Source organism: Hemiscyllium ocellatum, chromosome 2 (genome assembly GCF_020745735.1).
Source record: "Hemiscyllium ocellatum isolate sHemOce1 chromosome 2, sHemOce1.pat.X.cur, whole genome shotgun sequence".
Lineage (NCBI taxonomy): Eukaryota > Metazoa > Chordata > Chondrichthyes > Orectolobiformes > Hemiscylliidae > Hemiscyllium > Hemiscyllium ocellatum.
Window position 1 is genome coordinate 125,140,430 of NC_083402.1, and position 121,896 is coordinate 125,262,325.

Consider the following 121,896-nt stretch of genomic DNA (forward strand, 5'->3'; position numbering starts at 1 on the left):
CCCACGATCTCCAATTTGGACTCTCTGGATTCCATTGCCTCAAGCTTCTGTTATATCTGTAGTCTTCCATTCACCCACCTTCCAGCCACGTTGCCTCCTCCTACCTTTGGAGTAATCTCCCTTTCTCATTCAGTCGCACTTGCATCAGGTTCCTCAGGCTCTGGCAGTGTTCAGCATTACACTATTTCAAGACCACCATAGTGTAAGGCTCATAGTCTCAAAAGATTTGTGCTTCCTCCAGCTCCTGCTGTGGCCAAGCTCCAATGCTACATGGATTCCATATCCTCTCATGTTCCCACACTCAGACTTCATTAATTTTAAATGCAGCTCTTGTTTACAATTGATTCTGTACTTTCCTTTCTCCTACTCACTTCAGCTTCTAGATCTCTCTTAGCACATATACACACACACACACACACACACACACACAATGTTTCTGCTGTCTCTGGCTCCTATAGATTCCAGGTTCCAGTTGCTCTGGACCTTCCAATTTCGATGCTCTTTCCCTCACATTCTCTAGGCTCCTGTTTTCTTTGATTGAAGGAGCTCCTTTAAATTCTGCACACTTTCAGATGTTGCCAAGATGCTTGCAAGCCTGTCAATCACTCCACCCACTGGCAGTCCCCTGAACCAAGCTTCCTCAGACTTCTAATATTGTCGAATGCCTCCTTGAGATCTCAACTTGTGTTATCTCCAGACACCAGATTATTCTGGGTGTTCTCTCATTTTTGATCTGCTTTCTTCATATTCCCATTGCTTTTTGATTTTCATTCTCTCAGATTCCACTGTAAATCAAGTGTAGTCTTGGGCTGTTAGTTTCAGTAATGGCACCGCCTGTCAAACTGCTGTAGCTTTGGATTTTCATGATAGTTAAGAGAAACATTGATGTTTCACTCTTGTTAGCTAATCTTGCTGGAAAGTGTGAAAATCAGTGACAAGGTCTCTCCTGTCATGCTCATAAGAAACCTTCTTTCAAAGCTTTGTACAACCTACTGGTCTTCCACCTCCAGCTTCCTATAGAGTAGACTTGGGAATGCAAATGTCATTCAGTTACAACCTTGCCCGAGTCAGTGGTCACCTCAAAGTAAACAGTGCTTCTGATCTCTTTCTGCTCCTTTAATACTACCCCTACATTGTATTCTTCACTGGCTCCTGCTCTCTCCAGGCTCTTGTTCTGTCTCATGGGCTCTTGAAATTGATACTCCGACTCTGCAATATGAAGGAGGCAAACCAATTTTATTGATATCTGTAGTTATATATCAATTTTCTTTAAAAAATAACAGAAAATCTTGCAGATTATATTCCATATTGTCATGATTTTTATTTGGGTTCCATTATCTATTTGAAAACAGCTACTTCCACCAAAAATGTTTCAGAAACATTGATTGAGACAGATACAGGGAAGTGAAGGAACTATTCGGAGAGTATTACATTGCTAGAAGTTAAAGAGAGAGCAGCCTCATCGGAGGGTTAGTACAGAGTACTATCGGAAGGTCAGTTTTTGAGGAGTTATGCATTGTCAGAGGATCACTAGTGGGAAAACACTAAACTGGTGAAGGGTCAGTTTTGAAGGAGCACAGCATGAAAGGGTCTGTACTGATTACGTGCTGTGCTATTGGAAGGTCAATGCTTAGGAACGCTCCACCTTAAGAGGGTCAGTAGAGAGTGTGCCACCCAGTTTAAGGCAGTACTGAGGAAATACCTCCTATTGGAGGGACAGTACTGTCATAGAACTTTATTAATGGAGAAAAGCAAATTACTGCGGATGCTGGAATCCAAAACCAAAAGTGAAAATGCTGGAAAATCTCAGCAAGTCTGGCAGCATCTTCAGCATTTTCTCTTTTGGTTTATTAATGGAGACTTGGTATTGAGGGAGCACTACACTGTCATTAGTACTGATGGCACACTACTCTGTCAGAAATGCTGTCTTGGATGAAATCTTGTGCACATCAAAAATATTGTGGCAATTATTTCAAACATTAGTTCTCCTGATGTTCTGGTCATAGAAAGGATGCAAATGCATTAACAATGGTTCAGAGAAGATTCACAACTTATATCTTGGATTGGATGCAGGTAAGTGAAAGGATTAGGAGAGAGCAATTTTCTTTGGTCTCATACTGCCTTTGGAATTCTTGAACAGAAATAATGCAGAGTCTTCAAGTACTTTTAAAGCAACAGTAGACAGTTTCTTGGCTAACAAAATTGGTTGTCAATGGTAGGCAGGATGTGGAATTGAGTCAAATGGTGGAGCAGGGGAGAAGAGCCAAATGACAACCATAAACAATATAACTGATTTTCTGAGTTTCTAATACATTGATACCTGTGGCATCCAACTACAAGAATGTTTTTCTTTCCTGTCTTTGAATAGTAACAACTATTCAGAGGTACTTAATTGGCTGAAAAATAACCTTTCTTTGTCCAAATCCGAAGGACGCTTTAGAAATGCAATTCCTTGGTACCGTTGTTGAGGGCAATGTTGTCCAATGAGCACCGAGGCCAGATGTTCTCAGTGACACCATTCAGCTGATTCTGGATTAACCTCTCTGGGAAAAAAAACAAAGTGCTGAAGGGAAGCTCCCTCTTTAATCCATCACAAAATTCCTGCTAGGAACAGGCCTCACATACCACTGCCATCACCTCACACTAAACAAATTAAACTCGTTCACAGTCTCTCACTCTCATAACTCTGATGGTGGTTTTCTCAATACCAATTGTACATGCCTGACTCCCACTATACTCATGACTATCGCTCCTTCACATACTGAATTCCTTTCTCTTGCACGACAAATGTCCATCTTTCACACTTTGAGTGTCTGTGTCTCACACAATGACTGCATTATCCTCACATAACACTTGACTGCCCCAGTCTCTCCTGTCGAGCGTGCCTTACTCGACATCCGACCGTCCCTCTCTCTCAACTCTCCTTCATACTCAACAACTTTCCATATCTCACACACTGACTGTACTTCCCCCACACCTTGACTGTGTTACCCTCAGACCCTGCTGTCCCTCCTTCATACTTTGACTGTGTTTCCCTCAGACCCTGCTGTCCCTCCTTCACACTTCGACGTACCCTCTTCAGATCCTCACTCTGCCTCTGCTTGCTTCAAAACTCAGTTGCACCTCCCTCACACTTGGAAGAGGTTTCCCTCCCTCGAGGAATGTCCCTTCTACACTCTTCCTTTCACTCGCTGCCTGGGACTCTCCGACGCTCCCACCGTCCTTCCATTTCTTCCCTCACGACTTTGCCTTTCTCTCACTCCGTCTGTCGTGGAAACAGATTCCTTCACACAAAACTCGACTCGGTTTTTGTTTTCCCCCTCAGTCTCTGTCCCTCTCTCCCTCACGACAACGGCGCTATCCCCGTCTCTCAACATCCGACTGTCCCTTCCCCTCACGGCTTTCCCTCTCTCACACACCGACTGTACGCCCCGTCACACTCAGGACTGCGCTGCTCTCACAACCCAAACTGTCACACTTCGTCATTTCCTCGCCTTTTCGATCGTCCCTCCCTGCCCGTCCTTCATTCTCTCTCGGCCCCCGTCTCTCCCTCACTCACATCCTGAATCCTTCTCGCACAGACCCTCACGGCGTCCCTCATTTTCTCTCCCTAACCCGCAGTTCAGCCTTCATTCCCCCCTACACACACCCACAGTGACTCCCTCCCGCACTAACCCATTGCTCCTCCTTCGGGTGCGCAGTGAAGGTGACGAACCCGCCAACAGCCTAATTCAAAACACCGCCAGCCTGCCGCACGAGATGGGAGATCGGAGCCAGGGGCGGGAAAACGGCCTGCGGGGGGCGGAGCTTATGTGCGCAACGTCGGGGGGGCGGGGCCTGGTGCGACGATACGTCGGCTCCCCAAGCGAGGAGTTGGGGGCGGGGCCTGGTGCGACGTTACGTCGGTTCCCCAAACCGAGGAGTTGGGGGCGGGGCCTGGCCGTTGCTGGGAGATGGAACGGCGCACGCGGCCTGGCGGTTGCTCTTGCTCTTAGACTCCGGGGATTAACTGAGTTTGGGGATGGCGAGTGGGCAGAGGCCTCCATCGTCGGCTCGTCCGATGAGTAAAGGAGGCCTAGGGAGGCCTCCGATGACTGCAGCCCGTGTTCCTCCCACAGCGCACCGTCTCGGTACCGGGGTAGGTTTCCTAATCAGCACCGTGCGGGGCAATTGCTCCCCGAGAGCAACACTCCCATTCTCCAAATCATTCTTCCGATCATCCTCCACCATCACCCTCCACGCTTGCCCCTCACGTCGGTCACTCCCGTCACTGTCCCCTCAATCACCCTCAATGATCCTCCCCTTCAATCACCTTGCCCAAACACCTCTCCATCATTCATTCTCCTCCTGCCCCATCACCATCACTCTGTTCCCCCTAGCAATATTACCTTATTTTTTAATTTAATTTTTTTGTGGGATGTGGGTGTTGCTGGCAGGCCAGCATTTACAGCATTGCCCGTCTCTAGTCGCCCTTGAGCACCCTGATTGAACTGCTCTAGTTCACTTGCTGTGGGTTGACCCACATAGCCATTGGGGAGGAAATTCCAGGACCCAGTGACAGTGAAGTAAAGGAGATATGTTTCTAAGTCAGGATTGTGAGTGCCTTTTTTTTTTACATAGAATTGCTCCAGTCTGGAAACAGGCCATTTGTCCCAACAAGTCCTCACTGACTTATTCCCCGACCCCAATTACTCTGCATTTCCGCTGACTGATGCGCCTAACGTACACATCCCTCAACTCGACGGGCAATTTGGCCTGGCCAGTTCACCTAACCTGCACATCTTTGGACTGAAACCGGAACACACAGAGGAAACCCAAACTGAGAATGTGCAAACTCCACACAGACATTCGCCTGAGTCTGGAATTGAACCCAGGTCCCTTGCACTGTGAGGGTTGGAGGGGAACTTGAAAGTGGTAGTGTTCCCATATACCTGCTGCCCTTGTCTGCTAGATAGAAATGATCATGGGTTTAAAAAGTGTCGTCCATGGATTTTTGGTGATTCTTTCCCTTCAACACTTTCATCTTGACCCCTATCACCAGTACAGCCCCCCCCCCCAACCACCCCCTTCAGCATCCTGCCCATGTTGATTAACCCCACTGAGCACCTTCCTGTTGCCCTCCTGGTCCAAAGCCCTCTTACTGCAAACAGCATACAAATCACACTCCTCCCTCTCCAATCTGCATCCTCACTATGCTGCCATCACCTGGAGTTCAACAAGGCAATTCACCAACAAGGATGGACAATAAATGTTAGCCCAACCAGTAACATCCACATCTCATGAATGCGTTAAAGAATTTGTCTACATCCATAAGCCCCTCACACCATCCTCAAATCGCCCAACACCTTGAATGCTCCCAACTACCCACAGAACCAATAGTACCCATCTATCCCTTCTATCTAATCCTGTCCAGTCCCTAATTCTTTTGCTATCTTTGTCTTCTACTTTCTCTCCTCCCCGCCCCCTGCCCCCAACATCTCCCCACCATTGTCCACCCAATATTTCCACCACTAGTACCCCCATTATGTCCATTGCCAGCCCTCTTACTCACTTTTACTCCCAACACATTTCCATTCCCTATTTCTCCAGAACTCTTGCTCCCCTTCCATTGTGTTCTCTTGCACTCCATATTTCCCTGACTCTGCATCCCTTGAGTATCCTGTTGCTGCTCTTTGACTCTTTCTCCCTACCCCTCCAACTCTACCCAGGTTTGTTTACAAGTGTGGAAAATTGAAAGTTGGAGATAAAACAAAGAGGAATGCCTAACTGAAACTGCTTATAACATATTAATGTTCTATTTCTTTCTAGTTATCTCCTGGAACAGCAAGGCCTGGAACTCGTGGTGGCCCTGTAATGGCTGGAGGTGTGTTATCTTCTCAGATTAAAGTTGCAGATCGCCCTGTAACTCAACAGGGTTTGAGTGGAATGAAAACTGGAATGAAAGGTACATGCAAGTTGTTCCCTGTCATTTTTAAAATAATCTATAAAGCTAATCATTTATATCTCAGGAAAATAGATGTTGCTGGCAAATTAAGGTCAACAGAGATAAATCAGAGTACATTTTGATGGCAAGAATGGGAAGATCAGTTGTACTTGGATGATGGAAGTCTAGGTTGGGTGGAGGAATAAAAGAACCTCTTCATTTAAATATATTAATCACTAAAAGTTATATACTCATAAATGCAAAGTTCTGTGAATATTGCAGATTTGAAATAAAAGCGAAGTGTTGGGGGCAACACTGGCAGATCGCAAAATAGTGTTCAAGTTTCAAGTGTAATCTGACGATTCGAAATCTAACATCAGACAGGGCAGAGTTTGATATTGTAATTTCTAATGGTTAGGTTGATGCCTGGTGGTCCATCTTGTTTCATTTCTACGAAATGTTTTGGTGGTTTGATACAACTGAGTAGCTTGCAAAACCAGTTCAGGGGGAGTTGTTTAAAAATTAACCACATTGTTGTGTCTCTGGGTTCTCATGTGGGACAGAACAGGTAAATACAATGTCCTTCCCTGAAGAACATTAATGAATAAGAGTTTTGAAATGACAATTCTCAACAATTGCATTGTCATCATTAGACTCTGATCTCAGTTTTCTTAAATGCACATTTCACCATTTCCCTGATAAATGTTTTTAAAATTGTAAAATATTTTGATAAAGTAGATTCAGAGAGAATGGACCAAATCTCCTGATACCTAATGATCCCTTTATCCAACTCAGACAAATGTTATGCAGTTACCTTTGATTTTATGGCACTTTTATTTCCAACATAGAGCTCAACAAGTGCAAGCATCCTCACAGGGAGTTGCAAAGAGAATCTTTAAAGAAGCTTCAGCCTTAGCTGGAGTGGCACCATGACTCAATGGTTAGCACTGCTGCCTCACAATGCCAGGGACCCAGGTTCAATTCCAGCCTTGGGCAACTGTCTGTGTGGAGTTTGTACAATCTCCCCGTGTCTTCGTGGGTGGCCACCGGGTGCTCCAGTTTCCTCCCAAAGTCCAAAGATGTGCACTTTAGGTCGATTGGCCAGGCTAAAATTGTCCATCGTGCCATGGGGTGTGCAGGTTGTGTGAATTAGCCATGGGAAATAGAGATAGAGTGGGGAGTAGTGAGTTTGGGTGGGATGCCCCTCAGAGAGTGGTTGTGGACTTGTTGGGCTGAATGGCCTGTCTTCATGGTTCTAATCTGTGGACCTCTGCAATGAAAGACTAGCTGTTGCCATATTCTGATTTGTTATAGTTTAAATGCCCAAAGACTCTTTGATGAGTTAAGGAGAGAAGTTGAGGTGGCAGGATGGGTTAATGGAAGGGTTGAGTTGATGAGAGTGGTGGACAGTGGTCGGCTATGGAGGAATATTATTTGGAGCATCGGGCTCTGTGGGAAGGGGTGGATAGGTGTGTTAGAACTGATTGTAATCCTTCTAACATTACCGTGGTAATTACCTCAATGGTCATACTGAAGTCATTATCAGGGAATCAAACTTTACAGATAATGCCCCAGACACCACTATCACTATTCTTGGATATGTCAGCAGTGGTGGCTGCACTCTGGTATACAGTCCAGAGGGAGTTGCTCTGAGAGTCCTCAACATTGACTTTGAATCCCATGAAGTCTCATGGCTTCAGGCTAACATGGGTAAGGAAACCTGCCACATACTCCCTCTGCTGATGAACCAATACTCTTTCATATCGAATAACAGTTTAAGGAAGCACTGAGAGTGGCATGGACACAAAATATATTCTGGGTGGGGATTTCAATGACTACTGCCAAGAGTGGCTCAACAGCTGCACTACTGATCAAGCTGGTCAGGCCGTAAAGAACGTAGCTGCTAGACTGGAGTTTGCAGCAGGTCGTGGGGGAGCCAACAAGAAGGATAAAACATACTTGGCCTCATCCTTGCCAGTCTGCCAACTACTGATGCATCTGACCATGACAATATCAGAGTTGAGAGTGTGGTGCTGGAAAAGCACAGCAGGTCAGGCAGCATCCAAGGAGCAGGAGAATCAACATTGCGGGCATAAGCCTTTCATCAGGATCTTATTCGGGCTTAATGCCCAAAATGTCGATTCTCCTGCTCCTCGGATGCTGCCTGATATGCTTTTCCAGCACCACACCTTTGACTTTGATCTCCAGCATTTGCAGTCCACACTTTCTCCCATGACAATATCATAGAGTGTCCATTGCACAGTCCTAACGGAAATAAAGTTCTATCTCCATAGTAAGAATACCTACCATTAATATCTGTGGCATTATCACTGTACTAGATACAACAGTTTTTGAACAGATCTAGCAACTGAAGACTGGCCTTCCAGGAGGTCTTTGGGCTATCAACAGCAGCAGAATTGTACTCCAGCACAATCTGCAATTTCTACCATTGCTATGAAGCCAAGGGATCAACACTGTTTCAATAGATAGTGCACAAGAACATGGCAGGAGTATTATCAAGCATACCTAAAAATGAGGTGTCAACCAGGTGAAGTTACCAGCATGACTACTTGCATGCAAAACAGCATAAGCAACAAGTGATAGACAGAGCTAAGAGATTACATTGAAGTTCTGCAGTCCTCCCACATCCAATCGTGAATGATGATGAACAACTAAACAATTCACTGGAGAAGGAAGCTCCACAAATATCAACATCCTCAATTATGGAAGAGCACAGCATATCAATGCAAAATATAAGGTTGAAGAATTTGCAGCAATCTTCAGCCAGATGTGGCAAGTGAATGGTCCATTTCTGCCTTCTCCAGTGGTCCCAAGCATCATGGATAGCTGTCTTCAGCAAATTTGATTCATTGCAGTGATATCTGGATACTGCAAAGTTAGTGGGCCCTGACAACATTGCAGCAATAGTACTGAAGACTTGCACTCCAAAACTTGCTCCTCCCCTAGCCATGCTCTTCCAGTATAGTTACTATGCTGGCATCTATCCAACAATGTGGAAAATTGCCCAGTTATGTCCTGCATACAATCCAACCTAGTCAATTACCACCCCAACAGTATGCTCTTAATGATCAGTAAAGTGATGGAAGGTATCATCAACTGTGCTATCAAGCAGCACCTGCTCAGCAATAATAACCTGCTCACTGACATCTAGTTTGGTTTCTACCAGGGCCACTCAGCTCCTACCTTCATTACAGCTTTGATTCAAACATGGATAAAAGAGCTAGTTTTCAGAGGTGAGGTGAGGTGAGAGTGAGCCTATGACTGAGTGTAGTATCAAGGAATCCGAGCAAAACTGGAATCAATGGATATCAAGGGGTAAACTTTGCTGGTTGGCGTCATACCTGCACATGGGAAGATCATTGTGGCTGTTCATGATCAGTAATCTCAGCTCCAGGACCCTTCTGCAGGACTAGTGTCCTAGGCCTTCATCTGCTTTATCAACGGACATCCCTCCATCTTAAGGTCAGAAGTGGAGATGTTCATCGATGAATGCACAATGTTCACCATTCGTGACTCCGCAGATAGTGAAGCAGGCCATGTTCAAATGCAACAAGATCTGGACAATATCCAGGCTTGGGCTGACAAGTGGCAAGTAACTTTCATGCCATATAAATGCTGAAGACAATCTAACCACCATCACTGAATACCCCACTGACAGCATCAGTGGGGTTACAATTTGCTAAACTCAATTGGACTCACCATATAAAAAAGGTGACTACAGGATCAAAAGCTAAGATTATTGTGACAAGTAACTCATTTCCTGAACCCAAAGCTTGCCCATCATTCTCAAGACACAAATCAGGAATTTGATGGAATACTCCCCACTTGTCTGGATGAGCACAGCTCCAACAACACTCAAGAAGCTTGACACCATCCAGAACAAAACAGCCCACTTAATTGGCACCATCTCCACAGCAGTCACTCCGTCCACCACCTAACTTAGTACATACTGCTGCTCCTATCTACAAGATGCACTGCAGAAATTCACTATAGGTCCAAACCCATGATCCAAAATTTCCATCTCAAAGGACAAAGACAGCAATTATGTGGGAACAACATCTGCAAGGTCCCTTCTAAGCCACTCACTATCCTGACTTGGAAACATAGGGCGGCACGGTGGCACAGTGGTTAGCACTGCTGCCTCACAGCGCCTGAGACCCGGGTTCAATTCCCGACTCAGGCGACTGACTGTGTGGAGTTTGCACGTTCTCCCCGTGTCTGCGTGGGTTTCCTCCGGGTGCTCCGGTTTCCTCCCACAGTCACAAAGATGTGCGGGTCAGGTGAATTGGCCATGCTAAAAAATTGCCCGTAGTGTTAGGTAAGGGGTAAATGTAGGGGTATGGGTGGGTTGCGCTTCGGCGGGTCGGTGTGGACTTGTTGGGCCGAAGGGCCTGTTTCCACACTGTAAGTAATCTAATCTAATCTAATAATGCAATTTCTTCAGTTTTGCTGGGTCAAATTTCTGCATTATGGATACAGCATGTGGACTGCTCACCATCATCCTCTCAAGGGCAACTAAGGATGGGCAACTAGCTAGCCAGCAACATCCATATCCCAATAGTGAATTTTTAAAAAATTGCTATGATTAAATTTTAACTCAATACCTGTAGTTTTCAGTTTGGTTTTATAACCATTAGGCTACCATATCTATTTAGACAGTGAAAATTTTGGCAGATTATTTTGTTGTTTTTCTCTTTTAGTTGATTGTAGGCTAAAGTTTTGTAAATGGTCAATTTTTAGTTCTGACAGTGCCGTTTGTTTTAACTATGTTGTGCAGTTCCAGTCATTGTATCGGAACATTGTGATTACAGTGGAGCAAGATGCCTTGGTTGAAAAGTCTGTTATGATGGGAAACTAAATAGGTGGGTTTGTTTTCCTTGGAGCGGAGGAGGCTGACAAGCAGATTTGATTTCAGGTATACAAAATTATGAGATGAATAGATAAAGTAGGTCATGAACATTTCTTCCCTATAGCAGATATGTCTAAGACCAGCAGGCATAAGTTTAAGGTGAGGATTAGGCAGAGAGCTGAGGAAAACCAAAATTGTTCAGAGCGTGATAGAAATATGGAGCGTACTGCTTGAGAGCATGGTGTACTCTTGCAACATTTAAGAAGCATCTGGATGTGTAATTTAAATGTTAGGGCATAGTGGGCTTTGGACCAAGTATAGGTAAATGGGATTAGTGTAGTTTGCTGTTATCAGTCAGCAACAATATAGTGGGCCGAAGAGCTTGTTTCTAGGCTGTATGACCCTGTGACTCTATAACTCTATTTACAGGACCTCATCGTCAGATACTTGATAAATCCTACTTTCTCGGATTGCTCAGGTGAGTAGCCTAAGATTTTTGATGAATACAAGAAGTCTGTTATTAACTCTGTGGAATTGGGTGTGTTTTGATCTTTAAACATCGCATTTTACCCATCGCGGACCACTCGTTTACACCTGTTGCTATCGCTGCTTTGCTATTTAAATTTTTATAAATGTCTTTCCACTTTCAAGCTCTCATTACTGGACTTATATCTTCTTTCTATTGGCCCCAGCTTGTCCAAAATCCTCCTATTTGTATCATAGCTTGTTCCTAATTCTTCAACACAGCACTTGCTCTCATCTTTGCTGGCCTTCACTGGCTTTCCCTGCATTCAATTTAAATCCTCGACCTTGTCTTTTAAGTTCTTTCAAAGCTGTAACCACCCTCGTAACCCATACTAAACTAGCTTTTTGTCTAATTCATGGGCTCCCTTTCAAGATTCCTTCACTTTCCAAATGGTGGTAGAATTATAATGCCTTTCCTTTCAGCAACTTTTTTCCCTGAAACTTTTCAGTTCCTTGTCCACCTTTTGAAAACCTTCTCCACACCCATGTTTTCAACCATGTTGTCTATCCTCGTCCTAATCTTCCATAGACTCGTAGATGATTACAGTAGAGATGGAGGTCATTTGGGCCATCGTGTTCATGCTGGTCATCGAAGATCTGACTACACTACTCCCATTTTTCAAGTTTTGGCCCATAACCCTAGAGGGCATGGCAATGCAAGTGAATATCTGCATGTTGCTTAAAGGTTCTATGAGTTTCTGATGCACCTATCCTTTCAAACAGAGTATTCTGGACTCGCATCATGCTCTGAATGAAAAGAACGTATCCTGTACCCTCTTGTTAGCCTTCTGCCTCTTATTTTAAAGATATCTTAAAGACCCTAATAGTAGAAGTGTCCAATCTGTGCCCATCATGATCTTCTAAAGTTCTACCATGAACCCTCTTGAGTTTTCACTATTCCAAGCAAATCAACACAAGCCTATCCAATCTTTCATCATTGCTCAGACTGTCCTGCCCAGATAGCATCCTGGTAAATCCCCTTTGCACTATCTCTAGTGCAATCACATGTTCCTGGTTACAGGGAAATGGGATATACCTGATTTTGCCTTTCTTTGGACTATGTTTACTAATGATATGGTTTCTGTTTCATTGTGTAAATCTTTCCTGCAATGTTTTTGTACAGAGCCAAAATAAATGAACTTACAACAGAAGTCAGCAAGCTACAAAAAGAAATTGATACATTTAATCAAGAAAATTCTGTTTATCTATCCTATGAAAAGAGGTAAGTACCTAGTTTGTGCATATGTGCAAATTCTATGCACAGTAAATGAAATACTGGTATTTATTGTGAACTACATTTCATGTTTTGCAACAGGGCTGAAGCTTTGGCCGTGGAAATAAAAGATCTGCAGGGGCAACTAGCAGACTACAATATGGTGGGTACAATTGCTAAGTTGACTTTACGCGTGGATACATAGTGTTGAGAAATAACTAACATATTCTGTCTGCAATGGCATCATAATCGTTTTAACTGAATTGCAAAAATACAGCACAATAAATACAAAAGAAAACTGTTTTCTTTAATGTTCTATTGCCAAAATGTAATCTGTTTTTTGTTCAGTGGCAATATTCACTTCTGGGACAAACTCCATTCTTAGCCTGTATGCTTAAGCCAATTCTTCAGTGCAGCGCTGAGGCAATACATTATTGTCACAGGTGCGAATAGATAGAGTGTTCTCTTTGAGTTCTCCAGTGAATGTGAAAGATCTTAGTGCCCTATTTGAGGAGGAGAAAGAAATTCCCTCAGTTTCTTGGCTATTTCTTCAGCCATCTTTACTGAACAAGAAATAATCAAGTTGTTACAGTTAGTTAGTAACATTTTGTTATCCATGTTTCTCTACATCCAAAGGTTTAAAAAGCTTTATTGGTTTTGAAGCGCTTTGATATACTAATCATACAAAAGGCTGCATTGTTGTCTTTAACTTTATTTCTTTAATAGTTCTTAACTGTTTCTTGTTCTCTGCCTTTAGTTGGTAGATAAGCTGAATACCAATACTGACATGGAAGAAGTTATGAATGACTATAACATAGTAAGTCTTGTTGTTTTCAACAAAATAAATAAAATGCTCCTTTTCCATATATTTTCAGATTTTTTGTTTCTATCATTTGTTTGTTCTGCCATAAAACATTTCATGTTTGTTAATCCAGCTTTCTGAATTGAATATTTATATGTTTTTTCATATTCTTATTAGCAATTGTAATTAGTTTTTGGTAATTGTATTAAAAAAAGATGCTTAACTGGGAATCTTAATTTTGAATTTTATTATTTGGTCTGCTGTCTTTTTCTGCTTGACCTCTCATCATGCATTTTTATGACGGATAGATTATAATAAATAAGAGCAAATGTAGGCCATTCAACATTCAATAAGATCATGGTTGATCTCTCCAGGTCTCAACTCCTGTTTTGTGTTCCTCTTTTACCTCAATTCCTTGATGTACATCCGTTAACATCCTCTTTAAATGATTTCAGTGATCTAGCCTCCACAAGTCTCTGAGATAAAGAATTCCAGACATTCAATGCCCTTTGAAAGAAGAAATTCCTCTGAATCTCAGTTTTAAAAGTTTTCCCTTATTCTTTATCTATGTCCCCAGTTCAACATTTCCTGACGAGTAAATACATCTTCTCACCATCTATCCTACCAAAGCTGTTCAGAATATTGTATATTTCAATAAAATCACCCCTTGTTTTCCTAAACTTTAATGAATAAAGAACAAACTTGTTTAACAGTTTTTGATAATTCAACCTCTTCAAGTCATGAATCAGTCTAATGAATCTCCTTTGAACTATTTCCAATGTCAGTATATCCTCACTTAAACACAGGAACCGAAAATGTTCACACTGCTCCAAGTATGGTCTCACCCTGTACAGTTATAATATGGCTTTCAATTTTTAAACTCTAACCCCCAGAAATAAAGATCTAAATTCCATTTGCCACCTTTTAGTCAAATTGATATTGTCTTTGAACTCTCTGGGACTTAGTCTTTTGCTAACTTTTTCTTGAAATTCTGGTTTTGTAATCAACATGGCACCAGAGAATAGCGATTCTGTACACTTTTCAATGTACTCATGTACATGAGGAGCCTCAATTATCTGAATACCAATTATCTGAATACCAATTATCTGAATACCAATTATCTGAATACCAATTATCCGAATACCAATTATCCGAAAATTGGATTATCCGAAGGAGATCTCGAGTTCCGACAGAAACATTACATCAAAGCCGTGTGTCCAACACTGACCGTGTCTTTTGTTTGCAGTGATTAAAAGTGCTGCCGAGAATAGTCCTGGACTGATAGGAGTGCAGGCACTGTCTCTAAATGACTGCCCTCCCACACTCACACTCTCTCTCTCTCTCTCTCTGTCTCTCTCTCTCTCTCTCTCTCTCCCCCTCTCTCTCCCCCTCTCTCTCTGTCTCTTTCTCTCTCTCCCTCTCTCTCTCTTTCTCTGTTCCCACACTTTCCCAGGAGTTCTACACAGAGGTGTACCCTAAACCCCACCCCCCTTCCCCAGATAATCTGTCTAACATTCTCCTGTACAGGGCAAAGGTGGAACCTGTCAAAAAGTTGCAGTAAAAAGTTGTGTGTGGCAAAAAAAGGCAGTAGCAGCAGCGGTCTTGTTGGTGTCCAGTCTGGCTGCCCTGAAGAGGGGGTGGGTTGGGCGGGGGGGAGGGGGGGGCGCGGTGTTGGGTTGGACGTGGGGGGTGTGGGTGGGGGCGGTGTTGGGGTGGACGGGGGATGACTTGGGTGATCGGGGGCAGTGTTGGACAGGGTTTGGGGGGCGAGTGGTGTTGTACGAGGTTTGGAGGGTGGGTGGTGTTGCAGGGGGGTGAAGTTGGACTGGGTTTCGGGGGTGGGTGGTAAGGCAGTGACAGACAGGGTTGGGGACAGGAGGTGGGCGGTGTTGGGAGTGGGCTAAGGCTTGCGCATCCTGTACTACTGCTAGTCTCCTGAACGGGGAGCAGACTTAATAGAAAACTCCGAGCTGCATCCCTTGTGGCACACTACCAATTATGTTTTGCCAACCTGAAAATACCCACTAACTCCGACTCTGCCTTTTGTGTGTAACCAATCCTCAGTTCATATATTAGCCCTAATACTGTGAGCTCCTATCTTATATAATATCTCTAATGTGGCACCTTATCAAATGCCTTTTCGAAATCCAAATGCACTAAGTCTATTGACTAGCGTTTCCTCCAATGTGCCTCTGATGCCTGTGTGCAGCAGCAACTTCTAGAACAGTAAGTCAGTACCACAGTTGGCATGCTAATGCAGATCACTGTGCACGGAGTCTAGGAGTGGCTGCCATGCAGCTTAGAGGGAAGGTTACTGCTTCCCCTTTATCAACTCTGCTTATAATATTGTCAAAATACTTTGAAAATATTGGGCGACATGGTTTTCCTTTCTCAAAAGCACGTTGACTCTAATTGATTGCATTAAGCTTCTCTAAATACTTTGCTATTTCCTCCTTTATAATGGACTCTAGCATTTTCCCAATTGCGCTACAGACTGCGCTATAGATCCTGCTTTTTGTCTCCTCCCTTTTTAAACAGGGCATCAAGTTAGTTATTTTCTGATCTTTTGGAACTCTCCAAGAATCCAATGAGTTCTGGAAGATTTCAACCAATGCCCCTCTATCTCTGTGGCCACTTAGATTAAAACACTTGAAGCAGGCCATCATGTCCTGGCTGCCTTCAGACCTGTTTTTGTGCTAAGTACCTCGCCCCCATGATAGAGAATGGGTACATGGTGTTACTTTCCTTCCTTTGTCACCTTGCTTATCTGATGTTTTGGCGATGTTTATATTGCCGTCCACCATGAAGAAGGAGGAAACTATTGATGTAAATTATCAGCCACTTCCCTGCTCCTCATCATCAAATCCCTAGTCACATCCTCCAAAAAATTCAATTTAGCTGCTTCTCTTGATTTTTATATACACGTAGAAGCTCTTGCTGTTTGTTTTTATATTTCATTCCAATTTGCTTCCACAATTCATTTTCTCTGTTTCGTCATTCTCTACTGGTTTTCAAAATAAAACAAGTCCCCATCCTCAGGCCGATCAATAGTTTACACTGCTTTTAATGCCCTAGTTTTTTGATACTCTCCTTAACAACTTTTATTAGCCATGGGTAGTTCACCCTTTCATCAAGTCATTGTTTTTGACCAGAATAAAGTTTTGCTGAGCTGAAATATCTGTTTGAACACCACATCTATTTTCTGAGCCACTTAAATTGTCCTTATTTGTTGACACTACTGGTTTGCGGCATTAGTTCCTCTCTGTCAAAATGAAGTTGAATTTCTGCAATGCTTTGCTGGCTAAACCCTTTAGCATCTTTAACTATGAAATCTCTTAATAATCTTGCCTCGTTACATGTAGCTACATCTAAAATAGCCTTTTCCCAAGCTCGAGTTTGTGAAGTACTCCTCTAAGAAACAATATCTGATGCACTCTACAAATTCATCTTTCATGCTGCCCATGTCCATCTGATTGGTTCAGTCAATATGCAGATTAAAATCACCCATGACAATTGTACTGCTCTCCTTGCATACCTCCATTATTTCATGATTTATACTTTGTCTTACAGTGAGGCAACTTCCACCCAAATTGATTCTACATCATGATTTATTGCACGTGTATCACTACTCACTGTCCCACTGTTATTCTTCTTCATTAATAAGACTACCCTACCTCCTTTTTCTTTTTGCCTATTTTTCTGGAATGTCAGCTATTTTTGAATGTTGATTTTCCAGGGTTCGTTACTGTGCAACCATGCTTCCACAGCAGCAGTCAAGACTTATTCACTTTTTTTCTACTTGTGCTGTCAACTCATCTTGTTAGAACTACTGCATGCGTTCATACAAGGTCTTGAAGTTTGGCTTTTTGCCATTATTACATATTCTGGTTCTAATTTCTGCTGCAGTCTTTTGGTTATATTTTCTGTTCCTTCCTATCTCATTTTGATTATCATTGCCTCTTCACTACCCTGCACCTCTGCTTTTTCATTTCATTTTGCTGTTTTAAATTTCCCTTCAGTTGAGTCCAATCTCTCACTAAAACTCTATCTGAACCTAGTTGTACAAGTTGCCTGATCACCCGTCAAAGCATGTATCAATTGAAGCCAATATCAAAAGAACAGCTCTCTCTTTCCCTAGAACTAGTACCAGTGCCCCATGATCTAGAACCCATTTCTCTCACATCAATCATTGACCTCTACTACCTCTGTAATCTCATTTACCCTACTGCAATTTGGAATTGGTTGAATCTTGTTTTTGTGGTTCTGCATTTTAGTTTAGCCCCAAGCTACTTGTTATCCCCCAGCAGAGACTTTTTCCTACTCTTACCTGTACCATTACTACATCCATGGGCCATGACAACTGGATCCTTTCTGTCCTGCTCCAGGTTCTTCTCCAGCCCAGAAGAGATGTCATGAACCTTGGCACTTCCTGCAGTATGTGCCCCAATCCACACTTAGAGCAAGAAATCCGTACCTATTCGACAAGGGCACATGCTGAGACTCCTCCAAAGCTACGCTTTGGATCCCAATGCCTCACCATCAACCTTCCTGTCCATAACCAAATCAGATTTGATGTCATTAATCTCAGGGGTGTTACTATGTCCTGAAATAGCATTTAAGTAACTCCCCCCTCTCCCTGATGCATCACAGTGACTGCAGCTCTTCACGTTTGAGCCAAAGTTTCCTAAGCAGCTTTGGAACGCTAACATTGTCAACTTGAATCACAACGGCCACCAACTCCCATATGCTACAGTTGGAAAATATTGCATGTCAATTTACTTAATTAATTTGGATGTTAATGATTTTAAATGTGGATTTCCTAACTTCAGTTATGATATCATCTCCTAATTTTTAAACCATTTGTCCAAACAAAAGAGATACAAAGGAAAGACCCACCAGTCTCCTCACTTACTCTGTCACCAACTTTAGAATTTGGATTCATGATGCTCAACATGTCTGCACTTGCTTCTCCGGGATCATACTATTTTTAAGACAATCTATGACTTTGCCTCAATCTCTCTCTACAACCTTTTTTAGTTCGATGGCTCCTTCATCCAGCAGTACTTGAACTGTGCCCTGTAATCTAAGTCCTCTCTTTTTGCTTAGTCTCACTGCTAAACTTTGTCACCTCAGTCCTTCTATTTTCTTGTTCCCTAAACTGATTTGCTGCTTTTTCTCTCTGCTTTCAATAAACATCTTCTAGTCAGACAGGCAATCATCTCTACAAATGATAAACACACAAGATGGTTTGAAATAATCATTCCTTAATTATTTAAGTGGAGCTACTTGGAATTATACACTCTGTCATTACATTTAAAATATTTATGTTATAGATAATATTGTAATAAAACTGAAAACTGTCATACTGTTGTTGATTGCTCTTAAATGAACAAACAATAATATTATATTTTAGCTCAAAGCACAGAACGATCGAGAAGCACAGAGTATGGATGTAATTTTCACAGAGCGACGAGAGTAAGTAATAATACCTTGTTCAGAATATTGAGTACACGAGAACCAGGTATGATTCTTCAAGCCTGTTGTGCCATTTTATGCATCTCAAATTTGAATTGTAATAATATTGACAACAGTTTGAGGAAATGTTCATATCTTGTGAAGTATATTTCCTGATATCACTCTTAAATGACTTAGGTCTAAATCATTTTGTCAACATCTTTTGAGCAGTGAAAATACCTTCATAACTATTTACCTGATTTAGAAGGGAGCATTATTGTGTGATGAGATACTGAGTAAGTTATGTTTATATTCTTTGGCATTTAGAAGAATGAGGGTGATTCCCCTGAAACCTACAAGATTCTGATGGGGCCTTACAGAGTTGTAACTAGGTTATTTCTCATATTTGGGAAATCTATTACATGTGGGTACAGTCTCAGGATAAAAGGCTAAATAGTTAGCATGGAGCTGAGGAGATATTTAACTGAAATTAATGTGAATGTTTGGAATTCTCTACCCCTGAAGGTTATGAATAAATCTGAGGGTTGTGGATGGTGCATCATGAAACATATTGAAGCCAAAGATAGATTTTCAGTCTGTCAGGATAATGGCAAAGTTTGGGAATGGAAAGTGGCCAAATATTATTCAAGATTGCATTAAATGGCACGGCAGGATCTGTAGGTCTTTGTCTATTCGTGCGGTAGGCTCAGTAGGTCTTTGTCTATTTGTGCTGCTATTTCTTTTGTTAAACATCTTAAATTTAAATCATGTTTATGCAAACTGTCCTTAGTTTAATTTTTTAAGTATCAGTGCCAACTGCTGAACTTGTTAGACCCTACACCAAGGCCAAATCCATCTTTCCTGAGGTTCAGTTGCATCAGTAGATTGATCCTGGTTGCTGTTAACGTGCTGTTAACTCTTAAAAATAATTAACGGAGTCTTTGGTTTTGTATTTGAATGTATAGAGTTAATGCTGAACTCGTAGAAACATCAAGCTATAACTAGAAAACCACATATATTTTTGTGCATGTAAGATGCATAGCTTTGACAACTTCTTAAAAACAATTTTTCCAGTTCTGTAACAGCAAATTGTTCATTATCAGTATATTCTCTTATCAACCATATCAACTTTCTTTCAAGTATATTGTGTTTTGGAACTTTGGATTCTAATGTGTAATTTGAGTGCTCATAGTGGAGATTTTTCTTCTTTTTGACACAGAATAAATCCATGTTGTTGAAAATGCAGTGCAAATTTTTTTCAAGAAAGCAAGCTCTAAGTATGATAGCTTTTGTCTGTGTTACTGATGTGTGACTCATTTAACTTATTGCATATCCTGCACAGTCAGCTAAATCAGATAGCCTTCCTGAAACAAGTCTACACCATTTACGTATTTATTGCTCACAACTGGTGAATCCTATAGAATCTATATATCCTTCTTCAATATATCCGTCATCATCAGAAACATTGTGAGGAATGGACTTTGCTTCAGTTTGTTGTTCATTGCTTTTAGCTTCTTTTGATGTCTGTGGGACATTATAAGTTGTCTGTGTAGATGTATTTTCCAAATAAAAATCTGGTTCTTCCTGCAGTCGATGATGATGGTAGGCAAAGAAGCAATTGTACCATTTGATGAATTTTGCAAAGAGGATGAGTATCGAAGATATACCAATTGATGTTGCCATAACACCAACCACTAATTTCCAGGATTTCCCAAATTTGGATTGATCTAAAAAATAAAGAAAAGAGTAGTATATCCAAGCATTAAGTACTATTGCTTGTTATCTTTTTGTAAGGAATCATTCACTTACATTCTTGATATAAATTGATTTTAATCTAGTCAATATGTTTAATGTTTGTATTTTTACATGTTTAATTTTTTAAAAAACTTATCTTTCAATGCAGCATGTCAGTCGCTGCTTAATTTGGCAAATTCTAAGTAATTGTTGCTCAACTCCAAATTACAAACATGGCAATAGGAGTATGCCTCTCAGCGGTTAAAGCTTTTTCAATTTAAGCATCAACTCTGTATTCCTGCACACCCGCAATAATCATTCATCCCCTTGAAAATCAAAATTCTATCTACTTTTGCCTTTAAAATATTTAAAGACTCCACATCTGCTCTCTTTTGAGAACAGGAATTCCACAAATTCTCAACCTTTTGAGAGAAAATGTTTCCAGCTCCTTATTTTTAAACCATCACCCTCCCACAAGAGAAAACACCCTTTCCTCATCCATCCAGTCAAGTTTCCTCAGGATTTTGTATGTATTAGCAGGAAAGATGCTTGAACTTATAAACTAGAATCAGTTTCTTCATTGTACAACAAATTTTGGACAAACCCACATATAAGATGTATTTCTACATAAACAGTTTGTACAAAAAGCAAATTTCTTTGGGGTGTTTTGAATTTTGTCAAAATATCTTCAGGTACACAAAAAAATCCAAAAAGCTCAAATCCGAAATTTTTTCATTGAGTGTGGAGCGTCATTTTTGCGTGCAAACAGGTGACTGAACTCCACACCTACTTAAACCTCGCCACTCAGATGTGATGTGACAGCGTGGCCCAGCACGGGCAGGCATCAGTTGTGTCTCAGTGCTTGTACTATTCACGCGTGCACCTAAGTAATTTTTTTAATTTCACTGTGGAAATGTCATTTATTCCAAAATCCGAAAAATTCTGAACTCTGAAAAATAACTGAGCCCGAGGATTTTGGATAAAGGATTGTCTCCCTGTACCAGTAAATTTAGCTCATTTTAAAAATCCTTTAAATGACTTGAAGTAAAGGTGATTTTTTTAATCATCAGATGTACTGGCATAGGTTATGTTCTTTTCATAATACTTGGTAGATGGGCAGCAATTTAAAAAAAATGCCATGAATTGGCCCACATTGTGGCTGGGAGCAGAGACTTGGGAAGTTAGTAATCAAGTGTTAAGGGCAGGTTTTTAATGGAAGGGCTCTAAGGAATGTTGTCAACAGAGAAACCAAGGGGTGCAAGTACATAGTTCCTTGAATGTGGTATCAAAGGTAGATATGGTGGTGAGGAAGGTATGCTTACCTTCATCAGTCAGAGTGCTGAGTACAGGAGTTGAGATGCCATGTTACAGCTGTACAAGTCATTGGTAAGACTGCATTTGGAGTACTGTGTACAGCTCTGGCTGCTGTAGGAAGGATGTTATTAAATTGGAAAGAGTGCAAAAAAGACTTACTGGGATGTTTAAAAGACAGGAAGTTTTGAGTTATAAGGAGAGGCTGGATAGGGTGGGGCTTTTACCCCTGGAGTGTAGGAGCTGAGGGGTGATTTTATAGAGGTTTACAAAATCATGAGAGGCATGGGTAAGGTGAATGCCACTGTCTTTTCCTCAGGGTGGGGGAGTCCAAAACTAGAGAGCATAGGTTTAAGGAAAGAGGGGGATGATTTAAAAGCGATCTAAGGGACAACGTTTTTCTCCCAAGGGATAGTACATATATGGAGCAAACTGTCAGAGAAAATGGTAGAGGTGAGTACAATAACAACATTTAAAAGGAATTTGGACAAGTAAAGGATAGGAAAGGTTTGAAGGGATATGGCAAACGCAGGCAAATAAAACTATTTCAGTTTAAGAAATCTAATTGACGTGGACAAGTTGAATCAAGGGGACTGTTTCTATGCAGTATGATTCTAAACTGTTCGAGCATGTTACACTTCCAAGGCAAGTGGGGCGTAAACGTGGACCTTTTGATCGATAGTTAAGGGCACTGCAACTGTGTCATAATACCCCTACTAGGATAGATTTTAAACACAACTAATGAAATATTTAGTTGTAAGTAGACACTTGAAAGATGCTTAAAAAGCCATCTCAATCAGAAACTCCACAAGCATGACTGATGTTGGAAATATCAATAATGGCACTGGTACATTCTGTTATACTGACTTTGTAATTAGGAAATTACATTCCTTATGCAATGCAGCAGCAAAGTTATCAGATTTGTTTTTTGGGCAAAAGTCAATTGACTAAAAATGGCTGTGAAAATCAATAACTTTGTTTATATTTCAACAGGTATTTAATTTTCCAATGTTAAAGCAGTTTGAACATTGAGTATAGTTTCTTTAGCTTCCTACCTTCCTGAAAGTACCATTGGTGTCTTCCTGTAACTTGGTTAATTCAACAGTTCCATATGGATACATGTGGTGGTTGGTGGATGGCTACTTGATCTGAAATTGCGATATAACTGAACATGGTCCTTTGATACTGAATTTTCCTGCATCAAAATTATGTCAGGGATCGTTGTCTAGTGCAGAGCTGTGGCTATGTTTTCCTTTCTAACTCTTCAGGCCAAGTATAGCAGCCCTATCTCTATTGCAGGTGCATTTAAGCTAACTCAATGTGGACTAAATTTTGTGAGCATAGCACAGCTCACTAAACCTGCAACAATAATTTTTAATCTTGGTTATTATGGAGCTTTTGAAAATAAGCTTTTGAAGTTTGTATTTTTAGTGACTTCTGTAATATTAAAATTTGTGAGATTAATGAATAGCACTATGTAAATAGCAGCTTCTATAATAGTGAGACAGGTGGACACAAAACTGAGACGAGAGTCAATTATTATGGCCTCAACAAAATGAAACCTCATTATATATGTAGTTGATTGATATATAATAAACTACTTGTTTGAATGTCCAGTGACTTCATTATTACTGCAAAGTTAAACTAACCAACAAACAATAAAATCAACAAAGGCACCTGTAAGGATAAGATAAAAAGATGCTTAGTTTTTGACCACTACTGCTCTGAACCTGCATCACAATGAGACTGTTTTTGACAATTTGCACCAGTCACTCCATGGGTATAGCATAGCGTACCATGAAATATTGCTTGTTGTCTTTCTGTCAGAAATTTCATGAAGTACTGTGTTACACCATAATTTCTCTTGATACTTGTCAGAAACATGGGCATCTGACATAAAATGCTGTAGTACCTGAGCCATTTGTTTGATTCATGGTGTTACTTTGTCCAGCCACAGTTGGAATTCGCATTGCTGCACTCTGCATCTTTTCCGAAAAGATTGTGTCTAATGTACTTTTGACAGTTGTGCTATCTGGAGATGATGTTAAGCTGGAAACTGAAAAACATCCATTCCTCTTTATAAAGGCTTCTTCAATAGTGTGGAATTGCATATCTTCAGGCGCTTCACATGTTGTGATGTTCGCATTACCTGCGGTTGAAATAAGATATAACTTTACAAACACACAATCCTTAAGTTCCTGTTTGTCATACTGATTTCCTGTTCAAATAATTTACATTGCTAATTTTGTTTTCATTCACTCATTATTGCCCGTCCCTACAGCTTTAGGTTCCCATCAGTAATTTTTTTTTAAAAAAAGTGTTCACTGCAGTAATCTTACTGACTATAAACTTTATAAAGAAACTTGCCATCTCCTAGCAACATTAATCATTCATGAATATCGTTACAATAAGAAATTTATGCAAACCTATCTGTTTGGGAGATGAACTCACCTAAGTGTACTTGTGACTCATTAAGCCACCTCTGGAAACCAAGAAAGCCACAACTACAGTTCCATTGATTTCCATATAGAGTTAAACATGATAAATTCAGAGGTTGCAGAACATCCCTGTCAACATGTGTGAGGCAGTTGTTGTGTAGTTCCAGTATAGCCAACTTTTTAAAATTATTGAATGCTCCTGAAATTAAATTGCAGATGAGATTGTATCCAAGATACAGTTCTTTAAGCTGGGTTAAATTTGAAAGAATTTGAATATCATGAAGAGTTAAAGAAATCTTGTTCTTCATTAGCTTCAGCTTTGTTGTGTTTGCAGGCAGATCATGCGGAATCGATGACAAATTCTTTCCACTGTAATCACACTGCAGAAAAATTAGAAGTGATTCAGGTGATTGTCTTGTTTGCATTTAGCTGAAGGAACGAAAGTGCAATATTGCAATAGAACCTCTCACAACTGAATGTCTAGAAATACTTTGCACTTGTTTTTGAAGTGTCATCATTATTGTAAGATAGGAAATACAACAATTGATATATAAACAAAAACCACCAACAAACAGCAATAAAGACCAGAAAGTCTGTTTCTTGTAAGATTAATTAAGGGATAAATATTGGTTGGGACAACTGCTCTTCTTCAAATCTGTGTCAGTGGATCTCTCATGTCTGCCTGATGAGACGCTTCGTTTAGTGTTTTGCCCAAAATTCTGACAGCTTGAACAGTGCAATACTCTGCCAGCGCAACACTGGATCTTTGGAATGAGATTGCACCCAAAAAATACCAAATCTTATTGCTGATATCTAACTTCAAAACTGCTTTATTTTCATCAAATTTGAAGATGTTTTTAGAACAAGATGTATTCCTCAAATATAGTGAAATGAGCAATTTGTAGATATTCTGAAATAAAATTTGGCACCAAGTTGCATATTGTGATATTTATATTAATTTCCAAAATCTTGACCAAAGTTCTAAGGACTTTTTTGAAGGTGTAGAGTTTAATATAGAGATGGAGAAATTCAAGGAGGGAATTTGAGAGCTTGGGGACTAAGTAGCCGAAGGCATAATTACAGTGTTGGAGTGATTAAAATCAATAGTCATTAGGTACTCGAAATAATCTGTGAGGGTGCTTGAATATTTTGGGGAGTGTAATTTCAGTTCCAAGCCATTATACTTCTTATGGGTCTATCCATGGTGGGCACATTGTTTATTGACAGGATAATGAAACAATATTTCAAATTTCAAACAATATTGCTAAGCGTTGATAGCAAGATAAAGCCTAAAAATTGTACTTTTGTGCTTTTTTGAATGTAATTCATTCAGTGAAACTTTGTTTAAAAAATGTACTCCTGATTTGCTTACGAAGGTGATTGGAAAGAGGTTAGCCATATGAACCTCATAAAATGAGTTCCTTGATTGGGGTTGTTGATCTTGTGCAATTAAGGAGCCCTGTCTTGACAGATAAAAACAGAAGTGTTTGACATCCTTTTCATTCTGAAAGTTTGTTCTGAGGGAGCTGGTCACTATCAATGACAATCCACATATAAATAAAGGCTGACTTGGTGATAGGATACTGGCCTCTGTGGAGGTGGTTCAGTGGCGATGAGAGAAAAGCATGTTTCTGAATAAATTCACTCACAGCAGTTGTTTTAGAGTTGGGATAAACATTTCTGACAATTTGCTGTTATTTGGGAAGCTTGGCTTGTTCAATCCTGCTGTCGAAGACTGGGCCCAGTATGTGGAAAGTATGCATTATTCTTTTCCAGGCAATGTTATTGGAGTAAATGAAAAGCAATGAGTAATCTCCTGACCGCTTGTGGACCTGCAGCATTTTTTTGTTATTAGGAGCCTAACTATCCCTGAGGCACCAATTACTAAAACCTTTCAACATTTGATGTGTTTAGTTAATGAATATTACAACTCCAGGCCTCCTCTAATTCTGAGATGCTTTCGGTTTTACTCAGCAATTCGAGAACCAGGGAATCTGTATCGGGATTTTGACTCGAGTGAGATGACTGGCAGAGTCATTTAATTTTGGTTTAACCCTTAATGAGATGTTGATAGATCATTTTGCATGTGGGATTAATGGTGTAACCTTGCAAAAGTGCATACTACCTAAAGCCCAACAGGACTCAAGCAGGCATTACAACTGGCTTTATCTTTGGAAAATGCAGCAAATGGAGCATATGAGTTGCAACGTGCATATTCTGATGGAATTGGACATTCTCGCCAATCTGACTGAGCTTGGGAAACACCACTTGAGTGAAGGCAACTGTATAGCCTCACTCAGGACATTGAGAGGGACTCAAGGTCATCCCACAGCAAAACCCCAGAACAAAGCCAAGCATCAGCCAAGCGATTAAAAATTTATTCAGGATTTGGGCCAGCAACATTGTAGTTGCTGCAGGTATGCAGACTTGAGACAGCAACAGAGTCCCCCAGACCTGAATTAAAGAAAGAGAACTCATAGGCTGATATCCAGGCGAATGCAGGAAAGTCCACTACATCTAGTTTGGAACAGTTAAATTACATAACAACGTCCAAATCAGAACCAATCAACATAAACATCTGGTTGAATGGTCAACGACTTCTAATGGAGGCCAATACAAGCAAGGCGGTTTCAGTGATTGCCGACACAGTCTTCAACAAATTTGCTCTGACACCCACACTTAAGTTTTACCAAGACCTCGGCTAGACTGAGAACCTTTAGGTTCAGTTACCACTGATTGTAGTAAAAGGCGCAGGCCAAGCTTGATGGGAGAAAATTAATTGAGAAAATTCAACTTGATTGGGTTCAACATGTATCGATTAGTAAATGGCTACCTGAGTGAAGTCCTTACTAAATATTGTAAGTTTTTTTTAGGAAGGTCTAGTACTGTCAAAGGAGCTAAGGTCCCCTTGCATGTTGATCAGGAAGCAATTTCACAATTCTACAAGGCCTAACCAGTGACATTTGCCTTACAACAAAAGTACAGGCAGAAACCAGAAGGCTGGAAAGCGAAGAAATCGGTTAATGGTTTGCTCGCCAAGACGGTAGATGGTCATGCAGATATTTCACCGCCATGCTAGGTAACCTCATCAGTATGTTACCATTTTCAATTTTTCTCTGTAGTGGTTTGTGTATGGGGTCTGTTTCTACATGCTTGTTGATGGCCTTCTGGGTTAAAAACCAGGCCTCTACAATTTCCTGTGCATGTCTCTCGTTAGCTTGTTCTAGGATGGTTGCGTTATCCCAGTCAAATTGGTGGCCCTCAATCGTCTACATGTATTGAGTTGAGGGAGGTTATGCAGTGCGCTCTAATACTAAGTGCACATGATTACAAGTTGGAACACTCTCTAAAGGCCAAGTAGCAAATGCAGATGCATTGAACCATTTCCCACTGGTGTTGGTGGTTCCATCACTGGAAGAGTCCGTAATGGCTTTACATTTTCTGGACACATTTTCAGTCACAGTTGACTATCAGACTTTGGACGCAGGAAGATTCAGTCCTGACAAAACTAAAATATTTGGTGGTGATGGGAAAAACCAAAGGGCCTTCACAACCAGAATTAAAACATTTTGGACACTGAGAGACCAGATCACAATATGAACTGTATATCATGGGAGCAACAGTGATTGTCCTGAGCAAAAATTGCCACCCAATACTGGCTGAACTTCACCAGGATGTAGATTAGAGTGTTGCTGGAAAAGCGCAGCAGGTCAGGCAGAACCGAGGAGCAGAAAATCGATGTTTTGGGCAAAAGCCCTTCATCAGGAATAGAGGCAGGATGCCTGCAGAGTGGAGAGATAAATGAGAATGGGGGTGGGGAAAAAGTAGCATAGAGTACAAAAGATGAATGGGAGTGGGGATGGAGGTGATAGGTCAGAGAGGAGGGTGGAGTGGATAGATGGAAAGGAAGATAGGCAGGTAGGACAGGGCATGAGGGCAGTGCTAAGCTGAAAGGTTGGAGCTGGGGTGAGGTGGAGGAAGGGGAAATGAGGAAACTGGTGAAATCCACATTGATGCCATGAGGTTGAAGTCTACCGAGGCGGAAGATGAAGCGTTCTTCCTCCAGGTGTCGGGTGGTGAGGGAGCAGCAGGGGAGGAGGCCCAGGGCCTGCATGTCCTCGGCAGAGAGGGAGGAGGAGTTGAAATGTTGGGCCACAGGGTGGTGGAGTTGACTGGGGAGATGTTCCCTAAAATGCTCTGCTAGGAGGCGTCCAGTCTCCCCAATGTCGAGGAGACTGCATTGGCAGCAACGGATACAATAAATGATATTGGTGGATGTGCAGGTGAAACTTTGATGGATGTAGAAGGCTCCTTTGGGGCCTTGGATGGAGGTGAGGAAGGAGTTTGGGTGCGGGTTTTGCAATTTCTGCAGTGGCAGGGGAGGGTGCCAGGAAGGGAAGATGGGTTGTTGGGGGGTGAGGACTTGACCAGGTAGTCACTGAGAGAACTGTCTTTGTTGAAAGCGGAAATGGGTGGGGAGGGAAATATCTCCCTTGTGGTGGGGTCCGTTTGGAGGTGGTGGAAATGTCGTTGGATGATGTGGTTTATGCGAAGGTTGGTAGGGTAGGGGATTGTTGGTAGGGCGGTTCTGTCCTTGTTACGGTTGGAGGGGTGGGGATTGAGGGCAGAGGGATGTGGATGAGATGCGTTGGAGGGCATCTTTAACCACGTACGAAGGAAATTGCGATCTCTAAAGAAGGAGGTCATCTGGTGTGTTCTTTGGTGGAACTGGTCCTCCTGGGAGCACATACAGTGGAGGCGGAGGAATTGGGAATACGGGATGGCATTTTTGCAGGAGGTAGGATGGGAAGAGGTATAATCCACCAGAGTCATCCAGGGTTTCCAAAATGAAAATATTGGTGAGAAGTTATGTCTGGTGGCCAGGATTGGATGCAGACATAGCCGTGTTGTTCGGTAGTGCCCAGTGTGCCAACAAGGACAAGAATTACCGCCAACAGTTCCCCACATTCGTGGGAATGACCGGGTAAACCCTTGACTTGGTTACACTTTGGCTACGCAGGTCCTTTCATGGTCTTAATGTTCTTAGTCATTATGGATGCCCACGCAGTGTGGCTAGACATGAATAGAGTTCATTCATTAAACACTGGGGGTGGGGGGGGGGGGGGGGGGGGGGGGGGCGGGGAGGGGTGATGATAGGAAAACCTGCACACCTCTTTTGTAGAACACAGAATTTCCACAAGTGTTGGTCACAGATAACAACATGGTTTCTAAGCAAGAGTTTTAAGTATTTCCTAAAATTGCATGGTATAGACAACTCCAAACTTTGAAGGCAGTTTTAAAGGAACAGCCTACATTTTCACTCTATTTCAGACTGTCCTGGTTTCTTTGATTATAGGACCATCCCTCATGAGCTACAGAGATAGCTCCAGTAGATTACTAATGAGAAGTGTCCACACCAGGTTAAACCTGATCTACCAGATCTGGAAGGTAAGGTGAAATGGCATCAGGAATGCCAATGCTGGACGGAAGTCCACTAAGTGAGGGAAACAGTTTACTTCAGGGGACAAAGTTTTGGTGGAGGAACCATGGGAATGAGCTGCATGGGTAAGAGGTGTGGTCGATGCAAGGTCAGGTACAGTTACGGATAAAGTTTGGCAAAATGCAGCAGTCCTGAACAAGAACATGGACCATATGAAAGTTGCAATCTCAAAAACAATGCAGGAGCAAAATGTGCCTGGTTCCTTTCCAACTGTTCATGAACCTGTGGGTTCAAGTGTTGAAGATACCTCCAGGTGCATCAGGCAAGCTACTGTACATTACATGCCATTCGTAGCAGAGGCTGGGTGAGGAACCTGACCCAGTTTTAACATGCCCCAGGAGGAGCTACAAAAAAAAGAATTGGCCTATGTCCTCAGGCGCAAAGGGGGAGGAATATAGTGACTATAACCAGATCAGCCACATGGACCTCAGAGAGTATGGATTCCCTGATTGGGCCTGTTGATCTGGTCCAAACAAGGAGCCTTTGCTGACAGATAAGAACAGGGCTGTTAGACATCCTGTTCACACTGAGAGCTGGCCCTGAGGGAACTGGATCAATGCCGTGACTTGCCACATGTAAATAAAGACTGACTTGGTCACAGGATGCCAGCCTCTGTGGAGTTATTTCACTTGCAATGTTTGGTTTGTAGATTTTTTTTCCAGTGAATAGCTAGTGAGTGACAGATTAGTTCCTTTGATTAGCTTAAATGTTAATGGGAGGTAATTGAGCTCCTCAAATATAACCAAAAAAAGTCACATTTGTAGCAAAATTGATGTTCAAGTGAGAAATGTCAGTTTAAATGCGAAGAGCTATAAAGCCTATTGCAAAGAAATGCGAAAATGTTGCCATATTTATATGCCTATTCACGTGTACTTGTAAGGAAATAGCTAGTAGAGGAGGCATGAAAGGACCACAATGCCATTTGAAGCTGATTCACGTTCATGGTCCTTGCAGTGTTCCACCCAAAGTTGCCCGAATTCCAGTTAAACCCTGCACCTTACTTGATCATACTACAGGCAAATAAGAAAGGATACTGACTTACCTATCTAAAACAATGCAATATGGAGTTACAGTATGTCATCTCAGGCTGAGAACATATATACAAAATAGAGTAAAAGAAAGTTTTGCCCTAACTGTGATTTGTCAGTTGCATATTTGTCATTAGTTAGAATATAGCAGGAGCCCAGACAGGAGTTCACTAAAGAAAGCAGTAGATGTTATTTAATTACCTAAGTATGAAAACGTTAATTACTTAAACCTTCAAGGAAATTATTGAATTTTGGTATTACTTGAGCTACACCTAAAATCAATACCTGCTACATGTTGTTTTTGACCTGTTGCCTTCTGGTGAGCATAGAGAATTTCAGAAAGATCCATCTGGTTTACTAGAGAATAGAATCTGTCATTTCTACCTTATCCAGCCTTCATGTAATTGATTATTAACTGCCCTCTGGGCAATTAGGAATAAGCAATAAATACTCACCCAGGTGGTGACACCAGAATTCCATTATGACTATAGTGGCCACAGTATTTTTATGACTGGTGCAGTTCCATTTCTCGTCAATGGTAACCCGCAGGATGTTAGTGAAGTAATCCCTGGTGGTGAAGCCATTGAATATTAGGAGGATGTGGTTAAACTATCTGAGATAGTCATTGCCTTGCATTTGTATAACACATTTGGCACTTGGCCAAGCTTGAATCTTGTCCCTGTACACCCAGATTGTTTCAGTATCTGAGGAATCACAAAAGGTGCTGAACATTTTGCAATCACCAGTGGACATCTCCACTCCTAGACTTATGATGGAGGTAAGATCATTGATGGTTAGTATTGTGCACTAATTTTTGGAATTCCTGTAATGATATACTGGGACTGAGAGATTAACTGAAATGTTCACTCTATTGGTATATTTGACCTTGTTCATTCGTGGAGTCATAGAGATGTACAGCACAGAACTTGTCCATGCTGACTAGATATCCCAACCCAAACTAGTGTCACCTGCCAGCACCCAGCCCATATCCCTCCAAACCCTTCCTATTCATATTCCCATCCAGAAGACTTTTAAATGTTGCAATTGTACCACCCTCCACCACTTCCTCTGGTAGGTCATTCCAAACACATACCATCCTTTATGTGAAAAAGTTGGCTCTTGGGTCTCTTTTATATCTTTCCCCTCTCACCCTAAAACTATGTCCTCAAATTCTGGACTTCCCCACCCCAGGGAAGAGACTTTGTCTTTTTTTCCTATCCGTGCCTTCATGATTTTATAAGTCTTTACAAGGTCACCCTCAGCCTCCGACGCTCGAGGAAAAACAGTCCCAGCCTATTCAACCTCTCCCTTATAACTTAAATCCTCCAACCCTGGCAACATCCTCTAAATCTTTTCTGAACCTTTTCAAGTTTCACTACATCCTTCCGATGGGAAGGAGACCAGAATTGCACACAATATTCCAAAAATGGCCTAATCAATGTCCTGTACAGCCGCACATGACCTCCCAACTCCTGTACTCAATACTCTGACCAATAAAGGAAAGCATACCAAACACATTATCGTATCTACCTGCAACTCCACTTTCAAGGAGCTATGAACCTGCGCTCCAAGGTCTGTTTGTTCAGCAACACTCTCTACGACCTTACCATTAAGTGTATAAGTCCTGCTAAGATTTGCTTTCCCAAAATGCAGCACCTCACATTTATCTGAATTTAACTCCATCTGATCAAGAGCCCGATATAATCTGAGATAACTTTCTTTGCTGTCCAGTACACCTCCAATTTTGGTGTCATCTGCAAACTTACTAACTATACCTCTTCTGCTCACATCCAAACCATTTATATAAATGATGAAAAGTAGTGGACCATCACCAATCCTTGTGGCACTCCCCTGGTCACAGGCCTCCAGTCTGAAATACAACCCTCCACCACCACCCTCTGTCTTCTACCTTTGTGCCAGTTCTATATCCACATGGCTAATTCTCTTTATATACCATGACATCTAACCTTGCTAACCAGTCTCCCATGGGGAACCTTGTCAAATGCCTTACTGAAGTCCATCTAGATCAAATCCACCACTCTGCCCTCATCAATCCCCTTTGTTACTTCTTCAAAAAACTCAATCAAGTTTGTGAGACATGATTTCCCACGCATAAAGTCATGTTGACTATCCTTAATTAGTCATTGTCTTTCCAAATACTATCCCGTCCCTCAGGATTCCCTCCGACAACTTGCCCACCACCGACGTCAAGCTCGCTGTTGTATAGTTCCCTGGCTTGTCCTTAGTTCCCTTAAACAGTGACACCACGCTACCCAACCTCCAGTCATTCGCCACCTCATCTGTAACAATCGATGATGCAAATATCTCAGTAAGATGCCCAGCAATCACTTCCCTAGCTTCTCACAGAGTTCTAGGGTACATCTGATCAGGTCCTGGGGATTTATCCACTTTCATGCGTTTCAAGACATCCAGCACTTCCTCCTCTGTAACATGGACATTTTTCAAGATGTCACCATCTATTTCCCTATATTCTATATCTGTCATGTTTCCACAGTAAACACTGATGCAGAATACTCATTTAGTATCTGCTCCATCTGCTGCGGCTCCACACAAAGGCCGCCTTGCTGACCTTTGAGGGGCCCTATTCTCTCCCTAGTTGTTCTTTTGTCCTTAATGTGTATGTAAAAACCCTTTGGATTCTCTTTAACTCTATCTGCCAAAGCTATCTCATGTCGTCTTTTTGCCTTCCTAATTTCCCTATTAAGTATACTCCTACTGCCTTTATACTCTTCTGAGGATTCATTCAATCTATCTTGACTGTACCTAACATATGTTTACTTCTTTTTCTTAACCAAACCTTCAGTTTATTTAGTCATCCAGCATTCCCTACAGCTACCAACCTTCCCTTTCACCCTTACAGGAATATACCATCTCTGGACTCTCGTTATCTGTCCTCAAAGATTTTTTTTTTAAATTGCTAACTGGATGATACTGTAGTCTGAGGAGAAAGCCAGCAACTCCATAATATTGTGTTGACCTTTTATAGTGCTACTATTAGTTGGTGGCAAAAATAGCAAGGCAAATGTCCTAAGTAAATAAGGCACCCTTGGCTTTTTTATTTTTTTCATCAGACTTGGGACATCGCTTGCTAGTCCAGCGTTTATTGTCCATCCCAGAGGGTAGTTAAGAGTCAACCACAGTAGTGTGAGGCTGGGGTGCCATCGGCTATGCTAGGTAAGGACAGCAGTTTCCTTCCTTAAAGGACATTAGTGAACCAGATGGGTTTATTCCTGACAATTGACAATGGTTTCATGGTCATCGTTAAACCCTTACTTCCAGATTTTTTAAAAATTGAATTCAGATTCCACCATCTGCCATGTGAGATTTGAACCCAAGCCCCCAGAACATTACCTGGGTCTCTTAATTAACCGTCTACTGATAATACAACTATGCCATCACCTACCTATCTATGGACAACAAAGTGGCTAACACACTGTGGCATTAGCCTCAGGAACCTGCTGCACACAAAAAAATGCCAGTATTGAGCAGATATTACATGTTGTGCCAAAGTTGCTTCAAGGATGTGGCAGTCTTTGTGAATGTCTGGTACAGCATACCTGACATTAAAAAAAAACTTCCTGCTCTTGCTGATCCTTTCCCATCAGGTGCAGTGCTAGTGAAACACTGAATTCAACCTTCTTCATGTGCAAAAAACACAGGAGTGAGAAGAAACTTAGCACCAGCTTGCATTTAAATTAAGACTCCTGTTTTCTCACTGCAGCCATTCCACTGATACCGGTTTTGTTTGTACACAGTAAATCCAAACAAACAGCATACTATTTCTGTACTACTGTGTTCTTTGCTCCTGAGTGATCAACAGCGCAACGGTATAGATTGAGGGCACTGACACATGGTATTTATTCAGTAATTTGTGATACCTTTGTTTATCACTGCAGCCAGCACTGACTTAAATCAGACCAATAACGATGTGTAAATCGAAGTCCTGCATCAATCCATTTTCAAACTACACATTTTACAATCTGTTATATTTACTGTGATGCATGTTTAAATTGACACCAAGTCAAAATATAAAAATATAATATTCAGATGTTTTACTATAGATCTATTTACTGTTTACAAAAAGTTTACAAAATTTTTGAGAATTAACAAACAGTTCTGAGTTGTAAATAGAAATTAGTCATGGCTCTACATCAAGAGGGATTCTACTTAGAATTTCTATTTTTATATTGCCTGTGACCACCATATTGATAACATAAAACATGGAGTTGGGGTTGGGGGATTGGAGTGTGGGAAGAAAAAAGGATCATATATGCATCACCCATATGCATTGATATTTCGAATAAAATGGTCCTGCAAGTATACAGGTTCCTTTTAAGATATGTTGTTATCATTCATTAAGCTGTTACCATACTTACTGTTGTGTCACTGAAATTACATGGAGATAAAGCTATTGCAACTGTTGTTAAAATAACATTTCCAGTCCAAAGTTCAAACCAATGTGTTGTCATGATCCCAGCTCCTCTGCAAAATAGATGCTTTTTAGTTACTTCCAGTTAACCAAGAAGTCAGATATTTCTTTGTCATTATGCTTTGAAAATGAATAGTAAACAATGTGTAATACTAAACAATGGTTTGTTAAACTAGAAACTGACTTTCAATAAGTGGAAGGCAAACTAGATTAAAGGGTTTAGAGAGAAGTCTGGATTAATGAAACATGAAGAAAAACCATTAAGGTAATGCTATCTTCAAGAAGAAATTATAATCTTTATATCTCAATTTTTGAATACTGTTGGGCTGCATCTGTCTACTGATTCCCTATTCCAATGAAATGCATATTGTAATCTGTCTGTAAACCTCCCCTGTGGGAATTTTGTAGTAAAATGTCAATGTGCATGGCACCAGATGGTGGTCTTTATCAGAGCTAGACAGTTAAATGTACAAACATCCATGTAGGATTGTCATACCACTAGATGGCATTATCATATCAATTTCACACAATTTATTCAAAATACTTTCTGGAAAATCTTTTGTGCCGACAACAAGGGATTGTTATATAATTGAATTTACCACATTTTAACTTTTTGTCTTTTAATAAAGTCACCAAAATCTTTCCAGACTGTAGAGCTGCTCTCATTAGAGAGACAACTGTAGTGGTTTAACCTGAGGTTCTTCATGTTCATCAGGTAGAGGTTAAAAAGGACAGTCCTTCATGGTAACCTCAGCCAGTGCAGAAGTTGAACCCATGCTGTTGGTGTCACTCTGCATCCAAACTAGCCATGCATCCAACTGATCTAACTAGGAGTCCTTTTGGAAGGAGACATTGGACTTAGAAGGAATATAGTATAGGTTTATGAGAATTATACCAGACCTAAGTCTTACGTTGCTGGGAGAATACAATTTAGGCCTGTTGTTCTGTAGAATTTAGAAGGCTGAGTCAGTGGTGATCAGATCGTAGTCTTCAAGAGACTGCATGGTGGTTAGCACTCTGCCTCACAGCACCGGTGGCCTAAGTTCAATTCTAACTTCATGCGACTGTCTGTATGGAATTTGCACGTTCTCCCTTTTCTGCATGGGTTTCTGCTGGCAGCTCCGGTTTCTTTCCCCCATTCCAAAGATGTCCAGGTTAGGTAGACTGGCCATGGTAAGTGGAGGTGTTGGGGCTGGATGGAGTGGGTCTAGGTGGGATGCTGTTCAGAGGGTGAATATACACTGTATAGAGATTCTATAATATTGTATTGACAGGAAAAGACAATATATAAAGTTAAACTATTTCCACTGGTTGGGAATTGTAGAACTAGGGAGCATAGTCTAAGAATTAGGACCAGACCATTCAGGAGAGATGTTGGGAAGCACTTCCATACATAAAGGGTAGTAAATGTTTGGAACTCTTCCATAAACAGCAGTAGATGCTGGATCAGTTGTTAATTTTAAATCTGAAGGAATTTTTTTTATTAAGCAGAAGTATTGAGGGATATAGGCCAAAGGCAAGTACATGGAATTAGGCCACATATCTGTCATTGAATGGTAGGTCAGGCTTGAGGGGCTGAATGATCCACTGCTGTTCCTATGTACTATACTCTCCCATTTACACATTCCTCTCTCTCACTTTGGACCTAAGCACGACAGCATTGAATACTTTTGAAATTAATAAACTTTTTTTTAAAATGGAAGGCCAAAGAGATAGGGGTTGTGCAGCTGCAAGGATTATCAAATGTTATAAATAGGTGCAGAAAATAATTACAGGCTAATGAGATCCTGACCTTCTACACCTAGAAGACTAGAAAGCAATAGAGTAGAAGTTATGCTTCACCTATCCAGACCTTGTTCAGAGTATGGTATGAAACACATTCTACACATTACATCTTAGAATATATTAACTTTGTGAGGCAACTCAGTATAATTTGCCAGAATAATACATGGATTCTAAAGGCCAAATTATGAGGAGAGATTGCACAAACTAGAATTTTAGAAGTTTATTAGCATTAGTTTGAAAAACGTTTTTAATATCTTAACAGAAGCAAGTGGGTGAGTTTGAGAGAAATTATTTCTGTTGGTTGGAGGAGTACAGTACCGGAGGACAAATTCAAAAATTTTAGAGCTGGACTTTTCTTGAGTGTATTCAGGAACTACCTGGTTGGCAGAGTTCTGAACTTATTTCTGAAAGTGACAGTTGATACAAAATCAATTGTGCGTTTTAAATCTCAGATCAATAGATTATTGTTAACCAAATACACTAAGAGAAACAGGAAAAATGAGGATGTACTGTGTTAGGCCACAGATCATCCACAGGCCACTTTGAATTGGACAGGCTTGAGGATGAATAGTTTTCTCCTGTCCTCATACTAGACAGTGCTTACCTAATCTGTTTGTGGTCAGCCAGTCTGTATTTGGTTTTACCAATGCAAAGCAGACCACATTGAGCAATGAATACAGGAGGCTAGATTGAAAGAAGTACAAATAAAACATAATTTTCCGGTCCCTTTCAGTTCTAAAGAAGAGTTATAACTGACTCAAAATGAAACATTTTTCTCTCTCCATAGAAGCTGTCCAGCCTGTTGAGTTCCTCCAGCAATTTTTGTTTTTATTTCAGATTTCCAGAATCTTCGATATTTTGCTCTTCCCACAGGTTTACTTGCCTGGCAACAAACAAATGTCTCAATCTTGCTGACTGCAGCTGAGAAACAGACTTCAAAAATGGTTGTCAGGTACTGCTGTTCAATTCCCTCAGTACCTCCCTGTAAAGATCTTGAAACTAAGTTTGCAGTATTTGAAGAATAAGTCAGTGGATTCATGTTCTGATGAGGTTTTGGGCATCAAGACCTCTTGGTGCTCAAACAAACCTTGAAGAGGAGTCCTCTCATAATGGACAGGGAGATTTCAGGATCTGGGAGCACTGACAGGAAATATGATCTGGGGATTTTCAGCATGAAAATTATGTCCTGTAATTTACCCTTAGTTGGCGGGGGGTGTTAGGGTGATGAAAGTTATTTCAAGAGCATCTGGACATTTTGGTAAATGAGGAGATCAGGCTCAGTATCAGATGAAGGGTGGGAAGCCTTGGAAGATGGGCATTGTTCCTGGAGATCATTACAATCTTGTTTCTCTGTCCCTTTTCTCTACAGCATAAAAAACACAATTTTCCAACCTGTTTCTGTTCTAAAGACATCATTTGGTCATGAAATGTCATGCCTGTTTCTCTCACCACAGATACTGCATGACCTACTGAGTTTCTCCACTTTTTGTTTTTGTACAAGTTGACCTATGGCCCCAGTCTATAGCCAGGAAGCAAAGCAGAGAAAGGAAGGGAGGGATTATTGATGATGGAGCATCGAGAAGAAAGATTGTCAGGTGGATAACAGGGAAAGCTTTTCTGTTGCTCTTACTGATCATCTAGCAATGCTAGGAAATTACTTAACTGTTTTACGCAACTGTCATTGCTTCCCCCTCAGTCCTAGTATAGCAGGCTGAGTTTGGATTTGTAATTTTTGTTTTTCTTTTTGCCTAACACACATCCACAAGTATTTTTCCTAAATTTATCCTTTTTCCCCCAATCCATTTGCAAGTATTATCTGATGATGAGAACCTAAACTCTTCCCCCCACCACATTTATTCAGAAGCTTATACCCAGCCTCCAATCGTCCTACAATACTTAATATCTAATCCCAAATCTTTTCTTCTCCATTGCTGTCATACTCAAAGACAGTTTTCAGTGTACCCAACAAAGCTAAATGTCCCACTTGATCATTATGTTTGAAGAACTCTGATACAAACTTGCCTCTGAATTTCATCCTTTCCAATCTGTCCATCCCTTACTATTGCCATTCCAATGGTTGCAAACTCAAGCACCACTTTACCAATATTCTTCTAACCTACACCTCACGGATTCCCCTGACTTTAGGGCCAGATTATGGCGACAAGAGCAGGTTAAATCTTGGGAATTCTGTGGCAAATAACTCATCTCCCAATTCCTTAAAGCCTGACCACAATCTACAAGATATACACCTGGTTTGTGATCTCTGCTTGCCTAGGTGAATGAGTCCCCAACAATAATCTAAAATTTCAATATCATCCAGAACTGAGAAACTTGTTCAGTATTCCATCCACCACCTTAAATACTTTGATCCACTGACGCACAGTGAAAGCAATATGTGCCATCCATAAAATGCATTGAAACAATTCACCATGACTCTATTGACAACACCTTCCAGAAGCATTGACCACTTGCAAGTTCCTTTCAAAGCCATACACCGTCTTGACTTAAAAGTATATATTGCTATTCTTTGACACTAGGACACTCCCTTCTAAACTGTGAGTATCTAAGTCACTTAGGCTACAGTTCCTGCAGTCGTCTCATTATTGCCTTAAGTGCAATTAAGAATGGTAAATAAATATGAACTCAGCCGGTATTGCCACAGTTTACTGAAAAAAAACACAAACATTCATGTTTAATGATCAAACACTACATTACAATTTTGGTGCTTTGATCAAATTTAATTGCCTGTATGCAAAGATCAGAAAATATGTTGAGGATTTTTCCTTAAACTGGTATTTCAATTTCAGTCTAATTTTAAATTTTCCTGTCCTTGTTTTGTATATCTTTGTTAATTTATGTATTATAAAAAAATAATTTGTCACATCTTTCGCATTTCCTTACTTTCTTACCAACTTTCTTTGCCTGTGTTCTCTGTTTTCTCTTAAGGTGTAGATTTCTTGTTAGGATTATTTGCACAGACACTGGCCACCTTCTATTGTTGTCACAAGTAACTCTTGATTGTTGTAGGATATTCAGATTTTCAAGTTACAAAATAGTCTATTGTAACTGAACCCAATCCAGTCTTAACCCAGTATTCAGTACTTCTGGCAGGAATAGCTGCTGAATAACAAGAGAGAATCATAGCTGATTTGCCTCAATGGTATTTTTGGTGATATGGGTTATTTGATGACAGATTAGGAATTGAACTTAGTCCCTTCTTGATTTGCATAACTCACTTATTGAACCATTCAGGAAGATTCTCCACATTTTCAAACTTAAACACAGAAAAGTGGCAATTCCGTTTAATAAAATGTGGAAATCTTAATAGCAAAATGTGACTTCATACCACCAAAAATGATAATTTTAATAACTAGCAGGCAGAGGTTGCATATTCATTCACTATGAGTTGTTTTGTGGTGACCTTTGTCCTAAAGAATGCATGTGATCTGAATTGCTAGTTAAACATACATTTTGGTTAATCATCTACCATGGCTTTATATTCAGTTGGTTAGATGTTTCATTTGAAAGTATCATAACACAGTATTTTGTCTTCTTAGAATTAGGTCTTATTTGATGCAAATATTGACATAACTCATTTTTTAAATACAAGTGTGTTTAAATGGTGCTCAGTTATTTTGTGTAATTTTTCATTTGTTGGTTTCATGGTAGCTTTGTAGGAATCGTATGACCTATTTTAGGCCTTTTTAACTACCAAAGGGTGTACTCCAGCACTCCAGGCTAACTTCAATTGGCTGACAGCTAACTGAATAATTTCCATTGACTGATTCTAATAAATAAATTTAACCTGTTGCATTGGTGCTGAGCAAATATTTGCAGTGTGTGGTAAAAAGTAATTGCTTTCACTTTGTACATTTATTTTTCCATTTAATAGATGACAACCAATAATACTCATTGATATCTCAATGACTTTCGTTGTTAGCTCTTCAAATAGTTAACGTTGCATTTCAATATTACAAAACCCGTGTAATAAAATTATTTCATATAGTATATTTCACTATGGAGATCAATGTAAGCCCATGTTGGTGAAATGAAAGCCTCCTTTTTTCTAACCTTGACTTTTGATATTAGACAGGTATGTTAAGAGATTTGGACCATGCCTCAAAATTTCTCAAAATTTGTTGTTAAATTATTAATGTTTAAGGATAGTCAGTTGGGTTTGGAGATTTAATCTTATTTGTTAATGATGTTTTCTTCTGTGGATCATTTTAAGTTGTTAATATATTTTTGAGGGAATTTGTGCCAGTTATTTGTGGGTGCAGCACCTGCACAACACACCTAGAGTGTTGATGAACCAGAATGAGGAGCTGTTTAAATTAACAGTGATTGAAGTTTGAATTAAAGTGCATGCATTGTTTGAATTAGGGGAACTTTAAACAATGGACACGTAAGATTCAGAGGTGAGAAAGAGCATTCGGTGACCATGGATAGCTAGGCACAGTGGAAAGATGTCTTCAAAGCAGCCATTTTGAAAGTCTTCAAGAAACTTTGTTAAATAGATTCTGCGTGAATGTTTAAAGTTCTTTCACAAACTTGTATTGTGTCTTCTGGAAAAGACTGACTTGTCTGGCTTCAAATTCCTGGACTTCTATTGGGTCAATGCACTGAAGAGTGGCAGATGGAGTTTAGATAAATGTGAGGTATTGTGTTTTGGTAAAATAAACAAGGACAGGACTCATACAATTAATGGTAGGACCCTGGGTAGTGTTGTAGAACAGAGACCTAGGAGTTGAGGTACATAATTCTTTGAAATTTGTGACACAGGTAGACAGGGTGGTTAAGAAGGCGTTTAGCATGCTTGCCTTCATTGTTCAGATCTTTAAATAAAGTAATTGGGATATCATGTTGAAGTTGTACAGGACATTGGTGAGGCCTCCTGTGGAGTACCCTGTTATAGGAAGGTTATTAAATTGGAGAGTGTTCAGAAAAGGTTTACTAGGATGTTGCCATGACTGAAGGGTTTTAGTTATAAGGAGAGGATGGATGGGCTGGGACTTCTTTCACTGGAGCGTATGAGGTTGACGGGTAACCTTTGTAGAGGTTTGTAAAATCATGAGGAGCATAGATAAGGCGAATAGCAAGGGTGTTTTCCCTAGGGTGGGGAATTAAAAACCAGGGGTAATTTTTAAGTTGAGCAGAGAAAAGTTTTAAAAAGGACATGAGGGTCAACTTTTTACACAATGTGTGTTTTTATGTGGAATGAATTGCCAGAGGAAGTGATAGATGCAGGTACAGTTACAACATTTAAAAGACATTTGGAGAGGTATATGAATAAGAAAAGTTTGGAGGGATATGGGCTTAATGTAGGAAGGTGTGTCTAATCTAGTTTGGAAACATTGCATGAACTAGATGAATCAAATATTCTGTTTCCATGCTGTATGACTCTTACTTCTCTGATGATCCAGACCACGTTTTTGTACCAGACTGCTTTGGGAAAAAGAAAAAATGGGTTGATATTGCTGGACAAAGAAAAGTTGATTTTTTTTATGCGCACCTCCAGGAAAGCATCTGGAACATTTTGGATCTCCATCATCTTCAAGCTTGCTTTTAAATTTATGGACTCCTTTCAACATCAAGCAGCGTTATTATTCCTCCTTGGGAATGTGGATGTTATTGGCAAGGCCAGCATTTATTGCCCATCCCTACTGGCCTTTGAACTGAGTGGCTTGCCATGCCATTTCTGAGGATAGTTAAGAGTTAGCCACATCACGGTGGGTTTGAAATTGTACACTGGCGGGGCAAGCAAAGACATAACATTTCTTTCTTTAAAGAATATTTAGTGAACCACGTTTTTACAACAATGATCGTTTCTTGGTCACCGTTTCTGAGAGTAGCTTTCGACTCCAAGTTTCACTGATTGAATTGAAATTCTGCCAGTTGCCTTCATGGGATTTCTACTCCTATCTATAGATGATTAACCTGTGCTTTGTGTGTTGCTAGTCAAGTGGCATGACTGCACCGTCGTTGCCCCTAAGATTCAACAAGATTGTGCCATCGCACCAATCCGCTTCTCCATTTTCCTCTCTGCAGTATTGCACCTTACCTTTAGGAAATTACCCATGGGCATAGACTTCGACAGAGCAGATGGAAAATTGATAAACTGAATGACTTTCAATCTAAATCTATGCAGCCTTTTTTAGATGAAGGCCTTGTTGACTCCTTCTCCACAACTTTAGAAAGTGAGCCTTTCACATAAACACCTGGAAAATGAGGGTTCTTTTCCAAACAACTCCAACAGCTTCTATTGATTAAGGTCAATAGTTAGATTCTGGAAAATCCAGAGCCATTTCTCAAACAAGGTATGTAGTCAACAAAATTTATTGTTGCCCCCACTGTGCCAGCTCAGCCTTTGATTGAGTCAGAAGTCACATGACACCAGGTTATAGTCCAACAGCTTTATTTGAACTGTCAAGCTTTGGGAGCACTACTCCTTCATCAAGTTGAAGCATAACCTGGTGTCATGTGATTTCTGACTTTGTCCACCCCAGTTCAACACTGCCACCACTTTTGACTGACTTAGTAAAAGATCATTTGAGAACCAGGATCTTAAGTTGATTGCTCAGAATCTGTCAGGTATTTGTGGGTCTCAAGTGGATCATTTAATAAAAGGATAGAAGGACTACAGATTTCTCTTAGATTGTCATATGGTTTTGGGTCAACTAAAAATAGCATTCATTGCATATTTGTAGATAGCCACAAATGAGCACACACAATAAATGCAGATACTGGCCAAATTTTCTCCTGAAAGTCTCCAAAAGCCTAACAAAATTAAATTCTAAGAGTGACAAATTAGAGAAAAAGCACCCCAATTTGTGAAATAATTGAATCTGAGGAACTTTCCTCCCAATTACTTGTTTCTATATTGTAATTGCTGATGAGTCTTATTAGTGGACCTACCAGCAAACATAGGAAAGGAACAGCCTGCAGTTCCTCAATAATGAGGAGATGGTACAAGCAGAGCAGGTCAGGCAGCATCAGAAGAGCAGGAAAGTCAAAGTTTCGTGCAGGACTGTGCTTTTTCCAGCTCCACATTTTATTGACTCCGACTTTCCAGCATCTGCAGTTCTCACTATCTCAATAGTGAGAGCCAATAAATAGCCAAATGGCTGTGAGGAACTGGGGCTGGGTAAGGAGAAACTTTGGTCTCAATTCTGAACTGCAGTGCTATGTTTGAGGCTTCATCAGTCTGAGTGGCTGAGGCAGAGAAGCAAGAGCTGTGAGAGTGGTAAGGGGGAGGCTGCAAGGGGAGATACCACTTTTAAACTTGAAATCATTGAAATAATGAATTCCTTGCAAATGAATGTGGAACCTCTAGCTAAAGGCTGTATATATTCATGTGTTCCTTCTATGTGCAAATAGTTTAGTGGATGCTGTTGTCATAAGCACTCCCAATTGTTATGTTTAAATCTGAAATGCAGGAAATATGCTATAACTGGTTAAAATTTTCTAGCATTGTGCATAAATGATGGAAGCACATAAGCTTTGACTTTACAAGCCTGTGGAAGATGTTTTTTATGCATAGATGTGTGAGTCTGTTGTTTTCTGTCAATTTAAGTACTGTTACTTAAATTAATACTAAAAAATTAATGCTTTCCCTATGCATGATACCTTTAGGTTTAATGGAGATTTGATAATTATTGAAAATGTTGATGAATTCTACCAATTGTTAAGACTGTTTTCCCAATCATCTGCTTCTTTGTTAGACTTAGAATTCTTTTAAAATCTCATAAATACTAAATTTAGTGATGCTTTATAAACCACAAATTATACCACAATGATGCAATATTGCAATATGAAAATGCAAGTGTTTACCTCTCAAAATAACCCCAAACATATACACAAAAGATTACACCTGTTCACACCATGGAAAAGGATTTTTAAAAAAGCTTTCTCTCTGCAGAGATTCACTTTGAGAAAGAAACGCTTATGTCCATTAGCTCTTAGTTGTTGAAAGCAAAAATACAAGTGAAATAACTGCACAGACGGCAGTATGCCATCACCAAATCACCCTTTATTTGCTTGTGCATAATACAGTGGCTGTGGCCAGCCAGCTCAGAGTCAGTCCCTGAATTGAGATTATCTCCTGGTTATTCTTTTTATCTTTTCTTTTGTTTCTTTTTTTTCACTTTTTCTTTACCCCATACCACCGCCTAACTGCAGTAGTGCTTATATTTTCCCCAGCACCCATGTCATGTGTGTGCGGGTGTAGGACACAGTGAAGAACAACAGGTGTACAAACCTTTATTCATTTTCCACCACCAGGAAGAATGGAAACATCCAGGTGGCCAGAGACAAGCAATGCCCTTCTTATCAAAGGGCAATCTCCTGGTTATATTTGTCAGCTAGGGCTTTCCTGATTGGCCCAGATTACCGGCCCAGATTACCAACCCCAATCAAGGATCTCGTGGTCAACAAGGTCAATCTGGTTCCAATCACTACAAAGAGTATGTTGTAGAAAGTTCAGATGGCTGGGATTCTAACATGCATGTACTTGTATTGCCAACATAGGCACGTGCCTCTGTGGTCTTTACAAATACTGTTAGCTCAGAAAAATAGTAGGCAATGCTATCTCTTAAGTAGACAATCAGATTTCACACTGAATTCACTGCAAAGATGCTTCAGAAACAAGAGACACAAGCTGAGCAACTCCTTTCTTTGAACAAGCTTATCATCTGAAAATCCCAAACTATTTCCAAACTTGCAAAACACATCACACAGTAAAATCATAAAACCTAATCATTGAAACAGTCAGATATTTTCAGAAATATTTTCAAGCAATCAGGACCAAGAATTATCCTGAACCACATGGTTTCTTTAAATAAATGCAGTTGAAAAGAATTTCCACTATTCTTTCAGTCAAATCTTTTTAAAAATCCAAATATCAACTTTTCTTCAAACTCAAATGCACAAAATTACTTATACAGCAAAGTAAATGTGGAGAGGATTTTTTTATGGACAAATCTAGACCTATGTCCCTCTTTTTGCAAAGCATGGGTTGGCCATTTACAACAGAGATGAAGTGACATTTTCTATCTTTAAGCTACCTGTTGAATAGGTGATGGAAGTAGAGTCCTTGAATATTTTTAAGGCAGAGGTAGATAGATTGTTGTTAAGCAAGAGATAAAAGATTATTTGATAGACAGGAATGTGATTTGCGGTTACACTTGAATCAGCCATGATCTTACTGAATGTCAGAGCAGGCTCGAAGGGTTGAATGAACGACTTGTTGGTATGTTCATATGTCATATAGGAACAATCTGCATTGGGAATATTTTTGCTTGTGTCAGAGTTCAAAAATCCTGAATGTCAACACGAATGATGAAGGTATCATAATTGCATGACTACATCTAATAAGTGAGTTAGTAAGAATTTAAAAAGGTCATCCCCAGAAATCAATAAGTAGCCCTCAAGAAAAGTCTTTGGGATGGGGGTTACTGGGTACACAGTGGGGGGAGGAACATTATTTTTTCCCTGTCAAAGCCACACTATCTTTCTTCCACAATGTGAAGCAACTAGAAATATATTTTAAACATTCACACAATCTACAAAAGAGTGCGTTATCTGTTATCAGTTTAGGGTTTGATTTTCTTTTGCAAGTCAGGATTCCATTTTATGATTTAAGCCACAATGGAATGTTGAACTCTTGCTTGCAGGAAAGAAGACCTCATTCGTGTCATCGATGAAGAAATTGAAAGAGAAAAACAAGCTGCAGATACCATCATCAAAAACATGACTGAAGACAAGCAAGCCAAATATATGAAAATGAAATCAATTAATGAGCATTTATTACAGGTTGGTACTATTTCTGAAGCAAGTGATGACTTTGAATACAAAATGTGAGAATCTGAGAAAATTTGAAACTTTTGAGCAAGATGCATGGAGATCACATCTCACCAGTGAGAGAGAACTGCCTTACATGATTGTGAATTTGATGCAAATGTCATTGAGCTTCCTGCACTATATTCACATTGTAATTGTACAGCCATTTTGTACCAACAAAGAAAATGAGAAGGAAGTGAGACTTTTGCAGTAAAATACAGCATTAGTTAGGCTTTCATTTATTGCATTCTTAAAGGAAATCTAACTGTACACACTCGGATACAAATTCGGTGAATGTCCAAACGCACATCGGCTCAATTGTTGACTTTTGTTTCTGACAAAATAATTGTTCTCTTTCTGAATAAAATGTGAAGATAATTCTGATACTTTACTTAAATGGAAACATAGCAGCCCTTGCATTTCAGCAAGTTCTGTACATACTTCCCTTTGATGCTGTTGAACTGCTGTTTCTTTCATAACTTAATGCAGATCCTTTCTGACCTACTGCTTCTAACAATTTTTAAAAATTTTTCCTTTGAAGCGCAGTGACAATTGCAACATAATATGTACTAGCATGATGACCCCAGAAACTCCACTTTTTGAATTGTATTATTATTTTTGGGCTACTTTGTGAAACGTTATTCTACCATCTCCTGTTTCCTCAAACTTAATTGCTAATGGGTTTCTAAATGTTCTGGATCCTGAAGTCCCATTTTGCTATGTCACAGAACAGCAGTCACTTCCTTGTTTTATTTTTGAAGTGCCTTTTGTTCCTTCACCAGAGAACTCTGTTATGCATTTAATTCAGCTACAACAAGTACAAGACTTCTGGAAACCTGTAAAATCTGTGCAGTGAAACTCAAAAGAAAAGTATGAATGGAAATCACTATCAACAAATTATTTTAACTATTTTCATGAGAGCTTTTCCAGGCAGACTTTATTTAGTATTGTTTGTCAGTTTACTTCATGTCAAATTTTGTTGACTACACTATTTTCTCAAATGTCCGTTCATAGTTAAAGAATACAGTGTATAAAACTAACTGAAAGGCTTCATTATGTACATTCACTTGAATCCTGCTGGTAACATTAGTTTTTGTTGGTCAGACAATCGTAAAACTGTTTCTTAGCTTCTGATTAGTGCACTCCAAAGGGATATCTGGACAGCTTTTACAGGATGGAGTTTCAGTAATGTTTTCCTGTTTCGTTTGTAATAAACCTTTCCTGTTTAGCTAGGTTATGAAAGTGTTCCAAATTTTGGAGCTTTAATATGTAACATAGAATTCAGCATCTGTAAATTAAAGTTTCAACCAGAATAAAGAATACTGTATTATACTCTGAAGTTAAAGACAAAATTGCAATAATACAATAAGCTTTAAGTAAATACCTATTTTGCGTGTCCAGAAGTACACATTATATCTTAGGCCTTTGAACATGCACACAGTTTAAACATGCATTCGTATTGTAGGACCATTTTAAGATGATAACCTCTTTGAACCTTCTTTGCCTTTCCTTATTCTTATTGTTTTACTTACTGTTGTATTTTCATGAAGATAGAATTCTACACATCTTCACAGCTCCATTCACTCACTGTGAACGCTTTATTGTTAAGAATTATGTTGACTCCAGACTGTTAAGGGATTTGAGCTTTTGGTTAAGTTACGACCCTTTTAAAGATGATTATACCTGAATTGGGGTATCTTTCCTCAACCCAATGAGCATAAAAGGAAAGTGTCAAGAGAAGTACGAATGAATGCATTTAGAGAAATGAAAGAGTTATATGGTGCGGTGTGGATTTTCCGCATGCGCATTTAATAAAATTAGAGATGAACTTGAATTTGATATGGAAGATTAATGGAGTAGAAGCTGTAAAACAGTAGTAGGGCCTTGTTACATATGGCATCTGAAACAGTATCTTCATGTGTAAGAGAGAAAGGAAGAGATCTATGCTGTTGGAGTCAATCTTAGAGAACTGGCGCAGATCATGTAAAGTCTGAAAAAGACCCACAGGATAGTGCAAGGCTGGATCACAGACCCAGCTGGAGATTTTACAACTATGAGCCAGATCACCTAAATTTAGGTAGAGATTGCCTGAATTGAGATAATAGCAAGACTAAATAAAAGGTCCAGAATGCCCTTTCCATCCTTTCCAAGCCGATCTGGTGTTGTAGAAAATGATTCCACTGGACAGCACACAGATACATTGAGCCAGAGAGAGGGCATATGACTTATAGGCTGGCATTGTACTGCCTTTCTTTGTGGACAGTGCTCAGAATTTCTATTACGTCCTGGAGCAGAGCAGACCATCTATAGTTGAAAGCAGAGATCCTTGCCAGATCACCTTAACAGTGAGTATTCCAGAGTCTGAACTGACTGGGAGGCAAAGCACCTCACTCTCAAATGTTTGGTCTAATATAACCATATGGTCATACTCCAGCCAGCTCGTAGGGTTGTTGATAATGGGCTGTAATCTATAGTCCTTCCATCTCAGATCATGAAGGGGCAAAGCTGCAGTGACCCAGTCAATCCGTCAGAGTTGTTTATGCTCCTGAAAGGACAACTCTCAGCCGAAGATCCATAGCTTCCTTCAGACTATTCGACAAATCCTGAATGATTGCTGATAGAACTAGTGGATTTAGGAAGTGTGAACAGAGCTGAAGAGATGGATGTGGCCCACATATCTGCAAACTGGGAGATAAACAAAAAAAAGTACTGTTTTTATTGAAATTGAGTGGAACCATGTAGCAATACACTGCTGAAGCCAATGTAACCCTAAAGGCAGTTGGGGATTCCAGCAAAGAATACCTGAATTGGATATTGCATATTGTGAGATATGTGGAGGCTTCTCACCCTTTTCTAGAAACAACAAAGGTGAATGGAAAACAGATGAACATAGAACGGAAGTTCAGAGGTAGATGGTTGGAAAGACACTGGAAATGAGAAAACTGAGTGAAGTATTTTGCGCACTGGCTTTGTAGTATGTGCATTTAAAATAAAAAGTGTTTGGAAATCTTTTTGTAGATGCTGTTAGTTTCATGCAAGTGTCCTACAATTTCAATACGTGGAAAAGGACCACAAATCACATTACAGGATAATTTTATTCTGACACAAATGTTATTGTGTTCCTCAATGTTGTACAAAAGCTTTTAAATGTCTGCCTAGTGTTTTGCTTAATGTTTGATGATGAAATTACTATTTAAGCTGCTCACTTAAAATCTTCCTTTCATCTTCCAGGAGTTGGATGCTCGGCAGCAAGAGCTAGACATATTGAACACAAAAAAGGAAACACTGGTGGCTGTAAGAGTTTTGAGTATTTTCATTTCCATTTGTACTTTATTTGACAATTCAATAACTAAACTCCTGAAAAAAAACAATTTGCATTGTTGGTTTGAATATTTAATTTTAAACTTGAGATTAATTGGCTGCGTGGAATTTGTTCTCATATCCGTGAATAAGACGTACCTGGGTAATTTTCCACATTGGGTAGATGCCAATGCTACAGCATTGGCTAGAAGCATGTCAAGTTCTGGAATACAAGTCTTCAGTACCTTTGCCAGAATGTTATCAAAGCCTATAATATTTGCAGTATCCAATGCATTCAACTATTGATTGATATCATGAGAAGTGAACAAAATCGGTTAAAGACAATTTGAGATGTTGTGAATCACCAGAGTAGGAGACTGAAATGAATCATCCAAGTGGCACATAATGCTAAGAGTTATTGCACATGCTTCAGTCTTATCTTTTCCAGTGATCTGCTGGCCTCCCCCACCATTGAGGATTGATATATTTGTGAAGTATACCCTTTCAGTTAGTTGATTAACTGTTCACCACTGTTATGGACCTGACCAAACACCCTCAAAATGTGTCAAGGAAATAGCCTGGACAGTATTTAAAGGCCACTGTGTTCTACATTAGATTTGATTGGCTTTAATCAAAATGCTATTCTACACACTGTTAAAATACAAACAAAAGAAGAAAATTGGCATAACTTTAACAATTGTAATATGTAATAAAATAATATATTACTTACCTACTAAACACCAATTGCTCCAATCTAGTAGCAAGCCACAGACACACCCTTGGCAAAGACAAATTTGGCAAAACACATTTTCCTCACCTGCTATCTCATTTCCAGTACAAGAAAAAGGAACACCGAAAGAAACAATCTTGCAGCAGAGGTTGAACTCGAGCTTTTTGCTGCAACAGATAGAATTGTATCTAGCAGCTTCTACAGTCAATTTCAAACCACAATTGAAAGCAAAACTAAAACCCGAGTCCTTTCGAGCCTGACTCCACCCACCATGCTTCTTTTGTCTAACTTTAAAAAAAATTCAGGAGCTCAAAGTTGCTTCTGAAGCAGAACATTCCAGTACCACGATAGCAACACCTCTCTGCAAGAGAAACGGCATAGAACAAATCACTCTTAAAGGCAAAATACTATCACACCATTAGTCACAACTTGTGGTGATTAGATTAGATTAGATTCCCTACAGTGTGGAAACAGGCCCTTTGGCCCAACCAGTCCACACCGACCCTCTGAAAAGTAACTCACCCTGACCCATTTCCCTTTGACTAATGCACCTAACACTATGGGCAATTTAGCATGGCCAATCCACCTGACGTGTACATCTTTGGACTGTGGAAGGAAACCAGAACACCCAGAGGAAACCCACGCAGACATGGGGAGAATGTGCAAACTCCACACAAACAGTTGTCCGAGGCAAGAATCGAACCTGGGACCCTGGTGCTGTGAGGCAACAGTCCTAACCACTGAGCCAAAATAAATTAATATCAGTATAGTCAATTTCATTTTCTTCATAATAGTTTTATAGAACATAGAACATTACAGCACAGTACAGGCCCTTCGGCCCTCGATTTAGAAGGAAAACGGTATTTTAATTGTTCTCCTTAGCTTTGCTTCAGATTTGATCATTTGTCATTGCCATCAGATATATTAATGATTATATTCGGGACCAAGGTATATGACATTTACTTCTTCAAAATTCAGTGCCAATCAAGTGATTGTCAATAGCCTGGTCATACTGTACTATGTCATCATTTCCTTCTGACCAGCTTCCAGGAATGCCAATTGCCTGTAACATCTGCTGAATAGCTCCTTGCTAAAGGTTAGACGAAGTTGCAATCATTTCAGAATCTGGGAATTACAATAACCACAACAACTAATTTATTTAGTGCCTTCAATATACTGAACCATCCCAGTAATGTAATGACCCAGTGCATTTCACAGGAATATTATAAAGCAGGATTTGAATCCAAGCCAAGCAAGATATGAAAGACACTTAGTCAAAAGATTCATCCAGGTGTTAATTTTTAGGAAACAGCATAAAGTTGGAAACCAAGCTGGAGAGAGAGAAGTGTCAGAAGAGAGATCTCCTGAGCTTGTGGCCTCAGCAATTGAACGTGCAACTACCAATGTTGGTGTGCTAAAATTTTGAATGCTCAAGAGGCAAGGTATCTTGGAGGCTAGAACAGATTAGAGATGAGGAAGGATGATAGAGAAGAATGAGGCCGTGGAAACATTTAAAAACAAGAATAACAGTTTTGAAGTTATGCTGTTGCTTAACCAGGAGGCAGATAAACATAGACAAGGGTGATGAGTGAATTTAGTGCACAAACATGAGCGTCAGAGTTTGAATGACCTCAGTGAAAAGAAAACTAATGCCAAATGTAATCTTTTGTGGCAATTTTAAAATTTAATTCATCAACATGCAATTCTGGTCTCATTCCTCTCAGAAAGATATTGCAAGGATGTTTCCAGAGTTGGAAGATTTGAACTATAGGAAGAGACTGAACAAGCTGAGGCTGTTTTCCCTGGAGCGTCAGAGGCTAAGGGGTGACCTTATAGAGGTTTATTAAATCATGAGGAGCATGGATACAAAGTCTCTTCTTTGGGATGGGGGAGTCCAGAACTAGAGGGCATAGGTTTAGGGTGAGAGGGAAAAAATTTAAAAGGGACCTAAGGGGCAACTTTTTCACACAGCAGGTGGTTTGTGTATGGAATGAGCTGTCATTGGAAGTGGTGGAGGCTCGTACAATTGCACCTAGGTGGGTATATGATTAGGAAGAGTTTGGAGGGATATGAGCTGGGTGCTGGCAGATGGGAATAGATTAGGTTGGGATATTTGGTTGGTATGGACAAGTTGGACCGAAGGGTCTGTTTCCGCGCTATACATCACTATGACTCTTAAGTTTGATTATTTGCTCTTCACTGCTTCCACCCTGATCTGATCTGTTGCGAAGAGTTTGATGAACTGATCAAATATAAAGCAAATACCTGTTAGGGTAGATCTGCCTAGACTTATCTGACTATTATGGCCTCAAATAGATGGTAAATTTCAGAGCTGAGTCAAATGTGTTTGACGTTTTAAAGTATCAGCTGCAGCATAACAAGTCATAGTTCAGGTTTAAATCTTTGTTACTAAATATGTTTTGCTGTTAAATTTAATGTACTTCAATCATTATGTTGGAGTTTTGTGATTTTTAAAGTTTCTGATACATACAGATGGTCAGTTTTAAAACAAATATAATTATAGCACACGACCGAAATGTATCTATTTTATTTGTCCTTTAGGTATTTCAGTTACATAGCAATGAATAAACAATGTACAATTGCAATAATTTTATCATTGATGTTTAAGAGCACTTTATTTTATTTCCCATTTCCATGAATCAAAAATCCCATTACCTGATATAGAAAAAGTAACTCTGAGACATGATCATTCAGCAAGTTTAAATGTAAAGATAAAATGTAGAATTCATCAAGTCAAATGGGCCTGAGAAGAAAAGGGTAATTTTAAACTTGTAAATGATATGGTACAGCATCTTTTAAACTGCAAAATTACAATATATTTACAGTGCAGAAACTGTAAATTCAACCTAAAGGCCTATCCTGGTGTTTATGCTTCTTATTCACCTCATCTCTACTAACATATCCTTCTCTTTATTTCCCCCTCATGTTAATCTAGTTTCCCCTGAAATGCATTTATGCTATCACCTGTGGTAGTAGTTTTACATTCTAAACTCATCGCATAAAGAAGCCTTTCCTGAATTCTTTTTTAGATTTATTGTTATCTATTTCATTTATATATCCTATAGTGATGTAGCTTTGTGGCTATACTTCCCTTATATGTCCAACTCTTGATGCCAACTATCCTGTCCTGAAAGTGTAATATAAAGGTAGTCTGTAGTTAGTATTAGTTCAGAGCATTTGCACACTTTCTAGTGGTTTGAATTAGTAAAGCTTAGCTCAGACAGTACCTGTTCACTTGCAAGATAGTGTGTAGCATTGACTCAGTAACAGAGTAAAATGATCAGAAAGAATATCCTATCCCCATTGTAATGCATTGATATTAAATTTAATGTACTTCATTCATTATGTTGGAGTTTTGTGATTTTAAAAGTTCCTCACGCATATAGATGGTCAGTTTTAAAACCAAACAAGTATAACAGAGTAGAATGATCAGAAAGATTATCCTATCCCCTGTGTAATATTGATCGAGTCATAGAATTTTATAGTACTGAAGGAGGCCATTCAACCCACTCTATTTTTACTGGGATGCAGTTTTCACCATAAAGTGAAAATGTTTCAAGTGATCCATCACTTCAAATTCAATCTGGCAACTTTAACTGCCTTATCAATCAACAGAGACAAATTTAAACAGCTTATGAATATTAGCAGAGCCTAGATTAAAGGCTGTCATTCAGATCCACTGAATGCTTACGACAGCATTCGAAATTTAAGCATCATAAAATATTTTTGCCATGCAATATACAGTAAAGGTGAATTAACACCATTATTTAGAAGGAAATTGCCATGTTTAATCTGCAAAGATGATATATCACATTGTAAGTGTTTGTGGCACTGTAAGTTCAATTTTTAACAAATCAACTTTATTGTTATCAAGAAATGATCCAGGTCTCAAATATCATGGTGACCGAACATGACTTTAATTCTAATACCACATGTATTGCTATCATTAGAATTAGTGGTTAGGAGGTATAATAGAAAGAATGAGTCATGTAAGATATTGTATAAGATTCAAATCATGTTGCATTTCACAGGAGATAGCTCACTCCCAGGTGAAGCAAGAAGCCGTGGTATTGTATGAGAAACTCCATGAGCTTGAATCTCATCAAAGTCAAATGATTGCAGAGGATAAGAGTATGGGATCACCACAGGAGGAGAGAGAGCGACTACTGAAGCAGGTGAGGAAATCTGACTTTGAACTGCCTCCTCAGTGAGCAAGCTAATTGTAATTCTATTAGACTGCTACAAAGGAAAGCCATGAATCGAATAGATGGTCCGCTAACATCTTCTCAGGGCACCTTGCGATGGGCAGTCTTGCCACAGGCATTCATGAATGAAAATAAAACTATTAGAAAATGCTTTTAAACTGCATTGAACCAAAAATGCTGATTGCATTCAATTTGGAAGTTTGTGAGTGAGTGAGATGAAGTTAGTGAGAGCTGTTAAATTACCATGATACTTGCAGTGTGAGGGTTGCAGTTTGTGAGCCTTCTTTTAGAGAGGTGTGTGCAGTGGCAGGGTCAGAGTGAGTGGTGATCCTGTGAATGGGGTTTCAGAGAAAGCATGGTGGCACCTAACCTTGTAAAATGCAGCAGATAAATAACTTTCTTTCTGCACTGTTCTGTGTTGCATTTCACTCAGAACCCTACACTGACCTAGCCCATTACTTCAATCCAGGGTGGCTGAGTCTTGTGTCATGGTCTCCATTGTTGGTCTGCAGGATACAGCATTGCCTGCCCTTCCATCATCACATTCACCAGCATCTCTAGGTCACTGTTAGTGACCTGAAATGCCAAATTGTCTTTATGGGCCCTTTACTTTGAGCTAGTGGTGCTGAACCACTGTACGAAGGGCAATTTCTGACTTGCAATGTTTAAAATGGTGTACAACTGGTGTTTTAGTATGGGGCCAAGATATTAACATCACAAAGCCCTAGCAGCAGCAAGTAATATCACCTGTCTAGCTGCATGATTCCATAAGATGGACACTAAAGAGGCTACTTATGTAAATTGAAGTGTTTATTTAAATCCATACAAAATCCTTCGGCTTACCCATAAATTTGATTTTTGATTCTTATTGTTAGTGTACTCAAGTACAAAAGTACAAGAGTACAGTGAAAAGTATATAATTTCACCACACAATGTGCCATCTTAGGTACAGGAACCTAGGTACCGAATCTTACGAACAAGGTAGAATGAAAGAACAAAGTTAAAAATTGCAGTAAGTATGGTATAGGGTAAAACATAGGAAATAAGGTTAAAAGTTATACGTTGCAGACTTTCTTAGTTTAAATACAAAAAAGAATTAAAGATGAAGGTTCAAACATTACAGTTTTTAAGTGCTGAACCACGGTGGGGCCCACACATAGAGGAATCACCTAGAGTTCGGAAGTCCATGCTGACACCATGCCAGGCCTAAAGACCATATATACTCCTGAAAGACCTTCTTGCCAGACCAGGAGGCCACAATGCCAGGAGCCCACTTCATTGGATCTGTACTGAGCCTGAGGCTGGGAGTCTGTGGCAGAAGAAGAAAGAAGAGAGGAGGAGGACGAGGAAAAGAAAGCAAAGAGAAGAAAGGAAAACAGAAAAGGAAATGGATGAAGTAGATGAGCTCCACCTGAAATGACCCACTCACTGCCACCTTACAAATTTAATGAGATAAAGAGTGGAAGACTGCATTGGAAAAATGACTTTAGTGGACAGGATGCCTATTAATTTCCTTACTGGTACAGCAGCCGAAGATTTTAGAGCATGTCGTGAAAGGAACTGAATTTGAGTCTTAGCCTTGACTGTCATTTGAACCCTATTGTGCTCATTAATTTTTTTTGGCTTTGCTAGTAAGCAAAACACCTTGCAATCCCACAACATTGCATCTTTTAAGGGTGGGTAGGAAATATCCAAGTCCGTCACACCCTGTTAAAGCACATTTCCTTTTGGTCAATGATAGTTCAAACTGTCTAAACCATTGAGCTGAAAGAAGAAACATTATATTGTTCACAGTGGTAAATATCGAATGGAAGGAGTCGAATTTAAGTGGCTCTTTCCACAGCTGTTGAATGTGTCGATGTGCTTTACAGCCAATTAAGTTATTTTAAAATGTATGATAATCATAATGTAGGAATTGCTGCCAATTACATACAGTGAAGTCCCACAAATAGCAGTGGGATAATAATTAAATAATCTGTGATAATAACATGTAATAATGTTGACCAGGACACCAAGTGGAATAAAGGAAAACTGGGATAAAAAATAAGCATCAAATATATAAACATTTGTCTGACAATATACAATTCAGGGATTCCCTTGTTATTGAGTGCGTGTGTTTAGGGTATTGATTGATACCAGCATTTCTGAATATAAAACTGCTGTATTTTAGAGATCTTAAAGCTAAGTTCACTATATATGCTTATCAGAAAAATTCCATTTGTGCTCCTTTCACATATCCATTGTACGGGCTTTTGGAAGATTGAGTAACTGATATGTGCTCAGAGAATACAATCTAAACCACATTAAGACCATATAGTTATGACTAAGAAAATTAAGGAAACACCAGTCCTTCAAGAGTGCCAGCTGTTGCACTTCAACATTCTTTGAATGATTTCTTTATAGCCAACTGCCGCCGCGACATTAACCAACTCAACCTGTCCACCCCTCTTACCCACTCCAACCTCTCACCCTCGGAACGTGCAGCCCTCCACTCCCTCCGCTCCAACCCCAACCTCACCATCAAACCAGCAGACAAGGGAGGCGCGGTAGTAGTTTGGCGCACCGACCTTTATACCGCTGAGGCCAAATGCCAGCTCGCGGACACCTCCTCCTACTGCCCCCTTGACCATGACCCCACCTCCCACCACCAAACCATCATCTCCCAGACCATCCATAACCTCATCACCTCAGGGGATCTCCCATCCACCGCCTCCAACCTCCTAGTCTCACAACCCCACAACGCCCGTTTCTACCTCCTGCCCAAAATCCACAAACCTGACTGCCCCGGCCAACCCATTGTCTCAGCCTGCTCCTGCCCCACCGAACTCATCTCCGCATACCTCGACACGGTCCTGTCCCCCTTAGTCCAAGAACTCCCCACCTACGTTCGGGACACCACCCACGCCCTCCACCTCCTCCATGATTTTCGCTTCCCCAGTCCCCAACGCCTTATCTTCACAATGGACATCCAGTCCCTGTACACCTCCATCCCCCATCACGAAGGACTCAAAGCCCTCCACTTCTTCCTTTCCCGCCGTGCCAACCAGTACCTTTCCACTGACACCTTCCTTCGACTGACTGAACTGGTCCTCATCCTGAACAACTTCTCTTTCCAATCTTCTCACTTCCTCCAAACTAAAGGAGTTGCCATGGGCACCCGCATGGGCCCCAGCTATGCCTGTCTCTTCGTAGGATATGTGGAACAGTCCATCTTCCGCAACTACACTGGCACCACCCCCCACCTTTTCCTCCGCTACATCGATGACTGTATCGGCGCTGCCTCGTGCTCCCACGAGGAGGTTGAACAGTTCATCCACTTTACCAACACCTTCCACCCCGACCTCAAATTCACCTGGACCGTCTCAGACTCCTCCCTCCCCTTCCTAGACTTTTCCATTTCTATCTCGGGCGACCGAATCAACACAGACATCTACTATAAACCGACTGACTCCCACAGCTACCTAGACTACACCTCCTCCCACCCTGCCTCCTGTAAAAACGCCATCCCATATTCCCAATTCCTTCGTCTCCGCCGCATCTACTCCCAGGAGGACCAGTTCCAATACTGTACAGCCCAGATGGCCTCCTTCTTCAAGGACCGCAGATTCCCCCCAGACGTGATTGTCGATGCCCTCCACCACATCTCCTCCACTTCCCGCTCCTCCGCCCTTGAGCTCCGCCCCTCCAACTGCCATCAGGACAGAACCCCACTGGTTCTCACCTACCACCCCACCAACCTCCATATACAGCGTATCATCCACCGTCATTTCCGCTACCTCCAAACGGACCCCACCACCAGGGATATATTTCCCTCCCCTCCCCTATCAGCGTTCCGAAAAGAACACTCCCTCCGTGACTCCCTCGTTAGGTCCACACCCCCCACCAACCCAACCTCCACTCCCGGCACCTTCCCCTGCAACCGCAAGAAATGCAAAACTTGCGCCCACACCTCCTCCCTTACTTCTCTCCAAGGCCCTAAGGGATCCTTCCATATCCGCCACAAATTCACCTGCACCTCCACACACATCATCTATTGCATCCGCTGCACCCGATGTGGCCTCCTCTATATTGGGGAGACAGGCCGCCTACTTGCAGAATGTTTCAGAGAACACCTCTGGGACACCCGGACCAACCAACCCAACCACCCCGTGGCTCAACACTTTAACTCCCCCTCCCACTCCACCAAGGACATGCAAGTCCTTGGACTCCTCCATCGCCAGACCATAACAACATGATGGTTGGAGGAAGAGCGCCTCATCTTCCACCTGGGAACCCTCCAACCACAACGGATGAATTCAGATTTCTCCAGTTTCCTCATTTCCCCTCCCCCCACCTTGTCTCAGTCAAATCCCTCGAACTCAGCTCCGCCTTCCTAACCTGCAATCTTTTTCCTGACCTCTCCGCCCCCACCCGACTCCAGCCTATCACCCTCACCTTGACCTCCTTCCATCTATCACATCTCCATCTCCCCTCCCCCAAGTCCCTCCTCCCTACCTTTTATCTTAGCCTGCTGGACACACTTTCGTCATTCCTAATGAAGGGCTTATGCCCGAAACGTTGAATTTCCTGTTCCTTGGATGCTGCCTGACCTGCTGCGCTTTTCCAGCAACACATTTTCAGCTTGTCAAATGCTGTGTCAAATATTCATCACCTTTTCTCTTCCTAAGGCATAATTTTCCATCTGTAACTTCCCTGCTAAAGTATTTTATAAGCAAGCTGTTCAGACATGTTACAACACACTTGTTGTAACATGACAAATAGGACCCTGAACATGGAAATTCTAGCCCAGAGATAGGGACCCTACCACTTTATAATAAGACCCCAGTTGTAAATACTAACAAGGATTGCATCTGCTTATTTTTCAAAATCAGATGTTTTGGACTAGTAAGTTGTAGGCGTAAATTCACACGTATGTGGACATTTTTATTACAGAGGTAACGATCCCTTGCAAGAACATACCTTGACTTTGACTCTTCATGTGCTCTTCTCAATTATTCTTATTGTAATATCTAGCAACACCATCTTTGTGTATTGTAATACTTCAATTATATGGTTAAAGTTCTGTAACCATGCTTTTAATTGTGTGTTTTAAATAAGAACAAATCAAAATGTCTTGTTATGAAGCTGTTTCAATTAGGAGGTTCCTACATTAATGAAACCATGCTTCTTTTAACAGGTTAAAGAAGATAACCAAGAAATAGCAAGCATTGAAAGACAGTAAGAAATCATCTTTACAAAAAACTTTTTTGAAATAATAAATGATGAGTTTTTGTACTTAATTTGTATTCACTTATTCCCACAGAAATGTCTTGACAGTTTTCTGAAAGTATCCTGCTTTTTAGAAAAAAAGTATTAAATCATATGTGGAAAACTTAAAGGGGAAGAGGAAATTGATGGTGGTTAATCAATTATCACATTTTATTTCATTTTATGTAGTTTTTCAGGCATCCAACACTTTACCTTCAGTAATAAGTTGTCATTGATATGTAATGGAATCCCTTTTATCTAAAAATGACACCAAATATTTGTTTGTAGACTTACTGAGATGAAAGAGAAAATTAACCAGGTAACAGAAGAGATTCGACATCTTGACATGGATTTGGAAGAGCATCAAGGTCAGTTTCCTTTGTTCAACACTGGTTATACTATTGATTTGCAGATTGCTATTTTCAGCAGTTAGTAGGTTTTTGCTCATCTCTTTGAGAGTCACTTGGAAACATGATGCTCATGCAAGTATTTTTAAAATTTTTTAACAAGAAAATTTTTTAAAAATTAGTTAATTCTTTTCTCACTTCTCTGTTACCCTATATTCAAGTAATTTGCTTTAATAATGAATGATATTAGTTTATTCCATAGCATTTTTTGAAACAAACCTTTTAGCAATCAGTAGCAGCGAATTGTGTTGTAAAGTCTGGTTGAAGATTTGTAGCTCGGGTGTCCGTTGTTGTGGTTCTGTTCGCCGAGCTGGAAGTTTTTGCTGCAAACGTTTCGTTCCCTGGCTAGGGAACATCATCAGTGCTATTGGAGCCTCCTGTGAAGCGCTGCTTTGATGTTTCTTCCGGTATTTATAGTGGTTTGTTCTTGCCGCTTCCGGGTGTCAGTTTCAGCTGTAGTAGTTTGTATGTGGGGTCCAGGTCGATGTGTCTGTTGATGGATGTTCTTGCCGCTTCCGGGTGTCAGTTTCAGCTGTAGTGGTTTGTATATGGGGTCCAGGTCCATGTGTCTGTTAATGGAGTTTGTGGATGAATGCCATGCCTCTAGGAATTCCCTGGCTGTTCTCTGTCTGGCTTGTCCTATGATGGTAGTGTTTTCCCAGTCAAATTCATGTTCCTGGTTGTCTGAGTGTATGGCTACTAGGGATAGCTGGTCGTGTCGTTTTGTGGCTAGCTGATGTTCATGGATGTGGATTGTTAGCTGTCTTCCTGTTTGTCCTATATAGTGTTTTGTGCAGTCCTTGCATGGTATTTTGTAAACTACGTTAGTTTGGCTCGTGCTGGCTATTGGGTCCTTTGTTCTAGTGAGTTGTTGTCTGAGCGTGGAAGTTGGCTTATGTGCTGTTATGATTCCTAAGGGTCGCAGTAGTCTGGCTGTCAGTTCTGAGACGCTCCTGACATATGGTAGTGTGGCTAGTCCTTTTGGTTGTGGCATGTCCTCGTTCCGTGGTCTATCTCTTAGGCATCTGGTGATAAAGTTGCGTGGGTATCCGTTTTTGGCGAATACCTTGTATAGGTGTTCCTCTTCCTCTTTTCGCAGTTCTGGTGTACTGCAGTGTGTTGTGGCTCTTTTGAATAGTGTCCTGATGCAGCTTCGTTTGTGTGTGTTGGGGTGGTTACTTTCATAGTTAAGGACTTGGTCTGTGTGTGTTGGTTTCCTGTGTACCCTTGTGGTGAATTCTCCGTTGGGTGTTCTCTCTACTAACACGTCTAGGAATGGGAGTTGGCTATCCTTTTCCTCTTCTCTTGTGAATCGTATTCCTGTGAGTGTGGCGTTGATGATTCGGTGTGTTTTTTCTATTTCTGTGTTTTTGATAATTACAAAGGTGTCATCGACGTATCTGATCCAGAGTTTGGGTTGGATTTGTGGTAAGGCTGTATGTTCTAACCTTTGCATGACTGCCTCTGCTATGAGTCCCGAGATTGGTGATCCCATGGGTGTTCCGTTGATTTGTTCGTATATCTGATTGTTGAATGTAAAGTGTGTGGTGAGGCACAGGTCTAGTAGTTTAAGTATGCCGTCCTTGTTGATAGGTTCGGCCTCCTGTGTTCTGTTATGTATGTCCAGTAGGTTGGCTATTGTTTCTCTGGCTAGGGTTTTGTCAATTGATGTGAACAGTGCCGTCACGTCGAATGATACCATGGTTTCTTCTTTGTCTATGTGTGTATTCCTGATGATGTCCAAGAATTCCTGTGTTGATTGTATGGAGTGTTTGGATCCGCTGACTTGGTGTTTCAGTTTTTGTTGTAGTTCTTTGGCCAGTTTGTATGCTGGTGTCCCTGGTAGTGATACAATGGGTCTGAGTAGGATGTCTGGTTTGTGTACTTTGGGTAGACCGTAGAATCTGGGGGTGTTGTTGCTTTCAGGTTTCATTCTTTGCTGGTCCGCTTTGGTTATCTGTCCGTATTTTTGTAGATTCCTTAGTGTGTTGATTATTCTATTGGTGAGTTGTGGTGTGGGGTCGGAATCCTTCATTTGGTAGGTGTTGGTGTCTGCGAGTAGTTGTTGTGCTTTATTGATGTAGTCTGATTTATCTAATTTATCTGATTTATTAGGGCGGCACAGTGGCACAGTGGTTAGCATTGCTGCCTCACAGCGCCTGTAGACCCGGGTTCAATTCCCGACTCAGGCTACTGACTGTGTGGAGTTTGCACGTTCTCCCCGTGTCTGCGTGGGTTTCCTCCGGGTGCTCCGGTTTCCTCCCACAGTCCAAAGATGTGCGGGTCAGGTGAATTGGCCAAGCTAAAATTGCCCGTAGTGTTAGGGGTATGGGTGGGTTGCGCTTCGGCGGGTCGGTGTGGACTTGTTGGGCCGAAGGGCCTGTTTCCACACTGTAAGTCTAATCTAATCTAAAAAAGTCTAATCTAAGATGACCGTCATTCTGCCTTTATCTGCTGGTAGTATGATTATGTTCTTGTCATTTTTCAGTGCTTTCAGTGCTTCCCTCTCCTTGGTGTTGAGGTTATGTGTATGTCGTACTCTTATCATCATAGGTACGACCGTTTGTCTCACTGTTTGTTGTGTCTCTTCTGTCAGTCCATTGTTCCTGAGTGTGCATTCTAGTGCTGCTAGGAAGTCTGCTGTGTTGGCATCCCTGTAGTTGTATTTGAGTCCCTTGGTCAGTATAGTTCTTTCCATGTCTGTGAGCTGTCTGTGGGAGAGGTTTTTAACCCAGGTGTGTGTTGTAGTGTCCTCCTGTTTGTGGGTTAGTTTGTCCATTTTTTCTTTTAGTGCTGTTTTTTTGTGAAGCGTTGTCCTGTTCTGTCCTATAGTGATAGCCTGTTCTATGGTCCGGGTCCATTCCTGATTAGTGGTTTTTAAAATTAATGACTTTTGGCGCGCAATTTCTTGCTTGTATTTGTGCAGTCGGTTGTGAGCGTCTGTGATCATTACCTGGACCATCCTGAATCCGTTCTTCTTGGCTGTTTCCCTGGCTTGTGGATTATTTACTGGAGGTCTGTACTTGACACATTGTGGCAGGATTTGATTTTTTCTGCATTCGTGGAGGAACCGGAGTTGTTCATGTGTTGCGCTTAGGCGGTTAGCGCAGGATTCCCATCTCCTGGCTTGTCTCAGCGTTTCTCGCCCGTAAGTGTTTAAAGTCTGGTTGAAGATTTGTAGCTCGGGTGTCCGTTGTTGTGGTTCTGTTCGCCGAGCTGGAAGTTTTTGCTGCAAACGTTTCGTTCCATACACTCAGACAACCAGGAACATGAATTTGACTGGGAAAACACTACCATCATAGGACAAGCCAGACAGAGAACAGCCAGGGAATTCCTAGAGGCATGGCATTCATCCACAAACTCCATTAACAGACACATGGACCTGGACCCCATATACAAACCACTACAGCTGAAACTGACACCCGGAAGCGGCAAGAACATCCATCAACAGACACATCGACCTGGACCCCACATACAAACTACTACAGCTGAAACTGACACCCGGAAGCGGCAAGAACAAACCACTATAAATACCGGAAGAAACATCAAAGCAGCGCTTCACAGGAGGCTCCAATAGCACTGATGATGTTCCCTAGCCAGGGAACGAAACGTTTGCAGCAAAAACTTCCAGCTCGGCGAACAGAACCACAACAGAATTGTGTTGTCAAAATTGAGGGATGGTTGTCATATCAATATGAAGTTTGGCTCAAATTGACCTCCTATTTGAATATTATTTTCATATAATCAATTTTCCTGTTGTAAATTTTTTATAATTTCAGCATTTTCTTTCTACAATGCACTTGTCCAACAGTAAAATGCAATTTCAAATTTAAAAACTCTTTAATTAGGAGATATTGAGTAAGCAGTAGGGCAGGAAATCTAAAGATCTACCAATCAACTTGCGAGTTCCCCTGTTAATTATAATGAATTAATTTGCCATTAAATGTATTATTTCATCTTGCTTGCCCTTGATCTATGTTAGGATCTTGCTTGTGAGTTTCGATGTAAAATCATCTTGGATTGCTCTCTTTATGATGATTATCCTTAATTTCCTGCCTTCAAAGGTTTGTTAATGTTTCTCTTCTAAAACAGGGCAGTTTTAAACTGAAGCAATTTTCACTCCATTGCCAGCAGTATCTACTGTTCTTTAAGGAAAAATCCATTCCCCCCAAAACAAGTATAACTTCACTGCTTTGTAATTATCTTTTTAGTATTTGAATACATTCAGCATTTCTTTCACATTTATAATTGGGTATTTTCGGAACATGGGGTGGAGTCTTTGATGCCAAGGTTTAAGTAGTTCTGTTTGTTTTTCCTTTCATAATCTTTTTTCGTTTTGCTGCTTAAACATGATCTTTTCTGATTGCCAGTGTCATCAGTATTAAAATCTTGTCACAGCCTACTTGGGTGAGATACTTCCTTTATAATAAAAAAATTAATGTCCATCTTTTAAAAGCAGATGGTCAATTTTCTCCCAGGATTTCAGCATATATAACAATAACTGAGATGTTTTCTTTAAAGAAAGAGATTTCATATTCACTATTCCACTCTGTTGCCATGAATGTGTCATACAGTTTGGAATAAAATGACCATCTTCGTGACACCACACTCAGTCATGGTAGTGCATATTGACTCAGTGTAATTCTCACTAGATAACTTGCTAATTCAGTATTTTCAAAGGAGGCACAGCAACTCCCAAAACTTACAACTGACAAAATGGTCTATATAATGTTCAGTTTAGAGAAGTTAGGCTTGTATTAGCTATAACAATATTGTTAAGATATCAAAAACTTTCACCTACACTACTATAGTGAGAAATTAGCACATTTCATAGATGACTAATAGGGTATTGGCAATCTCAATGTGTCCATTTCTGTGGTGTCAGGACAAGGCTCAAGTTACAGGGACTTAAAAATGTTTTTCCCTCCTTTTCTACAATGGGCCTTGACTGGTAACTTGGTTTTGTCTTCAGCAAAACATTTTCAGAACAATTTGAGTCTGTCTATTATTTTAGCAAAGAGCATTTCTTTCTCAATAACTATGTTAAGATTTTCGCATAGCAAACAACCAATTAGTATTTACTGTGTATTGACATTGAAGAACAAGTAAATACTACATCTAGAATAGATAATCTGCCACATTGTGCTTGATCGTAGCTTTCTGAAATTTGTGTTTAATAGTCTACTCTAGATCAATGAATCTTAGATTTTCTTTGAAGGACCCTTTTTCAAATGAGTTAATTAATCATGAACCGCTGTTCAGTCTAAATAATTATACTCATATTACAAAATAGTAGTATGGTGAAGACTATTTTAATAATACTTTTAAAGAAATGGGTAAGTAAACACTGTAATATTTACTTGGATATCTCTGGCACATGCCTGGGCTCCTTCTGTGATGTAAAAATTCTCTGATATTACTGAAATGTATAGTAATCTTTGTGCTGCTCTGTTTTACGATGCATGTTTCCTTCCCAGGCAAGGCATCCACTGTACTCCCAATACCCACATTGTTCTGCCATTGGGTTAGACTTGCCCAATACACATTACTTTACAGACTCTGTTTAAGAGCTACTGGTCTACATTTTTCTCTAGTGCAACACAATGCACTGAAATTGAATAATTGGATGTAAATTTTCCTTTGCAGTTTCTTAGACAACGAACTCTAAGGCAGATGAGCTGTCTAGGAAGGAACACAGCCAGATGTTTCCCCCAAAGGAAGTAACTGAATCCTAAGGATTAATCTCTAATAGCTTGTGTTTATTCCTTGGCTTTTAACTATTAAGAATGCCTTTGTGAAAGACTAGGAACAGCTTACCTTACCTTTGAAAGGGAATGCTACAAAGCATAATCTAAATTAAAAACACACATTTAAGTTTGGGTTTCTTTTTCAGCAAATTGACCATTTGAATAGGGTGTCCTTGGGTTATATTTTCATAATTGAGTCTTGGACTCTAGCCATTGCTGCCCCTCTAATGCCACATATATGGTGAAGAGAAAAACTTGGAAATAATTGCTACTTAATGTGCTAACAAAGTTACTGAGTTAGGGGTTTTATTACGACTGTTGTTAAGTATTGTTGTATTTTATGGGAATGGATTATGTCCCTTGAAACACCATCTCTAGCAGCTGCAGGACATTCTTCTGGAGGGAAGGTAATCAGCAAAGGTAATGATCCACATTGGTGTCAATGATATAGAAAGGAAATAGTATGTGGTCCTGCAGTCAGAATTTAGGGAACGAGGTAAAAAAATTAGAAACCACAACCTCAAAAGTAATGATCTCAAGATTGCTTCCAGTGCCACACTTAAGTGAGTACAAAATTAAGAGGATAAGACTGATGAATAGGTGTCTGGACAGATTATGAAGGAAGGAGAGCTTTTGACACTTGGGACACTGGGACTGCCTTTGGGGGAGATAGCACCTGTACAAATCAGATAGTTTCCACCTGCATAGAGCTGAGAAAAGGTTCCTCAAATGGCATTTTGTCAATGCTGTTGGAGAGTCATAAAGATCTACAGCACAGAAGAAGGTCGTTCGGCCATCGAATCTGTGCTGATCAAAAACAATTACCTAACTATTCTAACTGCATTTTCCACCACTTATCCTACTCCCTTCCTCACATCCCGTCTAAAGCTCACGCCTGTCACCTTAAATCCGTGCCCTCGGTCATTGATCCTTACCTCCACCAAGGAGAAAGGTTTATTTCTGTGTCCTATCTATGTTTCTCATAATTTTATACAACTCGATCATGACCTCCCTCAGTTTCCTCTGCTTCAAGGAAAATAACCCCAGCCTACTCAATCTCTCTTCATAACTTAAACTCTCCAGCCCAGGCAACATGCTGTAATTTTCTCTGCATCCTCTCCCGTGCAGTCTCATCCCTTCTATAATATGGATTCCAGATTTGCATGCAATGCTCTGGCTGTGATCTAACCAACATTTTATACAGTTCCAATATAACTTAGCTGTTCCAATGCCAGTACATCTTTCCTTAGTTAAGGAGTCCAGAATTGTTCAGTGTTCCATCTATGGTCTGACTAGTGCCTTATATAGTTTTAGTAAAAGCTCCCTACTTTAAACTCCATTTCTGTTGAAATAAAGCCAAATTCTATCTGCCTTCCCTGTTACCTGCTGAATTTAAGATGCTAACATTTTTTAATGCATGTATGGGGACTCCTTAATCCTTTCATTCTGTAGTATCTTACCATTTAAATATTGTTCAAGTCCTCTCCTCTTCCTGTCAAAGTGCATAACCTTACATTGTCCCACATTACATTACATTTGCACAATTTTTGCCCACTCACTTAACCTGACATTGTCTCTTTGTATCATCCTCACCAGTTGCCTTCCCACCTTTTGGGATCAACTGTAAACTTAATAATAGTACATTCACTTCTGTCATCAAATAATTAATATACATTGCAAATAATTATGGCCATAGCACTGATTCCTGTGGTATTCCACTAGCGACAGGTCACAAGACTGAAGTGCCATCCTTATATCAATTCTATATTCTATTATTTAGCCAATCCTTTATCCATGCTGATACAATATGTCGAACACCATGGGCCCATAATTATTAGGTAATTTAATGTGTGATACCTTATCAAATGCCTTCTGAAAATTCAAATATGTCACAGCCACAGGTTCCCCTTTATCTACCCTGCCTCAAAGAATTCTTATAAATCTATCAGGCTGATTTCCCCTTTGTAGAGCCATGATGACTCTGCTTGATCATGTTATGTATTTCTAAATATTATGTTATTATATCCACTATGACTGATATATGTCAACATTCTCCCAAAAACAGACATTAAGCTGACTGGCTATTGTCTCTTTTCTTTTGTCCCTTAATTATTTAGTAGTTTGGGAATGCTGTTAGTGCCTTCTGCTGTGAAGACTAATGAAAAGAATTTACTCAACTGTTCTGCTATTCCTGGTTACCCATTTTCATTTCCCCAGCTTTGTTCTCTGAGAGGACTATGCTCACGTTAACCCTTCTCTTCATCCTTATCTATTCTGAGAAACTCTTGCTGTTCATCTTGATGTAATAGACAGTGACTGGTTTGTAATGCAGAGTGATGCCAGTGGAGTGGGTTCAATTTCTGCACTGGCTAAGGTTACAATGAAGAACACTCCTTCTCAACCTTTTCTTTCACCAGAGACTTGTTGACACTCAGGTTAAACTACTATCAGTTGTCTCTCTCTAATGAGGAAGCAGCCCTATGGTCTGGGAAGACTGTGGCAATTTTACCTTTTCAATCCTTAGACTTTATCTTCCTCCCTTTACTATTTTATTGGTCATCTTTTGTCGGTTTTTAAAATTTTCCGAGTCCTCTGGCGTACCACTAATTTTTGCCACATTGAAGTTTGCTGCTATCCTGAAATTTCCCGATTAACCGTGGTTGGCTTATCCCCTTCCTATAATCCTCCTCCTCCTTCTGGGACATTTCTTTGTTGTGAGCCATGAACAATTTTCTTAGACACTTGCCCTGACTTCTAAATGATGCTTGATTTAGTATCACGCAACTGACCTCCAAACCAAGTTAAAGCTCTTGGAATAAAAAAAAAACGACATTATATATGAATATAAAATTGGCTAAGTGATGGGGAACAAATTAATGGTTAATGAATATTTTTTGAGTTGGAAGAATGTTTGTAATAGAGTTCCTGAGGGGATCAGTATTGTGACCCTTACTTTTTCGAATGTGTCAAAAATGTTAAATTTGGTGCAGCAAAGACAGTTTCAGAGTTCACAGATGATACAAGACAAGAAAGCATTGTAAACTATAAGAAGGCAGTGTACAACTGCAGAATAATATTGACAACTTGATAGGCATGCATAAAAAGTAGGTCTTTCAAGCCTGCTCTACTACTCAAAAAGAGATGTCTGTGTTTCAGATTCCACTTTTCAATCTACTTTTGATAACCTTTAGTTCCTTTACTAATAAGAATCTATCTATAACACCATCTTAAAATTTTCCAATAATCCTACATTCTCAACCACATGTTGAAGTAGAGTTAAAAGCTAAACACCCTCTGAGGAAACAAAAAAGTCTCCTTGTCTTTGTTCTAAAAGGATCTAAAAGGTGCGATTTTGAACTCACCCACAAAAATAAACTTTTTTTATATGTCAACCTTGTCAAGACCATTCAAACTGTTCAATCAAATTATCCTTCGCTCTTCTACATTCCAGTGAAAACAAGTCCAGCGAGTCCAACCTTTCATCATAATTTCAGCCACATAGTCTAGGTGTTAATATAGCAAACCTCTTCATCCACCTTCACTGCATTTATATTCCTTCTTAATGAAAGAGACCTAAATTGCACACAACATTTGAGATCTGGTCTTATCAATACCTTGTATATTTAAAGCCTATCTTCCTTCCTTTGATGTTCAGTTCCTCCCATAATAAATGGTATCATTCCTTTAGCCATCTGAATCATTTGCTGTATCTGCATGCTAGTTTTGTGATTTATACAGTGCAGCACCGAGCTTAAAAAATGTGTTGCTGGAAAAGCACAGCAGGTCAGGCAGCAAAAAGGAGAAGGAAAATCGACGTTTCGGGCATAAGCCCTCCTTCAGGAATGAGGAGGGTGTGCCAAGCAGGCTAAGATAAAAGGTAGGGAGGAGGGACTTGGGGGAGGGGCATTGGGAATGCGATAGGTGGAAGGATGTTAAGTTGAGGGTGATAGGCCAGAGAGGGGGTGGGGGCGGAGAGGTCAGAAAGAAGATTGCAAATCAAGAAGGCGGTGCAGCAACACATTTTTAATCTCTGATCCCACTTTCTCTTGCAGTCCTCACTTTTTCCTAGTGCAACACCAAAGTCCATCTTTGGAATTCTGCAGTTGTTCTCCATTTAAGTCATCTTCTTTCTTTAATTAATCCTGCTGCAGTGAACAGCTTCACATTTCCCCACATTATACTCCCTCTGCCAGATTTTTTGCCAACTCACTATGGTTTTGTATCATATGTTATGTTTATACACGATTTTCCATGTATTTGTATCAACAGGGGTTTTGGTCGCCTTATCTAACTCATTGATATAACCTAAAGTCTCAGTACAGACATCTGTGGGGCCCCAGTTATCATATCCAGCCAATCTGAAGAAAACCCATTTCTGCATTGTCACTGTTTTCTGCCAGCCAACCAATCTTCTGTCCATGTTAAAATGTTAGTTTCTACACCGTGAGCTGTTATATTGCGCAATAACATTTTATGTGGAACTTTGTAACATGCCTTCTGGAAATCTCAACACAATACATCAGGCTGTCCTTTATCTACAGCGCATATTATCCCTTTAAAGAGCTCCAACTAATCTGTTAAACAAAACACAAACTGACTCTTCAAAATTGCCTTGAGTTTTACCAAGTGCCCGGTTATAGCTCCTCAATGATGGATTCTAACGCCTCCTCAAAAGACATCAAGCTAACAGGCCTACAGTCTTCTGTTTTCTAAATGGCAAAGTTATATTTGCAACTATACTTTGCTACTTCCAGTCTGGTGGAACCTTTTCAAAAGCTAGCAACTTTTGGGAAAATTAACACTAACATGTCTGGTACCTCATTAGCAATCTCTTTTAAGACCCTAGGATTTGATTAGATTCCCTACAGTATGGAAACAGGCCCTTCGGCCCAATAAGTCCACACCACCAACGCTCCACTGAGTAATCCACCCAGATCCATTCTCCATATTTACTCCTGACTAATGCACCTAACACGGTGGGCAGTTTAGCATGGCCAATTCACCTGACCTGCACATTTTTGGATTGTGGGAAGAAGCTGGAGTACCCGGAGGAAACCCACGAAACACAGGGAGAATGTGTAAACTCCACACAGATAGTCGTCTGAGGTGGGAATCGAACCCAGGTTCCTGGCGCTGTGAGGCAGCAGTGCTAACCATTGAGTCACCGTGCTACCCCAAAAATTTTCGTTTCGACACCTGGCCACCATCCCTGTTCAATGCCAGTTTTAAATTCCACCAACTGGCAGTGTAGGATTTGAACCCAGGTGCCTCCAAGCGTTAGCCAAGATTTTCAACTCCAGTGACATTCCCATTATTCGATTCTGTCTGCTAAAGGATGAAGTCCATCAGTACCAAGAGGACAGATAGGTGGCAAATAAAAGTCAATGCAAGAAATGTGAGGTCATAGGTTTTGGTAGAAAGAATGTGGAGACACAGAATAAAATGAAGACTGCTACTTTAATTGTATGCAAGAACAGAGAAACTAAGGTTGACTGCATAGGCTGAATGGCCTCATCCTGCACTATAATGATTCTGTAGTGTATATATGTGCATAAGACATTAAAGGTAGCCAGATATGTAAGCAGTACAGTTAATTAAGTAGTCCGTATTCTAGGATTTATTGAAAGGGCATAGAATGCACAATAAGGAGGTTATGTTGAAAATTTGTAAGACATTAGTTAGACCTCGATTGGTATATTAAGTATAGTTCTCAGCATTATGCTTTCAGAATGTACTTTGGAGAGATTGCAGAAGAGGTTTATAAGAATGCTTCCGTGGATGATGATTAATTGGTGAAGTTAGAACTGCTTTCTTTGGAAGGAAGGTGAAGATGAGATTTGTTGGAAGGTTTCAAAACTATGAGGTCTGGATGGGCTAGATGGGGAGAAACTGTTCTCACAAAGGATGAAGAATAAGAGGGACCAGTTTAAAGTAATTTGCAAAAGATCAAATACAATGTGAGGAAAGGAATTTCACTCTGAGTAGTTAGGATCTGGGTAAAGCACTGCCTGGGAGATTGGTGGGCGCAGGTTCAGTGGGAGACATTGAAGAGATTGTTGGATAATTATTTGAGTGGAAATGATATGCAGTTTTATAGAGGAAAAGCAAGAGAATGACTTTAAATCATAGTGTTCATTCAGAGAGTTGATGCAGACATGATGGGCTGAATGGCCTCCTTCTACACGATCACTATTTTGTGATTCCATCCCACTTTGGTGTTATATGTCGTACATTTCACCTTAGTGAGAGCAGGTTTCTTGTGCAAAGTCTAGATCCTATTGAGAACTTGTGCAGCTTGCAGTTGACCTCACCCCAAGGACATGGGCCTTGGCTACAGTCTGACAGGCAAAAGAATAGCTCAACCACTAGAGAAAAACTCAAACCTTAAAATCTAAAGCAGACCTGTGTTGTTTAGTGAAGAGGGGCAAGCTATTTGATTCATATAAGTTCCATTTAGTTTTCACGAGTTTTACATGACTGATTTGCAGTAATTCCTTATGCTGAAGGAAGGAACCAGCATTATAATAGAACTAAGTTTCACTGCGATTTAAAAGTCCTGGCAAGGGATAGAAATAATCTTAATAAATGCATGGTTATAAATCATTGCAGATGAAATGTGGTCCACAGTCGTAAATGAAGAAAATATGTTTTAAATATGTAGCTGCTGCTAATTGTTCTAAGCAAACACTGCAGAATTATATGGGAGAGTTGCCAAAGGTTGACTTCCCACTGAGTGTTTTAAGATGTGTTGATCTTACCATTCTGGTCAAATCATTAAACTTGATGTTTTTATCATAATTTCCTAATGTGTGTTTTTAAATAAATATACTTGTACTTTTAATGAGTTGTCAAAGGAGCACCATTCCTGTCCTTTTGCAAATGTGAAGTGCTTATTGTTTCACTTCTTCAATTTCCTTCTTCTCATGACTTACATTAATTGTTTTTTAGTTATTGCTATCAAGGGATGTGGAACCAACGCATGTTGAAAAAGCAGAATTTTACTTTTTCACAAAGATTAGCAAATTATTGATGTTAATAGCAGTGCATGGGACAGGGTGGTTTATCTGAGCACAATAGCCAGAGCCCAATGCTCTAAACAGGCTCACAGTGCTTGAATTGATGGTTAGGGCCAAGTGCGTAGACCAGGAGAAGCACCAGTCTGCTTGATTTTTTGTCTCTGCCCCTGGCAGAATTGGCGTTGTAGTGATTTAATAAGAATAGTAGGTTAAGTAGGGATGAGATGCAAAATAGCCATCATCTATTTAAATGGCGCATAGGCTTAAGGGGCTGGGCTGACTGACCTTTGTAGCAGAACAAGGCAATGTGGCAATTGAAGGCTCAGCTTGAATATGATAAGCAGGCAGGAGTTAGATGAGCTATAAACAACTACAGGAAATGCAATATTTCACAATCACTTGGAGAGAGAACCTAAAAAGTATGCATTTGAAAAACATCTTTCACAACCTGAAGACTCCAAAGCTAATTATTTTGTTTAAGAATCATCAATGCTGTAGAACTTGGTAGCCTATTATATGCACAGCAAGGAATCACAAATAACAAAAGGCTAAGTAACTAAGTAAACTTTATTACTTAGTTGAGATGGCCCTCCTGCACCATTCAGTTTGATCCTTGCTGATCATCCAGCTCAGTACCATGTTAGCACTTTCTCCTCATATCTTTTGATCCCTTTATTCCTAAGAACTATGTCTACACCTTTCTTGAATTTATGACCTCATGATGGAGGAAAGTGTCATTTATGAAGTAACTGAAGATGGTTGGGCTAAGAATTCAGAGATATCTGCAGAGATGATCTTGGATTATGTTGATTGATATTCAAAAACAACCAGCCACCTTCTTTTCTGCAGGATATGACTCCAGCTAACAGAATTTTTCCCCTTATATCTACTGACTCCAGTTTTGCTAATGTTCCTTGATTCCATAATTGGTTAAATGCTGTCTAGATGTCACTCTAACGTTAACGCAACAGTCAAGAAAGCACAATGATGCTTTTACTTCCTCAAGAGGCTAAGGAAAATCAGCATGTCCACAAAATACATTAACTATTATAGATGCATCACATAAAGCACCCTATACGGATGCATCACAACATGGAATGGCAACTGTTCTTCCTAAGACCATAAGAAACTACAGTGAGTCATGAATACAATCTAGTCCATCACAAACTAGCCTTCCACCCATTGACTCCATCTATACTCCCCACTGCCTTGGGAAAGCAACCAACATAATCAAAAGCCCTTCCCATCCTAAATTTAAATACACATACAAACCTCTTAAAGAACAGCATTTTCTATGCATTAACACACCTCTCAAATTTTGAGAAGATTTGTAGCTCAGGTTGAGGTTCTGGATGTAGGTTTGCTCGCTGAGATGGAAGGTTCATTTCCAGACGTTTTGTCACCATACTAGGTAACATCTTCAGTGGGCCTCTGGGCAAAACACTGCTGATAATTCCTGCTTTCTATTTCTGGGTTTCTTTGGATCGGTGATGTCATTTCCTGTGGTAATGTCATTTCCTGTTCCTTTTTCTCAGGGGGTGGTAGATGGGGTCTAACTCAATGTGTTTGTTGATAGAGTTCCTGTTGGAATGCCATACTTCTAGGAATTCTCGTGCATTTCTCTTGTTTGGCTTGTCCTTGGATGGATGTGTTGTCCCCGTCGAAGTCGTGTCCATCCTTATTTGTATATAAGGATACTAGTGAGAGAGGATCATGTCATTTTGTGGCTAGTTGATGTTTATGTACCCTGTGGCTAGTTTTCTGCCTATTTGTCCAATGTAGTGTTTGTTAAGGTTCTTGCATGGTATTTTGTAAATGACATTAGTTTTACTTGTTGTCTGTACAGGGTCTTTCAAGTTCATTAGCTGCTGTTTTAATGTGTTGATGGGTTTGTGGGCTATCATGATACCAAGGGGTCTGAGTAGTCTGGCAGTCATTTCCGAGATGCCTTTGATGTAGGGGAGAGTGGCTAGGGTTTCTGGACGTGTTTTGTCTGCTTGTTTGTGGATGTTGGGATGTCACAGTCTAGATGTCACATCTAGATGTCACAGTAGATCGAACAGCCAATGGGAAACTTCAAACCAACATCTATAGGAAAGCAACACATACAGAACAAATATTGAACTGCAGAAGCAATCATCCCAACATCCACAAACGAAGCTGGATCAGAACATTATTTCAATGAGTCAATACACACTGCAGCACAGAGGAACTACAAAGATCCGAGGAAAATCACTTATACAGTGTATTCAAAAAGAATGGGTACCCAATGAACACGGTCCACCAATTTCTGAGCAACAAACACAAACAAGCAGACAAAAGACGTCCAGAAACCCCTACATCAAAGACATCTCGGAAATGACTGCCAGACTACTCAGACTCCTTAGCATCATGGTAGCCCACAAACCCACCAACACACTAAAACAGCAGCTAATGAACTTGAAAGACCCTATACAGACAAGTAAAACGAATGTCATTTACAAGAACTGTAACAAACATTACATCGGACAATCAGGCAGAAAACTAGCCATCAGGATACATGAACATCAACTAGCCCACAAAACGACATGACCCTCTCTCACTATTATCCTTACATACAGATAAGGAAGGACACGACTTCGACTGGGACAACACACCCATCCTAGGACAAGCCAAACAGAGACATGCACAAGAATTCCTAGAAGCTTGGCATTCCAACAGGAACTCTATCAACAAACACATCGAGTTTCACCCCATCTACCACCCCCTGAGAAAAAGGACAGGAAATGACATCACCAACCCAAAGAAACCCAGACATATAAGTAGAAAGCAAGAATTATAAGCAGTGCTTCGTCTGAAGGCCCAGTGAGGATGTACCTAATATGGTGATGAAATGTCTGCAAATGAACCTTCCAACTCAGCGAGCAAACCTACATCCAGACTTCTCAAGTGTTAACGTTGATCTCTCTCTGCACCTTTATTGTGGCTGTAATACTATATTCTGCACTCTGTTCTGCTACCCTGATGCACTTACATAAAACACCATGGATGCAGGTTTGCTCGCTGAGCTGGAAGGTTCATTTCCAGATGTTTCGTATTTGTATCCTTACATACAGATAAGGAAGGGTACCACTTCTATGGGACAACACATCAATCCGAGGACAAGCCAAACAAGAGAACTGCATGAGAATTCCCAGAAGCTTGGCATTCCAATTGGAACTTTATCAATAAGCACATTGAGTTAGACCCTATCTACCACCCTCTGAGAAAAAGAATAGGAAATGACATCACCAACCCAAAAAAACCCAAATATATAAATGGAAAGCAGGAATTATCAGCAGTGCATTGCCCGGAGACCCACTGAAGACGTTACCTCGTATGGTGATGAAACATCTGGTAATGAACCTTCCAGCTCAGTGAGCAAACCTCCACTCAGAACCTCAACTTGAACTCTAAATTTTCTGAAACCTTGACAAAACACAATTTTTCACTATATCTCGATACCTGTGAAAATAATAAATCTAGCTCAAAATCCAACTCTCATTTCTGGAGTTCAGTTGTTTTGTCCATGTTTGGATTAAGACTATAACTAATTCAGAAGCTGAATGGCCCTAGCAGAACCCAAACTGAGTGTCAGTGAGCATGTTATTCCTTTATAGATATTGTTTGATAGCACTGTTGATAATCCCACCCCATTTAATGGTTATGAGTAGACTAACAGGGAAGTAATTAGCTGAGTTGAATGTGACATGAAATGAACATTTTCACACAAAGATTGGTTTAGTCTGGGATGCACTGTCTGGAAGTGTAGCTGTGTCAGGTTCAATTGAAGCATTCAAGAGGGAATTAGAGGATTATTTAAACAGTAACAATGTGTAAGGATTGATGAAAAGCGAAGAGAATAAGGCTAAGTCATGGTGCATATCTGGAGACCTGGTACAAACATGATGGGCTGAATGGCCTCCTGTACCATACCCCTTCTGTGATTAGTCTCATTTTTGTGAACAGGATGTACCTGGGCAATTTTCCACAAGTATTGTTGATGCCAACGTTGCCAGGGATGACATTCCAGGATTTTGACCTGCAATAGTGAAGACATGATTATAGTTCCAAATTAGGAAGGTGTGTAGTTTAAAGTATAACTTGTACATGATGGAGTTCCAGCATGTCTATTATCCTTGTCCTTTAAGTTAGTGTAGGCTACTAGTTTGAAAGGTGTTATCAAGGGCACATTTGTAGTAGTGGTAGATGTAGATGTGGGTGTCAATTCAAATGAGCCTTTCTGTCCTAGATGGTTGAGCCATTTGTCTCCCAAATGGACAGTATTCCGTCACATTCCTGACTTATGCCTTGAGGTGGTGGACAGACATTAAGGAGCTGGGAGGTCAGTTGCCACAGGATCTTATAGATTCCAAGAAGCACATGAGGTCATTGATTTGTGGGTGAGCTGCAAAATGCCCTCAGTACTGCACTGGTGTTTCAGGCAAGATTGCATATTCAGGTTTTGGTGTAATCCCATAATCTATAATTAGATGAGGGTGCTAACTTTTGTTGAAAAACAGTGTTGACCACTTATTTTTTTCTTTTGTATAGGGCGATACAAAATTCTTTTTGTCAAATCTTTTTACTTCATAAATAACTTATCTGTGATCCAGCTATGTAAATACTCAAGATTTCCAGTTCGCAGCTTTGTTTCTTTTCACTTTTCTCCATTTCTCTTTCTCCTATTTGTCCACTGGCTTAATAATTGGAAACATCTCAGAGGGTAAGGATTAACTTTCTCCTCTGGCTTTACACTCCACTCAGTACTTGTGAGCCAACAAAGCTACCTTGAAAGTACATTTTTTTGTAAATTTACAAGTAACATAAGAAATCACTAAGCTGAATATACCTTGGACTTATGAATAGCTTGAAGAACAACCAAAGTTTCAAAAAAAGAATGCTGAGTTTTTATTTTCTATAAGTTCTATTCTGAGTTATTCCTCTTCAGACTTTTGTTCTGTGTATAATCACAATTTAGGGGTCAGATAACATTTCTCCTTTTCTCATCCTTTACACTGTAGGAAGTCAATGTATCCTGACTCTTTGATACTTTCTCTCCTAGTTCATTTAAAAAAATGCACCACCTATTAAAGTTTGGAGCTGAAAAAAATAAGGAAGGCCCATATTTGATCCTTAGTGTGTGCTTAGATAATTGATCTCAGTGCAGAACATAGGAGAAAATTACAATTGTTTCTTGTTTTTCTGGGCTAAGAAGGGAAAAAAAATCATTATAAATTCTGAAATCTGATTGTGATCCAGCAGTTTCCATTAGAAAGTGTGCATGTGTTGACCTCAAATGGAGGTAGGTTCAGTCTCAACTGAGAGACCACCCAGGTGGAAAAAAATCATTGGCACTCGTTGAGTCTTTCTCTTACGTAAAGTGGTCACTGGGTGAAGTAATAACAAATTAGCATAAAACCAAACCTGAGTATGTGGCAATGCATTGAAGAGAGAATTTATTTAACCCTTAGGTCCCCATATAAACTCTGTGTTTCCAAAATACTGCAGTGACTGTTTGTCCGTGTTCACAAACTAGTAGTTTTTTCTTAAATTGGTTGGCATACTTCTGTTTCACAAGTAAGAAAGGCCATTAAACTCAGCATTATTTGTAATCTCCTCCAGTCCTATTAATCCCACTCCTGAAACTGTTTAATTCTCTGACCACTTTTGTATCTCTCCATCCTTACAATCCATCTTTGGTTATAATTCAACTCTTTTAAGCCCTAAATTGTTAACTTTTCTGCCTCTCCCACCTCACTCCACCATCTCTTTGTTCAAGCTAGTTTTCTTTTTGGTTCAGTATCCATTAAGGTTTGATTGCATTTCTGTTACTGCACTTTCTGAGTTAAAGATTCTTTACAAATTTAACTGGTTATTTGTTTGCATGCAGATAGATTATTTCAAACAAAAATCAGTTAATCTACTCTGATATTGTACTTCTAACTTTTGTAAATTTTTTATTGTTTCTGTATATTACTGCCTTAAATAAATCTAAACAAGTAGTTTAACAGCTCTACATTGTTTTGGTGCACTAATTTGAATCTTCACAAGTTGCTAGAGAATATGGTATGCATCCCATGCGTTTTCCAGAATGTGGGTAAAATAACTCCACAGAGGCCGGTATCCCATCATCAAGACACCCTTTCTTTACAAATATGTGGACTCTGACCAGCTAGCTCAGCGCCAGTCGCAAGAGTGAGGAGACTCTTTGAGACTTCTGTTTATATCTATCAGCCAGGACTCCCTGTTCGGCCAAGGTTAAACCCCAATCAGTGGACTCATACTCAACAAGATCCACCTGGCCTACTTCATTCCAATCACTAGAGTGGGTTATCATGATGAAATTCTAGTCATGAAAATTATGCAGGTTATTGGGTATAAAGAGTTAGAGATTAGGTTTGCTCATCAATGCCAATACTCAGCTGTGAGTACAAAAGCAAGTACTGGGAAATAAAAAAACTGAGCCTTCATAATCTTGACCAAGGCGTTTTCTCCTTTCAGGAATGATGATAGATGATGCAGCACCTTCTCCAAACGTGTGTGCATTTGTTTTAGTCAAAGTGACACTATATAGCTAGAGATTCCAAATAACTTTAGGCCTGGTGTTATACAAAGGAAGTGCACAGAGTACTTTGGTAGGTAGTCCTTTGCCCCTTCTCAGGGATTTGTTGTATTATTTTGGACACTATGCCATACTCATTTGAAAATGTGGAACTTGTTATTTGGCACTAGAGAAAAACTGATGCACAGAAGTGAGTTTCTTCTCAGGTTTCCTTTGAATACTTAATTGTAGAGTGTCCTACTTACAAATTTTTTATTTTCCAAGTGATCCTGAGCAGAGGTGTAATTTTAAAGATCCAGCATACGAACATTTCCTGTACTTATAAATGGATGCTTTACATTGTCCTGCATTGTGTTCTGACTTGCATCTGAATCTTCATGTGAATGGAATCTAGAATGGGGCTCATTCACAACTTGGAGACTGCCTTATTCTGCTTACAACATGAAGAAAAAGCAATGTATTCAAACTTATGCAATTTCACCTGCCTCTAAGGTTCTGTTTAGCCTTAATCTGAGTATTGCTGAAGAAAGACATACTTTGTTAAAAGTTTTCATCATGAGAACGTTTCACAAGATTGTGACTTCAAGGGAAACAAACCAACATTTATGCAGTATAAGAGCAGAGTGCTGATGGCAAGTGGACTTGATTGGTAGATGCATAGCCATGGAGAATGCACCACTTAATGCCAGTTAACAGTCAGATTTTGTTTAAATTTTAAAGCAAACAGGTTGATCCTGTTTGGTCTGGCATTTCCCTGAGAAATGAACCAGAAAATGGCTGTCACTTATTTTGTTGAGTTGAAACAGTGCAGTGCATGATTCTGGGCATGCGATGCCTTTTCTATCGCCAAGGAGTGGCCACTATAATTTGGTGTGCTGCCACTAGCAGATGCTCACAGATTACAAAATCTCCTTTATAAACTTCCAGAACCCATCCCTCAAAATCAGCATTTACTGCTCATCGTTAGTGGTCCTTGAGAAGGCAAGTGAACCACTTTGAGCAGGTGCACGTGCTGATGATGCACATTGGTTAAGTGGAGAATCCCGTTATTTTAACCTCTCAGCAGTAAGGGAACACTATATCTTACTGAAATTTAAATTATTGTAAAAGGCCAAAACCACAAATGGCTGAATGACACTGTAAGAAATTTATATATCATATTGAATCATGAAGAAACCTGTAATTGTGCTTTTTTTTTTAGGTGAAAGGAATCAGAAGTATAAAGAGCTAAAGAAAAGAGAAGAAACAATGGATGGTGAGTTTATGCTTATCTGGACTAGTTTTCCTCAACTGTGCTTCATTATGACCACATGTAAATTGTCACTGTTAAGTTTCAAACATGCTGTATCAGACCTCTGAAAGTGCAACTGGTTTGAAAAAAAAGGTTATGATGTATCATTCTGATTTTCTGACGTTCATATGCAATCTGTGAAATGTGCATTCTGATGCTCTGTTTTACGCCTTTATATACTTGCTAATTGATTATTTTATTTGGCTAGGTATTGAAGGCACTATTGTGAATATTCCCATTTCCTCAACAATTGAACAAATTTTATCTGTGATAAGTATCTTAATTTTTGATCAACTGTATTGTAGCTATTCCACATTTATGGGGTCGTGATTTAGAATAGAATAGTTTATTTTCACATGTATTTTTACAAAAAGAAGTGAAAAGTTTCATAAGTCGCCATACCATGGCACCTAAATTAATGACAGAAGCCATAAATAAGAAGAGAAAAGAAGCAAAAGTTCATCAGAGTTCAATGAACGACTTCTGGGTTCAGGGTATGCTGGAAAGCCAGGCTGAAAGTGACACGCAGAGCTGGGTCAAGACTGCCACGCCGAGCCAAGTCCTCCACACCAAGACTAGAACTCCATGCTGCGCCTTTGGAAGACCAGAAAACCACCCCCCGAAGCAAGGATGAAACCTCCTCACCAAGACTAGACCTTCACAACAGGCTGCTGGAATACCCAGAAGCCACTGAGGAAGACCTGTATGACAGAATGAGACCTCCATACTGGGACAAGTACGCCACTCCAGGCCGGGACCACCCCTCCTGGACAAAACCACTACACCAGTTGACCGTCCTGTCAGGCCTATACCTCTATTCTGGGCTGTTAGAAACCACCTTGTCACTGGGACTGGGCCAGAAGAAGGTTCCTTCCACTGAAGTCTTTCCAATGGGCCCCAGCTCTCTCAATGGTTTCTCACACTCCCTCTCACCCATGAGGGACTGACCCTGCTCTTGGTCAGCCTGCTGCTCCGTCCAGATGGCAGAAGGTATAGCAGAACATTTCCAGCACCTGAGCGTTCTTCAGTATGCAGGTGATGGAATGAATAGCCATAATTGTGAACTTGTATGAACGTCTTTTTCCACTCTCCAGCTAATGCGACATTAACATTAACCTTTTCCAAAGCATTAATTTATATGAAAGTCATAAGGCCCCCTTGAGCATCAGTGAGACCATTAGATTTATTTACTGTGATTTTCTGCCTAATTGAAATAATTTCTGTTAATGTAATTCAATAAAAGTACAACATTCTCTGCAGTGGTAGTACTGAATAGCTCAATGCCTTTGACTTTCAGAAGTCAGAATGGGGGTTCCATGGATTTGGATTAGTGTTTGCTGGAGGTTCCTCACAAACTGATTCTTTTGTTCATAGGGTATGAGTGACATGAGCGAGGCTCCATCTGTTGATCATCCCAAGTTGGTCTGAGATCCTGATAGAGAGCTTTCTCCTTGAACCTCATGGAGGCTCCTAAGTCAGCTCTTACAGTTGCATTAGGTAGTGAGGTGGTTCAAAGAACAAGTCAAGCATACTTTGTCTATTTTAGTAAAGCCTTACATTTATGATCATTAGACATCCCACCATGCTTTACAGCCAGGGAAATATTTCTGATATATAGTTTCTATAGTACTGAAGGAAATTTGACAGCCCATTTGCGCATAACAAACTCCCATGAACTGCAACATGACAATGACTGGGTAATCTGTTTTAATAATGTTTTTTGAGGAATAGATAATGAATAAATGGTGCTAGTTGCTCACTCCTCCTTCAAACGTGCCAGGGGATTTTTACATTTACCTGAGACGGCAAATAGTATTGGTTTAACATCTTATCTAAAAGACAGCTTCTCTTACAGTACAGCACTCCCCCAATACCACAATACAATGCTAGCCCAAATTGTTCTGTTCAAATTCTAGCATGGGTCTTGAATTCTCAAGCTTCTTACTTAGAGCAAGAATGCTACCAATTGAGCCACAAAATGTTGCAAATTTTATATCATTATTACGATTTTTATAAACTGTAATAGCATGCGCAATTTAAACAAAATTCTTGGCTGCTGTATTTCAGAACACTGGCATTTTTGATTTATGTGTTAAATGTGCAAAAATTTAATGTCAGTAGTAAAATCAAATCAGCTGAACATTTCCTTTCACAGACCGCACCCTGCTCTTAAAGTACAAGATATTTTGTACACAAAAGATTTAAAAATTACTGCATCGGTCAATCTTGTTTTTATTTTATTCCCCAAGCTGTGCTAGAAACCAGGGAAGTAGGATTTATGTTGCAGTGTTGTCAGACAATAGGTTCCTGTAAAAATGCTCATGTTGTGAATTCTCAGGTCTCATTTATGCATCTGTAAGAAATGTTGAGTGACTTTAGAAGGAACTGTTAATTTGTAAACTTTTTTGACCATTTCTGTTGATCTTGTATCCTGCAAGATCCATTTTATACAAAGAATGATTTTGACTTCTGAATAGAGCTCAGATTTTACACAACCAAAAAACTAAGAGTGAGATGCGGCTGTAGACCAAAGGCTGGACATTTTAAGTTTTTGTGACATAAGTTCTGCTTTCAATATTGAATGTATTACATATACTAGAACACTTGCCCAACTGATTTAGCACATTATTCCAGGAATCACAAAATCCAATAAATTCTTTAAGAGCTGCAATTTGCTTTAAAAAAGGATTTTTTTATGGTGACAGAAAATTTGTTTCCTCATGCCATTGTGAAGACTTCAAGATAGCATTGTTCCTATAGAATAATAGAATAGTTATAATTGTTGGAATTTGACATTTGTGTACATTTTGTATTGTCTTTAAATTTAGATTAAAATGAAAGGAGCAATATGAATATTCCAAACTCTGTCTGAATAAGAAACCGAAAGATGGATGTTGGAAATCAAACAAAAAAACAGAAATTGCTAGAAAATCCCAGCAGGTCTGGCACCATTACAGTTCTGAAGAATGGTCACGGGCCCCAAACCATTAACTCTGATTTCTTTCCACAGATGCACCCAGACCTGCTGAGTTTTTCCAATTTCTGTATCTGGCCACGTCAGGAGACCTGCTGAGCAAGATGTGGTCCTACCCTGAAAATGTAGGGCAGTTGTGCAATCTGTAAATGAACTTGTCAGCTCCAGGTTTTTGAGCAGAAAACAGAGAAAGAGAGAGAAAAAGTCCGGCATATTATTACAGGAACTCTTCAGGATAGTGTCCTAAACCCAACCAAAATGTGAGGTTATCCACTTCTGTCGCAAAAACAGGAAGGCAGATTATAATCTGAAGGGTGATAGATTGGGAAAGCAGGAGGTACAACAAGACCTAGTTGTCTTTGTACCTAGACCACAAAAGTAAGCATGCAGGTGCAGCAAGCACTGAAGAAGGCAAATGAAGAAGGTTGGCCTTTACAGTGAGAAATGTGAGAATAGGAGAGGAGATATCTTGTTGCCATTGTAGAGGGCCTTGGTAAGATGACACCTGGAATAGTGTGTGCAGTTTTGACCTCCTTATCTGAAGAAGGATGTTCTGGTTATGAGTGGAAAGCAACAGAGGTTTACCAGACTGATTTTTGGGACAGCATGACTGACATATGAAGAGAGATTGCATTGGTTAGTACTATATTCTATAAGTTGACAAGACTGAAGGGCAATCTCTCAGAAACCAATAAAATTTTAACAAGTGTAGACAGTGTAAACACAAGAAGGTTCCCAATTATCGTAGAGTCCAGAGCCAGAGTAACTGTTCAAGGATATGGAGTAGGCTATTTAGGGCTGAATTCAGGAGAACTTTCTTCACCCAGAGAATGGTAAGCCTGCAGAATTCACAACCACAGAAGACAGTTGAGTCCAAAGCATTGAATGTTTTCAAGAATAATTAGATACTGTTTTTGGACCTAAAAGGATTAAAAGGTTTGGGGAGAAAGTGTGAACGGGGCACTGAGTTGGATGATCAGCTATATGTAACCATCTTCAGTTGTTTCATTGATAACTTTCCATCTGTTGTCAGGTCAGAAGTGGAGATGTTGATAATTGTACAATTTTCTGTACCATTCGCAATTCCTCTGACTCAATCCACATCCACATGCAGCCAGACTTGGACGGTGTTCAAGCTTGAGCTGATAAGTGACAAATAACATATGTAACACATAGGTAACAGGCTATGAACCATCTGCAATAATAAAAGCTTAAGTATTTCCCATGAAGAGTCAGTAGCATTGCGGTCAACAAATTTCTCACGATCAACATTCTGGGAGTTGTCATTCACTAGATAGTGAACCTAACCAACCAAATAAATACTGTAGCTGCAATAATAAGTCAGATGCTGGGAATTCTGCAAACAAAAGTCATTGCTAACTTCCCAAAACTTGACAACCACCTACAGGCTGAAGTCAAGTCATAAGCACCTGCCTGGATGAATGCAGCACTAATAATACTCAAGGAGCTTGACAGATCCAGGATAGAGCAGCTGCTTGATTGGCACCCCACCCACCACCATTTTTAGCATTCATTTATTCACCATTGTGCAATGGTTGTAGTGTGTACTACATACAAAATGCAACAAATCACACAGTCCCCTTCAACAGCACTTTTCAAACCTTGACGTCTGCCATTTGGAGATCAAGGGCAGCAGACACATGGACCACCACCACCTCAAAGTTCTGTTCCAAGCTGCACCCCATCCTGATTTTTAAATATATCACCATTGGAATTCCCTGACAGCACAGGTATATTTATGCCTCATGGACTGCAGCAATTCAAGAATTGCCTTCTCGAGGGCAATTGGAAATTAGCAAAATGTTCCAAGCTTTCCAATGGCACCCACATTCCAAGAAAGAAACAAAAAAGAGGGCAGTCAATTGTGTAAGTTAGCAGAGTGTGATCAATATAAATGTAGAAAGAGTTGCCGACAAAAATAATCTTTATGTAATGCTTTTAGTCATTTGTGACAGGCAGCATCTTAAACATGAATACTTGTTGCACCATGCTATTCATTCATTTACTGAAAGTTCACATTTCATTTTAAATGTTATCTGACTGTATGGGGATAAAAACACAACACAGAAGGTCATTCACCCTAATAGGTCTGAATTTGGTTTTCTTTGCTAAAGTGCCAGAGGTCTTACTGCAGCTAGTTCCTCCAAATAATTGGTGATTAATTGGAGCTAAACGTTATCTGTCATTGAAAGTATAGGTGCCACAGTTGGCTACATAATGCTATTACTGCTCCTTCATACCTAGCCAAAATTGACAAATAACTGTGCAAGGTAAAGAAAACTGTATTCTCCAGATCTACATACATTTCTTGTCAAGTTCATCAATTTTTCCATTTTAAATTGGGAACTCTGGAAATCAAATCAAACCCTCAGCATCATTATTTAGTAATAGCATTTGCTACTCAGTCAAATATTCCCAATTCAGAGATTTCAGCATGTAATCTCGATGGGCACTTTGACACTAGGGCTGTTGCATGGTTGGCAGTGACATTAAATTTGAAGCCCTTACCCTTTCTTGAAAGTGATGTAAAAGATCTCATAGCACATTTTGCAGTAAAAAAACAATGTTTCCTGATTGACATTTATCCCTCACGCAACATGAATAAAACATATTAATCTGATTCCTGTTTATGAATTTTGCTTTGTGCAAATTGTCTAGCTTGTAGAAATATTTCATTTGCTGGTAAGCACTTTGGTGGTTTGCCTCTTCATTGGGTTTTATACGCTGTATCAAAGCCTAACTTTGGTGCAGCAAGACCCCTTCAGAAAATCAGATTTAGAAGACTTTTTTTACGCACAAGATTAATTTATCAATTAATGTGACTTTTGGCAATTTTGGCATGATGCGAGCATTTGAAGTTACATCTTCCTTAAAATAAAGGCATACTGTGATCAAAATGGTAAATGTATAGAAAATGATTATTTTGGCATTATCTGTTTTTCAAGTATTCCTAGATACCTATGAAGAAATCAAAAACCAAGAGTTGGAGCGAAAGGCTCAACTTGAAGCTAGTATTGTAGCTCTTCTCGAACACACAAGCCGGGTAAGTGTATCTAGAAAAAGTGGGCCTAACCCTCTTACCTCCCACTTTTTTTTTAACTAAACCTCAAGAAACAGATTGATAACAATTTGCAATATGGTCGACTGTATCCCTGCTGCTTTCCTGAGGCAAATTGAATTCAGCCATAAGTAAACAGCAGACATATTGGGGAACCCTTTTCCACAGTGATTTTCACCACATGCATTTTTGGAACACTGAGTCTCTCTGTTGAGAGATCTTTGTGGAGTGTCCACATTCTCTTGCCACACCAGTAATTGATGAGTGTCTATTGCAGACTATGACTGTGCAAATACAACCTGTTCATGAAATTAGAAAATTTAAACTGATCGCTCTTCTCAGCAAACAGTTCCTAGTTACTTGTTTGTGTCTCTTCCTGCAATATGTTTCTGGGTCCTGGACTGCCATGATTTAGCAACAAATGACAGGACTCTGCATGTTATTTCTAAATGACCTGGGAGTTGGAAATTAGTCTGGAAAAAAACAATATTACCTCAAGCAAAGAGATCAAAGTTCATCTCTACTACAAATAAACCCGGTGAAGTAAAATTGTAAAAAGACTAAATAATAGACTCCAGTTTTATTAAATGTTAAGTATATTTGTATAAAAGTGAATTGTAATGCTCTATCGTCATCCACAGCAATTCAATGTGATAAAACAGCATGAAATAGTATGTGAAAACTGAAAGAATTACCGAATCTGTAAATCAGAAACCAAAATAGCAGTTGCTTTAAAAGCTCAGCATGTCTGGCAGCATCTGTCAAGAGAAGTCAGAATTAATGTTTGGGTCCGGTTCTGAGGAAGAGTCATCTGACCTGAAATATTAACTCTGATTTTTCTTCACAGATGCTGCTAGATATGCTGAGCTTTTCCAGCAACTTATGCTTTTGTTTATAATATACTTTATACTGCATTGTGTCCTCAGTGTTTAAATTTACTAGTATCGTACAAGTTTTTTAAAATCTCTAATGAGTGTCTCTGGCTGACCAGCATTTACTACCTGTCCCTAGTTGCTTTGGGAAGATGAGCTGCTTCTTCCACCATTGCAGTCCCTGTGCTGCAGACAGACTCTCAGTGGTGTTAGGGAGGGATTCAGGATTTTGACCCAGAGACACTGAAGGAAATATTTCTAAGTCAGGATTGTGAGTGGCTTAGAGGGAAAATTGCAGATGGTGGTATTTCCATGTTTATGCTGCCGTTATTCTTCTAGAGGGAAGTAGGATTGGAAGGTGCTGTCCAAGGATATTTGGTGAATATCTGCCGTACTTCTTGTGGATAATACATGCTGCTGCTACAGAGCATCAATGGTGGAGGAAGTGGATGCTTGTGGATGTGGTGACAAACAAGTGGGCTGCTTTGTCCTGCATTTTAAAAAATTCATTCACTGGCTGTGGGTGTGTCTAGCTATGCCAGCAATTATTGTCCATTCCTAATTATCCAGTTAAGAACCAACTTTGTTGTGGGTCTAGAATCACATGCAGGCCAGATCAGGTAAGAATGGCAGTTTCCTTTCCTCAAAGGCATTAGTGAACCAGATGGGTTTTTCTGACACTCAACAATGGTTTCATGGTCATCACTAGACTCTTAATTCCAGATTCTTGACTGAATTCAAATTCCATCATCTGCTATGGTGGGATTTGAACCCAGGTCTCCAGAATATTAACTCAGTTTCTGGATTAATAGTCTAGTGATAATACCACTCGGCCATTGCCTCCCCCATATCAAGCTTCTTGAGTGTTGTTGGAGCTGCAATAATCCAAGCAAGTAGGATGTTTTCCATCACGTTCCTGACTTGATGATCAGACTTCAGATTGTCAGGAGCTGAGTTACTTACTGCAGTATTCCTAGCCTCTGACCTGCTGTTATAGCCAGATCAGTGTTTATCTGACGAGTCTAGTTGATTTTCTGCTCAGGGTGTTAGTGGGGTATTTGGTGATGGCAACACCATTGAATGTCAAGGGCTGGTGGCTAGAATGCCTTACTGGTGATGTCTTTGTCTGGCATTTATGTGGCAAAAATGTTACCTACCATTTGTTAGCCCAAGCCTGGATATTGTCCAGGTCTTGTTACATTTGAACATAGACCGCCATACCTATCTGAGCAGGAAGAAATGGTGCTGACCCCATTGTATAATCATCAGCGAGCATCCTTACCTCTTACAATGGAGTAGAGGTCATTGATGAAGCAAATGAAGATGGTTGGACCTAGAACATTATGCAGAGGACCTCCTGCAGAAATGTCCAGGAGCTGAGGTGACTGACTTCCCAACAACCATAACCAAATAGCAATGTTTCAGGTGTGACTCCAGCCTCCAGAGAGTTTGCTCCTTAATTCCAACAGATTCCAGTTTTGTTCAGGATCCGTTATGCCACAGTGTCAAGCCTGGCTTTGCTGTCAAGGGCTGTCAGGCTCACTTCACTTCTGGAATTCATCTTTTTTTTTTGGCTGTGTTTGAACCAAAGCTGAAATGTGGTCAGGGGTTTAGTGGCCCTAGCAAACCCCAAACTGGGCAACACTGAGCAGGTTATTACTAGCGGGTACTGCTTGAAAGCTCTATTGATGACTCCTGCTATCACCCAGGATTCAAGATGACGTCAACATAAGGTGACTCTTTACAAGCTCTCTACAGCCAACTTCATTCTCATATTTCTTATAATCATTCTGCACTTTTAAACCTCCTTCTTTGCAGCTGTAAAGTTGTATTCCTCACTCTGTTTGATCACCCTATGATCTTTGTATGTTATGATCTGCCGGTACTGCACGCAAAACAAAACGTTTTGCTATACCTAGGTACGTGTGACAATACCAAATCAAATCATTTTCCTGATGATCGAGGATGGACTGGTGAGATCGTAATTGGTGAACTTAATGTATCATAAGCAAGATTCTGCACCAGCCTTTCTGTTGATGGCTTTCTGTGTAGTATATGAAAGAAACACTTCTGTGTATTGTTGGGAAATGCAGGATTTTTATGGCTGGAATATTAATTTTAGGAAGTTGAGCATTCCAACTTTCTGCATCTTGACTAGAGGATATTCTTGTAACAAATGGGGAAATTATTAAAACAAATACTCTTTACTTGTGAACCATAAATTATTTTATAACTTTTGAAACAATAAAAACAGAATAATTGCACAGTATTTGTAATCTCCAGTGCTTTGTAATATACTCAAACAAAACAAAATGGGTCAGTAAAATGCCAGCTGAGTTATGCAATCCTTGGTTTCAAAATCCCACCTGAATATTATTTGTTTATCTGCATGAATATTGTATTTTTTTGCTGTTTCTCTAGCCACTTGATCTTACTGGGGCACTTTTTTTTTGCATCAAGCAACTCATTGTACTTTATAACAGTTTATTGGATGGTGTGTGCAAAATGTGTTGCCCAGATTTTTAGATGGTCAAAGAGTCGTTATTCCAGCATATATGGGAATTTTTTGACAAAATAACTGAATGCTGTAAATCAAACAAAAGCAGCAATTACTGGAAAAGCTTAGAAGGGTTTGGCAGTATCTGTGGAGTATCAGAGTTAAAGTTTTGAGTGAAATTTTGCATGGGTACTCTGTGGAATCCCATCATCATAGACTCCAAAAGAATTGCCTAGGAAGTTGAAGAATGCATAGGGCAATTCATGGAGGAGCCTTCAGAAAGTCTCCATTTAAATGAGGTAATTTAAATGAAATTAAGTAAACAGCCACTCAGAAAATGCACACTGTAACTCCTGAGAAGCCAAGCAGGGATAGGTACAGGCTCCATTGTTGTTTGTCATTTATATAAATGATTTAGATGAGAATTTCGGAGGAATGGTTAGTAAGTTTGTGGATGACAACAAGCTTGGTTGTATGGTTGACAGTGAAAAAGATTATATAAGATTACAGAGTGATCTTAATCAATTGAGCCAATGGGCTGAGGTGTGCTAGACAGTGCAGTTAAAAAGGTGTTTAGCACGCTTGCCTTCAAAACTCAGACCATTGAGTATAGGAATTGGGATGTCATTTTAAGGTTGCTGAGGCCACTTTTGGGATCCTTCCATATCCGTCAAAAATTCACCTACACCTCCACACACATCATTTACTGCATCCACTGCACTCGATGTGGCCTCCTCTACATTGGGGAGACAGGCCGCCTACTTGCGGAACGTTTCAGAGAACACCTCTGGCACACCCGCACCAACCAACCCAACCGCCCTGTGGCACAACACTTTAACTTCCCCCTCCCACTCTGCCAAGGACATGCAGGTCCTTGGCCGCCTCCATTGCCAGACCATGGCAACATGACTCCTGGAGGAAGAGCGTCTCATCTTCCGCCGAGGAACCCTCCAACCACAAGGGATGAATGCAGATTTCTCCAGCTTCCTCATTTCCCCTCCCCCACCTTATCTCAGTCCCAACCCTCGGACTCAGCACCGCTTTCTTGACCTGCAATCTTCTTCCTGACCTCTCCGCCCCCACCCCCTCTCCAGCCTATCACCCTCACCTTAACCTCGTTCCACCTATCACATTCCCAATGCCCCTCCCCCAAGTCCCTCCTCCCTACCTTTGTTCTTAGCCTGCTTGGCACACCCTCCTCATTCCTGAAGAAGGGCTTATGCCCAAAACGTCGATTCTCCTGCTCCTTGGTTGCTGTCTGACCTGCTGCGCTTTTCCAGCAACACATTTTTCAGCTCTGATCTCCAACATCTGCAGTCCTCACTTTCTCCTAGTTGATTCCTTCCATACCAGGCAACATCCTAGCAAATCTCCTCTGCAGCCTTTCCAAAGCTTCCACATCCTTCTTATAATGTGGTGACCAGAACTGTACACAATACTCCAAGTGTGGCCGCACCAGAGCTTTGTACAGCTGCAGCATAACCTCCTGGTTCCGGAACTTAATCCCTCTATTAACAAAGGCCAAAACACTGTATGTCTTCTTAACAACCCTGTCAGTCTGGGTGGCAACTTTCAGGGATCTGTGCACATGGACACCGAGATCTTTCTGCTCACCTGCACTCCCAAGAATCTTACCATTAGACCAGTACTTTGCATTCCGATTACTCCGTCCAAAGTGTATCACCTCACACTTGTCCACATTAAACTCCATTTGCCACCTCTCAGCCCAGCTCTGCATCCTATCTATGACGCTGTCTCACTTCATTAAAAAAAAAGGAACAGTGTGACAATCTGCATGAGATCCTGCTCAATGTTTTTTAGCAATGTTTAATTTATTACTTTTGATCTTGCAATGCAGAATATGAATCGAATGAGGCAGATCTCCTCGATAACAGCTCATGAACTGAAATCCATGCAGGAGGATCTGAGTTTCAAGGAAACCGAAATGCAGAAATCCCAGACAACTGCCAAGGGTTTGACTGATGGTATAAAATATTGAAATATATTTCCGCATATCTATCATTTCTGATAATTGAAGTAAGATTCATCTCGATGAACGTTTGACCATGCAATGTTTCTGTCAAATTATTGCCCACAGCATCAAAACAGCTAAGAAAAAGTGAATATTATTCTCTGTGACTGCAAGCACAGACTGCACAAAAGGAGTGTATGGGAAAGCATTTGTGGGCGGATTGAAAGAAAACCTGAAGAGATTTTTTTTAAAATATAAGAAGTGCAAGAGAATAACTAGGAAAGGTGGACAGCCTGCTTGGGACTATAGTGGTAATCTGTGATTGGAGCCAGAAAATATGAGCATGTATCTTAATGAATACTTTGCATCAATCTTCATAATGGAAAAATACATTCAGGTAAAGCCAGGCACCAGGGTCATGTACTGTGAAGCATTAGAAGAAGGGGGCAACATAGTGGCTGAGTGGTTAGCACTGCCACCTCACAGCGACAGGGACCCGGGTTCGATTCCAGCCTCAGGCAACTGTCTGTGTGGAGTTTGCCCATTCTCCCCATGTCTGCATGGGTTTCCTCTTGGTGCTCCGGTTTCATCCCACAATCCAAAGATGTTAGGTGAATTGGCTGTGCTAAATTGCCCATAATGTTCAGGGATGTGTAGGTTAGGTGCATTAGTCAGGCGTAAATATAGGGTGGGGGAAATTGGTCGGGGTGGGTTACTCTTCAGAGGGGCGAAATGGACTTGTTGGGCTGCAGGGCCTGTTTCCACATTGTAGAAATTCTATGATAAGTAAATTTAGAAGATATTGGCAGGTTTAACGACTTAGTATTGGGTCCTAGATGCCAGGACGAGATGTATCCCAAGCTGTTGGGAAAGGCAAGGGAGGAGATATTCGGAGCCCTGGTAGTAATTTTCATTTCTCTCTAGACAGCGGTGAGATGTCAGGGAACTAAATGACTGCTAACATTGTCCCATTATTAAAAAAAAGGAAGATGACCTAGAACAGAAAATTACAAATTAATAAATCAAATTTTAGTGATGGTAAAGTTATCAGAAAAAATTTTGGAGACAGCATATATGTGCTTGGAGAGTAATGGATTAATCAGGTATAATCAGCATGGATTAGTGAAGATAATGTTGTATTTGACAAACTTCAGCAAATGTTTTGAGGAGGCAACCCAGTATGTTGTTCAGGAAGTAAGGGTATCAAAGGTTATGGGGAGATGTCAGGACAATGTGGCTGAGAAACTATCAGCTATTATGGCAGAACAGACTCAATGGGCCTAATTTTACTCATATCTTATAATCTTGTAAGTAATGCAAGGCTTTTGATATGGTCCCTCATGGCAGCCTGATTTTTAAAAAAAGCTCATGGGATCCAAGGCAAAATGGCATGTTGGATTTAAAATTAGCTGTGAAGCAGAAAGAAAAAGTGATGATATAAGGATGTTTCTATGGCTAGAAGTGTATTTCCACTGGGTTCCACAGGCTCAATTCTGTTGTGCTTGCTGTTTGTGGTGTGCATTAATGATATGGTCTCAAATGTAGGGTGAATTACAGGACAACTAGGTATATTACAGGATTATTAAAGGATTACAGGTGTTTTTAAATAGAACATTAGTTGGGCAAATCAAATCAAATCAGTAACCATACCATAGAGGAGGAATTCCTGGAGTATGTATGGAATGCTTTTCTGAACTAAGATATGGAGGAGCCAGTGTTGGACTGGGGTGGACAAAGTTAAAAATCACACAACAGCAGGTTATCAGGTAGCAGCACTCCAAAAGCTAGTGCTTCCAAATAAACCTGTTGAACGATGATAACCTGGTGTTGTGATTTTTCACTTTCTGAATTAATACATTGAGGAATCAACCAGAGAATGATCCATCCTTGGCTGAGTATTGCATAATGAGAAAGAAATCTAGCTGTGCATGGCCCCTTGGGAAGAGTGACCCATAATATGATAGAGTTCTTCAATAAGAGGGAGAGTGACATCACTGATTCTGACACTCGAGCCCAGAATCTAAATAAAGGAAACTACAATGGCATGAGGTGTGAGCTGACTGTAATAAAATGGGAAATGTTACTAAAGGTGAATAGACAAAGGCAAACATTTAAAGAGTGCAGGGCCGAACTTCAACAATCATGCACTCTTGTCTGGCACAAAAATAAAATGGGGAAGGTGGCCCGACCATGGCTAACAGAAGAAACCAGGAATAGTATGCAGTACAATGAGGGGGCATCCAAATTAGCCCAAAAAAATAAGCAGAACTGTAGATTGGGAGAAATTTACATTTCAACAAAGGAGAATAAAGGGACTGATTAAAAGGGGAAAGTTGAATAGCGGAAGTAAGCTTCGAAGGAACATTCAAACTGATCATGAAAACTTTTATAGGTATTTGATGAGAAAATGATTAATGAAGACAAATGCAGTTGCCATCCTTTCAGAAGCAGTGGAAGTTACAATGGGAAGCAAAGACTTTGCAGACCAATTGAATACATATTTTGGTTCTGTTCTTATAAAGGAAGACAAAAATAACATTCCAACAATGTTGGGGAACCTAGACTCTCGTAATTTGAAGGAACTGAAGAATATCAGTATTAGCAGAAAAATGGAATTGGTGAAATTGATGGGATTAAAGGCTGATAAATCCCAAGGACCTGATATTCTTCCTCCTAGAGCATTTATGGAAGTAACCTGGAAAGAGTGGATGTATTGGTGGTCATATTTCAAAATTTTATAGATTATGCAACAGTTCCCATGGATTGAAGGGTGTCTAATGTCAGTCCACTATCTAACAGAGCAGGTGGAGAGAAAACAAGAAATTATAGACCGGTTAGCCTGGCATTAGGAGTGGAGAAAATGCTAAAATTCATTATAAAAGATTTAAAAGCAGAACACTTGAAAAACGTGACAGGTTGGACAGAGTCATTGTGGCCTAATGAAAGGGTGCTTGACATGTTTGGCAAGTCTCCTGGAATGTTCTGAAAATGTAAATTGTAGAGCGAATAAGAGGGAGCTAGTGGATGTGGTTTACTTGGAGTTTTAGAAGGTTTTGATTAACATCCCACATAAGAAGTTAAGCATGTTAAATTAAAGCACATGGGATAGGAAGTAGTGTGCCGTCATTGTTAGAGAACAGACCAGCAAAGTAGGAATATTTTTCTCTTAACAGGCAGTAAGTAACTAGTAGCGTACTGCAGGAATCAGTGCTTGGACCCCAGCTAGTCACACTATGTATGCAATATTTCAATAAGGGGACTAAATGTTATATCTCCTAGTTTGCAAACAAAGCTAGGTGAGAGTGGAAAGCAAAGATGCTTCAGTGTAATTCAGACAAATTGAATGAGTGGGCAAATACACGGCAGATGAATTATAATGTAGATAAATGTGTAGTTATTCATTTTGGTAGCAGAAACACAAAGGCATATTATTATCTGGCAAAAGGCTAGGAAAGGGGGAAGTGCCATTGCACCGAGACCAGGGTGTTCTTGTACTGAAATCAGTATGCAGACGCCACAGACAGTGAAGAAGTCAAATGGTGCATCAGCCTTCATGGTGAGAGATTCAAACAGTAGGGATATCTTGCTGTGATTGTACAGAGCCTTGATGAGACCACACCTGGAGTATTGTGTGCAGCTTTATTCTCCTTCCTGAGGAAAGATCTCCAGCTATGGAGGGAATGCACTGACGAAAAGATTTAATGTTCTGATAAATCAGAAGGTTTACTAGAACCAATGCATCTTTGCCAATAACTGTTCCTGATGTTTTAGAGACACAGGTTCAAGATTATACATTGCACTGTCCAAATTCAGTTTTTAAAAAAAGTGTGATTGAAGGTTAACATGAATCTCAAATTGTTGTAGTAACCCAATTAGTTCACAATGTTCTTTTGGAAAGAAAGAATGCAGTTCTTCTATAACCTGGTCTATTTGTGACTCTGACCCAAAACCAAAATTGTTAATTCTTAACTGCCGTCTAAAGTAGTCTAGTAAACCATATAGTTGTAAAAAGTAAGTAAATGCCAATCTAGCAAGCAATGTTAGCATCTGACAATGGTTTTTTTTACAATCCTTGTATTTGAACCTCTCTACCATCTTCTGCCTTCCTTTTTCTGTAACCTTCTCTCGCACTGCCATCTCTCCACATCCTCACTTCCTTTGACTTTGACCTTTTCAGCAGCCATCCTTCACTGAAATTCTTTCTCTATATTACTTCCCTCAGTTCTTTAATGACACCAATTTCACTTTGACCAAGCTTCAGTTCCTCCCAGTATTTCCTCCTTTGGTCTCATGTTGTTTTTTCCCCCTTGCTCTCTATGATGCATTTTGAGACTGACTTTTATTTTCAGGATGGTCTACAAATGCAAGCTATTGCTTTTCAAATAGCTTGCATTCAGTAACTTAGAATCAAATTGTTTTACTGTTGCAAAATATGATAAGATCAGAATATTGATAAGACCATCAGCTGAACAAATGGTGCAGAAAATTCCGGTGCCTGTGTTAAACAACTTTTTCTAGATGGGTGTAGTTTCTTATAAGCATTTAGTGACTCCACTGACACTTGTATTGTTGTTCAGGATTTCCTTCTTGAGCCTGGCCTTAATAATCTGTTAAAATTACTGTAGGTCAGATCTAACTTTTATGCACAGACTATTTGTCTTCATTACTTGGATTGTATTTGTACAATACTTTGATGTAGAACAGTGTTAGCAAATTAAAAAAGAAAGTAATTTCTTGTTGGAAAAGCTAAAAAAGTACTGTTAGGTGTTTTCTGATGTGAATTTTGTATGGTCTAGTATCTGACGTTTAACTAAGATTATTGAAGCATGTTTTAAAATGCTTTATCTTCTTTTTAACAAAATGTAATATATTTTTGTATTAAAAGAAAAAACCTGAAACGGGTAAAAGCTAGATGTAAAGTTTTCCACAAGATAGTCAAGTTAATACATTACTCTAAAGAGTACAGGTTGATGGGTTTGACCCTAATGTCTTCTCAGAAAGGACTGAACTATGTCCTCTTCCCACCTCTTCTTTTAACCATATTTTAGCGACCAAAGTCTGCTTAATGAAATTTGTTACCAAGTAAAGAGTAACATGGTAAGTTTTTCTTACTTTTGCTTCCTGTTTGTCCAGACATGAGATGTGTGTTTTGTTTTTAACATTTAGAGTACTGGATAAGAAGTGCTGAACTTGCTGAGTCTTTGATTCTCCTAATTAACATTTATGGAATAATTATGAAGACTGTCCAATATTTTATTCCTCAGTAAAGTATCAGTAATTCATTTCATGCATCTTTGAGAGCCTTGAAGTGCAGTAATACTTTTGAAAGAACAGATAGAAAAATGGAGAAGTTTCAGAATATACTGCAATGTAGAAGGCTTGCATTGGAAACAAAAATATAAATTGCTGGAAATCCTTTTGGAAGGGTCTCTTGACTCAAAACATTAATCTGATTTTTTCCTCCACAGATGCTGCCAGACCTGCTGAGCTTTTTCCAGCAATTTCTATTTTTGTTTCTGATTTACAACGATCGTAGTTCTTTCAGTTTTTATTTAATTCCATTGGAGCTATTTGTTCTTATTGATTCATGAAGGCAAATATGGCCATATTCATCGTCTGGGCTGATTGGGAGGGTTCAGAAGGGTTTTTGAGAGTCTGTTAAGGCTAATCTGCACCTGAAAGGTTTTGCTTCAAATAAATAATATGGCAGACAGATTAGGTTTTGTCAGTTAGCTACCTTGGGAATTCCTTTCCGTGCATTTTCTCTGCTTCTGGTAAATAGTCACTTTTGAATTACACGACACATTGTTTCTTCTTTGATTGCACAAGGTGCAGTGATACTGGGATCTCTGATCATGAAGTCAACATTGCAGACTTAATTTGGGAGTTTCAGAGTGCCCTTGCAGTCCTTTATTTAACTTCTGTGAAAACATAACCCAGACTCAAATTCTCCATAAAAAGATTCACTTTGACAAGATGAGTGCCAGGTATTCTAGATACATGCCCACTCCATTTTTTGTGACTGTCTCAAAATGATGTGGATGCTGAGTATGCCAGGTGAGGAGAGCACTTCATGTGTTGTATTTTTTCCTGCCACCTGATCTTCAGAAGCTTCTGAAGGCAGCTCAAGGGAAAGTGATTGATTTTATTGACATGCTGCTGCTACACACTCCAAATCTTACATGTGTAGAGCAGAGTGGGCAGGACTATTTCTGTATAGACTTTCAGCATGTGAGGCAAACTAACTGTTATTAGTTCCTAATCTGACATTCAAAATCTACCAAAAGCTAACGTATGAGGAACATTCAAGGATTCTATACTCAATGGAGTTTAGAATGATTGGGGAAGGGGGATCTAATTGAAACATACAGAATACTGAATGGCCTGGATGGAGTAGATGTTGGGAAGATGTTTCCATTGGTAGGAGAGACTAGGACCTGAGGGCATAGCCTTAGACTAAAGAGAAGATCTTTAAAAGCAGAGATAAGGAGAGACATCTTCAGCCAGAGAGTGGTGAATCTATGGAATTCATTGCCACAGAAGGCTGGGAAGGCCAGATCATTGAATATATTTAAGACTGTGATAGATAGGTTCTTAAGTGTCAAGGGGATCAAGGGTAAAGGGGAGAAAGCAGGAGAATGGGGTTGAGAAATTTATCAGCCATGATGGAGTGGCAGAACAGACTCAATGAGCTGAATGGCCTAATTTCTGCTCATATGTCTTGTGGTCTTACACTTACTTTGGCAATCCTTGCACAAATCTTGTCATCAACAGCTTTAGATAGTGTGCTGCTGAAATGAGTTAACTTATCTATTGCTGATTCTAGTCATGGACTGAAATACCAGACACTCTTGGGCCTTCTTGGGAGTGTCTGGTATTCTTTATGCTGATTGTACGTTCAAAATGATCACATGCACTGGAGAAGAAGTCTGGACTACATTGCAGTTCAGCTGTGAACTGGCAATCAGTACAACATCATCGGCAAATTCTGAAATATTTCAGAAAATTCTGAAAATATCCTTGACAATCTTAGGCTTTGCCTGGAGCCATCTTAAATTGAGCAGCTTCTGGTCTGTGCAATATCTACTTTTGATGGCAAGATCTCCATTGTGAAAGCCTTTGGAGAGCAAAGTAGGTGAAAGTATGCTGCGGATGGTTGACACTATCATGCAGCCATGCTTAACACCATCAGTGTCTGGGAATGGGTCAGAAAATTTCCCATCATCCAAAATGCAGGTGAACATGCATCATAGACCTGTGGAACCATTTCAATGAATTTCTCCAACTAAGTTCCTTCACTTTCCAAAAGATAAATGCATTACTAAGCAATTGATTTTAATTCACTCGACACTAATGCTGAAATTTTTTAACTTGACTATATTTGTATTTTAGAAATTTAACTTTGTCCTAATTTTTACATGATAGAAAAATGCAGTTTTCTATCAGCAGAACCTTACCCAATGTTTACAAGTGATGAAAGGGAGTAGCATTCCAGTGGTTAAACAGTTGTATGTTATCTGAGATCTTCGGAATCAAATAGTAAATTCAAGGTTTAACCCAGTCACTTCTCAAAGCAGGACACATTATTGTCAGATACCCTTCAAGCAAAAGGTTTATAATAGTACAGAAGTAATGGAATAAAGCTGACCACCAGAGAAAGGCACCATAATCAACTTGCATATTATTTCAAAGTTGCAGTTTCTATAGTCTGAATCCTTTTTACAAATATTAAATGAAACTTTAAATCATCCTTTGCAGGACAGATGTGGTTTACCTGTAAGTTAGCTGGACAGCTAATATGCGATGTAGAGTGATGCTAACGCCAAGGGTTCAGTTCTCACACTGGCTGACATTAGAATGAAGCAGTCTCCTTCTCAACCTCTCCTCTCACCTATCGTATGGCGATGCTCAGGTTAAATCCTCATTGGTCATCTCTCTCTCTTTAAGAGAACAGCCCCATGGTCTGGTTACATTGTGCTGATTTAACTTTTAACTTTACCGTGTACATCAGAAATACTGAAGAGGAAGGTTAAAAGAAATGCTAGGTTTCTAACTCTTTCTGTTATGGCTTGCCAATCAGGCAAGAAACTGAAAGTATTCCTGTGGATTGGTCAAACATTTTAAATTGAAAAACAATTCAGAAAATGAAATATTTCATACTGTGAGACTAAGCAATAATTACTCTGTAACTTATGCAGGTGGCTGTTACTTTCAGCTTAAGCAATGTTCAGTGAGCATTCTTGTCTAATGACGGAATATGTCACATTATCCTCCACGTTGACCCAGTAAAATAAATTATGCTGTATGTTATCTTGTGTATTTTTGTTGGCTGCTGTAATTTTGTATATGTTTCTGATTTGTCTAGATATACAAGAGAAAGTTTGTCTACAGATTGATTTAACTTACCTTTTCTCCATCCATCCAGAGAGCCAACGGCTGCAACAGGATCTTCAGAAAGTTGAACAACTGGAAAGCAAGATTGGTGCAGAATTAAGTTCTTTAAAGGAAAAGATTCAGCACATTACAGATGCTCTGGAAACCTATAATGACTTAGAGGGACTAAAGGCTGCTGGCGAGGAGAAAAAGAAGGTAATAGAAATTGCCCACAATGGATTGATTGGATGTACTTTCACATTGGAGTGGAAAGTCTTGTATGAATGTTCTTTTAAACAAATGAATTAAGATCAGGAAATAAGCCATTCGGCCCCTTGAGCCTGCTTCAGCATTTGGTAAGATCATGTCTGATTTGATTGTGGCCCCCCCAACTCCACTTTATTGCCTACCCCATATCTTTTGTTTCCCTTGTTGATTCAGAATGTATCTAACTCAGCTTAAAAAATGTTTAATGACCATGCCTCAGTTTTCTGGCGAAGAAAATCCCAGAACCTTAATGACATCAATGAGAGAAATAAAATCTCTTCATCTCTGTTTAGATGGAAGACCCTTTGTTTTTAATCATAAAGTGGTTCTTGTCTCTCCTATAAGGGGAAATATCCTCTCATACTGTCGAGACTCCATTTGTATATTTCAGTAAGAATATATGTTTAGATTATTATGATTTTGAAAGTCTGTGAGCCAAGGTTCCTTGAATGAACCATACAATATGGGTGTTAATGTTATATATCTCTTAGGCTCACTTTCCCATTTCCTGAAATTCCAGCAGAGGTTAGAACCATGAAAAATTATCATGTTATACCAAAAAGTGAAATAGTCTCCCATAATTCTTTGGTGCCTTTTGTGTGTTCAGCTGCTGCATTCACATTTCCAATATTTTTTTCTGAACCAATGTCGCTACTGGTGCAAGGAGAGATTTTATGTTTAATTCAGTCATGGAATATGGCGAGGCCAACATTTATTGATCTTGTGAAGGTAATAGTGAGCTATCACCTTGAATCATTCCAGTCCTTGGGCTATAGGTACACAATTAGTCTGTTAGAGAGGGAGTCCCAGGATTTTGACCCAGTGACAATGAAGAGAGGCAATATAATTCCAAGTCAGGACAGTATGTGGCTTGGAGGTGAATATATATGTGATGGTATACCCATATTTTTGCTGCCCTTGACCTGCTAGGTAGTAGAGGCCTTGGATTTGTAAGGTACTGTCGGAGTAGCTTGGATAAGTTGCTGTAAGTGCTTCTTGTAGATTGGACAAACCACTGCCTCTGGTACATGTATGGAATGAGCTGCCAGCGGAAGTGGTAGAGGCTGGTACAAATACAAAATTTAAAAGCCATATGGGTGGGTATATGAATTGAAAGTGTTTAGAGGGATATGGGCAATATCTTCATGGCTGGTCTATGGTAACCCTGGGATATTGATAATGGAGAGTTCAGTGATGGTAATGTCATTGAATATCAAGAGACAATGGTTAGTTTCTGTTTTGGCAAATGGGACTAATTTAGTTTAGATTATCTGCTCAGCGTGACGAGTTGAACCAAAGGGTCTGTTTCCATATGAAACATCTTTGTGACTCTATGACTCTATGATGGTGGATGAAGGAAGTGAAGATTGAGGTTCTTGCTGGTGAGTCAATCATGAGGGTGACTTTTCCCTTGATACTATTGAGCTTGTTGATTCTTGTTGGAGTTGTACCCTTCCAGGCATGTGGAGAATATTCCATCATACTCCTGACTTGTATGTTGAGCGGTAGGCACTGGGGAGACAATTACTCTTCTCATAATCCTTAGCCTCTGATTTGTTCTTTGTGGCTGCAATAGCTTCATGGCTGGTCTATGGTAACCCTGGGATATTGATAATGGAGAGTTCAATGATGGTAATGTCATTGAATATCAAGGGGCAATGGTTAGTTTCTGTTTTGTCATTGCCTGCACCTGTGTCTCATTCTTGCCCTTTTATCAGATCTACTTCTACACTTCTGCACCTATCTTATTCCAATTTCTGTAATTCATTATAAATATTCATAAGCACAGCTTTATTGAAAAATAAATAATCAATTGCTCACCTCCTGTTCTGCCATGAGCCACTCATGCAGTCCTTTTGCAAAAGTTAGCACTTATAGTTTGGATAAGTCAACTTTTCATTCACTTACTATCTCTGACATTCTGATGTACATCTGCTGACAATCTGAAAGATAAAACATAGCATTTAAGCTGACTTATCTGTGTCAGATATATTACTAAACTTAGTAAAGAGCTTTTTCTATCACCTTATTCTGTTGAATGATCAACATCTAATTGATCCCCCATCCTGTCACACTACCTGTTCTCTGGAAAAGATTTCTATTCCTGATCTCAAATGGTATATCACTTTTAAATTTTGGTCTAATGCATGTTTTTTGGTATAATTTTCTTGGCCATTTTGACAGATCCTTTTGTATGATGCAGTTCTGCTCTCAAGTCTTTTATTGATTTGGCAGGAATGATGAACATACCATTTTTGTCCCACCTGTTACACAGAAACTTCAGGAGGAGAAAGTGACACTGACACAACGCAGAAACATCTTTAAGAAGATAATGCAGCAAGTCTCAAAGGAGTACGATACACTCAAGATTCAGCTACAGGAAAATGAGACCCATGCACAGGTTAGACTACTTCTTACTTCTCAAGAGTATGAAACGCTATGCTGTATGAATAGATTGTAAATAACTTGTTCTAACTGTAAGGGTTTGCAATTTGACTTGCAAATCTCCTTTTTCATCTTTAAATTTAGCTAAAGTTAGCTCTTTTGATAAAACAATAACAAACATTGTTTTGCCTGACAGATCGTTTTCACTGCACTGTGGTTTTCAAACTTTTTTGCAATGTTGTTGGCTGCAAATATTGACACAATCCCTGGAACTCCCTGCAAATATTTCTTTCCAATACACAGTGTCAGCAATTCAAAGGGAAGTAACCATCTTGCATTGTAGAAAGTATGTATTCAGTTATTCAGCAACTGAAATAATATGCTATTAAGTCAATTAAACACAGAACAGTGCAGAAATCTGCTGACTGGCAGAAATATGATGATCAAGCAGACTCCTCAGGGTTAGGAAGCCAAGGTTGAAAACCTCTGTATTACATTGATCAGTTTGTCCAAATAGCTGTCATCTGGGGTTTGAAACAGAGAAGAATTCCATGCACAACTTTAAGCTCATTTTACTGTTTTTCAGGGAATGATGTTATATCCAAATTAAGGTTGATATCATTTATCTTAAAGAGATAATGGACACCATTCCTGTTCGGTGTGCAAGCAGACAGTCATACAGCACCCTGGAATGTGCTACAAATTGCACTAAATAAACTGTGCAGAATTGACATTCCCTGGCTAAAGTGTGCACAATCTCAGAGTAACTTTAATGTTTTGCACTGTACATAGAATTAAAAAAATTAAAGGGTATATTTTTGATATCTGTAACTAGTCGGCATAATGTGCCTGATGTCAGGATTTGATGACAGCATGCCAAGCACCTGTAATAAACAAATTCATCAATACTTGACTAAAGTCTAATTTGCCCATTTGATGCAAACTGTTCACTTTGCCTGACTTAAATTGCGTAGGAACAACCCATTTCAAAAAAAGTCTGTGGGCATGTTTTGAAGAATTACTTCACTTTGCTTAACCATTAATTACCACAGAGGGATGGGACAAGATAAAAGCTAGCCATGCTAGGCACTCCTTTTCTTTTGGTCAGCAAAACATTATCCCTCATTCAACCTTGACCAGCCTTGGTGTGTTTGGTTCCAGTCTTTAAATGAAAGCAGATGCTAGCTATGAAAGCGCGTTTATCTTAACTATAGAGCCTTTTAAGTACCTATGGATTTTAACTCTTTAGATTGTCAGCCCCCAGCAGAAATAATGAAGAGTGAATTTTAAGAGCATTCTTTCAGCATTTATTATTTCTTCCACATTACTGTGGTATAACCTTTCAATGTGGTGGCATTGTTACTGCATCAGGCATGCTTTCTCTTTGCTGGTTCTTGTCTGTAGATAAGCCTTCAGCAAAGGTGCATTTTAGTGATAACATTCTTGCTGAAGTGGAGAGAGAGAGAAAGCAGGTTTCTTCAGACATCCCCCCCAGACTTAATCTGGGTTAGACTACACAGGCCCTGGGCTGACTGCAAATAGGCACCAAATGCTCGAGTTGGCTGCCTCAGCTGAAAGTCAGTTCCTTCCTTCCAAATCCAGGGCAGCTGTTGTCAAGCTTAGTTGTATGATCATGCTGTGCAGTGTATTATAGCTGAAGTTGACAATTTACTGCTGTTGCGCTAACTATGAGCCAAACGTTTAAATTGCTGAAGAACAGCACAGAGCCACAAATATCATAGCTTTCATACTTACACAGGAATTTTAGTTAGAAAATTCAACAGCAGAACAAACTCTAATGTATAATTTTAACTTAAAGTTTTGCAATTCCGCAGCTGACAATACAACAGAAACCTCTCTGCAACCATCATAAATGAATGTTCATTGTCAAATTGCACTGCAGCAAACCATAGGTTATTTGTCATAGAATCAAATCCATTAATTTTAGGAGTGGTAATGAGCCTCATAAATATTTATAGTAGTATTTTAAAGTGAAATCTTATTTTTTACTGTACAAGTTGAAGTTTAACGCCAAGTGCAATCAAGTTTTCTTGCCCAATTTGGAGGTACTCATATGTTGCAAATGGATGAATGTGTTTTGTACAGTTAAGTCAAGTGTCTACCTGATAGATTAGGCTGGATTTTCTGAGGAGTGGCAATGTGACAATCTCATGCAGATTGCCACATTGTCCCTTATTTATGAATAGGAAGAGTTCCACATTTCTGATTAGAGATCGCAGTCAGGGCTCCTTCAGAAATGTGGAGCCATACTTCCATTCTGACAGTTGTCTCGTAATTCAGAACTGTTGGAGGAAGGCAAATGACTTCTAACAGCAGTCAGCTGTTGCATTCTGAAATTTAAAGGTCCAGAATCTACGACACTGACAGCTGCTGTCAAACAGTAAATAAGTATGAAAGTAGTAGAAGGGCATGTACCAGGTCAGTAAGATGCCAGGTTGCCAGGGGTAAGCTGACAAGTGGATAGGAGGTAGTTTACAAGGTGGCATGGGGAGAATGGGAAAAGTCAAGTTGGGCAGGGCATTGTAAGTTATATGGGGATGGAGGGGAGAAGGGAAGAGAAAGAAAAGGTTGGGTCCAGCAATGAAGTTAGCGGACAAACCTGTTCTGTGGTTGGGTAGTTGAAGCAGACCCGAACTTGGGAAGGGAAGAATATGGATCTGTGGGGAGGAAGGGGGATTGGGTCCAGTCACAATGGAACTATGCCATCAGTGGAATTGCTATTCAGAAGTTAGATTATTAATTTAATAGTCTAACTTTTCCCAAATAGCTCTTTACTTAATTTAATCAGAACTCTCTACATATAGGTTTGCTCGCTGAGCTGGAAGGTTCATTTTCAGACACTTTATCACCATACTAGGTAACAACTTCAGTGAACCTCCGAATGAAGCACTGGTGGTGCAGCCAGCTTTCTATTCATATGTTTGGATTTCATTGGGTTGGTAGTGTCATTTCCTGTGGTGACATAATTTCCTATGCTGATGCCATTTCCTATTCTTTTTCTCAGTGGGTGGTAAATGGGATTTAGTCAATGTGTTTGTTGATAGAGTTCCAGTTGGAATGCCATGCTTCTAGGAATTCTGTGTTTGGCTTGTCCTAGGATGTATGTGTTATCCCAGTCGAAGTGGTAAACTTCTTCGTCCGTATGTGACAAATGCAAAAAATGAGAAACTAGACCTGCAGAGAAAAACTAGATAAACTTACACAAAATAACAGCACTGACAACATAGAAGCATGGATAAAAAACTTATCTGACACTCTCTTAATAGACACTGAAAAAGCCGTCCTAGTTAGAGGATTAAATTACAATTTCCAGGATGCGGATGAGAAAGATTTCTTAACAGCATTAGAAACAACACTGAAAGACAACCAACTCACAGAAGAAACCCAGCAAACCATCAAACAGACAGTCGCACCAACATTAATTAGGAAATTGGAACAAAACACACAATGCAAAAGAAAAGGAAGCACTAAAAAGACTAAAAAAAAACATTGTTATCCTACCTGCAGACAAAGGATGCTTGACAAAGAACAAAGAGCAAAGAAAATTTACAGCCCAGGAACAGGCCCTTCGGCCCTCCAAGACTGAGCTGATCCACATGTACTGTCTAAACCTGTCAGTCAATTCCTAAGCATTTGTATCCCTCTGCCCCCCACCTATTCATGCGTCTGTCCAGACGCATCTTAACTGAATCTACCGTGCCTGCCTCTACCACCTTTGCTGGCAACGCATTCCAAACGCCCACCACCCTCTGCGTGAAGTACTTACCGCATGTATCCCCCTTAAACTTTCCACCTCTCACTTTGAAAGCATGACCTCTTGTTATTGAATCCTTCACCCTTCGAAAAAGCTTGTCTCTCTCCACCCTGTCTATACCCTTCATGATTTTGTAAATCTCAATCAGGTCCCCCTCAATCTCCTTTTTCCTAGTGAAAATAAACTTAATCTACGCAACCTCTCTTCATAGCTAGCACCTTCCATACCAGGCAACATCCTCATAAACCTTCTCTGCAACCTCTCCAAAGCGTCTACATCCTTTTGATAATGTGGTGCCCAGAACTATACACAGTATTCTAAATGCAGCCAAACCAATGTCTTGTACAATTTTAACATGACTTGCCAGCTCTTATACTCAATACCCCGTCCAATGAAGGCATACTAAATGCCTTCTTGACCACTCTATCCACCTGTGCAGCAACCTTCAGGGTACAATGGACCTGCACTCCCAGATCTCTCTGCCCATCAACTTTTCCCAAAGCTCTTCTATTCATTGTATAATTCGCTGAAGAATTAGACCCGCCTAAATGCATCACCTCACATTTGTCTGGATTGAAAGCCATCTGCCACTTTTCCGCCCAACTCTCCAGTCTATCTCTATCCTTCTGTATTCTCTGACAGTCCCTTATGCTTTCTGCTACTCCACCAATCTTTGTGTCACTTTGACAGTCACCTTAAATCAAAGAGACTACATTGAGAAAGCGAATGCACTACCTGAAGATACCAATACTTACCAAAAGGTGGCGATAGACCCAACCCCACAACTAGAGAACCGAATCACAGCCCTACTCAAACAAGCTTGAGAAATCTGGAGAAATAAATAAGATCAACTTCCAAAAAATGAAACCAGATGGATCCAAGACACCAGGCTTCTACAGATTCCCCAAAATTCACAAACCAGGAGACCCCCTCAGACCCATGGTCTCGCTACCTGGAACACCAACTTACAGATTGGCCAAAGAGCTACACCAAAGACTACAACATTTAGTAGAAGACTCACACCATTCCATCCACTCCACTGAAGAATTCCTGAAGACCATCAAAGACAACAAGGTAGAAGAGGATGAAATAATGATCATCTTTGACGTAACAGCCCTGTTCATATCCATCAACATCAACCTGGCCAAGGAAACATTGACTACATTATTAGAAGAACCAAAGAGACATACACCAAACACCAACAACTTCATCATCAAGGACAATATCATCAAGCTAGTGGACCTATGCCTTACCACCCACTTCACCGTCAACAACAAAACCTACAGACAAACCAACGGAACACCCATGGGATCTCTGATATCAGGGTTCCTAGCAGAGGCAATAATGCCTAAACTTGAACAACAGGTCTGCCAACCATCCAACCCAAACTTTGGCTCTGCTACATGGATGTCACCTTTGTCATCACCAAACGAAACAAATTAGAGGAAGGCTTAAACATCTCAATAATACCATTACTAGCATAAAATCCACTAACAAGAAGGAAAAAAACAACAAACTGCCATTCCTAGATGTCACTGTAGAGCGAACAGCCAAAAGGGAATTTCTAACCAGCGTCTATAGGAAAACAACACATACGAACCAAATATTGAACTGCAAAAGCAATCATCCCAACATCTACAAAGGAAGCTGCATTAGAACATTATATCAACAAGCCACTACACACTGCAGCACAGAGGAACTACGCAGAGCAGAGGAAAATCACCTATACAGGGTATTCAAAAAGAATGGGTACCCAACGAACACAATCCGCCAATTTCTGAGCAACAAACTCAAACAAGCAGACAAAATATGTCCAGAAACCATAGCCACTCTCCCCTACATTAAAGACATCTCAGAAATAACTGCCAGACTACTCGGACTCCTTGGCATCATGGTAGTCCACAAAACCCACCAACACACTAAAACAGCAGCTAATGAACTTGAAAGACCCTATACAGACAACAAGCAAAACTAATGTCTTTTACAAATACTTTGCAAGAACTGTGACAAATAGGCAGAAAACTAGCCACCAGAGTATTTGAATATCAACTAGCCACAAAACAACATGACCACTCTCACTAGTTTCCTTACATTCGGTTGAGGAAGGACACCACTTCAACTGGGACAACACATCCATCTTAGGACAAGCCAACCAGAGACACGCATGAGAATTCCTAGAAGCATGGCATTCCAACTGGAACTCTATCAACAAACACATTGACTCAATCCCATTTACCACCCATTGAGAAAAATAACGGGAAATGACATCACCATAGGAAATGATGTCACCAACCCAAGGAAACCCAAACATATAAATAGAAAGTGGGCTACAGCACCAGTGCTTCATTCGGAGGTTCACCTAGTATGGTGACAAAACATCTGAAAACGAACCTTCCAGCTCAGCGAGCAAACCTACACTCAACCTGAGCTACAGTCTTCTCAAAACTCACTAGGACTCTCTGCATTCTACAATTTAATTTAAGACTTTCAGTGTAGCTTGAGGAATTGTCGAATGGAATTATCAATTTCCCAAGCAATTCTTTTGGAGTCTGCTACAGTGGGGATTCGCAATGCCCATCTATTCCAGAAAAACGGTTATCTGGCCATTGTAATATCTGGGCCTTTCTGCTGCTATTCAGTCAAAAAAATACAGATTGGACTAGCAGATCTGCTCCATAAAGCATCATCAGTCTTCTCCATATATCTACAGTCAGCACATTGACTGAGACCTGGAAAAAGCTATTGAAACTGAACTTGACTTTAATTGGCAGTTTCATTCTTGCAGTGAAATCTGGTGACTGGGCTCCTAAGTAAATGGATCAACTCTGCAAATATCAACTTCTGAAGTCCAAATCTTGTTGTGGCAGTTTGCTCTCAGTCGACACTACAAATCTATACTTGTACCTGCTGGTAGAATTAATGGCATTATAATGGAAATAGGCAGTCTATCCCAGATTCTCTTCCAGGTATTCCACCTTTGTACTTTGTCATGCTATTGTTTGGAATCCTGGCATGGTACCTTTTAGAAGATATTGAATTCATGTCAATAAAAGAGAGAGTGGGAGAGTTGGGATTAAATTCTTTACTTTTTAATATATTTTTTCCCATTGCCAATAACCTAGCTAGTTTTTATTCTTTGTGAGAATGAGCAATACCAGAATGGAACTGTTTAAGAGATTTTAAGCAGTGGGTACTTCTTGCAGTAAAATGGGGCCTTTGCAAACACTTTTCTGGCCTCTATGAATCCAAGTTCTGCTTCTAGCCCACTATGTGGAACTTTGGATTTACCTTCTAGGAAACAAACATCATCACGATAACCACTTGAGCTTCCTGTTGGTGTTCTGAATTATGAAGCGTAGCCATTGTTAGTACTGTTGTCCCATAATCTTCACACTGCAGCTTTTAGTTATTATAGATAATTGGCACTAACAGGAAACTAGGCTGTGGAAGTAACAACACTTCGTGTGTATGTATGTATGTGTCAATGATAATGAGTAAGCCAATTCAGACAACACAAATGTTTTCCCATTTGTGGAGAGAAAAGACTGACTCAACATTTAGCAGATTTCTTTGTAACAAATTCTAGTGTGGTGTTAATATCAGTTAATGAGATCAGGTTTTTATTTGCTTTCTTTCATGTGATCTTTGTCACAATTTTATATTGATTAGAAGAGGAAAGTTATGTTTCTACAGTCGTGTCAAAAATGAACTGTAGTGAAATCTATACCTCACTAACTTCATAGACAAGCTGTTGTGTAACTGTTTTCATTTTTTGAAAGTAAGGGGTTGGTTGATTCCTGGAATTTCAAGCACAACAACACGAAATAACTTGTTTTCCCTCTCTCAGCTATTCTTCTGTTCCCGTCATTACTTATCAGTCATCACACATATTGGAACTCTGACCCTTCCAGCATTGTAATATATACATGTTCTGCCCTTAAGTACAGATTTTAAAACAACAGAGTAAGCTGAATTAGTTTTATTTGCAAAAAAATTAGATAATTGTTATCAAGTCAGAAATTTTAATGCTTATATCTGCAATAACAGAATAAGCATCTGAATTTGCAGACTTTTATAGTTTAAAATGTTCCATAGACTGGATACCAATTTAAAACTCTGCGTTCCAGACTAGGGGGTGTGAACTTTGTGCAGCCACAAATCAATGTAAAGCTTTATTAAATTTTTTTTTAACTAAAACCTGTAAATTTGTAATGGCTAGTCTTCAAAGATAACCCAAATAAAATTTGTCACATTGATCTATTCACACAAAAAGATGAGCATTCCAGGGAATAGCATTATCAACAATTTTGCAAATTTATTCATTTTGCAATACAGAAAAAACTTCCTGGTCAAAGAGAGAGGTTGTAAGAAGTACCTTTAAAAGAAGAGAATGAGACTCAGACGTTAAGGAGAGGAACTCCTGCTTAATCAGCAGGGCATGCAACAACTAAAAGTGGAACATTGAACATTGGGAATGCTGAATGGGCCAACAGTGTTGGTACACAGAAATGTAGGAACGTGTAGGGCTAAAGAGCAGTATAAAAATTGGAAAAGACAACGAATTAGATTGGAAACAAGAATGAGAATTGTAAAATTAAGGTGTGATTTAACCAAAGGTTAGTGAGCACAGAGTTAAATAGGCCATTCATGTGTCAAGCGTTTACCAAAAAGGCTGAGGGAATGCTTCCAGGAAGTCCTCAAATCTCCCTGAAGAAAATGTTATATCCTCACTCATGGGAAACTTTGGTCCAAAATGGCCTTAACTGACAAAGAAACATCTCTGAAAATGCCAACAATTTGAAAGTCTGTAACAAGTCCATATGGTGGACATGAGCACGTAGCAGAAGAAGCATGCACAAATGCAATCATCTCACCAACCCATCTTGGCAAACAAAAACTACCCTACCTGTGGTGGGATTTGCAAATCCAGTGTTGGTCTATTTAGTCAGTATTTAAGATCCACAACACTAGAGTGGAAGAAAGTCACCTTTAATTCTGGGGGACAGTCTAAGCGAAGAGAGAACAGACACTGCAGGGATGAGAAATCTATGTCACTTGGCAGAATTATGACGTTTGAAAAACCACATGTTGCCCTCTTTATTTTCATTCTGCCCTCCATCTAGCCTGAAAGGGCTGTCATTCAGCTCCTATCTTTTGAATCCATAGCCACTCTATTTGCATTTCTGCGATAGAGAGTAGCAGAACCTGCATCCATGCTGCTCCCACACAGAGTCTGCAAAAGCACTTCATTCTAACTCACCAGTCTGCTGCTGCCTCTACAATGGAGCAGTCAATGTCACTGAACTGGGTCATGAGCAACGGCAGAGGTTGTGGAAAATAGCAGAACTGAATCTTGTCACACTCAGGGTTTTGGAGTTTGGAGCACAGGTCTTGACTGGTTAAATCAACACCAGTTTTCAATCTCAATAGCCTGGTTTTATAAATTTGTACCTTTATGTTTTATCAAAATTTCTATGGCATTCTGTATGTTTCTCAATCCAACAAATAAAAGTTTCAAAAGTAAACTGTTCTCACTAGAGACAGTAGTGATCACAAAACATTTTATCCCTATAAACACAGGCCCAATTGAGGAGCTTGTCATTCATAATGAAATCAGTTCTGATGCAAACAGATTTAATTTTTCTATGGGCTCTTTTACAAGTCATTTTATTAGGAACCCTTTTGAACTGTGAAGTCTCTCAGTGAAGGATAGGATCAAGAAGCAAAAGAAAATGACAGAAGATAAAATGTGTGGGAATGGAGGTTTGCAAATTATGCCAAGTGGATTTCCCCATTTTGTACTTGATAGGATTTCCCTGGAGTATCCAGAAATTAAAGGTGTATCTTTGTTGCAAGCAAGGAGAAGAATTGTAGAGGCTTTTTTGAGATTTGTATTCTTCATTTACTTTGTTTATTAGTTTTGAAAGTATTGGAGATGCAGTTGGCCAAAGCCTGTTTGACTGACAGTCAAGGATCATCTAATCCAGTTAGGAAGAATCTATTTATTTACCAATTGGACATAAGGAGGTGGCACACCCATGTAGTACCACCCTGAGTCTTGTAAGGTTGTTGTAAAGATCATGCTGTTAAAGGAATGTTAAGAAGCTAACTGAGAAGACGGGCTTGCTAGGGTCAGAGTGTCACTGGCAAAGCCAAATTTTTGTTACCTTTCCTAATTGCCCTTGAAGGTGATGAATTAATATAAGCCACGTTGGAAATAGTTTGCAAATCATTTCAATAAATCTTGGTTCACTTCTCATTCTTACGTAATCTATCAAAATAATGTTCTGTTGTTAGTATGAAATAAATGCTGAAATGCAGAGGTTGCCTTGGTGATTTCACGTAACTGGATTGGTCTTGATAGTAATGCAAAAAAAACTTCTACTAGTTTATAACATAGGGTATTGTTAAGATATTCATGTTTGCCTTCAGAACAAAAAAAAACCATAATATTTATTAAAAGATGTGAAACTTTTGATGTTGATATTCATAGACATGAGTGTGCTCATAGAAAAGTGCTGTGAGTTAGCATGCAAGTGCTGCAAACAAGTGGGAAGGCAGATGGCTTCAGTGCAGGCCTTTATTGCAAATGGATTAGAGTACAGGAATAAAGGAGCCTTATTACAAGGCTTTGGTCTGGTGTACTTCTGCAATTGTGATCTCTACATTTAACAAAAGATGTATTTACATTGAAGTTGGTACAGCAAATATTGACAGTGTTGGTCCTTGTGATGAGGGAGTTGTCCTACCATGGAAGGCTGAACAAAATGAATCTATGTTTTAAGACATTTGAGAGAATAAGAAGTAACCCTCATTGAAATAATGCAAGATTCTGAAGCTGTTTGATGGAGTAGATGCAGAGAGATTGTTACTGCTGGTCAGGCATCTAAAATGAAAGAGCACAGTCTCAGGATGAGAGGATGCTGATAATACTGTGATGTGGAGAAATTGCTTTATTCAAAGAATGTCAAATCTTTGGAATTCACTATCTCAAATGATTATGGATGCTCCATGATGAAATGCTTCTGACATTGGGGTAGGCAAATATTTGATATGTGAGATCTAGAGGAAAGTGGAGTTAACCCAAGGCCACATTGAATGATGGAGCAGGCTCGACAGGCCAGATGGTCTACTATTTGTTATATTCTTGTGAAGTCTGTAATGATTGTAATGAAATTGGACCATCGATGTTCAAATTTCATCATTTGACTTTAAAATTTGACATTTTCATTGACTAAAGATTGTTTGCGAAGGACACTTTTGATGTAAAGTAATGGCTGTGGTCACCTGAGAAGCCCAAGAAATTGACATGAAATGTACGAAGTTTACAGTGTCAGAATTGCCATTTTAATCAAAGTCCACTGAAACTCAAGTATCGAGAAAGTCTCCTGCTTTACTCACTTTTGCAGAATAAATTCACATTAAAAGATGAAAAGTCACTTGCGGAGTGTTCAGTTTGAAAAAGACATCGCATTAGATTTGAAATGTAGAAAATAACTTTATTTCAGTAGCTTGTTTGAGCAACAAGAGAGAGAAATCAACATGGACTGAAAAAAGAAATTATAGTATAAGCACTTCTTTCTTCATCACTGTCAGAAACCAACTCAGGTGAAACATTAAATGGAAAAGCCAACATTCACTGACAAATGAAGGTTATTTGCAAACCTCGCCACTTCTAAGGATACTGGATATTAGCTCGAACACTAGGACTTGAGTTTCACTCTCAAAACTCAATGACTCCTTTAAAAAGAGAATTTAAACTGCACCTTTCTACCTGTTTAAACACCACGCTCCCACCATCCATTTTAAGCCTAATATCTATCTTGTGTATATATGTTAGATGTTGCATTTACTTATTAAATTGAGAAAAATAGGTAATAAAATTCCATTCTCTTCTACTCAAGAAAACCATAGAATTTGCTGTCCTTCATATTTGATGTAATTAATTGAGCTAAATTGAAATGCAATAGCTACTTTCCAACCAGCTAAGAGGTGTTTAACAAAGTGGGGTGCCAACATATTTCCTCACCTGGTCACAACAAGTCTAATAATTCCATCTGTTTGAAGTAGCCTAAAAGCATTTGCATTTCCCAACAGATCGTAAGTGCTATAATGACATGATCCGTGTCACGATTTTCAGACCTTTTTGTCCTTGGCTGCTCTCATCCCTGGTACTGGGTTTGACTTCTATTTTGCTACCAGCTGGGTCTTTTTTATTTGCTACTGTCTTATTATTATTGTTATTCTTAAGGTAAGTTTTTTATTGTGTCATAAAGGTTAGGTTGCTTCATTTTCTAACATTCTATTGTGTTTTTTAATCAAAAAGAATTTATTTAATTGATTGTGTTAGCCTGCTGTCTTTTTGATCTGCAAAATGCTTTACTTTATTACACTAGCTTATATATTTAGTGGGGTTTGCAAATACTATATTATGATGTATCATTGCACTCATGATATCAGTTTCTAATTTAATAAGTTCTGTATATTTACTGAGTTTTGTGGTTAATGAGGTCTGGATAGTCATATGCCTTAGAAAATTAACAGAAGTGCCATTGCTTTATTTCCAAATTGTTATTTAAGACGATGAAAGGCTTTTTTGTGTTGGTTCTTGATTGAAGGATATGATACTTTAAGAAATTTTACAAGACAAAAGCAACTACATTCACTATACCAAGTTGGTAGTTTGATTAGTGAATTTAAATAAAAATCTATATGGATATAAATATCAATACATTTCAATTGAGATTGTCCTATTGGACACTGAGAAATGTATCTTTATATACTCATGTGTGAGGATGAGGAAATTTATTGGGCACAAGACATAGCAAGACCATAAGGCCAATTTATGAGATATATACCATTTCACTGCATCTCCAAGGAAATGGAGACAGCAACATAACCTGGTATCTGGGAAGACCTGTGGAATTCCAACTAAAATATGTTAAAAGTTTATTTCTGAAATTAAACTTAAATACTAGAACTACAACTTACCTCTAAATATTTTCTTTTCAGCTAATGAATCTGGAGCGTAAATGGCAGCATCATGAACAGAACAACTTTGTTATGAAAGAATGTATCCTTCAACAGTTAAGTTTGCAGTTTAGAAAGTGCTTAAATTAAACTTCTTTGCATATGGAAGGTTTTGTTTGAGTTTGAGGAAAAAATGTTATCCAGGACGTCAGTAAGAACTGTCTTGTTACTTTTCAAATAATACGAAGGGATCTGGCACATTTATCTGTTGCGAGAGGTAGAGCCTTCGCTTAACTGATTGAAAGTGTAACATCTGCAGTACTGCCTCAGAACTGTTTTACTGTTGGCATGGAATGTATAAATCCGCAGCCTTCTGATTTGAAGGCAAAGGTTGCATACACTAAATCATAACTGACCTTTTTTCTTACATAGTTCAACCTGCTCTCTGTTCCTAATTCTCTTTTATTACCATTCAGCCTTACTTTAACCATCCTGGTGCATTTGCTGCTACTATATTGAGAAATTGTTAACAATATTTATCACTCTGTGTGAAGAGCCCAAGCTGTTTTTAAGGCTGATTGTCAGAGCTAAAAGGCTGATCTACAGCAACTACCTGGTCAGGTTTTACATTTCATATTCAACAGAAAAAAAGTTTATTAAGCAAATATATCACCCAAAGCTTCCTTAAACTCCAGTGTTGACATGTAATTTAGAGCTCAACTTTAGTTGTCACTATAATTTGTGTATAATTTGTTATAGTCGAAAATTTACACAATTGTTTCCTAATATGACCAAACATTTGGGAAGGTATTCATTACACTCTGCTCCATATCATCCTTTGGAGACTTCCAAAAAGCATACAAAAATATCTCGAGTATATTGACTAAATAAGATATTACAAACCACCATCTGTTATTAAGAGATGATCTTATTCAAACATATAAGATCCTGAAGGGAATTGACTGTTTCCCTTGTGGGTGAAACTAAAATAAGGCATATTAAAATAATATCTCCCATTTATTCCTGATATGAGAATTCTTTTCTCAACAGTTCATTGGTCTATTTTGTTTTTCTTCAGAATAGAGGGAGCAGGATCATCAAATATTTTAAAGCTGTTGGATTTTGATTGATAGCAATCAAAGGTATAGAGGATAGACAGGAAAGCAAAATTGAGGTCACAATCAGATCAACCATGATCTTATTGAATTGGCAGTGCAGATTCTAGGGGCCAAATGACCTGCTTGTACTCCTAAATTGTATGGTTTGGAAGTTATTGGCATGAGCTGAAAATGTGTTGCTGGAAAAGCGCAGCAGGTCAGGCAGCATCCAAGGAATAGGAGACTTGACGTTTCGGGCATAAGCCCTTCTTCAGGAATAGGTCTCCTGTTCCTTGGATGCTGCCTGACCTGCTGCACTTTTCCAGCAACACATTTTCAGCTCTGATCTCCAGCATCTGCAGACCTCACTTTCTCCTCGAAGTTATGTGGCATCCCAATAACAGCAGAGACAAAGCTATAAATAGCCAGAAATCATTTAAACACCAGCCAATGAGCAATAAATACAATAACATTAACAATAAAGTTATTTCAAGGAATGTCAAACTTTTGAGGACCCATTTTGTTTTTACACAAATTCCTACATCCCTGAAAATTTATGAAATAAACATTCATTTTTAAAAATTGCAAAGTTCATTTTTTTTGTTGCACATTACTGTTTGTTTTTCTATAAATAAAGCCAGTGTTTGCTTGTAGCATGCAATGGTATCAATGGATTTGTTGCATTCATGCTGCTTGATATTACGCTTAGTTTTACTGCTTGCCCTTTTCAATTGCAGTTTGTGTACTTATCAATATTTCCAGCTTCTTCTTGATGGTCCATTTTTATTGCCGTCAACAAATCTGCATTTAACTGTTTGATGATCTGTCATTGTATTCATCAATCCTGTGATTGTTTCCCTTGTTAAGCAGATTTTATGCTTTTACCATTCCAATTTTTTTTGGTAAGTCTACTTAAGTCTCTTTTTCTTGTTTACTGAACATTATTTTTTATCCTTGGCCTATTTGAAAGCATCAATCAAAAACGTTTACTACTTCATTTGATGTTACTAATACTGATCAGAAAGTGAGGACTATTGCACCATAGAAGGCACCTTTTGATTCAAAAGTTGGTCATGTGATTGAGGATGAAAGCTATAGACTACAGGAATGTATTAAAATGATGCATTCGGATGTGCAGAAAATTGCAAATGGATATCAGTATGGAGAAGTGCCAAGGTAATGATTTCAGGAAAGGTAAACAATGCAAGGGAGTACGTAAGTGTAGAGAAACAAAGAAATCTTGGAGTGTACATCCAGAATTATCTAAACATGGTGGGCCAAGTAAATAAGGTGGTTAAAATTATATTTAGGATAATTTTATTTATTAGCCAAGGTTGGGGTAGGTTATGCGAGAACTGCGTGAAGACATTTGTTACACTGCAACAAGAGTTCTGGGTATAGAAAAGGTACAGATGAAATGTCTCAGAATATTACTAATAGTGGAGAATTATATTTACAAGAGGAGATATACTGACATTGTTTTCTTTGGAAGAGAAGGATCTAAGGGGAAATCTAATTGAGAGGTATAAAATTATGAGGGACTTAAGAGTTGATTGGAAAGAACTATCCCCTTGACCACAGAACATGGTAGAAGGCTTGAGATGATTTGAAGGTAAAGGTCTTCACTCACCAGCTAATGGGATATTTGGATCTCACTAACTATAAGTATAGAAAATGCAGAAACCCTCATCATATTTAAAAAATACTTTGGCAATTACTTCAAATGCCGTAAGCTATAGGATTGAGGACTGCGATCTGTAGGATGGGACTACGCTAGATAACTTTCAGCTGATACAGGCATGCCAAATTCCTGCATTCGGGGACATGAATTAAAATGATTCTCTAACATTTTTAGATTACATCACTGAATACATTAACTGTAGGTGTCTCATAATTCTAACTCGCTTCTGTAAACTGTAAGTTACAATTATGTTATTTCCTTAACTCTATTTAACAGTCATTGCTACAAAGGGTATAGAGAGTGACTATCAGCCAGTGGTGAAGAATGTGGCTAAACAACTTGCAGAGTTCAACAAAATGCTTCAAGAGGCTCTTCAAAACAGCAGAAATTGACCTAAACTTCTTCCTGACTAATCTGGAAGGACATTAAAGAATTTTTTATTGTTTTTTTCAATTGAGAAATTTTCTGAAGAGGATAAGCTGATACTTTATAGTTGCATAATCATTTGTTATACCACAGTTGTATTTTTTCCATTTTTATTTTCCCCAGTTTTTGATCTTTTATTGAAAGTATTTATTGCACATAGGTTCTCAGCACCAATGATAAAACATTGTTCTAGTATATTTTGTTTTATATAGGTTTGAACCTGAACTCCTTGAGCTTCTAGATCCTGGGAAAATAGAATGCGGGATTGTAAGATGTATGATCAAGCTTAAAAACACGAAACAAGACCAACGCTTTCCGTATTAATCAAACAATTAGACAGGCTCATGTTTTTGAAATACTTAGAACCAAAATAGTTAAGCTAGCAGTACAATAAGAGAAAGCCATTAGCTGAATTCCTCCTCGTGGTTACTTTGAGCCAATGATATAAGTACTTCATAAAAACTATTTGCTGCCTTAGAAGGTAGTTGATGATATGGTTAAGACCTGCTTCTGTGTTGCACTTTGCGTGCACCTGTCTTTGTGTTAAGGAATTTGAGAAGGAACTTATTGGACAACAGAAACTACTCTTTTTCATGTAATATGGGATTTTGTCTCATCAGTTCTTTAATTTCTAATTAAATATATCAAACAGCATTTGAGTTGCATATGTATTCAACATTTCTGAATTTGTTGATGACTGCAATTTACTTTTGTGATTTTGTTTTATTGTGCACTGACAATTTAAATCTATTCTTGTGCTATTTCAGAAGTCTAGTGAAAATAATTGGAATAATTATGGATTTATTTTGTGAAGTGCTTTTTTTAAAAACACATTTCATCACTTTATCTTTTCCAAAAAATAATAATGCTGTCAGCCATCAACCAGAGGTTTCAAGAGTGATAGTGGTGAAGTAAAGATGAATATCAGTAATGTGCATATGGAAACTGACTACCTATCAGTGGATTGTCAGTAAGGGGAGCATGAAGAGGAGGGAGACTATGACAGCATTTTGGGGGCTTCAGAGCTAATGATGCAGAGAAGATCAGCCATTACTGGAGGTTCTTTGATTTTGTGGATAGAAATAGAACACGAGCAGGTCAACTAATTGAACAAAGGAGAAGTTGTGATGCAGAATGGTGTGGTCATCTGGATCAAAGACAACAAATAGGTCAAGCCAGGTGGGAGATAATGCACTATATTAAAGATATATACCATTAATCTTAAATATTACTGAGCTCTTCAGGAAATCAGGATCACAGCAAGAAAAGTGGGGTGTCAATGATATGAAATGAAGAAGCCAATATCATCATTTCTTTTCTACTGACATCAAAATGTCAGTATTCATGTATCATTAATCAGAAGAAAAACAATTCATCAAACACTCATGGTTATGACTGTCTGTTAAAAGGATGATTAGATGCCTCTGGTCCTTTGTACACCAGAGCTAATTACTTGCTTAGTACAGACCATGTAGATGATGGGTGGCATTCAGCAATGTAATAGTTGCAGAACTGTTGTTCAGGTTACTTTTGTACAATAGTATTTCTTGAAGATAAGTTATAAAACCATACATAGAAGCAGATGTAGGCCCATTGAATCTGCTCCACCACATATTCATGGCTGATTTGATAACCTTCAATTCTGTTAGCCTGCCATTTCCCCAAAACTCTTGATACCATTACTGATTTAAAATCTATCTCAACCTTGAATATACTTAATGACCTAGTCTTGGCGATCCTCCTTAGTAAAAATTCTACATATTGACCACCTCGGGTAGAAAATGTGTGACCCCTTACTCTGATATTGTGACTTTAGATCTAGACTATCCCACAAATGGAAGCAGTTTTTCAGCATCTACTCTGTCAAGCCCCTTAATAAGGTTTCCTCTCAATCATCAAAAGCCCAATCTGTTCAGCCTGTCCTCTCCAAAATCCTTCTATACCTGGAATCAATCTAATAAACCTTTTGAGCCTCCCTTCAATCACCAAATATCTTTCCTTCAATAAAAGGATCTGAACCATTCACAATATTAGTGTAGTCTGATGCCAATGCCTTGTTTAGCAAGACCTTTTTATACTCCACTGCCTTTTAAATAGATCAAAAGTCCATA

General features: G+C 39.6%; 1 protein-coding gene across 1 annotated transcript; it reads left to right on the plus strand.

The window, feature by feature from the left end:
* The first annotated feature begins 3,921 nt into the window (after positions 1 to 3,921).
* ift74 (intraflagellar transport 74) lies at positions 3,922 to 120,439 on the plus strand. The gene is made up of 19 exons (XM_060846200.1): positions 3,922 to 4,138; positions 5,809 to 5,944; positions 11,223 to 11,271; positions 12,442 to 12,540; positions 12,634 to 12,694; positions 13,289 to 13,348; positions 18,747 to 18,808; positions 46,705 to 46,843; positions 50,102 to 50,164; positions 54,953 to 55,096; positions 60,303 to 60,343; positions 60,662 to 60,741; positions 81,328 to 81,381; positions 87,358 to 87,455; positions 92,698 to 92,824; positions 101,237 to 101,400; positions 103,727 to 103,852; positions 116,624 to 116,684; positions 119,636 to 120,439. The coding sequence occupies exons 1-19, from the start codon at positions 4,022 to 4,024 to the stop codon at positions 119,749 to 119,751; spliced, it is 1,797 nt and encodes a 598-aa protein (XP_060702183.1). The 5' UTR covers positions 3,922 to 4,021; the 3' UTR covers positions 119,752 to 120,439.
* Positions 120,440 to 121,896: the final 1,457 nt, after the last annotated feature.

Coding starts and splice junctions, on each gene's coding strand:
- ift74 (XM_060846200.1), top strand. CDS start 4,022: ATGGCGAGTGGGCAGAGGCCTCCATCGTCGGCTCGTCCGATGAGTAAA. Junction 4,139..5,808: donor CGCACCGTCTCGGTACCGGG/GTAGGTTTCCTA, acceptor ATTTCTTTCTAG/TTATCTCCTGGAACAGCAAG. Junction 5,945..11,222: donor AATGAAAACTGGAATGAAAG/GTACATGCAAGT, acceptor CTCTATTTACAG/GACCTCATCGTCAGATACTT.